The sequence below is a fragment of the Amblyomma mixtum genome, chromosome 7, assembly GCF_055824585.1.
Source record: "Amblyomma mixtum isolate Tamu chromosome 7, ASM5582458v1, whole genome shotgun sequence".
Lineage (NCBI taxonomy): Eukaryota > Metazoa > Arthropoda > Arachnida > Ixodida > Ixodidae > Amblyomma > Amblyomma mixtum.
In genome coordinates this window covers 63,041,687-63,185,865 of record NC_143018.1, presented here as the reverse complement: position 1 = coordinate 63,185,865, position 144,179 = coordinate 63,041,687, and the positions used below count along the sequence as shown (strand labels likewise).

At 48.2% G+C, this 144,179-nt stretch overlaps 1 protein-coding gene and 1 pseudogene across 1 annotated transcript; one reads left to right on the top strand and one right to left on the bottom strand.

Annotated features, from left to right (window-relative positions):
* Positions 1–36,393: 36,393 nt before the first annotated feature.
* LOC149336290 (calcium-activated chloride channel regulator 1-like) lies at positions 36,394–104,487 on the bottom strand. The gene is made up of 15 exons (XM_089554106.1): positions 104,332–104,487; positions 99,671–99,968; positions 95,453–95,559; positions 93,736–93,909; positions 92,815–92,942; positions 83,508–83,622; positions 65,990–66,214; positions 63,098–63,397; positions 58,783–59,001; positions 53,136–53,354; positions 45,270–45,543; positions 44,329–44,502; positions 38,263–38,559; positions 36,667–36,793; positions 36,394–36,496 (listed from the first exon to the last, which is right to left on the bottom strand). Exons 1-15 carry the CDS (start codon positions 104,485–104,487, stop codon positions 36,394–36,396), a joined length of 2,916 nt encoding a protein of 971 aa, XP_089410232.1.
* Positions 70,202–75,654, top strand: LOC149336291 (uncharacterized; annotated as a pseudogene).
* Positions 104,488–144,179: the final 39,692 nt, after the last annotated feature.

The following is a 144,179-nucleotide window of genomic DNA, read 5'->3' as shown; positions in this document are numbered from 1 at the left end:
GAGCCCAGAGCCCGAATGAACACAGCCTACTCATTGCGCGATGCAGTTTCAGGCCAAATTTCTGCGCAGTCTTGAAACCTCGGGCCTTATTACTGTGCCAAATGCGGATATATTGTTTTGCCTGTAGTGATGCGCATTGCGCATTGCATGCCGTATTCTCGTATCCTTGCGCAGGCGCGGCGTGGCGCGTATTTCAAATCCTGAAAGGCCTCGTACCCTGAATTTCACGAAGGACTTCATGATCACATATCATGATATCACCAATCATTTTAAACTAGAGAGGAGAATTTTCCCCCGTTAGGACAAAAGCCTGACTAAAGAACAAGAGGTTACGTGGCTTGGTTTGGTTTATGGGGTTTAACGTCCCAAAGCGACTAAGGCTATGAGAGACGCCGTAGTGAAGGGCTCCGGGAATTTCGACCACCTGGGGTTCTTTAACGTGCACTGACATCGCACAGTACACGGGCCTCTAGAATTTCTCCTCCAAAGAAATTCTAGCTGCCGCGGCCGGGATCGAACCCGCGTCTTTTGGGTCAGCAGCCGAGCACCATAGCCAATGAGCCACTTTCGCTCATTTATAAACTTTAAGCAAAAACTGTCATTTTTTTCATACCAGTTACGGCTCGCAAGGCTAGAAGTATCCTGTTTTTGCTTACGCTTTAATGCGTATCTTCTGCAGGCTTTCACAAGACCACTTAACAGGCTAGAAAGGATAAAAAGAAACTTTTATATGCCTGCTTTCGATGGTGCTTCGGGTAGAAACGAAGATTTTAGGGATCTCTGGCGACAACTCGCGCGTCACCTTCCTCCGAAAATGCTTCGTTTTCCAAATTTCTAGGGCGTCGATCATTACCAAACTTCGAAGACATCTTCCCGATACGTTTATGAGCCTGGTATGATGAAAACGCAGAAATATTTTTTGCTAATCCGGATCACAATTTTTAGTCACCATCCACTCTCAAGGACAGACCAAAATTAGTTTGCGTTCAACCTAATACGCTACTTTGCGGACACTTCCTAAGGGGCCGCTTCTTGAGAAGCACCACGGCGGTGTTTCGCCAGCAAGTCTGGATCATCCTGCTAATCCGTAAGTCAGCTGCCGCCAGCGCAGCCCTGTACTGGAGGCCCCGACCAATCGACTCCTGCGAGTTGCTCTATTCTACATAAAAGTTTTCTCTGCCGCTGCATATACGAACTGTTTCTAACGTCCCATCTCCATATATTTCCCACAAGCGCTCCTGAACAAGTTATACACAGGCGCAGACAGACATGTTTTCTTGAAGTGCGAAAAAGAGAACAAAGCCTAAACTCCTGTCCAACCCTTCTGGTCATTTTCTTTTCCTACAGCTAAAAAACCCATAGCCGGTATTACTGTCGTGTTTGGCGATTTGATCCCTGAGAAACAGCATGCTTATGCCTCGCTCGTTTTTTATCTTCTCCAGAGCTCAAGTCCCGGCTTCCTGTCTTTATTACCTAGATTTCGCCTTTTAACTGTCCAAACCTTTTTAAACTTGTGCGAATCACCTCTTCACATCTCCAGTATAATATTTCTTAGTCAACCAACACTCTTTTTAAATGCCGCTTGGTCTCGTTTGCATACTCCGCAGATATGTTTCGTGCAGTCTCTCCTTAACCCTTAAACATTCATTTAACAGATCTCCATCCAATGTATAACTTCTCTCCTTCAGTCAAGATTCAATTTGATGACATTTTCCCGTCGAATGCAAAGCTGCAGCCCTTTCCTCTCCTTCACGGTTTGTTGCAGGACCACCTAAGGTCCTTTCCTTCTCATATTCTCATTGCTACCGATGCCTCGCAGGATCGTGAAAAGGCAGGTGTGGGCATTTTTTCATCTACATTCGGATGGTTCTTTTCTCTCCATCTTCCTGACTTCGCTCCAATTTATCTGGCCGAATTATTAGCAGTAATTTTAGCCTTGCGTAAATTAAACCCTACTGTTTCCCAAGTAATGGTTATGACTATCTGCACTTCATTATAATCACCCATTGAGACTCGGGTATTGCGCCTCTTTAAGCACCTGATCCCGCCCCATCTAACTTCGGTGCGGTTGCTTTGGGTACCGGGCACATGGCCATTCAATTAAATGAGGTTGCTGATTCATCAGCACGGGCCTCTCTCTGCGGCCCAATAATTGCAGTCCTGCCAACCTGCTCATATACAGCTGCGGTGAGGTTTCGCAGTTTCACATTATTTCAGGAATTTTCAGCCGCGGCCCTTACTTCATCTCCGGAATTTCAGCATCTTCTGCATCCTTGGAGTAGCAAAGACTGGTGCTCGCGCAGACTGGAGGTCTCTTTCACGCGTTTGCGATGCCGAGTTCCTCGGAAAAATTTCTACGTCCACAGATCTGGTCTGGTGGTTTCTCCAGTGTGCCCATTTTGTGCCGAGCCTGAGACAGTGTATCACTACCTGCTGTTCTGCCGCCGCTTCTCTTCTGCGAGGAGGCGCCTATTAGAAATTCCGTTCCACCCCGGTCTGCCTGTGTCCGCCGCGGTTATTCTTTCCTATGGCGCTTCATCGCTTGGACAAAGCAACAGGAGTGTGCGCTGTGCTCTTCAAAATTTTCTCCTGACTTTTTTTCTGACTTTTTTCTCCTTATTTTACTATTATTATTATTATTTCTATTCATTGTTATTTTTCTCACTTTCAAAATTTATTTCGTTATTCTTTTTTCGCTCTCTTTCAGTCAGTGCAAAATTGTACCATTACACGCTTTGCACTCGAATTTGCACAAAAGCCATCGTCCCGTCTTCGATCTCCCAGCTAACGGGTCCCTGTCGTTGCGTCGTCCATAATCACAGCCTATACCCTATCACTATTCTTTTTCCTCTATAAATGCTCCTCTTTCCATCAGTTCACCGCCTGTGTCTTGGCCACTGCCCGTATTGGGTACGTGCCACTTTATTTGAGGCCAACCAACCAACCAACCAACTGCAGCTCGACTCTCGTGCCAGCGGCACGCGCCTCTTTTGGGCACGCCATCTTGCACTCTAACATTCCGGCCAGTAAATCAATCACTTCCTTCATCGTGCCGGCCTCATACCTTTCGGGTGCAACAAACTGGTGACTCCGGACGTGCGCTGGAACCCTCTCTCTCACCATGGCCAACGCCGACGACAATGCCTCCGTCATGCCTGGTGACGGACCCTCCAGCGCTGTCTCTGCGCTACCACCTGAGATTGCCGCCGAGGTCCGCGACCTCCTCATAACTCCGCCCGCCTCGGCCCCGTTCGACACGTTGGCTGCTGAGCTCATCAAGGGAACAGCGGTCTCGGAACATCGCCGCCTCCAGCAGCTCATCTCCTCCGAAGAAATGGGAGACCGCAAACCTACCCAGTTGCTGCGGCGGCTCCAGCAGGTCCTGGGCGACAAGGCTGCTACCTTCGACAAAGCTTTCCTGCGGGAGTTTTTCCTTCAGCGCTTGCCGCCGTCGGTCCGCGTGGTGCTTGTGCGCGCCCAGGGCTTGTCCTTGGAGAAGCTTGCTGAGCTGACGGACTCCGTCATGGAAGTTTCCTACTCAGCAAAATCTCTCTGCGCAGTCTCGCAACCTCCCACGCCGCCATCATCTCTTCCGTCCTGCGTGGACCTTCCGACCCTCCGTTTTCTCGTCGACACCGGGGCCGAGGCGAGCGCCCTGCCCTGCAGCTTTACGTCATCATCTTCTCGCCGTACTGGCCCATCGCTCCAAGCCGCAAGCCTCACCCCAATCGCTACGTACGGCGAACATGCTCTTACACTCAATTTTGGCCTCCAACGTGTGTTCCGATGGGTTTTCCTCGTCGCAGAAGTACGCTACCCAATCCTAGGAGCTGATTTCCTGCATCACTACAATCTGCTAGTCAACATGCACAGCAAGTGTCTCGTGGACGCCGTGACGAAGCTCTTGGTTCAGGGCCTCCGTCTTCGAGAGCCGCTTGCCAGTATACCCAGCCCGCACCAGTCCACCTACTAGATCCTCCTGGATGATACCCTTCTCTACTCCGTCCTTCCAACTTTTTACTGCCCGTCAAACACCAGGTCACGCATCACATTGTGACCACTGGCCCGCCGACACACGCTCGAGCCCGTCGCCTTGCTTCAGACCGTTTACAGATCGCCCGCAATGAGTACGAACACATGCTGGAGCTCGGCATTACCCGACCTTCATCTAGCCCATGGGCGCTCCCTCAACACATGGTACCAAAAAAATCGCCCAGGGGACTGGCGGCCCTGTGGCGATTGCCTCGCCCTGAATGACGCCATCATTCCTGGCCGTTATCCCCTACCTGACATCGCCGATTTCACCTCCGCACTGCATGGCGGCACAATTTTCTCTAAAATCGATCTCGTCAAGGCCTACCACCAAATGTCTGTCGAACCATCCGATGTTCCTAAAACTGCAATCATTACACCATTCGGCCTCTTCGAATACGTCCGCATGCCATTTGGCCTCCGTAACTATGGCCAGACGTTTCAACGCTTCGTTGACACAGTTACACGTGGTCTATCTTTCTGCACGGCCTACGTCGATGACCTCCTCGTATTCAGCCGCGACCCGGAGCAGTACTTGCAACACCTCCGGCAGCTGTTTCAACGGCTCTGTGATTACTGCCTCATCATCAACAGAGCCAAATGTGAATTCGGCAAGTCGAAGCTCAATTTCCTTGGTCACCGTGTGAACCACTCCGGCATCCGGCCTCTCCCATCAAAAGTCCAGGCCCTTCAAGATTTTCCACAGCCTGCCGCAATCCGCCAGCTCCGTGAATTTCTCGGCCTCATCAATTTTTACCGCCGTTTCATCCCTCACTGTGCTGCACTCCTCAGACCATTGACCGACATGCTTCAAGGCAAGAAAACAAACTCCGCACAACTGGCATGGTCTTCAGCTGCTCTGGATTCTTTCCGGGCCTCCAAAGCGAAACTATCAGACCTCGCATTCCTTGCCCATCTGCGCCCTGATGCACTCCTACGCCTCATGACCGACGCCTCTGACTCCGGCGTTGGAGCCGTGCTACACCAGCTCGTGGATGGTGCTTGGAGCCCCCTCTCGTTTCTTTCCCGCAAGTTTTCCGATGCCGAAAGCCGCTACAGCACTTTCAGCCGTGAACTTCTTGCCATGTACATGTCCATGCGGCATTTCAAGCACCTCCTAGAAGGTCGGCAGTTAAACACCGTCATCGACCACAAACCACTCATTTTCGCCATCAAATCGGGGAGCGGTAAATTGTCGCCTCGTGAAATTAGTCACCTTTCGTAAGTGGTAGAATTCACGACCGTCATCAGACATGTGCAGGGTTTCGACAATGCTTCGGCGGACGCTCTGTCACGTGTTACGGCTTTTCTCGCCTCTGCTACTCCATCAACGAACATCGACTTTGCCGCCCTCGCCACAGCACAGCAACATGACTCGGAAGTTATGGACCTTCGCAAGGGCCCTGGCCCGCTGGTTCTCCGTGACATTCTGCTCCCTTCGTGCCCCGTCCCCATCATCTGCGACACTTCGGCCGGCACTCCGCGCCCTTTGGTCCCCTCTGCCTTTCGTCATCTTGTCTTCGACGCCCTTCACGGCCTGTCCCATCCCGGAATCCGCGCCACCCAGCATCTTCTCACAAAACGTTACGTCTGGCCCGGCATCAACAAGGACGCACTAGCCTGGGCCCGTGCCCGCCTGGCTTGCCAGCAGTATAAAACTCAGCGACACACGACCTCTCCTTTCGGCTCGTTCCCTCCGCCGTCCTCCCGTTTCGACAACGTCCACATCGATATCTTGGGTTCCTGGCAACCTTCCGCTGGACACACATGCCTCCTTACTTGCATCGATCGGTTTACTCGCTGGCGCGAAGCGTTCCCTCTGCCTGACGCCACCAGTGACACCATCACCAGGACATTCGTCGCCGCTTGGGTCTCCCGGTACGGGGTTCCCTCGACCATCACCACCGACCGTAGCGCCCAGTTTTAATCTTCCCTTTTTAATAACCTGATGAATTTACTTGGGACTTCCCGAATCAGAAGTACTGCTTACCATCTCATCGCCAACGGCATGATCCAACGTTTCCATCGTTCGTGAAAACATCCCTCAAAGCCCAACTCGGCCCTACCCACTGGACTGCATCCGTACCACTGCTTCTGGTCAGCCTCCGTGCTACACTAACACAAGACCTTCGTTGCACTCCGGCAGAACTTGTCTTCGGCTCGCCGCTGCGTCTTCCTGGTGAATTTTTCGAATCCACCGATTCGTCCACAAGTCCCAACCCTACTGATTACGTGACGCAGCTCCGCCGTTTTTGCCGTCATCTCCGAGCGCCAAATCTCCGACGCCAGTCTCCGCCATCTTCATACGTTCCATCCGAACTAGCGACTTCCACCCACGTCTTTGTTCGCCAAGACTGCCGCAAGCCGCTTCAGCGCCCCTACGACGGCCCTTTCCGTGTACTCGAAAGAACACCGAAGTTTTTCATCGTGGACCTTCATGGGCGCACTGACACCATTTCCATCGACCGCTTGAAGCCAGCCTTCACAGAAGACGCCCAGTCCACAGGGCCTCCGCGTGTGGTTTCTATGCCCAAACCGCCCACCTGCCCTCCTCCGCCATCTTTCCCTGCTACCCCTCAGCAGCTGAAGGTCTCGTTCCGGCTCCCAGCTTCACCGGACGCCTTCACTGGCGGGGGGGCCTACTGTAGCAGTAGCAGCGGCCTCACGCGGTAGGAGCAGTACCAGCCGCCGATGAAGATGACGCCGAAGTAGTGCCGCATGCAGCTCGACTCTCGCGCCAGCGGCACGCGCCTCTCTTGGGCAGGCCATCTTACACTCTAACATTCTGGCCAGTAAATGAATCACTTCCTTCATAGTTCCGGCCTCATACCTTTCGGGTACAGTAAACTCGCCCATAACAGAAGATATGTTCGATTTCTACGACGCCTTCAGCAATGGAGCTAACAGACGGCAGGCGAACCGCACCAAGTAGCAGCAGCACCAAGGCGTCTGTGGGCTGAAATTCGCTTGTATCGCAGTCATCACTTTTACCAGCAACTCGGTATCGGCCAACGATAGTCAGAAATGATGCATTTTTGACATGCATCTATCGCTGTGCTTGCTATAACCGTGAACAAACAATACTAGCGCGTTTTTCACTCGCCGGCGGCCGGTCCAATGCTGGCAGACCGGCACGGCGCTGCTCGGCCCCGCCCACACTCAGGAGCGCACTGTACACGTCTTGATGACGCTGCTGCTCTCCACGCTCGCATTGGCTCCCGCTTCCCGTCGTTGCGTTTGCCGCGCGCGGTTCGTCGTTGACATCTAGCAAGTTGGACACAGGCGACGAGCTGCGATCGGACGTTGCGACGCCGTTCGCAGCGCAGCGCCACAGTGAATCGCACTCACTTTTCGCACATGTGTCCCCGCCTTAAGAACAGGAGGCTCTGCGATAGCAGCTGAACGACGAAACTACGACGAAACTCACGCGCGGGAAAATGGCTGCGACCATCGGAAGTAAATAAGCCGAGCGCATTGCTTGACGTATTCATGGGCGGAGCATCGCTCCGTCTTTTCTTTTTTTTTTCGGAGCGAGCCTCACGTGTATGAGTAGAGGCTAGTAGGTGGGGGAGAGGAGGAACGTCATTTTTAATCGTCAATATCTTCGGTGTTGGTGAAATTCGCTTAACGATTTTTGAGGTGAGGTGACAAGAGATGGAATACCGATCTCTCGTGCGCTTTTTCTCACCTTGACAAATGGCTTTCCAGGGACCCTTTAACAAGGTCATGTTAAAAGTAGCTTACTGTAAGAACAATTATGCTTACAAAAACTCGGTTTTTTCTTTAATTGTTGAAACAACGCAAAGATATAAAATTTGATATCTCTCGCTCATGCCCCTAGCTTTTTTTTTCAGTTGCAAGGGACAAAGAGTTGCGTGGAAGCCGTGCAAGCCACCAAGTTGCGTGCGATTTGTGTCAGCGACCAGTAGCAGGCTTAGAATTTGCGACCCGCCTGTGGTATTCTCTCAGTAAAGCAAGCTTTTACTATAAGTACAATGTTTTTGGCATGGCTCTGCTTTGGTATGCATGCATTGAGCTTGAATAGGACAAGCTGCCGTGTTGTTTCGTGCTGATCAAATGTGGTTGACAGTGCTTAGACACACTGACAGGGGACAGAAAAGATGACGGCACACTCAAGGTCAATTGAAATAGGTCGCGAAGCCGGAGCTCGAATGCGGTCCAGAACCAAGTGCTAGAGACATCAAATTAGTGGAACGAAAGCGCCAGAATGAAATGAGTGGACAGCCACGACTAGAAGAGGAAAATAATTAGGACATATTTTGTCCTCCAAAAGCATTCAAAAGCAATTGCAGTGATTCCTTTTTAAAATGTTTTAGTTGTGTGAATTTTGTTACAAAGTATAGCGCTTGCTTTGTAAAAATTTTTATGACAGCGTTCGCTCAGAGCAGCGGCAATGGCAGTGGGACGATGCCAAGGTTGACGGTGCTCTGATGTCATACCCTTGTCATATCTTCTGACCATTCTGCTTGCTTTTGTTTGAAACTCTATTCTGCTAGCCATACTTTTTCCTCGTTGCTTGTTGCTCGAGTTCTTGGTGTGCATCGTTCGTGTACAGTTTCCGCTTTTCCCTTTTGCCAACGCTTCTGTGTAGTTTCGTTCGGTTGGGTGCGGTTCTGTCGCTTTTACCCCAAAAGGGCATCGTCTGTGGCCATGGGTCCCCCGTACGCAAAAAAAGAGGTGTGAGGTTGCACGATATGCGAGTGACAAACAACGCTGACATTCAGCGCGACACCTGAGGCGAGGACGAAGGAAAAAGGAACAACGAGAACTGACTACCTAAAAATAGCGTTAGTGGTCGGCACTCGTCGTGTCTTCTTTCTTTGTTCTTGTGTCGGGTGTCGCGCTGAAGCGTCGCGGCGTTCAGCAGTTCATTTTTCTCACCAAGCAGCACGTGACGCTGACGTCACGAATATGACGTCACTAAAGCACTTGACTTCGACACTGCGTTTTTGTTTTAATTAAGACGTCACTTTTTAGTTGTCCACGCATTTCTAAGATGGCGCTGGCTGCGCACCATAAGCCGCCATGTTTTGAACGTATGGGCATATATGCAGCCTACACTACCATAGTACATCTACCTTAGCACACGTGCTGAACTTCAACTTTATTCCAAAACCACCGAAACACTGCATATACCGGGTGTCCCAGCTAAATGTAACCAAAGTTTAAAAAAAGGTGAAGTGTCCTAGTCCAGTGAAACCAAATCAGGGTTGTTCATAGTCGCGTGGCCTAGTCGAGTATTTTTTTCGCTCTTCAAAGTTAATTAATTAGTGAAGTTTAATTAGCTAACTTTTTAATTATTAACTTCAGGTAGAAAGTGTCAATGCAAAAGTTTTAGATCACCTCGAAAAACCGCTAGTAGTGCTGTTTCCGTCAAGTTACGATTTACGTAGCTTCATTTATTGGCCTTAAGAGAAAGTTGTCACGTGACCAGAGTCTCGCTCACTTCTCTGCTCCAATGTGCACCCAAAGTCTCATCGAGGAGAGGACTGCAGAAAAAAATTGATTTTATTCTTTAAGGCGCGTCTTGGGACGTTGAAGTGGCACAGTTGTCAAGTGGAAACTTTCTTATTTTGCGGGTCATGGTTAAAGGCCACTAAAACAACTACTTTATGTAAATATTACTTTGCTGCAAATGTCTCAGTAAGCTGTTTCTGAAAGCGATCTACAACTTTTCCATTGACACTTTGTTCCTCAAGTCAATAATTAAAAAGTTAGTTAATTAAGCTTAACTAATTATTCAACCTTGAAGAACGAGAAAAATACTGCAGACTAGATCACGCGACTTTAAACAACCCTCATTTGGTTTCAGACGGCTAGGACACCTCGTGTTTTTTAAAAGCTTGGATACATTTAGCTGGGACACCTGGTATACCCAGAACACGGGCGCCAACAGACGCCGATTTTATGCACTCGTGGCAACAAGTAGTGATATGACAAGGAGTGGTAAAAAAAATAGACACAGAAAATCAGAGGATAGGACAGGGAAGAATAAAACCAGAAAAAGGCGAGAGAAAAGTAAGTCATTTTTAAAAGACCGCCAACACGTGAAACGGTGAACTGGTTTGACCGAAAGAATTTTCAAGAACTGCTCTGATAAACTGGGACTAAAACCCTACGCGCAAACACAGACCAAGCAGAGTGAAAAAAGGCGAAATGGCGAAAAAAAGCATGCGGGGGAAACAAAATGGTGATTGAGTAAGCAAACGTGAATTGAGCCACAAAGGTGAAGTGCGCTAGAAGGATAAAAGGAGAATAAAAATGCACATCACCAACTAAGGCGTAGCCAACAATTAACAGGGCTTAAGTTGGAAGATGAGGTACAGTAAAAGAGAGGGGGAGAGATAATAGATGAAATTCAACAACCAGTATGAAGGATAAAATGAAAGCGCAAAGAAAGGAGTTGAAAGGAAATTCAAGGCATGCAACACGTTTACAAAAAGAAGGCCAGGTCAGACAGATTCAGAAAGGGCAATCATTTTTTGCCATTAACATTCATCCTGGAGCCTCATAACTCCAGCAGCTTCCATCATTTTATTGTGTCAGCATATTCCGGTGCTTCTTTAACGCAATGGCACCTTTTCAAACACGGGTGGCATGGCTTTTTGGGTCAAAGTTTCGGCAGTAGTCTGGCAGATTTGGAAGGAACTGGTTGTAGGCCGGTTGGTAGGACACCGTGATGAGGTAAACCGCAATATATGGCAGGACAGAGGCAGGCGACAACACAAGGTGGTACTGACAACTGAAGATTGATTGAAGAACAGCAGTGCTTTTATGGATCACTGTCGCGTGTAATCTGCAAACAATCGCAAAAGAAAATGCAGCTTGAGAGAACAATTCAATGGCAACCATGACGAGAACAATTAGCACGTGGAAAGGGAAGGAGCCGCGGAAGGATGACACAATCTCTTGGTCAAAAGTCAAACAAAAACAACCTAGGGAGACACAGACAGGAATGCTAATTCTTTCTGAAAAAGGGACACAGACGGCATGGTGACATACTTATCAGGCTCCGACTTCAAGATGGCAAAATCCTCGACAGTTTCTTTTTCCAACTGCCCCTTTCTTCGTCCGATAATCTGTGTGCAGTTCAGTTTAGGATAGCAGTCTTTACAAATAAGACTTCAGGGCACCGGCAAAAAGGTCTTCAGGGCCTACTCAAGGAACGCGCATGGTCTTGCAAGCGAATGTTTAAACATCTACCAGTTTGGCCGACACAAATTCGACCACAGCTGTTGGGAATCTTGTACACCACTCCCATGGCGCATGGCAGGAGGCATTCGAAAATGTATGTCCCATGGGCAACAGGGGTGGTGTACGAGATTCCTCTCAGGTGTAGTCGATTTTATATCGGCCAAACTGGTAGATGTTTAAACATTCGCTTGCAAGAGCATGCGCGTTCTTTGAGTAGGCCCGGAGGACCTTGGGACTTGCCTGCCCATTCACTGTCCCAGTTTTAAAGACTGCTATCCTAAACTGAACTGCACAAAAATGATCGGACGAAGAGAAGGGCAGTTGAAAAGAGAAACTGTCGAGGTTGTTGCCATCTTGAGGTCGGAGCGTGATAAATGTGTCAGCACGCGATCTGTGTCCATTTTTCATAAAGAATAAGCGGTTCTGTCTGTCTCTCTCTAGGTTGTTTTTCTTTGGTTTTTGAGCAGATGGTTGTGTCATCTTTGCTCGGCTCCTTCCCTTTGCACGTGCTGATTGTTTTCATCATGGTTGCCATTAAATTGTTTTCTCATGCATAATTTTCTTTTGCAATTGTTTGCAGATTACACGCACGAGTGATCCATAAAAGCGCTGCTGTTCTTCAATAAATGCTCAGTTGCCAGTATGCCTTGTGTTGTCGCCTGCCTCTGTCCTGTCTTTTTTACGGTTTTGCTCCTCACGACCGGCAGATTCCTGAGAGATGTGTCTGATAATTCACTCTTATGCTCCCTTACATTTTCATTGATGCCAATGTGTACCTTGCGGCAGGACCAAGGGATTGAGTAAACGCCTTCGGCGCATGTCGCCAAGTGTTTTCTGTGGGCCGCATGGTGCAGCCTGTCTGTTTTCTTCTTTTTTTTTATTCGAGAAGTCTGCCATAAGGCATAAGTTGAGAAAAGGGGAAGTGGAATGTAGGTTACAGAAAGTTAAAAGCAGGAGTGTAGACCAGTTTCGGCGAGGTACTCGCATAGGCTGCTGGTGAAGTGATTGTCCATAGTCCACTTCACATAGTCCCCGTCGCGGTTCCACCACAGGCCGACCTCCCTGAGGAGCCGTTTTCTAATAGGGGCCGTCGCTGGGCAAGGCCACAACAGGCGCCGCACATCACAAATGTCCGGTGCAGCGCCACAGTGAGGGAACCTGTCAGTTGCTGGCAGATATTTATCACCCCACCGATAACGGACAGATGGGGTCAGGGCCGCCCCTGCCCGAATCCGGCGCACTGATACCTCCTCCTGCCGAGTTAGACTACGGGGGAGAGGGTGCGAACAAGGAGGAATTAGAGCGCGTGTTCGCTGGCGCAGATCTTGTGAATCGGAGACATCGGACAGAAACGGATCTGATGTTGATGATGTCCTCGGGCTGGCTTTTCTTCTTCTTTCAGGGTCCCACAGCTGCGATAGGCACTAGAGGGGCAGGAAAGGCTACCTCTACTCCTGCTTTCCCTCTAAATTTCCTAACGTTGTGGGAAATTTACCTTGAGAAAATTCGAGAGAAAGGAGTAGATGCTTTTTCTGCCCCCCCCCCCCCTTTTCTATCACCTATCGCAGCTGTGTTGGATCGTAAATGAAAAAGAAAAAAGAAACAGGCTTCAGCACGCGGCGCAGAAAACTTTAACCGGCATGCGCGAGAAGCATTTAGTCAATCACTTCACACTTAATGCTTCTTAATGCTTTATATTTCTTGCATTGTTGCATTTTTCTTGTAACACAGCGCTTGTCTGCGCATTCCCTTTCTTTTTGTCCTCGCCTATTTGCGCTGAAGTCTAAGTGTGATATATTTATAAAGTTAACTATAATAAAGCGAACACCGCTAGTTTTCTCGGCGGGGATCCGCACAGCTAATGTGGCACCGCGATTTCTTGACTCGAGAGCCAAAAATTATCCTCGAAGGCCGCTTGCGCCAGGACAAATCTAAATAATATAATTGACTGCAACAGACGCACTTCTGATTCGTAGCTTTCCTCGTTTAGATGTGCACGATTCAGCGCAGTTAGCAACCCAGGCAGCACATAAGAGCGGGCCAACGTTAGAATACCTTTGGCAAAGCATGGCCATAATAAAGCTCAGAGTTCCCAATGTGTATGCGATATTGGCTTAACCACTCATTACCGCATCCAATGATGGCCCTGGTCGTCCGTCGCTTTCCCAGTACTGACTGGGCTATCATAAAATTCTGGCTATCAGGGGCCAGGTTAGCCAGAATTTTCCCGCTCTTTGACATTGTTGGTTGTGCCATCTTGAAATCATGGCTATCACCGGCCATGTTAGACAAAGTTCACCCACTGTTTGCCAGAATTGGCTATACCATTCAAGAGAGCAGTCTATATTGACCTAGAGTTGTCATCACTCATCAAGCGTTAAAATTATGCTGGCAAACGCTGGTCAAGCTTGGGCAATCTGCTAAAGTGACAAGACAAGATTCAATATCGCTGCAACAGAGAGAGGCAGTTTACAATTTTTCGAACTCGTAAAAAGCCACTTCAGCTATCTATAAGAGGTGTGAGACCTGTAGAGGCTTGTCTCATCTCAATTTAACGATAATTGGGATGCATACGTTTACAAAGTAGATGTTTTACATTGATCGTTGAGATGAACGGACATTTTTCTGGAGCACAGGGCTACTTGCAGCTTGAGGAAGGTGCAGTCATCGCGGGCTTGAAATTTCAATACTTGTGACCTTGGAGTTCACATACTTGCATCCAGCAGGTTTCATTCACATGTATTCAGTAATATGCCTCTGTTTTATTTTTCTACGATTTAGAGTGTACTGATTACACCCAATATTGTCTTTTCCGTATGAGCATCGCGTAACCATTCCTATATATTTGTTATGAGTGCCAAAATCCTGATGTATTTTTCTCGTTTCTACTCCTGCAATCTGCTTAGGGCCGGTAGTATGTATTAATATTAACAAATATTTACGTGGCGGCAAACCTAAAAATAAATAAAGGCATGACGGATGGTGATGGCTTCATTTAATGGCTGCTGCCTTACTGGGAGCGCGCCTGCTCACGGCACTGCTCGCTTCTTCTTCTAGCCCGTGACAATATGGTCTTGTTACGTTTCGCCTTCGCCGTGAGGAAAAATCGGCGCGGTTGCAGCGGAATGCCGATGAGTCACGAAAGGCACGCGGGGTCAACGCCTGAATTAGCCACGGAAGCGTCATCCACCCCGCAACTAGCCAGCCAGCTCTACAGTGCACCCTCCAATACAGAAAGAAGTTAGCTGCCACGGTCGGCAGTAGTAGACATTCCAAGGGGCCCGGGTGTCAGCCGGTTCCAGTCATCAAGTTTAACAGCAGCATCCGTCTTCCAGGAAGAAGTGGTCAGCGACCGTTTCCTTTACACCGCGCGGACTTGCGAGTGCAACCACACGTGCGACCCTGCACGTGCGACCACATGAAGAGCGCGGGAACGCTGTTCTAGAACATTCCAGCGTCTGCGCGACGCAGGTGGCATCCTTCTCTCTCTCCCCACACGTGTCGGGGGCGTGTTCTTTAATGAAAAGGTGTGTGATGGGTGCCTCAGTGGACTTTCAGGACACTCCTTCCTCGACCAGCCCGGCCCCCATCTAGGGAGTCCAGGGAAAGGAAAGGCTATAAAACTCGGCGCCGAGTACGGCCGAGTAGCTCCTCACCATCGAGCTCATCGTCATGTAGCTTCTCGTCATCAAGCTCCTTGTTTTCGAGACTCTCTTACTGAGACGTTCCTCAGTTGCTGTTTGTATATTATGTAAATTTACTTGTATAAAATTCTTCTTCTTGTCTTTCCCTTAACCTCGTCTCCGACCTCCCTCATCCCCTCTCCGGCACGACCATGCTACCTGAGCCGCAACAACTGGTGGAAGAGGTGGGATGCTGCTACCACGACTCGTAACAACTGGTTGCCAGCGGTGGGATGCTGCTACCACGACTCGCAACAGTCGCTGGCGCTTCAGGGAAGGGTAGATACGGTGTTTACTTTCGACTTGTTTCTGTTCCAAGCTGCTTCCTTTCGATCGCTATCAATGGTACAGCTGCTACATCTGCTGCTAATCCCTAAGATTAAGCTATCCTTCATTATCGTTGTAAGCTGATTTTATTCTTGTTTTTTACTCAAACAGAACAAGATGGCACCATACTTTGCGGTGGCTCTTCTTTTTTCCGTGGTGGCGTTGGAGAAGGCATCGCTATTCCTATGTCAACTCCTTTGGGACCGCCTGCCTATCAAGTGAGGGTATCCTAGCAGAATAATGAAGCAATTTACATGGGTTGCGGGAGGGAGAGAGAGATCATATGAAGTGTAGCAACGACTACTCGCAGTCCATCGTTTATGGTTAATGCGGGTTTAATGTTCCAAAGCGACTCAGGCTATGAGAGACGAAGTAGGGAAGGGCTCCGGAAATTTCGGCCAACTAGGGTTCTTTAAAGAAAGCGGTTAAGCTTACATAAGTTTTTTTCTGGCTTGTTTGACGGGCGTAGACGGGATGATGACGATAAACATCGAATTTTGTAGGGCGCTGCATTCCATTTCAGTGTATTACCATCTCCTGCACGTGTTCATTTCTTCTTTCTGCATTACACCTAGAATATCTTAGAAGTGAGCTTTGCTACTTCACCAAAGCTGCTTTCTTACTGTCCCTTCATGCTTTCACTTTCAACGCTTAAACTTAAATTGGCCGAATGACGCGAGCTAGGAAGCGGTGGTAGAAGGAAAAGAAGGGTGAAGACAATTTTAAAAACTCGCTATTCTTTGCACCCTGGCCCATCCTACACCGTGGGTGTGTGCCATTAAGCCTGAGGACACCAGCAGCATCATCATCAAAGCCTGTGGAAGCTCCAAGGCTGGCCGTGTTATCGTGCCAAGTACCACTGTGACGAAATCATTAGAAACCACGTCCCGAATGAACCTGGCGGCTGAAGCGATTCCTTTCTCTGGCGAAACCGAAGGAGCGGAGGCCAATTACCACAAGAAAAAGCGTCGACGCCGCAGGAAGTCGCGCTCCAAAAGGAAGCCGTCGGCTGGCCGTGCTTCGGATGCCGCAGACTACGGGGTCACAGTAGCTTCTGTGCTTGGGACCACCGCGCCAACCAGTACGTTGCCGTTGACTCCAGTTCCAGCTGGTGAGCCGCCCTCCGCTATGCCAGCAGCTGTGCATGAAGAAACCAGCATTACGACTGGTGAAGTTGGTCCCCTGCCGTCGCAGCCTTCCGCTCTAAAACCAGACGAGGACAGGCATTTAACGCAGTTGCCTTTACCTCATCCACGGATGCTACCCACCAGCCAGGTATGTATATCATGGCCGCTGTCCATACCACCGTTCAGACAGAGGCAGCTGTAGCGTCGGAAGTTCGGGGCCGGAAGGAAGAACAGTGGAAGAAAGAGTGCCTCAAAGATCCAAGCCAGAAGCGCTCAGGTTGGAACACCCCGTTCCTTCACTGCTCAGATCAAAACAGTTGGACACCGCTCACAAAATGACCAACACCGCGTCATGACTCGAACTGAGTCGCAGGACCGCTTCGAGCTCGAGCAGCCCAACGAGCGAAAAGTACACGTAAACTGGCGGCATCATCTTGTATCCCCGAAGGTCTGCTTCAGGCACGAGGCGTCCGCAGCCGACGAGATCCGCCACTCCAGCCAAGTTAGACTGCGATGACCTCGAATGCGAAGACATCTACTGTTCTTGGACATAGTCCACAGGCGTTTCTTCGCATCGATCGTCTCCAGAAAGAGTAGACTACTCGGAAGGCATCATGCAGGTACAGATACAGGAGGACATCATTTGGACATCATCAGGTCATCAGGACATTGGCACTCGGAAAAAGAATAGAAAAACTTCTAAAATGCATTACAAGGAGCGGTGCGCTCCTGCAAGCAACTTAGGCAGCTGGGAAGACGAGGTCGGCTTAGAGCAAATCGATGCCTGTATATCAGCCCTACCAACTTCTGTGAACAAGAATCAGCCAGAGTAATGCAAGGTCTACTCATTAGGAGTAGTCACCCACAGAACAAAAGATCAGGATGTGAATGCGAAAAACTGATACAACCGCAGCAACAGAGTGAAAATTTTTGCGACGAGGCGTAAGACCGATGAAAAAAGAGCGCGCTATGCATTCAATATTCACCACTACATCAGCGAAGCACGGCCTTCGGAGTCTGCCTGTTTTCACTGTGCTCATAACAGGACGGTAATTAGTGAAGCGCTGACGCAGTCTAGCCGGTATGAAAGCAACCCTGACAACAGAGGTAATTCTGCTCCAGGATTCAGTGCTGCTAAGACACCTCAGTTATATGCAAATACCGATCCTCTGCTGTACGTTCCACCGTATAAAGGAGGTCACCGACCGATTGGGTGCATTTGTGATGGCATTGAATATCTTCAGTAACGTCCATTTTCACATGGGTTGTCTCTTATCTGCAGTATATGGCGAGCGCAAGAGCGAACCAGTTGAAGTCAATCTCCGCCGTAGGACGACCAAGCCGAATGCTCTCTGGACACCAGCTCCGTGATGCGGCGACCGGTAGAAGCAAGCCCACCAACTAAATCATCCGGAGCAGTCGTTTAGGAGCATGCAAGCCGTATGTAAGGAACATTAACTTTCATGCCATAACTAGCAGGAAGCTTGCTACGCCTAAGAAGATCAGCAACAACGATTGAAAGGCAGATGCGAAGTCAGCGATCACCAGCGAACATGGAAAAAGCAAGGCGACGTGTAGCGGCCTTCCTGGCTATGGTGCTAACGACACTGCTAAAGGTCCAGCATCTGAAACTAATAGCTCCAAGGCAGGCGGAAGTAATTATAGCACTTCGCAGGCATCGAAAGCGTCTACCACGTCAAGTTACACTGGTTGTAAAGTTCACCGTGCTAAGGTGCCGTCCAAGTTCACGCACAAAAACTCCGAGGAATGTATCGGATTGAAATCAAAGTCGACAGAGCGCCACTCGCTCAATTCAAAGCCTCGTGGCCGCAGCGGCCGTTATTCCCCGTGTCAATACAATCATCAGGACCAGGACTATGATCGTGGAGTCAAATGCCACGGCTACTGCCGGCCCGCTAGGATCCTCGATGCCCGCTCTTCAAGACCATAAATCCCGGAGACGGTTCCTGGAAACAATGCTACACTGCTACGTCTGAAAGAGCTTCTTCGTGAGGAGAACCGCCTTCTCAAGGAAGAGAAGGAGCAACACGAACAGCGGCTACCTCTTGAACGGCTACTTGAGGAACGCGAAAGGCTTATCTCTGAACTCAAATGTGACACCAACAAGGAAGGACGAGAGATTCATGACGCTATCTTTCGGCACACCAAAGCCATGGCCCAGGCGTTCGCATTTCTAAGCCTGGAGCCGGCTTCTCAATATGGAGCAGTGAACGGACACCACGAAACAACGGCCACTGCCTCAACCACTGAGGACGTAAGTGCGTATGTTCATGGGCGTACGAAGGCTGCAGGAATATTAGGTTTTCTCTGTATTTTCACGAGCCCTCGAGGCTGTACACAGCCCTGGAGGGAGGTTCACTTATTTTAAAATAATACGGGGAAGAGGGCAGCTGTATGGGCAAGTTGGGTGTTCATTATGAAGTCTGCAGCGCTCGGAAACGTGGACAATCCGAAGGAGACACCACATGTGCAATACTGACTGCACACGTTGGCTGTTCATTATGATAGCACAGGTGCTGTCTCCTTCCTGTTGTCCGCGTTTCAGAGTGCTGCTGACTTCAGAACGCAGAGAGGTTACCCTCTCCCTCTTTCCACTTTCCCTCCCACTTTCACCCTTTCCGACCATCAAATAGTCGATAGTCCTGGGACATTTCGGTCTATTGTTTAAGGTTCCCTATTCCTGGTAAACACACAAATTGTTCCGTATTCTCCTGATACTGGCGTCGGAAATTTGATGGTATTTTTCAAAGTAAACTGGGAGTCTTCGCGTTTGTAGTCTTGTCTTGTTTTTTTTTTTCTCTTTTATGCAGAGGAAAGCAGCGTCTACAGCGAAGGAGGAGTCGACCTCTCCCCTGAAAAGAACAACTAGTTCAATTCCTTCCCGCAAAAGCGCGCGCAAGGCTCAAGCGAGCTCCATGCACGACGTTGAGCAAAATAAGCCCTAACACAGTAACGTCGGGGGACACCATAATATTTGAATGACGCGATTGATTACCCCTAGGTTTACTTGGGGAAGCTCAGCACCTGAATCGTGAGGAGAGAAATTGCTCAGTGGATGAGAAATTTAAAGTAGAGAACACTATGAAGCAGTTTTTAAAGTGTCGGTGCGATCGCGCGTGGCATGAAGTGAATCATCGAGTGTTTTTTTATTAGCTATAAATAGTGATTGTGGCGCGTATGAACGTTGCTGGCCTTTGTCATGACCGCAAGCTATATTCAATTATTTGTTTGTATCACCGCTGTCATTCGTTGACACGAAAGCGACGGCACAGTTTTTGCGTTAGCATCGACAAACTAAAATTTTACAATGCTTGCATAGTTTTGTAAACTGTCTTTTATTAATTTTGCCTGAAGTGCTCGTTTTCAGCCCTGCCAAACACAAATCACGGATCGACACGCATTGGTTGGTTAAAGAAAGTTGGGGAACTATTGAGACTCTCCGTTTTGTTGTGTTGATGAAAGCTAGCGACAATTTATCTCGAAGCACTGCAAAGAACAAAGAACTTAGTGCACGCTATAGAACTGCAAGGCAGCGCAGCGGAAAGTGATTACTATGCTAAACCTTCTTTGCACAACTTGTAAATAACACAAAGTTGCACTGAATGACCAAAGTTTTGAAGCATATCAAACGAAATAGTTCTGGGTACGCTAACGAACTACACATATATCCTTTGCCTTTCTCTGTTTGCAACCCGTTATTTGTCTCAATAATCGAACAGATCCTTTTCTAAAGGCAGGTATTGCCGATAAACTTCTCAAGGCTTCTTTTTACAGTCTTTAGTTATTGTCACAGCTGGCACGTGGCGTTATTAGTTTGCGTACAATTCTAAAAATTTATCGTTCTTCCAATCGCCATACGCTAAGAGATAATTTTGGAGCAAATGTCATCACGTGTAACAGCTTCTATAATATCCACGACTTTTTATAGGGTTATTAAAGCACCGTGTGAATAGTTTCCTGGCGCATTTGGACAAAGTGCAGCTGAGTGCAGCCCAAATACTGGTCCCAACCACTATGGAGTGCATGTATCACTATTTCGGACAGTGACCTTGTTTTTGTCGCTAATTTTTGCTTTCAGGGAATGTGCGCACAACAATACATAATATAATTAAGATGAGCATCCCACTGACAGCTGCTACAAGAGTACAGAGGGAGCAATGTTTCCTTTCTCATGCACGTCCGGAATTCGTGCACACAAATCTTAATTGTGAAGAAACTTTCTTTGAAAGTTAGTTCTTCATTCGCATAAAGCAGCTTTACTACTTGCACCCCTGCGTTTTACCAGTGCAGCACTGCCAAAAATTTTATTTTCTTCGATCGACAGCCTTCGGGGCAAACTAGCAAGGCGGGCGACCTGAGGAAGTTTAACGCGCGAATTCCGGTTCCCACGGTAAGAAAACTGCAAAAGCGGCCGATTCAGCTTCGCTCGCCGGATTTTTAGGCAAGTGTGAACGGGCCTGTACAGCAGGACCCGGCGGCACCGGCCGTCTGATTTCGAGGAGAAAATGGTCCAAACACAGCCCGCTCCGTCGGCTGCCGGCGGGACGGAGGCGACGGAGCAAGGGTGGTGGTGGTGGAAAACATTTGCTCTATTTTACAATATTTTTTTTGCGGCTTCAGATGGAGTCTTACATCTTATCATCAGGGTCGGTTCCCCTAGTCCAGGGCTCCGCTGAGGGTAGCTGCCCTGCGTGCACGCCTTTCTAGTCCTTGTTGGACTTTCAGGATGTTACTGGATAGCATCCTCTCCCATTGTTCCCCACTCGGGTTTTCAATTATGGGTAGCTTGTCTATTTTCTGGCTTGCCCATGTGGTATGGTATAATGTTGGTTTGTCTCCACACCACGGGCACTCGCTCTTGTACTGTGTGGGGTAGATTTAACTTCGGATGTTTAGGCACGGTAATGTTCCCGTTTGTAACTGTCGCATGCTACGGCGTCTTCTCTATTGAGTTGTGTGGGGGCGGGTATTTTCGTCTGATCCCTCTGTAGTAGTTAAGAATGTCTGTACAGCTTTGGGCTACCGGCTCGGGTTCCTCAGCGGTGTCGGGAATATTGGATGCTCGGTTTCTTGCGTACCCTCGAGCTATCCTATCCGCCTCCTGATTTCCCGTAATGTCGGTATGTACCGGCACCCAAACTATCGTGTGTTTGGCCTGGCTGTTTTCGGTTTTGCCACTTGAACCGGAGAATGCGGAGCGCGCTGTGGCTGATTCTGCCGTTTAGGTAGTTGCGGCATGCAGCTTGTGAGTCGGTGAGTATTCTTAAGGACCTGTTGGATCGGTAGCCCTCCGCTGCCGCTAGAGCCACGGCTGCCTCTTCGGCCTCGACTACTGTACAGTTCCGGATTGACACGCTGGTGATTTCTTTTAGGTCCGAATTGATCACCGTTGCCATTTTGCTTTTCTTGTGGTTTCTATTTGCCAGTGTTCTTTGTACGTACTCTGCTCTTGCTTCTCTTCACACTATGTGTAGGTTCGGATCCATATTCCTTGGTATCGGTGCTACTTTGATGGTGTTTCTGTATTCGTCTGGTATCGTCTCCGTAATTTTTGTCTCCTGTATTGTAGCCTCACCGCCGTATTCCTGAGGAGTCTTCTGCCCGTTGCCGATAGTTTTAGTCTTTCGAATTGTGCTATTATTTGCGCTTCTTGGAGTTCTTCGAGGCTGTTGTGTAGCCCCAGAGCCAGTAGTTTGTCGGTTGATGTTGATTGAACAAAGGCACGCCGCTAGGGTCGGTTATTTCACCCATTCTTTTCAACGTTTACATCATCGGGCTAGCAGAACAACTACAGCAAATCGAAAACATACGACACGCAATGTACGCCGACGACATCACCGTATGGGTAACCAAAGGCTCACTCGGGGAAAAGGAAGAAAGACTACAAGAGGCCGCGACATGCGTAGAAGACTATGTCAAGGCAAGAGGACTAGCCTGCTCGACAGAGAAGTCCGAGCTTCTAAGAGTATGGCGAGGCAAGAAGAACCGCACTGTCCCCGAGGAAGAAAACCTGAGGCTAAACGTCTGACTCGAGGGACAACAAATCCCGGAAAAAACACTCATCAAGATATTAGGAATGTGGATACAATCGAACCAAAGGTGCACCCACACCCTAACAACACTTAAAACAGCAACCAACCAAGTAGCTCGCATGATAGCAAGGATCTCGAAGAAAAGAGACGGCATGAAAGAGGCAGACACGTTACAGCTGGTCAGAAGCCTGGTGGTAAGCAGAGTAACATACAGCCTCCCGACTACCACTGCACAAAAAACGAAATGCAGCAAGCGGACTCAATCCTGAGGAAAGCCCTCAAGACGGCGCTTCACTTACCACGGAGCAATGGAAAAACCGGCTGTGAGGATGTGGCCGACCAGGCGCAAGCGAAGAAGCAGTCAAAGCGAGCTGCGCACCCTCTATCGTCAGCCGGCGTAAACGTACCGAGAGCATTATCTAGCTCCCGATGAGTATCACCTCGCGGCGCTGGCGGTAGTCCCAGCCAGCCTAGTGTTCCTCTATATGCTCCCGCGGGGAGCAGAGTAGCGCGTCTGTTTTCCCTCGCCGCTCCGAACGCCATTCACCGAGAGGCGATCACATGATTTTCGTGACGTTGAGTGTCAACACTCCGCGGAGAAGCTGACTTCACAGGCGCAGTGCCGAGCGAACCCTTATCAGCTCGACGCCTCATGTGAGCCCGCGCTGTCGGCTACCTTTCATAGATTTTCTGTGCACACCTGTGGCGTCAGGTTTGGTGTTCTGCAGTGGTACTGACGGACGCAGTTGTGAGCTATGACTGGGTGCAGTGCGCCAAACTGCAGCAACCGCGCTGGAAACGACAAAGCGTTTTACGCAGTGCCATGTGAAGTGCGTCGTAAAAATGCCCTTAAGAACCCTCTGACAAAGATTACGTGAGACGTGAAGATAGGAGAGGCAAAAAGAGCATGTAAACAGGTTTCTGAAATCTTGATACCGCGAATAATTTCAGCTAGAAGGCAGCAAATCAGCCTATAACCTCTGCTTCAAAAAAATACAGGAGTCGCGAAATGTTTTGATACTGCAACCTAAGCGAAATTTACGAAGAAGGAGTACAAGAATGCAAAGCAGAACGTTAAATTACTTTTTCGGAACAATAAGGATGAAGCAGGCAGGAAAACCTACCACAGTAATCAACAACTATTATAATTTAATGCCTAAGGTGAAAAGATAATGTTTTTCAAAAAAAGAGGAATGTTAAAAACATCAACGCATAACGGTACTTTCAAGTTCCTTTAAAGATTCGTAATTTCACTACATTTAGCAACGGGGTACATCTTGTGAAATGTTGTTGGGCAAGTAATTGAGTTTTAAATTTTTTCATTATGTCAGAATCGCGTGTTCAATGCATTGGCGTTGCTTTAGTCTGCTTGCCTGCAAAAAGTTGCAGAATTATTTTAATGTGGTTCTAGAGGGGCGCGCTTTCGTATTTTCCGCGCATAACTCGCACAGAAAACGCGGCGGTGCTATTTGTGAAAAAACTAATTCATCGCTATACTCTTTTGTTATCAAGACAAGCAAGCTGGAAGACAGGACAGGCAGACGCTGTCTCATCCAGAACGGGACTGCTTGTTCATCTGAAATTACTTGTTCCATAAGGAAAAAAACTCTCAGGCCGTTTCTTTTTTCGTCAGATTGTCATGATTACGATTTGCAGTTAACCTTTGGCGATTTGCTTTTTTCATCCTGTATGCACACCCTCGGCAAATCACAGATTAGTTTTCAGCGTTACATTTAGAAACTTGCCCAGCGTTACGCTTAGAACGTGCAATTTGTACGCAATTAAACGAAAAAAAAAAGACAAAGCGCTCTACACAGTAAGCTCATATATGCAGCCCTGGACGCACGAGAAGTGGCTTTCTCACACAGCTCGGTACATGAAGGCGGACCTTCGCGCAACTCTGTTCCCTGCGCGAGCATATACAGGAACACTATCCCAGCCATGCTTTCCGTCATTCATGGGCGCGTGTACATCTCATCGCAATCACCGATTCTCTTCGTAGTCGATTCGAAAGACCTCACCGTTAAATCAGACCGCACTATCGTTTATGTTCCTTGGCGTAGCTTTCAGCTGCGTAGTCCAAACATCGCGCAGGGTGGTAGGCTTTGTATTTTTCCGCAGATCATTACAGCGCGCGCTGGGATTTCAAGTGTGGTTCGCTTTGCATTGTAGCGGGCAGTTATCTGCGCCCGGCACCACATAGATATATTGCTTCCCCTCAAAAATCTCGTTCATAGGGTGTGTTTTCACAACCGGCTCTGCAAACACAGAGGAGGTCGCTAAAGCAGGGGACATGCGCGAAAATTGGCCCTGCGCGCGGGGCCTATCAAGGGGTCCACTAGTGAACAACAGCAAGCACGTTTAACACATCATGTTGGTGAAGTTGGTGGAGCATTGACTAACAAAAGGTAAAAGCAACGCTAAGTATAAAACAAACCACACATAACGATGGACAGGACGGGCGCTGACTCCAGAAGTGTTTATTGAAGGCCACATGTTGCATATGTATAGGCTGAAGAAGGGAAACGCATGCGCATTTCCAATATGGCAAAAAAAAAAACAGAAAATACCCCACAGACGAAAACTACCCTTTATCGCGCATTTTGTAGAAGTCTATGTTCACTTGCTTGCAGGAAGATAGACGTGGTGCTGAAGCACGTGTCCCCTCTCTCTTGGATAAAAAAAAAAACGCTTCTGCCAGTTCGCAGGCTACTCTGTCTTTGCTTCAAGCCATAATTTTGACCTCCCCAAGTCGTGGTTCTCTTTCATCAATAAAGATGAAAAAAAAACTGTGATCTCCGACAGCGATATGTGTTGCAATGTGTTGTAGCAATGGTGTATAAAGAAATTCAAAATGCCAAAAGTAATTATTTCAGCGACTGTTCAGTTTAAAGATCCAGTGGACTTCCAAAAAAGACTGCCGAAATTGCATTGCTCAGCGCCAAAAAGTACAAAATTTCGTCTACGATCCCACCTTCCCCCTCACCCGCTAAGCCATGTAGTGGCACTGTCAGCTCCTCTAGAAGTCTTGAGATGGATGAAGACTAGATTTCCTCACATATTCGACCAATTACGAAAGGAAATGATGCAAAACGAGTCAGCTACTTGATGCAGAAGCTAGCCCTGCAGGCTGATATATGATATATGCTGCCGATAGAAAATAGCACGGTGTCCAGCCCTATTTCTGTTTTTGCATTGTTGCCACATTTGAATCAAGAGGAAGAAATGGGCTTGGGCAGGGCATGTAATTCCATGGTAGGATAACCATTGGTGCTTGAGGGTAACGGAGTGCATTCCAAGAGAAGGCAAGCGTAGCAGGTCGCGGCAGAAAGTTAGGTGGCCGGAGGAGATTAAGAAATTAGTGGATATACGGTGGTCGCTGCTGGCAAAGGGCGGGGTCAATCGAAGAGACATAAGAGAGGCCTTTTCCCTGCAGTGGGCGTAGTCAGGCTGATGGCGATGTTGCTACATTGCTTCCCATAAATGATAAATAAATTATGCCTTTAGCTGTACAGATTCGTTCTGTACTTTGCGAAAACCTGCTGCTCGGTAAAAATGCTCGATGCCCAAGCAGGTGCAGTAGCTTATTGTCCAATTTGTTCCCCAGAAGCGTGAACAAAACTGTAGCAACACTTTCATGGCAGTTCGTAGGTTGAATAGTTTGCTTTGCGAAATATCTATAGTATCTTAGCTCTTGATAGGTACGAGGCTTTAGACGGATGAGTGAGCTACAAAGCCTCAATTATAGATACGAATCGATTATTTATTGAAAAGAGAGTATATCCCCGCCTCATGATGCTTGCTGAGCAGCATTCTTACCGAACATTTTTTATGCTTTGGTCACTACTTGTTGCCACGGTGCACTACGTCGTATCCGCCAATCTAGGGTCAACAGTGCTGAGTGTTTTGCAAGCCTCGACGTCTCCTGCGCGAACTAGCCTCACCTACACACCACCATATTTGGGAGTGCTCGTGGCACGTCTTAATGACAAGGCCATTCTGATGAAATTTTTGAAGACCTCGTATGATGACGTTGATTGCCATTTTTTCCCTTTGTTTGCGACAATGGCCGAAAACTGCTTCATTCAGCAAAAATGATGCAATGTGCCTTATGTAGCAGAAAAAGCTTTTCCTTGCCCCTTGGCACTCGAGCCAGAACCTCAATCTAAGCGAGCTATTGCGGCGTCAGGCTCAAAGATTACAATAAGTCCGTTGATTCATCTGGAGAGAATCAGATGAGAAGACACTCATGGAGGAGTTCACCGCCACTCTATGTCAGTTTACCAATGTACCAGCCGTGGATATCAGTGTTTCTCCGTTAAGCTGTAATGTACTTACTTTGATAAGCTCCATTGTGTCTGCGACCTGCTATGCCCAATTTTTTGGCTATTGCCTCAAGAAGAACCTAGTGCCGATAGAATTCACAGCTCTTTTTGGCCACGTGTTGCTGTCTGCTGGTCATTTGAAGCGCATTTGCAAGATATTGAGATCGGAGCTATGGCGCCAAATCAGACTTCTAAATCACTGGCTGCATTCGTTCGGCTTTAACACAGACTCCGAGTGGATAGGTGAAGCCAGGTTACAGTCCTATCGGCGACAGACTTCCCAAGCGGTCGAATTTTGGCGGAAGTGCCTTTTGCGGCGCCTTCCAAAAGGCAGACCTAGAGAAAAAAGTCTTGGCTGTGCGATTTCTTTGCTGGCCGACACGGATCTACCACCCAAGATAGCCGATGTGCTAAAGAAAGGCCCGAAGTCCAGCATGAAGCCTAATGTGCCAGCGCACAAGTTGCTGTCGTTGAATCGACAAGTAGCGCGCAAAACTAGTGAAGAGGATCGTGAAAGGTGTCTTCTTGATGAGGTTGATTACCTGCTGCGGACGGCCACCAAGCCTCAAGTATTTGCGGGCCGAAGACACTCAACTGTGGAAAAGGACGCCGATGAAGTCGTCTCTTTCTTCAAAGAACATCGGCTGATGGTTGTGCAGGCAGACAAGGAGGGGGGATTTGCCGTGCTACCAGCAGGGATGTTTCACGACAAGGCCGTTGAAGCCAACGTTTTTAGATCCCTTTCAGTTTGCAAGCTCCCCCGCGCCGCGCCCGAGAAAGCGGCCCCCGTCAGCTTCCACTCACCACGCGGCGCTGCTGTCGCTGTCGGCCCGGAGGCGCCGGAGCGCTCGCGCTTGGCAGTTGCTGTGACACCCTGTTCTCATCCGCGATAACATTGGGAGCGAACACGTCGAACTCAAATTTGCTGTACTTTTGGAGCTGTCACGTTGAAACTTCAGCCTCATGGTTAAAGAAATGTTTCACCTGGCTAGTAAGGGTGAGATAAAGAGCAGGCTGATGCCAGTTCGCAAAAAACCAATAGTTTGCATTGCGCTTTATCGCATCACGTTTGCGACGTTTAGCGCTGATGATATGCGTATGTTGGAGTAGAGCTATCAATATTTCTTCGGGAGAATGCACGAAACATTAATGAAAGGATAAAACTAGCGATGTTCCGCTTCTAGATCAGTCACGAAATTCCGCGCTATATTATCAACGAAGCACCGCACATGCGAGCAGCATTTTGCACGTTCTTTAGAATTCCAATTTCAGACAAAACAAGTATAAATGCAGACACACTTAGCTGGATGCAGGAAGGGAATAACTATAGAAGAGCTTTTTATTTGCAATGATAGCACAGACAGGAGCAGCGCACTGCACTTTCATTTTTAGAATGCTAATTTCATTGAACACAGACAAGCACTAAATGCAGACACACTAAGTCGGAAGCACGGAGGGAATGGCTACTTGAAGGCGAGCTTTTTTATTTGCAATGACAATATTTCTCTGTTCTCTAGCCGACGGTTCACGTCTCTCGCCTAGAAGTGGATGCGTGTCACTATGAGAAAATGCAGCACTTGGCATGTAAAAGTGGCCATATGCTCTGCACATCCAAGCCGAACAAGGTTTTGCAATTCAAGCTCGTCTAGCAGCTTCCAAAAAACGTCCCTTTCAAAAACGGGACCTTCCTTCAAAGAAATCGGGATTGCTTTGTTTACAATGTTGGTAAACTCTAGCATCTTTTTGGTGGGATGCTTTAAGCACCCTTGCTTGAAGCTTTTTTATACTGTAAGATAAGCGTCACTGCCAACAACTGGCACAGGACAGCTGATATCTTCCATGCTGATATCTGCTGGCTGCTCCAAATCAGGCGGCAGTGACCATGGCGTTGACGCGAAGGGCCACGCTGGTCGGGCAAACAGCGTGGCGAGCGCCACCGCACGGAAGGAAACGGAAAGGCGACAATCCGCGCACCGCAGCTTTCAAACTGAAAGGGATCTAAAAACGTTGGTTGAAGCCGCCAGAAGGAACTTTGTTACCAAAAACGTGAAGACTTCCAAGGTAAAGGCTCGAGCCATAGGACTGTGCAAGGACTTGGCTTTAGATAGACTTTCCAGAGCTGTTAACAACTGTAAGCGAAGTAGCCTAGAACTATTTTTACCGTGAAGGCGTACAAATATGGCAAGCCGTTTCGGTGTAGTGAGTGAAAGGGATGCGTGGCAACGGGAGATTAGCTCTTTCCTCCAGAAGTGTTTAAAGACTTTAGTTATACAAGACTCTTCTGCTGTAAAAAATTCAGGTCATGTGGTCTCTTTCCTACAGGGTTCCTCATCTTTAGGTTACACTGTCTCTTTTGACATAGAAAACCTGTTCTTTTCTATACCGCATGATGCCCTATTCTGTGCAATTAGGTCTTGCATCGACGATAATGGTGTCGTAGATTTTCAGAACACCAGCGGCCTAACCCTGGACAATTTCATGAAGCTACTAGAATTTTATCTTGAGTCCAGTTTTGTAAATTTTGACAACCATTTTCATGTTCAACATCAGGGCATTTGCATCGGGTCTTGTGTGGCACCTGTACTGGCTAACATTTTCTTGGCCAGCATTGATCGTGATATGGTGTGCTATTTGGACGGCAAGATAGTTCTTAAAGTTTTTAGATACGTGGACGATTATTTGGTGATTCTTAAAAAGCAACCCGGTTTGACACACACGGACACCTTGCAAAAAACTCTCTGTCTTTAAACGACATGAGAGGGGTCTAACCTTTACCCACGAATTACCTGAACAAGATAGATTGCAGTTTTTAGATATTAACATCACTTTAACACCAGATCACACGTGTTCGATGTACTCACCACGGGCCCGGAAAGACCTGTTGCCGTTTCAGTCTGCTCATTCTAAGACGGTAAATAGCAGAAATCATGTGCTCACCTGGTAAATGACAGCCTCAACATGCAGGTTGACAGGTTACAGAAAGCTGGTTTTTCTCTTTCAGTGGTGGCTGCTGTCATGACTGTCAGATTGCCGCGGTTACGATGTCGTAACCGCGGCAATTTGAATACCGAGAGAGAGAGAGAGAGAAATATTTATTTATACTACCGATGTCTGGAAGCGGCAGTTAAGCTTTACCCCTCAAGACTGTGAGCACGTGCTGCAGACTGCGAATGCCATGCTCAGAAATCTTGATGACCGCTTAGTTTTCCTCCTCACCGACTACTTCAATGAGTGCTGGGAAATGAGGACGCTACCTGCTGAATGGAAGCACGAGAAAATAATTTCTATTCCTAAACCAAATAACTTAAAGCCCAAAATCTTCGTCCTATTTCGTTAACTTCCTGCCTGGGCAAACTGAGCATGTCATCCTCATCACCAGTCTTACGCAAAAAAAGGAATCCCATATAATATATCCCTATACTATCGTTGGATTTCGAAGCCCATCTCTCGGCACAGGACGCCCTGCTACAGATTTCACACGCTATCCTCAATGACATGTTACATCACTGCAGAGCAATCCTGGCAGACGGCCTCACCAAATCATTTGACAAAGTTACGCACAGCGGCATCCTGCAGGGCATCCAAGAGCTGCAGTTGGTGCCTAAGACCTACAACTATAACCGGGCCTCGTTAAACTGTCGCACCGCGTAATGCATACAGATGATATACAGACCCTCTCCTTCACCCTTGGTAACATTGGTACCCCGCAAGAGGCAGTGTTATTTCCCTTCCTCCTCAACCTCACTCTCGTCCCCCTGGCCAAGGCTCTCAGCCGAATCCCCCAGTTAGGACACGCACTTTACGCGGATGATATAACGGTTTGGACCACATACGTCTCGGATGGCGACATAGAATCGACCGTTCAGGAAGCAGCCACAACTATAGCTATTCACGCGGCAAGCATTGGGCTTTAATGTTTCCTCACAAAGTCGCCACTCCTCATAATCCACCCACGACGCGTACCTACCGCCCCAATCACGATTTACCTGCATGACACTCCCATACCGCAAACACCTACCCTCCGCATTCTTGGCCTGCATATACTGGACACGTGCAAAAACAGCCTTTCCCTGAAAGCACTAAAACAGTCCATTTACTCCGTATCCATCTTCTTAGCAGGGTTTCCCGTTCACGAACCGGTCTAGAAATAGCAGACAATCTCAAGGTGCTGCATGCCTTTGTGCTTAGTCGCATTATTTGCGCCCCTCCTTACCTAAGCCTCTCCTATGCCGATAAAGATAAGATCAGTGCTCTAATCTGCATGGCTACCAAAGCAGCGCTCAACCTACCAAAGAGCACTAGCACGGACATGCTCTTAAAAGTATAAATACAGAACACGATACAAGAACTTATCGATGCACATCACCACACACAGCACCTTCGTGAGGCTGACACGGAAACGGCGCGGTATACGAGGTCTGTTAGAAAAGTATCCGACCTTTGGCCGAAGAAAACAAAATGGCATAACTGGAGCGTTGGAAACCTAATTACCTTCAAAGTAGTCTCCTTGGGACTCAACACACTTCTCTCAGATGTGCTGCCACTGTTGGAAGTATTCCGAAAAGGCCTTTTTCGGAATGGAGTTTAGCTCAGCTGTCGTTGCAGCCATAATGTCCTTTCTTGTTTGAAATCGCGCTCCTTTCAATGACCTCTTGATTTTGGGAAACAACCAGAAGTCGCAGGGGGCAATATCAAGAGAGTAGGAAACCTGTTGAACTACAGGGGTCTGGTTTTTCGCCAAAAAAGTCTTACTCAAGTGGGAAGAATGTTCAGGAGCATTGTCGTGATGGATGCGCCAATTTCCTGTTGACCACAACTCCGGTCTCTTGCGCCGCACAGCATCACGTAGGCGACGGAGGACATCCCTGTTGTACTCTTTAGTCATTGTTTGACCCTGGGGCGTGCATACTCGTGGTGTGGCACACAGCGAGAGTCCAAGAAAGCAGTCAGCATCACTTTGACGTTGCTGAGCATTTGGCAGGCCTTCTTTAGTCTTGGGGACGTGGAATGCTTCTACTGTGACGACTGGAATTTGGTTTCCGGGTCGTACCCGTACACCCAAGATTCGTCACCAGTGATTATGGTGTTGATGAAGTCGTGGTCACTGTTTGTGGAATCCTACGTGTCCTGTGAGACTTCAACACGAAGCTGCTTTTGCTCCACCGTGTGCAGCTTCGGCGCGAATTTCGCCGCAACTCTCTTCATGGCCAAATCTTCGGTGATAATGGAATGTACAGAAAAACTACTGATGTACACCTCTTCCGCAATTTCTCGGATAGTCACACGACGGTCCCGCATCACTAGAGCGTTCACTTCGGCAATGACCTGGCCATTTCGGCATGTTGATGGCCGACCGGAGCGTGGCTCGCTCTCCACCGATGTGCGGCCATCTTTAAACCAGTTGTACTATTGCTTAATTTCTGTGCTACTCTAAGCATCATCACCGAAAACCATCTAAATATTTCGAATGTTTTCCACTTGGCTGTCGCCCCGTTTCAGGCAAAATTTGATGCATTAGCGCTGCTCCTCTCGCACCGCCATTTTTCTTGCACTAAAAAACCGACGAGAGCACTGCGCACTACCTCACTCAAACGCTGCCTCCCAGCGACTGACGCTATCGGCAGGCGGGAAAAAATTCGTGCATGCGCACGACGTTTCAAGGTCTGCTGGTGCAAGCGCGCTTGTTTCATATCCATCAGGTGTTCGCAAAAAAAAAATAAGGTCGGATACTTTTCTAACAGACCTCGTTTACTGGATTCTCTGGGATTTCGCATACCCCCACACGCTGCAGACTTAATCTCTCTACCTCGCGCCATACACGCCGAGCTTATCCTCATACTCCTTCCTAAGAATGTCCACCCTGAGTGCCATCAATCCCGTCGAGTCAGGCGAGCCAAAACTCTCCATAAAGAATACTTCAGAGGATGTGCGCTTGGTGGACGCTGCGTGTGGTCCAGACCGCTCAGTACCGGTGGCTTACAATCCAGCTGCCTCCCCCCCCCCCCCACTTACTCATTTCATAGCCCCCCCCCCCCCCTATTTCCCCGGAAGAAGCAGAGGAAGCGGCTATAGCAATAGCCATTGCTTAACTGAATGCGGCTTATATAGTTAGCGATTCCAACACCGCCATTCTTAACTTCGCCCACGGACGCGTCCCTCCCCCGCGCGGCAGATATTGGGAATATGCACCCTAAATTCCGATAGCCGTATTGGGCTCGTGTGGGTGCAGGCTCACTGTGGCAGTCTTAGAAAAAAGGCCGCCAATAATATAGCCCGAGGACTTATTTGCCGGGCAAATGGCGACCCCAGCCGGAATTTCTCGAGCGATCGGGCACACACGTTCTCAGAACTGACTCAACAAGCAAGCCTTGGCCGTCGACTCTACTCCCCTCTCCAGCCCCGCCTATCCCACTCCCAACATATTCTCTGAAGGCGACTCCAGACCCGAACCCTTACTACAACTCAGCTCAGTGCACTCTCTGCGGAGAATCGCACGCCACCCTGGACCACATCCTCTTCGGCTGTCCTGCTGATCCTCCCCCACAGGGACAACCCGCCATCGGAAAATGGGAGGACTGGGAGGCCGTCCTTTCGTCACAGGACCCGGACACGCAACTTCGCTGTGTGACCCAGAGTGCAAGTGCATTGACCTACGTGGCCTACATGCGCGTAATGTGAGGGCTGGGCGGTGGCCCTGGGACCTTGTACAGTCCCAACTCGCTTGCGCAATAAAGTTTTCCATCCATCCAGGGTAAGTAGAATGAGTCTGTCCACCCTGCCTGTCCACCATGCAGACCGCCAAACCGACCACTAGCACCGATTCACAGACCACATGCACACGCTTTTTCCGTGGCAACATACCACAGAAGCCCACACGGGTGCTTGAACACTCAATTGTTCTGCAACACTCAATGACTGCGTCGTCTGAACCTGGCCACGAGGGTATGTTCGGTATTGTGCACGTTCATGAGCCCGGTCGGTAAATCTAGCTCCTAGCGGCGATGGAACCCTCTCCCGAAACCACTGGCAGCGACGACGACTGCATGAACGACTACCATGCGGGCATGACCTGCTAGAAAGCTTTAAAATAGGGTCCCCAAAGCTTGGGGGGCCTCAAAGAAATACGGGGCTCCAACAATACGAACGCGCGTGCATCATGGGGTTTTCAAATGGGGATTTTCTCTGCTCAGTTGTGATGGGCCTCGCATCTTATACTGCTGCACCATTGCGACCAAGAGATATAAGCAAAATAAAAATAAACAAGTGAAGATGTTTTTGTTTCATATATGCGGCTACTCTTCTGCAGCACAAAGTTCGCATAAAATAAACGAAACAAACGCTACCAACAGCTGCCGCTTTAGACATTTTTTCATTGCTTGCCACGTGTAGCGCCATCTCGGGCGTACGAACGAATGGTAAATGTCGCAATTGTAATTTGTTTTTCAGTTCTTTGACGTCCGCGCGAATAAAATTTACTCCATAAATAGTAAAGGACCGAGTTAACGGAATGCTAATTCTTCGTGGCCCCTTTCTGCATCAAACTTGTTAACATGCCGAGGTGGCTCAGTGGATAGGGCGCTCGGCTAGAGTCAAAGTTCCCGGTCTCGATACCGGCTTCGGCGGCCATGTTTCGATGGATGCGAAATGCAAAAGGCGCCCTTGTGCTGTGCGTTGTCAGTGTACGTTAAAGATCCCCGGGTGGTGGAAATTATTCCGGAGCCCTCCACTATGGGGCCTGTTTCTTCCTGTGTTCTTGCACTCCCTCCCTTATCCCTTCCTTTACGGTGCGGTTCGGGGGTCCACCAAGACGTGAGATAGGTACTGCACCAATTCCTTTTCATAACTGGTTTTTGAGGGAAAGAAATGGCGCAGTATCTGTCTCACATATCTCGGTGGACACCTCAACCGCGCCCTAAGGGAATTATTCTCCAATTTTCTAGTGGAGAGGGGTTGTTTAACTAGCGTTACTAGAACCGTCGCCAGTTTACATACTTGGTTTGAACCAACATTACTATTGCAGATAGGCACCACCGCGACGTGCTACTTGAAAGCAAACTCCCATCGGACGAAGTGTACTCGCTAAGCCTAGCATGTTTAGAAGCAATGAAGCAATCTGAAAATTTGGTTTGTTTTATGGCTAAAATTGCGTGGTGCAGACATGTTCACAGAAAGCGAAAGCTTTATTCGCATTTCGACTGCCGTGAAAGCGACACACATGTGTAGCGGGAGCGCCCAATCGGTGGCGAAGCGATACACCCAGCTTGGACTGCCGCCGCCATGTTGCCTGAAGGTAAACGGCGTTTAGGCCCACGCTATTTCAGCAAAGTAGCGTTCCCCGCTGAAGTTAACTCAAGACGCAAGGCGGTCTGCCGTATTGCGCATGCGCACTTCAACGCCCGAAACTTCTCGGGGCCCTCAAAACTTGCCCTTCAAGGTGGCTCAGTGGTTAAGGCGGTCATCTGCTGAACATTGTAGTGCTGGCAGACGACGGACGAAGGAAGGACGGGACACACAGGGCGCTGAACTAACAACTCGTCTGCCAGCGCTACAATGTTCAGAATGTGAAACCTGCCCAACAACACACCCTGCTGGTCTACTAAGCCGGAGTACCCGGGAATGAACCCGACCACGGCGGCAGCGCTTCGATGGAGGCGAAACTCAACATGCGCACGTGTGCTGTGCGATGTCAGTGCGCGGAGACCTCCAATACGGCACCTCTTCTTCCTGTCTTCTTTCACTCCCTCCCTTATGCCTTCCCTTACGGAGCGGTTCCGGGTGTCCACCTAGATATGTGAGACAGTTACTGTGTCTTTTCCTTTCCTCAAAACCGAACCAAACACCAAAGCTTCGAGCCACCTATTCTTAAACTACCTACCAACGCGAGAGTAGGAGCTTGTCTTTTTTTCAGCCAGAGTTCGCTTCGGCGGACGCCGCTGTTGCGACGCGCGTCTTTTCTTTTCTCTTTCCTCTTACCTTTGAATTCGCCTCTATTTGCACGTGGCAGTGGTGGGGCTCAGCTTGAGCCAGTCGGCAGGCCCGTGCACTTCCCTTTTCATCCTTCTCTCAGTCGCAACAACAACAACAACAGAGTAGGCGCCTTAATCCAGTGCCACACCACCCTCTCTACACACGTGAGAGCGCAGTCTGGAGGCACCGCCGGATGAACTCGTACGCCTTGTCTGCAATAGTTAGCCGCATGCACCCAGCCTGATATCCACCTCAGTGTTCTGCCTTTCAGGCCCCAGCGGCCGACCTCTAACATTATCTGTGGGCATGTCCGGAACCACCCACCGTGGGGTCCGTCCTGACCTCATCTCGGTCTTTCTGGGAGACGCTCTGCTTGCTACGGACGTGATAAACAAGCGCAAAGTGGTCACCAAGGCGAGGAATGAGGCGGAGGCCGGAGGGCTCCTGGACATTTATGATCACTAACACGATGCTAGAACCAATTTTTATTTTTGTTAAGTTTTATGAAGTAAAGTTTGTCCGCTCTCCTTCCGTGCGGTTTGACTGGCCCTCCTCCTTGAGGTTTAGCATCAAGGATACCGCAAGCACGATGACAATGATGATCAGCGCTGCGATGCAGAACAGTGCAACCCAGAACAAGGGTGACGCACTGAAAGGCGAATCGTCACTGCTTTCCTTTGGTGCATCCATAGCTTGTGTTGGCCCTTGTGTTGTCGTGACCTTTTCGGTCGGGGCCCTTGTCGTTGTTGTTTTCGTGGTGGTGGTCACTATTGTGGGAAAAGCCCAAGGGGCGTAAAACACTGAAACAACGTTCGAAACATCGGACTTCCGCCCATAACTGTTAGCTACTCGAGCTGCCATGCAAGCGTCCCATATCCAGGTGCCATCTTCCTCAAACGAGGAGAAGCTGGCGGGAAGTGATAAAGTGACAACATGCCGGCCACCAGGAGGCAACGGATCCAGGTTGCCTTCGACGATGTCGGCTTCTGTGATCTTAACCTGGTTTTCGAAGTCGTACTTTAGGTCATGGAATTCTTTTCCGACTCGAATATCCACGGCGGAAGCTGCGAAAAAGCAACGTCGTTGAGGGGAAACAGGACACCATCCAGTGTGACGTCATCACAAGCTATGCCACTGATATGTACTGAGATCAGCGCTATGCTTTCGTTTCTCTCGCCAAGTTTTCACAGAAGTCATGTGTGTGTTCTGGCTGTGTATATTTCACGATGAAATTTTAAAAGAGGTCATTCTTGTTCAGGATACCACGAGCGTCTGCCTGCCATCTGACATGAAGCAGTCGTGGTGGGTCAATAGGCGAGCGAACGTTTTCGCAAACAGTTGTCCTCACGTCATTTACATACTTATGTTGATGAAAAATACTGTGCTTGATAGCGTGCCGGACATCTAAAGCTGTATTTCGTCACCTTTTTGAAGTGATCAGATCACCTAAGAATTGTTGCATGTTAAAACAACCGCATCTCAGAACCACAAAATGATCCTCAATTCCCTGCTCGTTTAAACTAGCACCTTTTCCAAAGATACGTCCGTTATGATGGAGAGCAAATAGTTGCGAAGTAGTAATTCTTTCGACTGTACTATCGGTTTTCCGCACCACGTCCCTCATGATCTAAGGGTCATTCCAATTCAATTTATTGACTTTGCAACAAGTATGTAAAAAAAATTCAAATTTCCCGGTCATACTTTCGTTATGTCGGGACATTTGTATTGCTTTTTTCTCAAGACAGGATTCGAGTACACTCTTTCTGCGAAATAAAGCACAAATAATAATAAACACCCGCAGTAACGCTGCGCAGGTGTCGGGGCCAGTTGCTTTCTTCGTAATGCTGCCGAAAACACATGGCGCAGTACATCGTAAGTCAGTTCCGGCATCCCGTCACAACAGACATATGCGCATCTTTTGGTGTGGCTGCTGGCTAATACAATAGGAACTTGTCTTTTTTTTTGGTAAACTACGCGCGAAATTTCTGATTCAATGTTATATTTGACTTAAAGTGGGAAGGGATATATAAGACGGCTCTCCAACGAGGCCGAAAGCACCCAACCGTTACAACAGCTCCTTCAAATGTTCCTATAGTTTTCCACAGCAGAACTGGACAGCAGTAGTGTGGCGATAGTGGATGGCAATACAGTGGATAAAGCAGCGTGTGTATATGAGCCTCATTTCCGTAAAATGTGGCGTTATAGTTATCTAAAAGAATACAATTGTATTTAGCGGACGTGTTTTTCGGTGGATATCAAACTTCAACATTATAGCAGAACGCGTGGGAAGAAAGCCGATTTTTATAGGGCATTCAAGAACGCAACGGCAACTTAGCGCGAATAGCGTCACAACAATAGAAAAAATCTTTAAAATGCACCCCTCCTCTCTCATCTGCCGACGTTACGCTTTCGATGAGACTCTCCCATAATTCGATTCCAATTTGCCCAGTTTTTCATACAGGAATACTATACTTAATAAGTGGATTAAGTGCGTGCGAGCCCCACAATACACGTTGCTTTTTAAAGTTCGTACCGTTTCCACACGACGTGAGATGAGCTCCTGGCCATGTCCACGTTACGTTCGCCAGGAGAGTTCTGTCCTTTCTCGGCTCCAGTACTTTCGCGGTGAAGTCCCGCATGGATGCTGGAGGGATTTGCTCTTCCAGAATATCTTCCTTGACAATGAAAGGCTCTCCGGACACCACCCTCTGAAAATTGTCCACTGGCTCACGGGCTGGGCCGGTGGTGTCGTCGTGGGTGCTGTCGATAATCTTGAACCACGATATCGGGTACGCGGTCACCGGTTCGAGGCTCGGTTTCAGGTCTGTTTCTGCGGGAGTAACAGCCGGTGAAGGGGCATAAGAAGAAAAAGGGAAGGAATTCAGACGACCAGTTAGTTCGCAAGGCCATTAAAAAAACTTATGAAGGTGATTAGGTTACTTCCTAATTGCAAACACGAGCGCAGCTCTGTAGGTGATTTATTTTTTTGACATACGAGGGGGTACCCAAAAGAAACCGGACTTATTTTTGTTTGAACTTATTTGTTCACATTTTAAGCACAGACCTTCAATCTCCTTCAAAGTATTCCCAACTTGCAATGATACGCTTGTCGAATCTTTCATTCCATTTTTGAAAACATTGTTTAAATTCTTTTTTTGTGATGCTTGACAGTGCCTCCGTCGTTTTTTTCTTCCCCTCAGCAACATCAGCGAAACGCTTTCCATTCACCTATTTTTTCATTCTAGGAAACATAGAAAGTAGCACGGGGCAAGGTCGGGAGAGTATGAGGGCTGAGGAATAGAGGTCATGCCATTTTTGGAGCAAAATTGTCGTAGAGACAGGGCTGTGTGAGCAGGGGCATTGCCATGATTGAAAAACCAGTCATCCGACCACCACAAATCTGGCCGCTTCCACCGCACACTGTTGCCCAATCTTTTCAAAACATGGAAGTAGAACGCCTGGCTAACTGTCTGGCCCTGCGAAACAAATTCGCAATGGACGACTCCTGTCACGTCGAAAAAACAAATCAGCATTGTTTTGAGGTTTGATTTCACCTGACGAGCTTTCTTGAGGCGAGGTGAATTTGAAGTTTTCCATTGACATGATTGTTTCTTTGATTCAGGATGCAATTCAGGAACACTTGAGTTGTCCCCATAGCATCGTCCTTGTACGTCTTTCTTAATATTTCAAGAGCTTCCATTCAACTTTCTCCGAGCAAAGATAAGAATTTCACCGGCGCACGTTGTTCACGAAAATCAGCCATTGCAAAAACGACACTCACACAAAACATCCGTCACTCTAAAACTCTGCCTAAACTAGTCTGACCTCCTTCAACGACGGCATCGGCTTACTGACTCAGAAATGTTCGTTCTATGCGCTCCTAGTGGCAAAACGCGGTACCACAGAAGCTTTGCCGACAAAAAAATTTAGTCCGGTTTCTTTTGGGTACCCCCTCGTACAGTTGAGCCCACTTATAACGAACTTGATCGTCACTCGGCATTGGTTCGTTGTATCCAAAGTTCGTAGTAAGTGGGGTTCGAACCCCAGACCAGGACGAATTTTTCTTTAACTAGAAGTTTGCGAGAAAGCTGTAAAGCTTTCCTTTGTAGCCGTACACTCTTAAATAAGGCAGTAAAAGGTAGAAAATACAGCAGTTGCTGACTCCTATGTCATTTTGCTATTTTTTACAAACTACTTGCCTACCTCTCACGGTATAGTCAGTAAAAGTAGTCCTTGCTTTCTTCTTACTAACTGCGGTCGCTAGTTAGCACCTGGTTAGTAACCGTTGCATGAACCCTAAAATCGCCGCTCAGTGCTTACGGTGCTCGGCTGCTGGCCCGAAAGAGGCGGGTTCGAACCCGGCCGCAGTGGTCGAATTTGAATGGAGGCGAAAGTCTAGAGGCCCGTCTACTATGCGATGTCAGAGCACGTTAAAGAATCCCAGGTGGTCTAAATTTCCGGAGCCCTTCACTACGGCGTCCCTCACAGCCTGAGTAGCTTTGGCACGTTAAACCCCACATACCATAACTGCACATTAAAATACAGTGAGAGAACATAACTGACACTGACTGTTGTGTGAACAAATTGGTTTTGTAACTTAACATTTCTGCAGGGGCGTGCAGCAAGGTATGCTAACCTGTTTCTATAAAGCCACAAGCCCGTAAATGAGAGCCTGAACTATGGAATGGATCAGACGGAGAAAGAGTTACTGTGCACTTATGTGTCTCGCATCCGTAACCATTTCTTGTTCGTGTTTTTCTTGCATTCTGGACCCTTGTGTGTGCCCTGTAAGGCTCTTTTATGCAATCACCTCGCATAATTTGTACATGTAATGCGCTATTTGTCTAAGCCCTAGCGTGTGACTTACGGCCAGAAGGCACTGGCAGCTATGGGCGTGATCGGAAATTGACGAAATTGATCTTGCAGCTTCATTTATTTTTGCATCATGCATAAATTTAGCAAGCCATGCAGCGCACCGGGTGAGAACGCTAGCAGCATCTGCGAAATGTTGCTAAGCATTTTCTTAGTAAATACCCCTAGCATTTTGTTTGCGATTGCAGTGCTCTTCTCTAGTTTATTGAGGTAGTAACTTTCACTAATTTGGCTTTTACTACTTCCGGCTACTATGAAGGTAGCGATCTGTGTGACAAGTAATTGCTTAGTAGTTACTTAAGGAATTCTCTGACTTTTCCTCAAAAGTTTTTTTGGTTTGGTTTATTGGGGTTTTAACGTCCCGAAGCAACTCAGGCTATGAGAGACGCCGTAGTACAGGGCTCCGGAAATTTCGACCATCTGGGGTTCTTTAACGTGCACTGACATCGCACAGCACACGGGCTTCTAGAATTTCGCCTTCATCGAAATTCGGCCGCCGCAGCCGGGATCGAACCCACGTCTTTCGGGTCAGCAGCCGAGCGCCGTAACCACTGAGCCACCACGGCGGGGTTTTCCTTAAAAGTGTATGGCTGCGCTCGGGTGGACGGGAATGAGTAATTACTGCCTTATTATAGTCCAATATCTAACAGCAGGTGCTCTAGAAAGATTCGGTTCAAATGTGCAGGATATTAACTGGTTATAAATAAAGTTGTTCGCAGAGCAGTTATGAGTTTTTGCTCGGCAAGTTCATTCATATTGATAACAATCATTTTAATCCAATGTTAAAGAGGGCGCCTGATACCAGAAGCGAGCCGTGGATATCGCGTGAATTGCACACGCGTATAAAAAAATCACAAATTATTCAGGTATTTATTCACACCTAAGAGAGCCTTGTTTTGAGGGCTTTAAGAAGTACAGGAATAAACTGAATTCCGATATACGACAGGCGAAGGACATACATTCTGAAACTCTTTTTCAGACGCCATCAAATTGCCCTCTTAATCTCTGGCGTGAGCTGCGGTCACTCAACTCCAGCATTTCGCCGGTTAGAAGCCCCAGTAAGACAACTAACCGTGTGATAGAATATTCTGGTAGTCACCTCGCAAAAGAATTTAACGAGTTTATACCTCCCCTTCCAATTTCTCATCACATTCATCTCATCTAGCCATTGATAGATGCCTTTCGTCCTTGTTTGCAGACCCTGTCTCTGGCCATGAAATTATGTAAACGCTTAGAGACCTGAAGAACAGTACCCCCTGTGATGCAGTTAATATCCACATTCGCCCAGTCAATCGTGTCATCGACATTATTAATGCGCCATTAGAACACATATGTTATCTACCGAGACCACCACTTTCCCTTTGAAAATGCAGGTTGCTAGAGTAGCAGTCTTATAAAAGAAATGAGATAAAAACAATTTTGGGAACTGTAGATCAATCAGTAGTTTGCCTGTCTTGTGCTAGAGAAACTGATTCTCAAACGAGCTGGGAACTTTTGCAATAAACGCGGTATAATCGCCGACTGACAATATGGCTTCAAGAAGGCCGTTCATCAGAACTTGCTCTTCTACACCAGAATGAATATATATTAAAGAAAAGTGAAAATAGAAAACTTGTTTAGGAACTTTTCTGAGGTAAGGAAATCTTTTAACTGCACAAATCATAGCAGCCTGTTTCAAAAGCTTTAATATCAAGGAATAAGGCGAAAACCACGACTTTTAATTATTTCTTATTTAGCACTCAGAAAACAGTGCGTCTAAATAAATGAATAGAAAATCAATTCCTAGAACAGCCTCCTGCGGGATTCCCCAAGGGAATATCCAGCGACTGTTGCTAATTCATCTATATATTAAAGATATAATAAGTGTGGATACAAGTGAAAGGTTCATAGTTAACACTGGCGATTCCAGTTTGTTTTTATCTGGCGATACTAATCGCGTTAACAAGGAATGCGAATATGCTCTCGGAGAAAATAAAAATATGGTGTGGTAAAAGTCTTCTCTACGTAAATGCCGTAAAACCTAAACCAATACTTTTTCACCGAAAACACAGAATGTGCAGTGATCTCCTTCGCCGATTTTTTAACTATGAAGAGATTGAAATATTAAGGTCATTTGGTCACTTGGCGTAATATTCACCAAAAATAGGTTGTGGGATGACCACATAACCAATGTAGCTTTAAAAGCAGCGAAAGCCATCGGATTTTTGACTCGTTTAAGAAGTTGTCTCCTGAAAGAAAGTAAAAATTGCTTTATGACGCATTGTTTCCCAAACATTTAAACTACTGCCCATTAGTTTCGGGCGCCGCTGCATATACCAGTCTAAAAAAAATGAGCTGTCCTTGAAAAGCGGGCTCTCGGAATTGTTTATAACCAACCAATACACACTCCACTAAAGGCTTCTTTTCCAGAAATAAGCTTATCAACATTTTCCATCTTAATGCTTATAGACTCCTGCGCACGTGTGACGCACAAAATCGAAAACGCACGATAAATATATCGGACTTTGCCCACTTTCAGTTATTTTAATGTACATATCCACGCCGCTAGAATCTGCACTGGGTATTGCTGCCCACGTGAACACAATATGGGCGTCAAAATGTTGCATTTCAACTTAAAGTACTGCTACAGGGACAGGGAAGGAGGGGCCACGGCACACTACCCCTACCAACACGCGAATACGATTCCGTATAGAGTCTCGCAATCTATTTTTTTTTATCTTTGTTTTAGTTTGGAAGAGACCTCTGCAAGGCGGTTACACCGACTTTCGAGCCCTCGGGGACACTACATTCCCTCTGCATTCGATTCCATCCTGAATTTCCATTCGCCACTGTCGCCGATAGCGCGCATCGCTCGCCCTGCGTGGCGATGCATAAAACCCGCTCAATAGTTGGTACAGTCGGCCAGAAAAGGTGTGTTCAAGGATTGAGAACCCCTGCCAAGAGACTACATCGGCGCCCAGTAACCCACTGCGAGATACCTGTACCTTTTCAATCTACATAAATGTCGGGAGGAATTATTTCAGCGACGTCGTTTTTCACGTTAAGCACAAAATCGGCTGAAACTCTCTTTCATGCACAAGTCGGGGCATGTCGCCTAGTGACGGATGTTGCAGGCACGCATCTGTATGCAGGAATCTAACCAAATATTAACTTTAAGCTCCAATGTGACACATGGTTTATATGGGCGAAGTCGTAGAGGAGGGCAACTTGCCACGCTAGTTAGAACGCTCTGGACCTCGGCCTCGGTCGGACGCTGCCGCCGCTGCTCTGCCGCTGTCATCTCTCCGTCAGCCTTCAGATAAACGTGACCGCGGTCGCCTACTGGACGAGCACGCGTGTAGAGAAAGCTCTGGACCTCGGCCTCAGGCGGACGCTGCCGCCGCTGCTCTGCCGCTGTCATCTCTCCGCCAGCTTTCAAATAAACGTGACCGCGGTCCTCTCCTCGGCGACCTTTACATTGACCTTCTACAGATTCAATATATACAAAAGAAAAACGACGTTACATTACTCCACCTTTGGAGTCTTAATTTCAACTGCTCCTCTGCATTCGAGCATCAGGAATGTCAGCGTTCGCGCGGAATTGCATTGTGCTCGGATGAAGGTACTTCTTCATAGCTTGGGGGGAAGCCCGCGTGATTGCACCTAGCGCTGCAGTTGACTGACTAGCACAAGTTGAGTTTACGTGAGTGCCTCGACGGATAAATGTGCCGAGTACATGGAAACTCACCCGTAGTAGCAACAAGGGCTGACGTGCTGAGTAAGGTACCCGAGCGCCTCAAGAGGTACTTCTCACGTGTCGTTTTCTGGCTTGAGACCTCCACCGTGAAGGTGTATCGTCCTTTGCCTACGAGCTGGCAGAAGTAGCCTCTGTATATGCCGTCATTTTCGATATAGTCGGGGTCTGGGAAAAGGTTCAGGAAAAGCACACGATGAAGGATTTGAAGAAAGCGTAGTAGCGGTAGGAAGAAGGATGGAAAGAAAAAGAGAGAGAGGAAGGGGGAAGGATGGAGATAAAGCGAGAGAGCAGAAGGAAGAAGGACGGTAAGAAAGCGAGAGAGCGGAAGGAAGAAGGATCGAAAAAAGCGAGACAGCGGAAGGAACTAGGATCGGTGGAAGCACGACAGTGAAAGAAAGAACGATGGAAAGAAAGTGAGATTGTGGAAGGTACAAAGAGAGAGAAAGCAGGAAGGAAATAATGAGATAGAGCAAAAAGGAAAGAAAGGTAGGAAGAAAGGCAGGAAGGCACCAACACAGGAAACATCCACGTAACAGACGCAACGGTGTTTTTTGGTGGATCAGAATCTTCAGTTACTTTGGTTGTCTCAATAAACCACAAAATGTAACTCAGGCTTTCCAGAATCAGTTGCTAGATATTTAAGAGAAACCTTTGACATGAGAAGAAGAAATTCGATAGTCTCGCATTGCTTCTTTATCGCTTTTTTTATATTTCGCTAGGATAATACTCCCTTCAAGTTTACATATAGGGAAAGTTCAGGTATTCGGTAATCAGTTCAACTTTCTTGTGTGGCTCACCACAAAGAAGGGAGACAAAAAGACGCAGGACATATTCCGAGCACAGCAATTGTGAGTCCAGCTTTTTAGCCGTTGATAGCGTTACGCAGTGTAAGAGGGCCTAATGTTTCTTACTATACTAGCAATAGCTCTTACCTACTCCGTCGTCCTTAAGGCGGATTTTTATCGCGTGTTGATCGTTCGTCGGCCGGTGAACTACGGCGATGACCACGGCGTCCAGAACCGGCTTCCAGCCCTTCCTGACCTTGACCCAGAACTCCACTTCGTACGTGTTAAATATAGATCCTAGCACCTTGACGTCGATTTGTAACGGCTCGTCGTCTATTGTTCTTGGTTCGGTCTCCACCCCGACGTTGACCTTCACTGGGGCCGGGCTGGGACTCGTCACGTGCAGTGTCCAGGTTCCAACCTTGCAGGCACGAAAAAAAGTGTCGGTAAGCATTTGTAATTCTCTTTTCTGTGTAATGCTTTGTAAATCTAGGGAGATTCTTTTCTCAGAGGGCGCTTTCACGGCAGACCTTTCATCCGTGGACCTTCTTTCTGGGGAGTTTATGAGCAACTGTTGCATATTAAGTACACACCCCCGACAGAGTTGACGAAGAAAACTGCACATTATCTGCACCTGTCAACACCCTACAAAGAACGCTAGGTGTAGAAATGGAAGAAAAAATGGCGGACACTGCCATCTGAAACAGCCATGGCGGAAATTCCCGCGCCAGCCTCGTGGATGCGGCCTGCATTTGCGTGGGCAGCGAACGCAGCGTAGGCCAAGCTGGCTTGGAGAGGGACAGGTATTCACAGGTGGCAGCTAGGAAGTCTGGAGGCTATGGAGAGGAAGGGAACCAGTAAACACCTAAAAAGGAGATCGAAGTCAGAGCCAACAGATGGACAGAAAGAAAGTGCCTCAGTGACACCAGGAGGCAGAAACCTGAAGTTAGCAGGGAGGAAGAGAGAACACCGAGATGCTTATCGCTGGTGGCTCAAACATGAGGTCGTGTGCAGGATATACAAGGTGTTTCACCCAAGACGTAACATAATTTTAAATTTTTTTCTTTTTGAGTTGGAAGAGTGATTTTTCAGCATACCATTGTCAGCGGTATAGTATATTAGAATGCAACTAAGACGGGCTAACTAGAATCCTGGTTAACTAGTGTTGAGTTGTCAACTCTAACTATGATCGTTTGGCTTCTTAATTACTGAGAGGCGTGTATACCACCGTAAGGAATATCTATACATGTTTTTAGAATTTCTAAAACGCGCTAACCATCGGCGCTGTGACCCACCAAGTTTTGACTGCATCGCGACAAAATACATGCGCTTTTGCGAAGCTTGCAGGCAAAGCAACCTCTACAGTGACGTAACTAGAGAATTAGCCAAAATTTGTTGGGCCACAGCGCCGAGGGGAGATGCATTTTCGAAATTCTAAATAGTGATATTTATATTACTAACGGTGGGGTACACGCCTTTCAATAAATAAGGAGCCTAACAATAATACTTAAAAAACTAACTATTCAATACTAGTTACCTAGCCTGCTACATAGCACGTATAAGCTGTATTGTGGTGTACTACATCACTGATAATCGTAACTCGAAAAAAGCGCTCTTCTAAGGGGAAAGCCTGTTTTTAAAAAATGCGTAAAGTCAAGTGGTGAAACACTCTACATAATGCAGCAGTTAAATGGAGACAGGCGAGTATCAGTCGTCTTCTTCGCAGAATGTGGCAGTTAATGTGGTAATTGTACCAGCGGGACTCAATGATGTCCTCACCACTGACACTGCACAATTGGTTGAAAGATTAGCGAAGAGAGTTAACTATAGCAATCAACAGCACAGTACGAGCAGATCGTGGTGTGCACACTGCATTACCGGAGGGGCTAGGACGCTACGAAGAAGCTGACAAGGATTTGGTTGGTGCTGATCGGGAGATAAAGAAGTCAAGCCTGGAGAAAGGTTTCGAAGTCGAATAAATAAACAGGGATGTGCGTGGAACAGGTGTTGGTTCTGACGAGGTGGCATTAATTTCAGTGGAAGGGTAGAAAGGCGGGGATTGTGTAAGTAGGATTAGCTGGCGGCGAATAAGAAAGAGTAATAATGAAGGCTGAGCCCAGCAAAGTAGCCACTCAGAGGACAAGAAAGAAAACTATAAAAAAGGAAGTCTAGCCAACCGATCAGTTATATAAACAAAGTAAGGGGTAGAAAGGGAGCAAAATGGTTGGAAATGGAACAGCAGATAAAGGACGATAAAATAGTTGTGTGCGCTCTATGCGCGAAACATCTGAGGAATCTAGAAGGTCCTCTGTTTATCAGCGGTTATTTCCGGAAAGGTGCAACATAAAGAGAAAAGCAATAAAGAATTGATGCGACGAGGACGGCTAGGTATGCTTAAGCATCAAGGAAAAAATTGTCAGATTGCAAAGAACATGACTGGGCATCATGAATACATACCCGCAAAATGACATTGTTACGGGTTGACTATTTATGAGCCGCTGGCAAATGCAGGCAAAGAAATAAAGCTCTAGTTAAGAGTCTCATTTATGATAAAATCAGTTTGGAGGTGATGCAGATATAATTTTAGTGGGGGGATATTATTGGTCATATCGATGATCAGAGAGTATAAAACGATTTTAAAGGGAAGTTAATGCTAGACTTCTGTGAGCAGCGCAAACTACCTATATTAAATGGAGAAGCTGAATGTGAGGGACAAATCACATAGGCACTCCGGAACATGCAGACAACCATTGTCTACTGCCTAATGTCGCAGGGAAGCTGTATCAAGCTCGCAAAGATGCAAATAGGCGAGCAAGCGGAGTAGAGTCGGAAAAGTGATCATATACGTATTAGTCGCCAAATGGGAGCCGGGATCAATACAGAAATACAATAAACACGTAAGGTAACGGAAAATTATTCTTCGAACAAATAGCGCTGCTAGCATCAGGCGTTAAGGACACAGCAGACGCTGATGGGTTCACTTTTTGCGCAGATATGTCAGTCCTAAAGATTCTAAACGATTTAACCGAACAAGTACCACAAGGCCATGAAATAACATAAGTTGAAGAAAACCTACATAGCGTTGTATTGGAAACGAATAATGGCTGCAGTGCTTATTTTCGGGAATGCGGTTTTCTGCCTAGAGACAGAAGTTCACTCGAAAATAGAAATAAATCAGAGCGCTATTTGGAAGATTCCCACATCAAAACCACAAACGAGGCAATACATGGGGCATACAAGGCAAAATTACTTTCCGAAAAAAATAAATTACTTTAACAATTAGTTTCATGAAAGACGTGCGAATGTAATTAAATTAAACTGCCAATTATGCTCTCAAAAGTAATGGAATTGTTTATCCTTGTTTCTGCAGCTGGCTGGGGGCCACCTGATATATTGAGCACTAACCCCAAGGGCTCTGGCACGTAATAGAAAGGGGCCTCTCCGTCAGAAGTGCCCTTCCTTAGAAGCCTACGCACACATTTGGGTACCATGCATGCATTAGCAACATGGAAGGTGGCATTTCCATGACAAGTCGGGAGACCAACCACGGGCCGCAGGGTCCACAACTGCCGAGCGGGGGCCTCACCACTACATGGGTTATAGCGCCATAGAGGCTCACCTAAACCGGTCGGGTACCACCCCCATAAAAAGGTTCGGCCAGAAGAGCTGCCGCATAGTGCTTCTTTGACTAGCTTTTCAAAGCGGGCTAAAATAATGCACGCCAATGTTATTCTGCATGACCTTGACACTAATGGTAATCAGGAGTTCCTTCTGAAGCACATCTAGGGAACAGTGGCTCATGGCCCCTCTGCTATCCTGACAATTTTATTCATTATCAACATCCTGTCCTCTTCTTGCTTTCCATCCACTGAGCCTCCCTCCCCCCCCCAAAAAAAAATAGCTTAAAAAACAAGCAAAATTCTTAAATAACACTACACATTGTAGAACCGTAACTTTAAAATTATTGTATATATACTTTGCAATCATAATTTGTGTGTGTGTGTGTGTGTGTGTGGGTGGGTGTTTATGTGTGTGTCGTCTGGGTGCGTGCGTGTTCAAACCTGCCCACAAATAAAACCCCTCTTTACCAGTAATTGAATTTGACTACTATAACTATGAAAATTCTCCACCACCTTGATTTAAGTAGTATCCTTACCTATCCACTTGATGCGAAGTCCAATGCGAATAGCACGTTTATCCTACTTCACTTTCATTCTCGAATTTAGACGCCATATTTGTCAAGCCTACTAACTACTGCCATTAAGCACAAATACCCAACACCATCGTCATCATCATCAGCAGCAGCAGCCTAACTACGTCAACTGCAGGGCAAAGGCTTCTCCCATGTCTCTCCAATTAACCCTGATTTTTACCAGCTGCGGAAAGCATGTCACCGCAAATTTCTTTATATTATCCGCCCATCTCACTTTCTGCCGCCCTCTGCTACGCTTGCCCTGCCTTGCAGTCGAGTGCGCTACTCTTCCCTTCGGTTACCATCGGTTACCTTCCCTTCGCAATACATGGCCTGCCCAAGCCCATTTGTTCCTCTTGAGTCCGATTAGGATGTCATTAATCCGCGATTGTTCCCTTACTCACTCTGCCCGCTTCCAGTCTCTTAACGTTACACCCATCATTTTTGTTTCCATAGCTGCCTGCGGTGCCCTTAACTTAAGCTGAACCCTCTTTGTTAACCTCCACGTTTCTGCCCCATAGTTTAGTACCGGTAAGATACAGCTGTTGCATACTTTTCTCTTGCAGGACATTGGTAAACTGCGATTCATGATCTGATCTGAGATAACCTTCCATATCCGCTCCACCCCATTCTTATTCTTCCAATTGTTTCCCTCTCAAGAGCCGGAGCAGCGGTCACTACCTGCACTAAGTAGACATTCTCTAACTACTTCCAGCACCTGGCTACCAATTGCGAAGTGCTGTTCCCTTGCTAGACTGCTGAAAAATGCTTTGGTTTTCTGCAGGTGAATTTTTAGCGCCACCGTTCTGCTTTGCGTGTTTAAATCATTGATCATGCTTTGCAGTTCATGTCCTCAGTGACTTAGCAACGAATCGAGAATTACTTAGGTGTTCTTCATTAACTCTTATCCCTTATTGTTCCCTTTTCAGGCCCTGGAATACCTTCTTTAAACAGGCGGTGAATAGCATTGGCGAGATTGTCTCCCTGCCAGACACCTTACCTTACTGAAATTTTATTCCTGACATTATGAAGGACTGTGGTAGCTGTGCAATCATTATAGATATCTTCCAATATTTTCACATAACACTCTCTAATGCCCTGATTCTGCAATGCCTGCATGACAACTAAGGTTGCCATTGGGTCAAATGCGTTCTCGTGATCAATGAACGCTGTATATTGGGATTTCTTATATTCTGCTCAGTTCTCTATCACCTGATTGATAACGGCAATAAGCTCTATTGTCGAGTATTTTTCACGAAAGCCTGGTTGATACTTTGGTTGATTGAAGTCTAAAGTTGTCGTGACTCTATTAGCGATTACTTTACTTTATACCTTCTAGGGAACGGGCAGTAAGCTGATCGGTCTTTAATTATTCAAGTCCTTGACGTCCCTTTCTTATGAATTAAGATAACGTTAGCGTTCTTCCAAGTTCCCAGTACGGTCGAAGTCAAAAGGCATCGCTTACACAGGTGTCACAAAATTTGGCCCACTTTTGAAGCAAACAAACAAAAACAGCGATGCGCGGACGCATCTCGCCAGCGAGGGTCGTAAAACGGTGGAGTAGGAAACCCCTGGAGAGCGGCTAGCCTTGTGTTTGTGTGGCTTCCCCCACCACCACGGCTCGCCGGAGGGAACGAGTAAGCCACGACGTCGATTTGTGTAGAGTGTCGGAGCCGCTTCTAGGCGATGTTGACAGAAAGCGCCTTGCGTGTGCTAAGGCATGTCCCCCTCCTCTTCACTCGCACGTCGGCGGCGGCGCCCTGCCAGAAATTACGAGAAGTTCCACGAAGCGACTCCCGGCTTGTGACCAATGAGGACGCGCGGCCGGCGCGAGAAGGAAAAGGAGACTGCACGACCGACACTGCTGTAGTCCCCCTCCTCTTCACTCGCACGTCGGCGGCGGCGCCCTGCCAGAAATTACGAGAAGTTCCACGAAGCGACTCCCGGCTTGTGACCAATGAGGACGCGCGGCCGGCGCGAGAAGGAAAAGGAGACTGCACGACCGACACTGCTGTATGTGCGCGCCTACTTTGGCGCGTAGAACAAACAGACATGGACCAAGCCTATATAAGTAGGGCGTTGACCGCTGTCAATTTAGTCCGAGCCGCCGTCTAAGCTTCATAGAAGCGCGCCCGTTCGACTCCCGGGAGAACACCACTCGCCCAGCCACGGACCAACGAGGCAGCGTGCGCCAGTCTGCGGGACAGCATCGTCATGGACCTCTGGTCGTCGGACTGTCGCAGTGCCCGGTGAACAAATTGTGTTTTGTTTGTTTGCCTCTCTCTCTTGTGTTAGTGCACTTTAGGGGCAATATTTACATTGTATTCTAATCTCTCTCGAGTGTAAATTTGCACGAGTCGCATTGTTTTGGTAATCACTTTGTACGTGTTTGTACTAGTGATCGTGAAATCGTCTGTAAAGTCTCTTAGTTCTGCAAACTTTGTTTTGTTTGTGAACCTTTGGCTGCGACCCATTCTTCGGCTTGCGACCGGCGAAAGCTGTGCACCAAACGACCAAAAACCTCTTCACACTTCGCAGCTGGTCTTTGCTGAGCTTGCCACGCTGAGTCGAGGGAATCTCTCAGCCCCAGACCATTACCCCCACACGCTCTAAGGGTGTCTGGGAACTTCACGATAAAAGTGCGCGAAGTTGGGTGGCAACAGCGTGACGCTAACATACTAATTCACAATAAACTAACAAAACATCCTCATTTTCAAAACACATACAAAACTATTTCCGCATTTACCGACGGTAACCACCTCAAACTCTTAGACCACCTTGAGATAAGCCTTCTATATCACAAACGTAGCTTCAAACATTTCTCAAAACAACAACGACCCATATAGAATTAATTGACGCAACAAAGCTTGCAACCACACAATTCGAAGCCGAAACATAGAGCATTCCACTCAATGTCCCCAATGTCCACTCAAATGTCCCCAATGCCGCAAGAGATAGAAACAAGAGCTACGAATCTAAATTATCATTATCCCTCCATCTCCTTGAAATTTATTATCTGCCCACCAGTAAAGAACATACTGAAGGCTAGCCTTCCCATCATGCTGATTACATCTCCTAATTTTATACCTGCTGGAGTTACTATATCTCCAAAAAATATTATATATCTCCTCATTTTATATTGTTATTACTATATCTATTAGTTATAATTATTTTTAAGGTGCTATTCTACTAAAACTATTGTAAGTATATCTCCTAGAGTTATTATTTTCCTTCAGTACGCAATAACTCTCTTCACAATCATTCCAATAGCTTCGACTTCAGCACTACAAATAAGTTTTCTTTTTTCATTTTTATTTCCTTTACTGCTATGCGAAATTCCTTTTTATTATTTGTAACTTTTTACTTCATATTGTATTAAGCCCGTTATACTTAGTTGGACAGGCTGGAACACCATTCTTTTTCCAATTCTTTTTCTTGCCCCCCCCCCCTTAGTAATAATATTAGTCAGTGGACCACCGTACGTTGCATGAGAAGGCGATTTGGAAGAAATCTCACCGGCAACATGTGGCTGTGTGTTCTACGTTCTTCTAACTTATGTTTAGTATCTAAATTATTACTTATTGAGTTTAAATTAAAGCAGTAGCAAAACGAAACGTTGGATTCCAGATTTTTTTACGCGGCCTATAAGACTGAAAGAAAAACAAAATATTCGAAGTTCCACAATGCCGTTTTAAAGAGAATGATCATGGCATCCATCTATACATTGGTACATATATGCAGCAGTGATGGGCAGCTTGGTCGTATTATAGGCGCCTTCTAAAATGGCAGGAGCCTACATTGGGAATTAACCGGCCACTTACCATTGCTGGACTCGGTATGGCGATGGCTAATTCGTCCCCGCTCGCCGTTTCCTGGCAACCCTGGCACGGCTTCCTGCTGGGGTCGATGAGGCTGGCGTGGATTCGCATGTTGCCGGGGCTGTTTCGCTTCACGTGCTCCACTGTCGAGTTACCGACGGCGGCGTCCACTTGGAACTGCCTCTCAAGCGAACTCGTGACCTCTTCGTCGGCATCCAGCAGCTGTTGCGGAAAGAAAACGCCGCGCAGCATGAACTGAACGCTGTCAACCTCGGAAGTGGAAGTAGACGTCACGCATAAATGAAGAAAAAAGGAGGAAGGAAAACTACGTGCAGTGAAGGTCGGCGTAATTCTGTACAGGTGGAAACGAGAAATTCATCTGTTAGAAGCCGACGGTAACTTTGTTCCTTACACCCGTCAACAGAACAAAGAAGTTTCAAACGCTCGTTTTCGTCTTTAGCTCCACGGTGGATCGCTCTTACTTCGGAAACAGCCAATTCATTTAACGTCTTCGGGGTGTATAGCTGCAACAGCCATACGTTAAGGAACATGGTACAGTCGAGCACCGAAAGGCTCAGGCTTATAGAGGCCTCTACCAGAAAAGTCTTGATTTCCCGAACGTTTACAGATCAAGAATCGTTGTGAAAAGTAAATTTGATGCGTGACTGCAAAAAAAAACGAACAAATGATTACTCACTTCATAAAGTTGTTTACATTATTTGATGTCGATTATTAGCATGAAGAGACAAAACTAACGAAGCTGAATGTGAAGGAGCAAATTATGGAGATAAAGTACGGTGATCAGATAACTGCAGTGATTTTCTAAACTCCCAAGCTAAACAATGCAAACATTCCAATTGCTGTCATGCACCCCTCGTCTAGTTCGTTAGCTCAAGGCAACGCAAATGATTGCTGTGCGTCAAAAGCGTCCAAAGTACTAAGAAACCTCAGTCTAGCAGCGTTCTGGCACAAGCTCTATAGCCCTTGGAGGCGTGCAGCTCCTTGGCTACACCTCTAGATGATAATAATTATAGTATAGGGAGCACTTCCACTGCTACGACACGACGCCGGTGCCAGTGCGCACGCATCGATGGCGCCACATTTCTGCACGTGGCGCTCAACCTAGGTGTGACCGCGCAAGCGCACTGGAGACAACAAACAAGAGCGGTGGCGCCCTGTGCAATTTGTTTCGCACAAAGGAACACATCATCATCATCATCATCAGCCTGACCATGCCCACTGCAAGGCAAATTCCTCTCCCATGTCTCCAAATAACCCTGTTCTTTGCCAGTTGGGGCCACCGTATCCCTGCAAACTTCTTAATCTCATCCGCCCACTTAACTTTGGGCCGCCGCCTGCCACGCTTGCCTTCTCTTGGAATCCACTCCGTTATTAAGGATAACGGCATGGTTTCGACTAGGATGCCATTAAACTACGTTTGTTACCTCACCCACTCCGCCCGCTTCCGATGTCTTAACGTTATAATTATCATATTTCTTTCCATAGCTGGCTGCGTGTCCTTAACGAATGCTGAACCCTCTTTGTTAACTTCCACGTTTCTGCCCTGTAGGTGAGTACTGGTAAGACACAAGTGTTGTATACTTTTCTCATGGGCATTATAGGTAAACTGCCATTCATGATCTGAAAGAACCTGCCATATGCTCTCCACCATATTCTTATTCTTCTTGTTATTTCCCTCTCATGATCCGGATCAGCGGCCACTATCTGCCCTAAGTAGACTTATTCTCTTACTATTTCCAGCAGCTCGCTACAAATTGTGAACTACAGTTCCCTTGCTAGACTCTTGAACATTACTTTGGTTTCTTCATGCTAATTTTTAGCGCCACCGTTCTGCTCTGCATGTCCAACTCATTGGTCATACTTTCCAATTCATGCCCGAGTGACTTAGCAAGGCTATGTCATCAGCGAATAGAAAATTACTTAGGTGCTCTCCATTAACTCTTATCCCCAGTTGTTCCCATTCCAGGCCCCGGAATTATTCCTGTAAAGAGGCGGTGAATAGCATGGGCGAGATCATGCCTCCATCCTTGACACCTTCCGTTATTGGTATTCAACTTCTGACTTTATGAAGGACTATGGTAGCTTTGCAGTCGTTAAGAATATCTTCCAGTATTTTCACATAACACTCTTCCGCACCCTGATTCCGCAATGCCTGCATGACAGCTGAGGTTTCCACTGAGTCAAATGCTCTCTCGTAATCCAAGAACGCTATATATAGGTGTTGGTTATATTCTTCGCATTTCTCTATCACCTGATCGATAGCGTGAATATAGTCTACTGTGGAGTATCTTTTACGAAAGCCTGCATGATATTTTGGTTGAAGGAAGTCTAAGGTTGTCATGACTCTCTTAGCGATTGCCTTAGTAAATGCCTTTTAGGCAATGGACAGTAAGCTTAACCAAATGTTTAGGGGAATCCCCTAAGGTGGAGTAGGTTTGTAATAAGGAAGTAATTACTCATTGACGTCCACCCGAGCGCAGCCATACGGCTACAAAGGAAAGCTACACAGCTTTCTCAGAAACTTCGTAGTTAAAGAAAAATTCGTCCTGGTCAGGGGTTCGAACCCGGGACCACCGCTTCACCGGAGCAGTCGCTCTACCAATTGAGCTAACCGGGACGGCAAGCTTATGGTAGGGCGAGAGCGAATTGATCAATAACTCGAAGTGGGAACAGTGTTCACCAAATGTTTAGGGGAATCCCCCAAGGTGGAGTAGATTTGTAATAAGGGAGTAATTACTCATTGACGTCCACCCGAGCGCAGCCATACGGCTACAAAGGAAAGCTACACAGCTTTCTCAGAAACTTCGTAGTTAAAGAAAAATTCGTCCTGGTCCGGGGTTCGAACCCGGGACCATCGCTTCACCGGAGCAGTCGCTCTACCAATTGAGCTAACCGGGACGGCAAGCTTATGGTAGGGCTAGAGCGAATTCATCAATAACTCGAAGTGGGAACAGTGTTGACCAAATGTTTAGGGGAATCCCCCAAGGTGGAGTAGATCTGTAATAAGGGAGTAATTACTCATTGACGTCCACCCGAGCGCAGCCATACGGCTACAAAGGAAAGCTACACAGCTTTCTCAGAAACTTCGTAGTTAAAGAAAAATTCGTCCTGGTCCGGGGTTCGAACCCGGGACCACCGCTTCACCGGAGCAGTTTTTTTTTTCTTTAACTACGAAGTTTCTAAGAAAGCTGTGTAGCTTTCCTTTGTAGCCGTATGGCTGCGCCCGGGTGGACGTCAATGAGTGACAGTAAGCTTAACGGTCTGTAATTTTTCAAATCCCTGACGTCCACTTTCTTATGAATGAAGAAAACGTTAACCTTCTTTCAAGCTTGTAGTGTGCTCGAGGTCTCAATGCACTGCGTATATAAGGTGGCCCCATCACTGTCATTCATAATAAAGTAAAAAAACACGCTCATTTTCAAAACACACACTAGACAATTTACACATTTGCCAACGGAAAGCACCTCAAACTCTGAGACCCTCTTCGGATAAGCCTTCTATATCACAAACATTGCTTTAAACCTTTCACAAAACAACAGTCACCCATATAGAAAATAAGTCACGCAACAAAGGTTACAACTACACAGTTCTCAGCCAGAACATGTAGCATTAATAGCACTCCTCATTACGCCGCGTCAAGGGAAATGGAGAGACACTTAATATTTACTTAAATTTACCTGCCCAGGTCAGCCTCCGCTCAAATATCCGCAATGCCGCAAGAGACTGAAGCAGTGGCTAAGCTTCTCAACCATCTTTTTCCCTCCTTCCTTTTAAAATTCATCTGCTCACCGGTAGCGGACATACCGATGTCCGGCCATCTCATCGTGCGTATTATAACTCCTAAATTTGTTATATATATATATATATATATATATATATATATATATATATATATATATATATATATATATATATATACTTGGTATTAATATTATTTTATCTAATAACTGTTTCGAAGTTAACCCGGTAAAAACAAAACTCGTTTGCTTCAGATCCCCAATAAAACTACCAGCTATAGATGCGCCGGTTTTTCTACATATTCACAACTGTTTTCCCTGTCGGTGCGTGCCGCTCACCTATGTGAATTCGGTAAAATACTTGGGAGTCTTCTTCGACAGTGATATGTCTTGGCACAGCCAGCTATCACACGTCTGCGATAAGCTAAGGAGCGCAGCCTGGTTGTTTTTCCATATAAAATCAATTGTTCCTTTTCGCATCAAAAAAAATATTGCGCATACTCTGGTGTACAGCATTCTCCGATATGGAATTACTATTTTTACTTTTTGCTCAGCCAGATGGCAAAACAGAGTTGACACTTTATTACGAAACATACTGACAAATATAGCATATAACGCCCCCTTTTCTGTATCCGATAACATTTTCACAGCCCTTGGTCTTCCATCCTTTCGAACGCTCTTTCTACAGACTGTAGTGGTACGGCATTTCTGGGACAGCAATTTCAAAGTGCATCATGTAGCTTCCCGAAGCCTACGTAGTACCATTCGTTTTAAGGTACCGCGCTCCTCAACAAGGTATGGAGAAGCCAGGCGCTGTGTTTATGTTCCCCAAATTTTTCATGATTTGCCAGAGGAGGTGCTTTCCGCAACATCAAAAAAAGCATTAAAAATCATGGTTCAGTCACTGTAACACGGTTATTATTTGTCTTAATTTTCATGATCAGGCACGAAGTGTTAAATTACTATTGTGTTAACCTTGGCTCTTGCAGTTTATTTTTATCTCTTGTTGATGTCACTTACCTGAACTGTTACACCTTGGTCACTGCTCATTTCGTGTTATTGTTTTGATATGTTGTGTTAATATTATGCTCATCTTTCATGTTTGTATTGCACGTCCGCCTGCCGACTTTGCCGGGCCTAGTCCCTCAAGCCACTAGAGGCTTTGACAGGCCCGTTTCTTTATTCTGTATTTACTATGTGCAATAAAAGATGTTATTATTATTATTATTATTAATTATACTTTTAAGGTGCTATTATACTAATGTTATTATTAGTATTGCTCGTACAGTTATTATTCACCATTATTAGACAATAACTTCCCTCAAACGCCATTCGAATAGCTTCGGCTAAAGAGTGCAAATAATTTCTCTTTTTCTATTTATATTTTCTTTTATGCTATGCGAAATTCTTTTTTATTATTTGTTACTCTTCTGCTTCATATTGTTTTAAGCCCGTTATACTTAGTGGAACAGGTTGAACGCAGTTTTTTTCTAATACTTTTTCTTATTCCCATCTAAGTATTATTAATAATCGGTAGAGCACCGTTCGCGACATGAGGAGGCAAATTGGAACAAATCCCACCCGTAACATGTGGCTCTCGTTTCTTTTACGTTCTTCTGATTAATTTAGTATCTAAAGTTATTACGGATTTCGTTTGCTCGCATAAATTAAAACAGTAACAAGAAAAACGTTGCACTTCAGCATTTTTCCGCTGCCTAGAAGACTGAGAGAACAACAAATATTCGAAGCCCCACAGTACCGTTTAATAGAATGCTGATTTCATGCATGCATCCTTTGGCACATATACGCCGCAGTGATGGGCAATTAAATGTGTCTCCTTCCAGAAGTCAAACTGGTCAGGAGTCTATCCAATGAATGACCCGGCCACTTACCATTGCCGGACTCGGTACGGCGATGGCTATTTCCTGCCCGCTCACCGTTTCCTGGCAACCTTGGCACGGCTTCCTGCTGGGACCGATGAGGCTGGCGTGGATTCGCGTTTTATATGGGCTGTTTCGCTTCACGTACACCACCGTCGAGTTGCCGACGGCGGCGTCCACTTGGAACTTCCTCTCAAGCGAACTCGTGAACTCTTCGTCTACATCAAGCAACTGTTGCGAGAAGAAGTCACCGCGCAGCATTAACTGAATGCAGTCAGCCTCAGCCGTGCAAGTAGAGCTCATGCGTAAATGAAGGAAAATTGAGGAACGAAAAGAAGGTGCAGCAAAGGTTGGCGTGTATTCTGTAGATGTGGGCACGAGAAAACCGTCTGTTAGAAGCCGACGGCAAATTTGTTTCCGGCGCCCGTCGACAGAACAAAACTTTCAAATGTTCGTCTTCGTGATTAGCACCACGCTGGATCACTCTTACTTCAAAAACAGCCAATTCATTTAACGCCTTCGGCGTGTATAGCTGCAACATGCATACGTTGAGGAACATGGTACAGTCGAGCACCAAAAGGCACAGGGTTGTAGAGGCCTGTACATGGAAATTATCGATTTCGCGAACGTTTACAGATCAGGAATTGTTGTGAAAAGTAATTTTGATGCGTGACTACAAAAAACGAAAAAATGATTACTCTCTTCTCAAAGTGACTTACCTTATTGAAGTTCGATTAGCATGAAGAGACAAAACTAATGAGGCTGAATAAGAAGCAGCAAATTATGGAGATAAAGTACAGTGACCAGCTACCTACGCTGCTTTTCTAAACTGTGTGGGGACGCCTTCGTCCCTTGCGTTCGCTTTGCCTCAGCGCACTAGTTTCCTGTAGTTAGCTCCTCCCCAACGCACCTTTCTCTGTTTGGTTACTCTAACTAACAGGGGAGGGCGGTCGCGTCGCAGCGACAGCAGCGCCACGGATGGCGTGTTTTGCCGCTCGCGCGCGGGGGAAGGCGACCTCTCTTCTCCCTGGGACCGGGAAGCGACCGGACGTTTCGCTCGCAGCTTCGCTCTTCGTCGGCGGGCGGCCTCGTGTGGAAACGTATTCCCCTCAGCTCGTCCCGTCCGACATCGGAGTTTTCCCTTTGCCCTACCGCGGGCGAACGTTCGCTCGTAACCGTGCTGGTGAGTCGGACTTCCTCGATTCCTCAGTGTATTTTGTTGCTAGCTGGCGTTATTGTTGTTATAGCGCAATAAATGCCTTGTTTGTGTCAGCCAGTGTGTCGTTCCTTTGTTCCCTCAGAGCAAGGCCCGCCGTGGTCGGCGTGCGCTCGGTAGCGGACGCGACCACGGGGTGGGGTCCGCGCGGTTTTGAACTGAGTCAGCCGCGCTTAAACGGGGAATACGTGTTTATCTCCCCCATTTAAACCCCACATCTGGCAGCCCAACGTGGGGCCTGCTCTTGGAACATTGGACGACTGTCTGTCCGGCTCGAGGAACGCTCTTTGTCCGGATTTGACAAGTGGTAGGCCTAGTGTGAATTTTGATCGCTAGGACCTGCGGCATGCTTTCTTGAGTACGAGGTGTATTGCGTTGCAGCATGTTTGAACTTTTCGACATGCTCAGCATCTTTTTTGTGAAGTTTTCTTCCTCGAGTTTCTTCAAGAACCACTTGGCCCGCATCGAGGGAGCGCGAGGCCTAGCGCCCGCGGAGTTGCCGAGCCCGAAGCAAGTGAGTACGGAAGCCGCGTGGGTGGTCCGACTTTTCTGTATATATTTTCTCGCTGTCTCTTTCTCGACTCTGGGAGTCGCGGCTCCGGGTGCCGGGTGGCCTGGGGCCACGGGTGCCGTTACGAGCTCGCTGGTATTGCAGCTCGGCACCGGGCGTTCCGACACCGTCCGATACGGTGGGCGCCGCTCACTCAGAAGCTGCTTCGTGCAGTGAGTGGGGTAGGACCATCCCACAACGCTGATGTCTCCTCGCGGCTGCGCTCACGAAACCCGTTTCGGGTCTTTCTTTTGTTGGGGGTCGTCGACCGTCACAATGGCAGTGAGGCCTAAGGCTTTTCAGAGCTGCCTGCACATGTCAAAAGTGACACGACCACCGGACCGTGGTGTTGAGAGGGGGCGCACGTTGCTGGCCGCCCGTTTTTTTTAACCTCGCATGAACCGAGCATTCTCGTTCAACTCAAGAAAGGGCTTTGTTCACTCGAACTTTGCGTTGCACGGCCGCCCGACACCTTTTGCTAGCGAGTTGAGCATTGAGCCACGAGGCTCTTGTGTACGCCGTTTCCCCTCCCGTGACCTACGTTAAAGGCATGCGGAGTGTGTTTTGGCAATCTTTCAGATCCAGCGGAGCCACTGCGGCTTGCTGTCTTGTGCACATCGTCTCGCTGCCGCCTGCTGCGACGGAGCGGCCTGTATCCTGTTCGCCGGATCCATCCGGGGCAGCCATGGCGAGACCAGACAGCAGCCACCTCAGGCTGCTGTTGCCCTGGCGACTGCTGCGGAATCTTGGCCTGCAGTGGTCAACCGGCCCTCCTCTTCGCGGGCCTGCGGGCACATAGTCCGCGGGCCATGCGAATCGTCCCAGCGGAGACCTTCACGCCGCCTTCGGAATACCGCGGAAGACTGCGTGCACTCTGTCGGCGTGACCTCCGCTGCAAGACCTGCCTCAAGTGCATGAAGACCAGGAGACTCCAACATAGCATGTAACTTGCAGGCGCGGGGGTCTATTTAAGGTTGGGGGGATGTGGGGACGCCTTCGTCCCTTGCGTTCGCTTTTCCTCAGCGCACTAGTTTCCTGTAGTTAGCTCCTCCGCAACGCACCCTTCTCTGGTTACTCTAGCTAACAGGGGAGGGCGCTCGCGTCGCAGCGACAGCAGCGCCACGGATGGCGTGTTTTGCCGCTCGCGCGCGGGGGAAGGCGAGCTCTCTTCTCCCTGGGACCGGGAAGCGACCGGACGTTTCGCTCGCAGCTTCGCTCTTCGTCGGCGGGCGGCCTCGTGTGGAAACGTATTCCCCTCAGCTCGTCCCGTCCGACATCGGAGTTTTCCCTTTGCCCTACCGCGGCCGAACGTTCGCTCGTAACCGTGCTGGTGAGTCGGACTTCCTCGATTCCTCAGGTATTTTGTTGCTAGCTGGCGTTATTGTTGTTATAGCGCAATAAATGCCTTGTTTGTGTCAGCCAGTGTGTCGTTCCTTTGTTCCCTCAGAGCAAGGCCCGTAGTGGTCGGCGTGCGCTCGGTAGCGGACGCGACCACGGGGTGGGGTCCGCGCGGTTTTGAATTGAGTCAGCCGCGCTTAAACGGGGAATACGTGTTTATCTCCCCCATTTAAACCCCACAACTGTCAAGCCAAGCAGTGCAAACATTCCAACTGCTGTCATGCACCCCTCACGTTGTTCTTCTGCTCTAGGACAGGAAATAATTGCTGTGCGTCAAAAGCGCCCGAAATACTAAGAAATCCCAGTCTACTACCGTTCTGGCTACAGCTCTATGGTCCTTGGAGGCGTGCAGCTCCTTGGCTCTAGATGACAATAGTTGTAGTATAAGGAGCACTGCCACTGCTACGGCACAAAGTCAGTGCCAGTGCCACTCAACGATGGCGCCAGGTTTCTTCACGTCGCGGCCAGGGATGATCGCTCATGGGCACTGGAGACCGTTAGCCGGAGCGGCAGCGCCCTCTGCGATTCGCTGCGGAGACGCGCGTCATAATACTACGTGTACGCCTCAGCTGCATGAAATGGAATATGTTGTTAGCGCGACTGCAGCACGATAATTAGTTAGGTTCGTATTTTTGTATTCAAAACATGAAATCCCTAACATGGTGTCTCTTGTACTTTTCCGTGTAGGATATTTCTTGCCTGTTCATCCGCGTCTATCCTGATTCGGGGACGCGCAGATATCGGCCAACCACTCTTTTGCACTTCGCGCTTTAATACATTGTCTTCCGTAAGAGCTAGCCTGGACAAAACACGTCTAAGCCGTTTCTGGCAAGACCGCAGCTAAAGACCTACGTGACAGCTACCAACAATGCACAGGCCTCTAAGGGAGCTCTGCTAAAAGAAGTGCCACGAGGATATATGGGGTACGGATTACAGGGTTGCCCTACTGTGTCGACAACAAGAAGCTGCCGACAGGTTTTTTCAGTTGTATTTTTACAGGTGCGTGATCCCTTTGATGGTGTTTCAAGATCGAGGCAGAATAAAACAGTAATCTGTTTTTGCGTGCATGAGCTAAATATTCCTGTTTGCATTGCTCGCAGCTACACAAGTGCCCCACTACTGAGACCACGATCAAACTGTACGGGCCACCTGATCTACCGTACCGTGTGGATTCGCACAGAGTTGTCGGCCTCTGTCGTCGTTGAAGAAACGAAGGCACTCTTGAGCTGACGTCGCATGTTTCCCCGGAGTTCACTGAAGCCGAACGCCTTCCCGCCCGTCTTTGTGGCGAGAGTCTCGAGGTTTCCGTCTGCACTCTGCACCAGCGCCAGGGTGCTGACCACCACCTTTGCCGCTACAATCTCTGGCAGCACATCTTTGATGAATGGAGCTTCATTCTCTTTCCCGTCAGATACAAGTACGATGAATGCGCCTTCTGGCGTTTCAGTGTCGTTTCCTAGGTGCTGAAAATAAATATTAAGCAGTGGATAACTTTACAAAGACTGCTCTGATTGACGTCAACAGTTGTCAGTGTAATAAAGGGCGGAGTTCTGGACCATTGCTATTAATAGGTGCTCTGAGGTCGCATGTGCTTATCAAAAATTGTTTTTGTAACTCGTTTTTATGTGACGTGTTTTTGCACATATGGAGCTCATATGGCGCCCAGCTGCAATGCAAGGCCTGGGCACTGCAGGCATGCCTGACCAATACGCTCTCGGTTCGGCGACTCACTTCCTTGCTACGTGGCCGCCAAGAACTCGAATTGGAAACAGTGTTGGTAAAAAATTTTCTTTAACTGCGAAGTTTCTGAGAAATCTGTATAGCTCTCTTTTGTAGCCGCTTGGCTGCGCTTGGGTGGATGTCAATGAGTAATTACTCCCTTATTACAAATCTACTCCACCTTCGGGGATTCCCCTAAACATTTGATCAGCACTGTTCCCATTTCGAGTTATTGATCAATTCGCTGTCGCTCTGCCATAAGCTTGCCGTCCCTGTTAGCTCAATTGGCAGAGCGACCACTCCCGTGAAACGGTGCTCCCGGGTTCGAACCCTGGACCAGGACGAATTTTTTTATAACTGCGAAGTTTCTGAGAAAGCTGTGTAGCTTTCCTTTGTAGCCGTTTGGCTGCGCTTGCGTTGATGTCAATGAGTAATTACTCCCTTTTTAATGTTCCTATGTTCCCACTTCAAGCTAATGCTTTATGCTACTGCGGAATGATCGGTTTCGTCTACACACGGTGCAGACTCTCGGTTGCACCACTTCACTTTATGTTCCAGGCTACTGGCTGAACCGCTTGAAGACACAATGAATTTTTTCAATTGAGAAAACTGCTCGCTTGGTGGGGGTGGAAGCCCTTGTTTCCTCTTGCATCAGCTCCTATATATTTTAAACCGCTAGTTGTATCATGCCAAAGTCCCCGCCATTTCGCATCGTCGTCGTCAAATCCGCAAGCCCGATTCCGGAGCCGATATTTAGACAACTACAGGCATACAAGTATACATAATGTTCCCCGCTCGGAGACACGGTCACTCTAGCTTGTTCTCCCTCCACCGGCGACGGCAACCTCGGCTACCCGAGCCGCTGAGACGGATTAGTGGTTACGGCGCTGAGCTGCTGATTTTAAAGACGCGGGTTCGATCCCAACCATGGCAGTCGAATTTTGATGGAGGCGAAATTCGAATTCCGTTACTGTGCGATGTCTGTGCCTGTTAAAGAACCTCAGGTGGTCGAAGTTTCTCGAGCCCTCCACTACGGCCTCCCTTATAGCAGGAGTCCCTTTGGACGTTAACGTCCCCAAAAACCGTTGAACAATGGTTATCCGAATGAGCATCGGAGGCCCTGAACCCGATCGTGACGCAAAGTATACTTCCCTTCACACGCGTATCCGCCTGCTCATCAGTGGGTAATGTGACTATTTGTTTTATATGTTATAAGATTGTATCGTTTCTGGGTGACGTAATCATGCCCGTGCTGCCACGCAGACACTTAATCGCACTATGAAGAGGATCAAGTAAGAGCAGAGTTGTTGAAGAACGGAGAGGAAATTGTGCTGTCCGTTGCCTACAAGGTATTTACCAAGGTAATCGCTAATACAGTCAGAACAACATTAAAGTTCGCTCAAACAAATGGTCACGCAGACTTTCGTAAACGATACTCGAAAATAGACCACATTAGCACTATCAATCAGGTGATACAGAAAAGCGCAGAATATAACCGACCACTATATATAGCATTCATTGATAACCAGAAAACCTTACTTTGTGGAAAATTCTGCTGTCATGGACGCATTGCGGAATCAGGGTGTAGAAGAGTTATGTACAAATATTGGGCGATATCTATAAGCAAGGAATAGGAGTTGGTTATAACTAACCCAGGGAGTTCAGCGTAGGTTAAGGACAAGGCAGCGAGCTATGGAAAGTAACATGACAGGTGCAATGTTAAGAGATCGGAAGCGGGCGGAGTCGGTGGGGGAACAAAAGCCAGTTAACGACATCATAGTCAAACTCAACAGGAAGAAATGGGCTTTGACAGGGTGTGCGATGCGAAGGCAGGATAGCCGATAGTCCTTAAGGGTGACGGAGTGGATTCCAAGAGAAGGAAAGCATAGCAGGGGAAGGCAAAAAGATAGGTGGGCGGATGAGATCACTAAGTTTGCGGGAATGACGTGGCCGCAACTGACAAAGGACAGGGCTAGTTAAAGAGACATGGCAGAGGCCTTCCCCTTGCAGAGAGCGTAGTCGAGCTGATGATGATGATGAATTTGATGATGAAGAGATATGAAGCAAAAATGCAAAGAATGTTTTTGGCGGTATATAAAAAATTGATTCATTGTAAAAGTGCTGGGAAAGATGCGCTTTTGTTCAGAGCAGTCTCCTGGCCGCATCCTATGCTAGGGCCTCCTCCATCGGACAGCCCGACACATATCAATTGCTAATATCCTGCCACGCCAAATCCATGTAATCACGCAGGCCATACTGTGTTGCGATGCTTAGTGGCGTTGTAGGCATAATTAGAGAAAAAAAAACTGCACACGCAAATAAAAAGATGGCCTTGCCTTGAGAGCCTTTCTGAGACCGGATCCAATGCTGGTGCCTCCATCGGCGTGAAGCCTGGTGATAGCATTCAAGAACCCCTGCCTGGTGGTCCCATTCACTGTCATCAGCGTGTGGACTACCGTGGAACTGGAGCTGTATGTAACAATGGCCAATCTTCGGGAGCCATCCTCGATGTCTGCTATGTACCGCTCTGCCGCTTCTTTCAAAAAGCCGATGCGGCTTCCCTGCAATGCGACAAAACTTTTGCTGAAATCTGTGGAGATACGAGCGCTCATCACATGACATCGTGTAGCTCACGGCAATGTTCCGAAATATTGTTGCGAAAGCAACACTACGCTAGTCGCCGAGCCATTTCGCTGAACTCTGGAAAGGCGAAGCTGCGCATGCGCGAGGAGCGGGTGACATCACTAGGCGCACAGCTGGCGCGCCGTGGCCGCCGCCGCTGCCGCGCGCTCTCCATCGTCTCGCCGAATGTCTCCTCTCTCTCTCTCTCCCTCTCAGATGCGCAGTAGCGATTGCGCATCGCTATCTGCGTGGTTTGTTGTATATATAAAATTGCCAATGGCGTAGCTCTGCTCTCCGGCCGCTTATCTGTTTTTGTCAGCCTGCGTCCGCTTGAGCGGACGCGGTTGTTGCTGCGACGCGCATCTTTTCTCTTCTTTCTCGTCTTTCACTCTTTCCTTTTAACTCTCCTCTATCTGCACGTGGCAGCGGTGGTGGCTCGGCTCAAGCCAGTAGGCAAGTCGTGCAATTTCCTTTTCATCCTTTTCTCAGTAACAACAGCAACACAACACCTCTGCTATGCCAGGATATACTAAGCGCGGTAGGTGAGGGCGAGGTGTCCACCTGAACCAGAGGGAAGGCGCATAACTGCCCTCTTGAAACAGTGGATACCACAACAAAGTGGCGGTAGTGACTGGTGTGCGCAGCATGCGTCGGCATTCACAAAGTTATGCCAGAAACGCGGCGCTGAAGCCATATATGCCGTCAGCGTTCGTTGTGTTCGTTGGCGTTGGAAACGTTTTACACTCCGATCATTTTAAGGAAAGGAAGGCGAGCGCGCGCGCGGCGGGGCACGCCAGCTGTGCGCAGGGACGTCCCTTGCTACTCGTGAATGCACAGTATGGCCGTGCAAGAGCACGCGAAACGGCCGCACTGTGAGCAGTGTAGCTCAGACAACAATACATGGCTACGCACAGGTGTTGCTTTCGCAATTCTCCAGATTTAACCAGAGCTAAGCCGTAGCCAATTTTTTAGTGTTCTTTTTTTTGTGTGTAAAAGACCCTAACATTTAAGCTGTAGAAGTTCTGTTAATTTTATTTTTCTCAGAATAACAGAACAGAACCGTACTGTCCCTTGAGGCTTAACTTAGACATCATTACTTAGAAATTTCTAGCTTAATTTACACTGCATTTTCATTAAACGGGAAGAGATGGTGGCTGCATGTGAGGGACACCAGATTTTTTTTTGTGCTATGTTCTCACAGTGTGCTGAAGACATTAGAAAACATCGGCCAGCATGTGCAATTCGGACACCGAGCAACCGAACGGCCTCTATGGCACCATAAATACAGCATAAAGCTGGTATTAAGTGAGGCGTACTAGAGCTTCAATATAATCATCCTGTCCATATAATTGCTAGCTTGTCGCCGCATCCGGAATGCAAAGGAGTGAGCGAAAAGCTATTAGGCCGTTTTAGTCACACATACGAAAGGGCTTTCCGCGCGTACAGCTCTTACGGGTGAGGAGTACGCAACCACAGACATATGTGAGATTGCGAAGCATCCGTGTGTTCCTAGCGCGAGTAGACATCTCCGCGGGATTATCTGGCAAGACCTCAAACAAGTAAGAATGCCAAATTAGAGGCGACATCTAAAACGCGCTGCTGGGTTCCGTTGGGCAGCGCCGTGCCTTCACTGCGAAACGCAAAGAAATGGAACTCCTTCGAGGCCGGCATGCGAGATGCACACCGCTGAACGGAAATTCCAGTGCGCTGTTAAGAAGGGGAAGTAGTGTTTAGCTCCCGCACTGTGCTCGACCGCACAGAACTGCTGCTCTGCTGGCAGAAGTGCATCCGTTGGAGGTTGAGGCACTTGCAATACACGTTGCATGAAGGCGTACGCGGGAGAGTGCCTCGGCTGCAGAATGACGCCAGGTAAGCACTACACGACACACCTCAGGGATTAGCGGACCTGAGAGCAGCACAAGTAAATGTTGCGTTGCTTCGCGAGCTCACCCAGCTCGTTGGTTGGTTGGTTGGTTGGTTGGTTGGTTGGTTGGTTGGTTGGTTGGTTGGTTGGTTGGTTGGTTGCGACTCGACTGGCTTCGCTTAAATACTCGCCTTGGATGTAACTGGCTACTGAACTGGCCATGCTCGGCGAGAGATGGCACGGATAAGCATACGCGAGCAGTACCAATTCAGTTAAGTAAGTACGTCCACGTGGCGACTGTTTGTGGTCACCGCGTACGTGTGAATAAAAGCGCTTCTGATGACGCGCAGGTGGTCGAAATTATTCCGTAGACCTTCACTACGGCACCACTTTCTCTCTTTCTTGATTCGCCGCTAGGGGGCCAACGGGAGCGGATGCCTGCAACGTCGGCTCCGGCAAACGGTACGTGCTTCTCCTACCCAATCTCTCCTACGGCCACTAATCTGCTCGAAAACCGACATAACTGCCTAAGGAGGACAGGAAAGCCGCCCATTACGGGCAAAATCCGACCTATTTTGAGAGAAGACCAATTATCGGACCGAGACGCCAAGCCGCACAGCTAGGCCGCACTAGGATTCCTCCCCTCCGTCGACTCCGTCGGCGACGGCAGCCGTTGTTATGGAGGTAACGGTTGAAGGCCGCACTATCACCGTGGAAGAGCAAAACTCAAGCGACTGGACACCGGTGTGTATAAAGCCTATGCCTCCCGACCAGCCAGTTCGCCAAAACCTTACCGCTCCGACAACGCTACCTCAGACGCAGCTCACCCGAACGCCAACAACGCGTCGCGCCACGCAGCAGCCGTAACCGGCAGCGGCAAGACGCAGGCCCGTCTACCACCTGCGACTAAGAAGGCTCGCCTCACAGTACAGCGGAACAAGCAGCTGCCACCACTTCCACCGAACGCTATTCGAGTAGTCGTTCGCCCGCGAGGTGAACTACGACTCCTAGTGTCCCAGCACTCCGGCTCTTGAAGACAGTGCAGACCCAGCTCGATATCATTCCACCGGACGACTTCTGCCTGCGCATCCACCCGACCAACAATACTTTCACCATGGCAACCACACATTTCCCAACAGTCGAGACTCTCAAGACACTGACCTCTCTCACCATCGAAGGCAAAACATATCCCTGCGCGGCATACGTAGCACCACCACAGGGGGCTACCAGAGGAGTCATCACGAACGCCTATGACGACGAGACGCCGACTCAACTGTACCATGACCTGGTCAAAAGAAATCCTGAATACACCATTCTAGCAGCACGATGCATGGGAAAGACACACTCCATCCTAATCACCTTCGACGAAACCCCTGTTACGTCTCGCCTTCGTCGTGGGGAAGACAACTACATGGCAGCAGCGAAACGCCGACAAACCCCGAGACGCGCGTTGGGTGAGCGCCTGGAATGCCACGGAAGCCGCGTCCGTCTGCCCGGTTGACCGAGCTTTTCCCCTACACCGAGTGTGAACGCGCGTTCGTAATGCGCGGGAACGCCGCTCATGGACATTCCGGCGTCTACGCTACGGTGATGGCATCGCCCCCCCCCCTCTCCCAGCGCGTGACGGCGGTGTGATCTCTCGGGAGTGAGTGAGTGCTTGTGTGTCTGTGATTGGTGCCAGTGAGAACTTCCTTCCCCTGCAGGCCCGGCCCCCATCTAGGGACCCTAGGGAAGGGAACTCTTAAAAACCCCGGCAGCGGCACGGCCGGGGGAGCTCTTTGTCATCGAATGGTCTCCTGATGAGCTGTCGTCATGCAGCGTTCCTGCAGCTCACTTGTAAATATGTAAATTCCTGTATAAAGTCCTCTCCAATTGTCTTTTTCCAGCAGCCTCGCCTCAGACGTCCCTCATTCCCTCTCCGGCACACGACCATGCTACCTCGTATGTAACAAACTGGTGGCAGCGCTGGGGTGCTGCTACCTCGTCTTTAACAAACTGGTGGCAGCGGTGGGATGCTGCTACCTCGTCTTTAACAAACTGGTGGCAGCGGTGTGATGCTGCTACCTCGTCCTTAACAAACTGGTTGGCAGCGGTGGGATGCGAATCATCGGACACCAGCAGAGAGTTGCGGACAACGGGACGCCGAGCAGCAGAACGGCGAGTCGGGGGCAGTGCAACAGCCCTGTGTGTTGACTGGTTGCCTGCAGCGGAACGACTGCGCTGGATTCTTGGCTGTGAGGTTTGGTGAGTGCGGGACTTTCTTCTGCTGAGTTTTGCCAGGCATTTGTTAGTGTCAGGAACAGAGCTGGTAATTGGGTTGTCGTTGCTGCTGGGTTAGTTGCAGCAAGACAATAGCGGGCAGTAGAGAAGCAGCACTCGGAGCAGCCATGGATTTGAAGACGCTGCGCAAACCAAAGTTACTGGAGCTTGCGAAAGAGTTGGGTCTGGAGGTATCAGACAAACTCAGAAAACCAGAACTGCTGAAGGCTATTCTTGCGTTAGAGGCTGTAGATGACGAGCTTGCGGAATGCCTTGAGACCATTGAGGAGAGGGAATCGGCAAAAAGAGAACAAGAGGAACTTGAACGTAAAGAAAAACAAGAGAAAAAGGAACGCGAGCGTCAATACGCTTTGGAAATGAAGCGTCTCGACATAGAGATGGAACGCGCTCGTAGGTCAAGTCAGGCACACGGTGCAGGAGAGCGGGTATCGTACAATATGACTGACTTAATGCGGTCGTTTCAGACTGGAGACGACATTGGTTTCTTCCTTGTTCACTTCGAGCGAACGTGCGAGCAGCAGGGGTTTTCTCGGGAAACGTGGCCACGGCGTTTGCTCACTTTGTTGCCTGCTGAGGCGGCCGACGTAATCGCTCGCCTGACGAAAGAGGAGGCGGAGGATTACGATCATGTGAAATCGAGTCTGCGTAAAAAGTACAGGCTGTCAGCAGAAGCGTTCCGTCGGAAGTTTCGCGAAACTGAGAAAGACGAAAACGAGTCATATCCGGATTTCGCCTACAAGCTTATGTCAAACATGCAGGAATGGCTTAAAGAAGAGAAAGCGTTTGGTAATCACGAGAACGTTCTGCAGTGTTTCGGGCTGGAGCAGTTTTATAGACGATTACCGGAAAACGTGCGGTACTGGGTCTTGGACAGGCCAGACGTTAGTACCGTGGCGAGAGCCGCTGAGCTAGCAGAGGAGTTTGTGACTCGTCGGGCTGACGGAGCCAGGGACGGTCAAAGGGGTGAATTCGGCTCGAAGTTTGAGAGGCCGAAGTTCACGCCCATCAGACCAAAGGAGGGCAAACGTGGTGCGGACTCGAGTAAAAATGATCCGACCGAGAGCAAAGAGACGGCGGCAGCCGAAAACGAACGCAGGAAGAGGTTCGAGGCAAGGCAAACGCGCGTGTGTTATACTTGCCAGAAGCCGGGACACTTTTCGGCGCAGTGTCCCGAAGCGAAAACTAAGCTTGTATTTTTGTAAGTATGCAGTAATGACGAGAACGTGAAGCTTCTGGAGCCGTACATGCGAGACCTCGTCGTGAACGGGAAAGAGTGCCGAGTGCTTCGTGATTCCGCGGCGACGTTGGATGTGGTTCATCCCTCTTTCGTAGAACCCGATATGTTCACGGGCGAGTGCGCATGGATGAAGCAAGCCGTGGAAGCACATAGCGTGTGTCTGCCCGTAGCAAAAGTGCGTATTGAAGGACCTTTCGGCGCACTTGAGACAGAGGCCGCGGTGTTATCTATGCTCCCCCTTCAGTATCCGTACCTATTTTCAAACAGGTCCGATCACCTCCTGCGCGAAAGAGAGCTGCGGGAACAGGAACGCGGAAGAGAGCTGCAGGAACAGGAACGCGAAAGAAAGGCCACTTCGGCAGCGAGGACCGATGAGTTCGGTCGAAAAGCTAGCGAAGAGTGCAGATCCACAAGCCGTGAGGGCTTGGGGGATAATGTAGACACTAAGGCTAGCAACGAGGAAGAGTGCAGATCCGCCAGCCGTGAGGGCTCGGGCGATGATGTAGGCACTGCTAGAAATAAGGAAAGGGGCAATGCGTTCATTTTGAGCCCAGAGAAGCATGCACTTTCCGCGAAGGAGGCTGATTGCAGCGATCGAGAAGGTAGTACCCGGGACAATATCGCTACGTTAGCCGAACAGCGTCGCATAGTTCATGTTCCGGGCAAGAGCGTTAGGGTAGTAGGATCGGTTAGCAAGCCTCAGGAGAGCAAGTTGTTATGCCCAGCAGAAAGTAAAGGGCAGTCGGGACAATTAAGTGCTGCGACACGCAGTGACTCATCGAAAGAGCGAGCCGATATTTCGAATTCTAGTAGAAAAGGCGGCTCGCTGCTCAGTCAAAAAGCTGATGAGAAGGCTGAGTGCCCCGCGAGAAAGGGAGACGCGCAGGACGGAACAGGTAGGAAAGTTTCCGGAAGGCGACCGCACGCAAGGAGAGCCATGCGAAAGGGCAGTCTGGGCAGAAAGGACGAAGGACGGGCTCAAAGCATTGTAAGGGTGAAGGCCGGTCAACCATGTAATGCTCCAAGACTGTCATCGCGGCACGCCAGATGCGATAAGCGCCCTACAAAGGCCAGGCTGGCTAAGCGTGTACAGACAGTGCGAAAGCCACCTTACCCATTGTGGCGACGCTGCGGTAGCAGAACGCGTGAAACTTGGAGCCGCCCACTGAGAAGAACGCCCTGCTACCTCACGAGGGAACGCAGCAGAGCGCGCTCCAGTCAAACAAAGGAGCGAAGTGTACTCATGAACCGAGAGTGTACACGCAGGCGTTTGTTTCATGCGCGACCGTCAACCCCTCGCATTCAAATGTTCAGACGCGGCTCAGGTGTTGGAGACGCGCGGCCGGGGTGCGGAACAAATCAATGTCGCGTGGCGTCTGGGGCTCGCAGATGTCAAAGCGGAGTTAAGCCCTTCGATTTTTGTGAATTGTCGGCTGCTAAAGCCAATGTTGGTGTGCGACCGCGCAGGGCGCGGTTGAAGAATAGGCGACCCCTTTGAGCCGCGGCGCGGCTCGCTAGCAGCGGATTCCGAGGATGCCTCTGCTGTTTGCTTTTTCTTTTTCAAACCATTCCTGCAGACAAAAAGTTTTGCAGAAAAAAAAGTTTTGAGCAGGAATAGGTTTCCTACGCGTTGTTTGCATTGAAAGCGTTTATTTTGATAAAGATTGTTTCGAAAAATGCACTAGTGGTGCCCATGTGTAGCAGCGTCCGTTAAAACGCGAAGTGCTAGCCAGACGGGCCATTTAGGCCACTAGAATAAGCGCCTGGAGTAGCTTGATTTTTTTGGAATGTGGGAAATTAATGTGACTTTGGCTCCGATGTTCAGCGAATCTTTGCAGGGATATGCAAGGTGACGGCAGTATGCTGCTATGCAGAATGAAATGACGTGGTCATTACGAATCGGAATACATCACAAAAAGGGGAGTCTCAAAGGTAATGCCGATAGCTTAAATTGAGGTCCCTAGCGCAAGAGCCAGCATCATAGTTGCAGTTTGCTGGTAGTTTTTTTTTCCTGATATAGGATATTGAGCCTATTGCTTTTGTTTATTGTTTTAAAATGGAGATGCGCTTTGTGGTGTAATGTGCCGATCTGTGGGAATTTTCTGAGTGCTGCTGGACCACTCCCAGGGATTAATTGGCTTTGTAAGAGGGAAAGAGCCTGGCATTGCGTAGTGGGGATTGTGTCGTGCTTGCGGACTAAGCGGTTGGGTTTTCGGCGTGGTTCTAACGCTAGCGGAGCACGAGTCACTTTGCAGTGCCCTTTGGGAACCTGCACCTGCAAAGGAAGACTTCGGGGTGCGCAGAGCTCCAGCACCGCCGAGAGAGAACCGACTCCGGTTGAGACCAGCCTCAAGCGACATCCCTCCGGACAGCGGATGCTGTCCCCTGTCCATCGGGATCTCCTTCCCCCGGCGGGGCAGTCTGTTACGTCTCGCCTTCGTCGTGGGGAAGACAACGACATGGCAGCAGCGAAACGCCGACAAACCCCGAGACGCGCGTTGGGTGAGCGCCTGGATTGCCACGGAAGCCGGGTCCGTCTGCCCGGTTGAGCGAGCGTTTCCCCTACACCGAGTGTGAACGCGCGTTCGTAATGCGCGGGAACGCCGCTCATGGACATTCCGGCGTCTACGCTACGGTGATGGCATCGCCCGCCCCTCTCCCAGCGCGTGACGGCGGTGTGATCTCTCGGGAGTGAGAGAGTGCGTGTGTGTCTGTCATTGGTGCCAGTGAGAACTTCCTTCCCCTGCAGGCCCGGCCCCCATCTAGGGACCCTAGGGAAGGGAACTCTTAAAAACCCCGGCATCGGCACGGCCGGGGGGCTCTTTGTCATCGAATGGTCTCCTGATGAGCTGTCGTCATGCAGCGCTCCTGCAGCTCACTTTTAAATATGTAAATTCCTGTATAAAGTCCTCTCCCATTGTCTTTTTCTAGCAGCCTCGCCTCAGACGTCCCTCATTTCCTCTCCGGCACACGACCATGCTACCTCTTATGTAACAAACTGGTGGCAGCGGTGGGATGCTGCTACCTCGTCTTTAACAAACTGGTGGCAGCGGTGGGATGCTGCTACCTCGTCCTTAACACCACAGTCCCTCACTCCATCAAATACATGGGAGCCATCCACCGCTGCACCCCAAACCGTGGAAGTCCGGATGCCTGTACAAACTGCAGAAAGCCGGGTCACCGCCACGACGTATGCCCGAGTCCCAAGACAAATAAATATCTGCCTCCGTTGTGGAACACAACACTCCCAAGAATACACACTTTGCACGCCCAAGTGTATTCTGCGGGAGGGCCCACACCTGACAGGCACGGGATCCTGCAAGGGACGGAAATAGCCAAACCACCCACAAACGCAGCAGCACGACTTGGTCCTATCCAGAGAAAATTTTCCCCATTTGTCATCCGGACTCCCACAGCCCAACCAAAACAAACCTTAACACCACAGTCCCTCACTCCATCAAATACATGGGAGCCATCCACCGCTGCACCCCAAACCGTGGCAGTCCGGATGCCTGTACAAACTGCAGAAAGCCGGGTCACCGCCACGACGTATGCCCGAGTCCCAAGACAAATAAATATCTGCCTCCGTTGTGGAACACAACACTCCCAAGAATACACACTTTGCACGCCCAAGTGTATTCTGCGGGAGGGCCCACACCTGACAGGCACGGGATCCTGCAAGGGACGGAAATAGCCAAACCACCCACAAACGCAGCAGCACGACTTGGTCCTATCCAGAGAAAATTTTCCCCATTTGTCATCCGGACTCCCACAGCCCAACCAAAACAAACCAGCTTGGTCAGTGCCGTTGAAACAAGTCTCGGACACCTCTGCCTCTTCACACAGGCACACGACATCCTTGACTGCACAACGCAGTCTACAAGAAGCCCTGGCAAAATCTCAGGAGGAGGCAGCAGCGGCTAAAGCGGAGGCTAAAGCAACCCGAGCAGAAGCCGCCGCCTTGCGTCAACACATCGTCAAGCTGGAAGCCCAGATAAGTGCTCTTGCCGCTGGTTCTACCCTTCCAGGTGCTCCCGCTCCTACCACATCTTAAACTCCTCCTCCCAACCCGCCTACCGCCGATACCTCGTCCTCCCACTCCGAGTCTAATTCCTCTCCTAGCAATGGAGGCTAGCAATGGAGGCTGACACTGATCCCTTTACAAATTCACCTCCGTGCACAACGCCCCCTCCCTCCACACCCATCTCATTAAACAACATGCCAACCCTGCTTGAATCATTTGCAGCTCGCTTTGAGGCAAAATTGCAGGACGCTATAACTCGCATCAATGAGGAATGCACACCCATCAAAGACGCAGTAATCCGCATAACACAAGACAACGCTATTCTTAACCACCGATTCGATGTGCTAACGCAAGGATTCTCTGAACGCTGTAACTATACTGAGTCCCGACTCCCAAAGCGTGACCCCACACCAAACAGACGCAAGAAGCCCAAAGCACCGGAGGAACAGGCCAACCCTATCTCTACCATAGTTCAGGGCTCCCAACCCCCCGTTACAGCTCCGTCCTTTATAGATTGTCATGAGGGCAGTTCCACTCCGTAATCTTACACTCTGGCAGTGGAACTGCCGGGGATTTGGTCAGAAGCGTCACGTAATCCACCAACTGCTGTCCTGCGCTACAGGACCCGACATCCTTCCCCTGCAGGAACCCTCAAACCCCCTCACCCTACCCGGCTATGCTCCTGTTCTGCCCCCATCCCCAACACCCACTCGGGTAGCATTTCTGGTTCGTCGTTCAATCACCACCATCTCCCATTCCATTGTGATTGGAGACATTGATCACCTTCTTATTGAGCTTGTGCCGCAACTCGCTCGAGCGAACAGTGTCTTCATCCTAAATGTATATAGCCACCCTAAGTGCCTTCAAGATAACTCGAACGCCTCTTTACCCTCGCGAAGTGCATAGCCAACAAGTGCCCCTTACTCGTCGTGGGAGACTTTAACGCCCCACATACAGCCTGGGGTTACCCACACGACACACCGAAAGGACGTGGGGTATGGTTAGCCGCGCAACAAGCCGGTCTCTCCCTGCTCACAGACCCCACCTCTCCTACACGCACGGGAAACAGTGTCTGCAAAGACACTACGCCAGACCTCACGTTCGCACATCTACTCCCTCACGCCACATGGTGCAACACACAAGAGAATCTTGGTAGCGACCAGTTCATCATCGAGATTCTCTTACACATTCAACTACATCGCAGGCCTCCCAGAGGCTCCTATTTGGAACGCGGCCGCTCGCGAACGCGCCAAGAAGTACGGGTGTCTACCCCGCCCCGCGGTACCGATTCGCGCACGTGCTGGCACGAATGTCTATTTGTGTTTGTTTTTATTTTGTGGTGGAGAGAGTGCTCTACCTTCCGGAAGCTGGAGGGCTGGCCATGCCTTGGATGAACCAATGATGTTAAGACCGCAACATGATTGGAAGCTACGGAATGTGGGCCGGGCATCTAGATCTTTAAAACCGGGCCCCGGAGCGGGTAGCGAGGTTCTGTGCTGAAGTGAGATGCTATGCATCTTCGGCTACGCCGAGTAGGGGCCTCCCCTAGTGTTAGCCAGTTCCACCCTTTTTGTTGTTTGGTTTGTCCTTTTTGATGTTTTGTCTTTTTGCCGTTTGTCTCTAGTGCCTTAACTTGTATCTATTGTAAATTCCTGTACATAAACTGTACATAAGTATTCCCTTTATCCCTGACTCTGCTCATCGTGAGAGCGTCTCTGACGGGGCACCTCTGGTGCAGAGATCAAGCTTCAGTCTTCGAGATAAACCAACCGTCTCTGGCGGGGCACCTCTGGTGCAAAGAAGAAGGACCTGTGATATTTACTGGAGCAGTCGACAGGATCCTGCGGCCATCGGAAGACGGCGCAGGAAGAAGATTGAACGCAGGGAGAAAGGCGACAGTCAGGCAACAGCAGCGTTCGAGAAAGGACCTGCGGAGAGACGGCGGCAAGGACGCAAGGACCACGGCAGTAGTTCAGCGACGCGGGACTGCATCCGGTCAAGAAAAGCAGCGCGTCGAGGACTTGACGGTCACCGGCGGGTCGCAGCAAGTGACAACGTGCACAGGACCAGCGGCGTGCGACAGCTCATCGCAGCGTCCGGTGGAAGTGGCGGTGGACTGCGACGCCGAGGAGCTGGCAGTGCGGATCGACGCATCGAAAATGTGAGTTTCCTTCGTCGCATTGTTCACGTCCCTGTTCATGTGTTCGATCCGGTAGGACAGTAGAGGGGTACAGACGGCGGTATGGAGGGTTATCCATGCCGGCCCTCACTCGATGTGAGTACAGAGTGGAATTGACGAAGGCGCGCTTAGCTCATTATCAGGCTGAGCTTGCAAAAGTGAATGGAGGAAAGGCGACGCAATGCGAGGAAAAACCTCCGGATTTGCAGGCGTTAGAAGCAAGGCGCCAGCAGCTAGAGCTCGAGCTGGCTAAGCTCAAAGAGTCTAGGAGAGCTAGGCAACTAGCCAGGGAGAACTGCTCCAAGTCCCGAGCAGAGAGGTCGCCAGTGCTGGAAGGCAAAGGCATATGCCTGTCAAGCACAGGAAAAGAAAACAGCCAGAGAGAAGTAAAAAGAGAGCCAGCTTTCCGCGAAACTGGAATCTCTCGTGAAGAAAGTATCCTGACGGAACGCAGCGTCGCGGTGTTAGAGGCGGTGAACGCGCACTCCGACGATCCAGCTGCACAGGTTAGCTCTACCCCAAATGACACCAGGGACGCGGACGCGAGCTCAGGAATAAAAACTCGGTCTCAGGCAAGCTGCGAAAAAGAGCAGTCGGTTCAGTGTGAAACGACCAGCGACGACAGACGTCAGACTGGCGAGCTAGGGATAGGAGGAGGTCAAACGTTGCCGCAACGGCACACTGTGCCAGGCATGTGGCATGAAGTGCCACGTAGCACTATTGATGGCAAAGTCCTTTCATTTGAGGACAGGGAAATTTTTGGCGACTTGCCACAAGGCAAATTAGGATTCAGTGGCTGCGAAAGGGCGCAGGTAGCCTCGGAGTTATATGATGCCACGAAATCGGCAAGCTCCTATAATGCAGGGAGCGGAAATTTCATTGCATGCCCGTGCAGGAACGGGACAAATGGCTCCAAGCGAGGCGAAGTAACAGGAGGCAGGGGCGTGGCTTTCAAATTGAAAGTCGGTGCGAGGAACAGTACGTTCCGGGCTGCGGTACGTCAAATTAGATGTAGCAAAGCCGGCCGCACTGTTCCTTACGCAGTACGCTGTTCGTACTGGTGCGCCGGAGAGAGCGTTCCCTTAGGGGCGTCGCATGGTCAAAGATTTGGACCTATCGAGGATCATGACGTGTTTGATCCTGGAGGACACCAGCTGTTGAGTTCTTGCCCCGCTGTGGCACCAGCCTAATGAGCCGAGTGACAGTTAGGCGTTAATTGTGTTGAGACGCGTAGTGGCTCGAACGCACACTAGGACGCTCGGTGTGACTAAGGAGGCTCACGTGGCCACTTACGGACGTCGTGCGAGTGCTACTGAACGCTCAAGTTGCGAGTGTCTGTGTGTGTGTGTGTGTGTGTGTGTGTGTGTGTGTGTGTGTGTGTGTGTGTGTGTGTGTGTGTGTGTGTGTGTGTGTGCGCGTGTGTGTGCTCGTTCGCGAGCAGGACGAGGGTGTCTACTTGGAGGTGGTGAACTGGGTGCAACCCACCAATTTGTACGCCGTGTTACGGCGCACGGCAGGCATGCCACCGTGTGTATTTGTGGAATTTGCTTATGTTGTGTGTGCATTTTGCATTTTGCTTTTGGTTTTGTTGGTGCCAGCGCTGGTGTAGCTGCGGTTTGTCACCCACAGGGTGGTTTTGTGACCCGTACCGATCCTTTCTTGTTATAATTCTAAAAGTGGCATTTGAGCCCTTTGTAGAATCTTGGGAAGGACGTGTAAGGGATCGGTAGTGTACGCGGGGTCATCGGAACTCGGCTGGGGGCGCTCAAAGCGAAGCGTCTCCTATTCGGAACGCGACCGCTCGCGAACGCGCCAAGAAGTACGGGTGTCCACCCCGCCCCGCGGTACCGATTCGCGCACGTGCTGGCACGAATGTCTATTTGTGTTTGTTTTTATTTTGTGGTGGAGAGAGTGCTCTACCTTACGGAAGCTGGAGGGCTGGCCATGCCTTGGATGAACCAATGATGTTAAGACCGCAACATGATTGGAAGCTACGGAATGTGGGCCGGGCCTCTAGATCTTTAAAACCGGGCGCCGGAGCGGGTAGCGGGGTTCTGAGCTAAGGTGAGATGCTATGCATCTTCGGCTATGCCGAGTAGGGGCCTCCCCTAGTGTTAGCCAGTTCCACCCTTTTTGTTGTTTGGTTTGTCCTTTTTGATGTTTTGTCTCTTTTTGCCGTTTGTCTCTAGTGCCTTAACTTGTACCTATTGTAAATTGCTGTACATAAACTGTACATAAGTATTCCCTTTATCCCTGACTCTACTCATCGTGAGAGCGTCTCTGACGGGGCACCTCTGGTGCAGAGATCAAGCTTCAGTCTTCGAGATAAACCAACCGTCTCTGGCGGTGCACCTCTGGTGCGAAGAAATAAGCTTCAGTCTTCGAGTTACCAACCGTCTCTGGCGGGGCACCTCTGGTGCAAAGAAGAAGAAGAAGAACCTGTGAAATTTACTATCTGCAACAAGCTTGATGGCAATATGAGTGTGCCTCAGACCTGGAACCTTTTTCGGCAGTTAATAGACTCCACTCACTCTAAGACTACGCAGAGACACGCCCTCACCAAGCTCATGCACACTTCAGATATGCCTCCACCAGACCTCCTCCAAGACTTTCGATATCAATACTTCCCCACATACCCTCCTGCACACCACCCTGATTATGCAGGCACTCCTAACGACCAGCTTGACCAACCTATTACAGAAGCAGAGGTACAGGCTGAACTCCAGACACTTAACACGTCCTCAGTTCCCAGCCCAGACGGGGTACATAACAAAGCCCTCAGGAATCTCGACGCACAATCCATTGCTGCACTTACAGAATACTTTAATGAGTGCTGGCGACTGGGCACCCTCCCACCACAATGGAAAGAGGCGAGAAACATTTTCATACCCAAACCTGGCAAACCTCTGCTTACTTCTAACCTCAGACCGATCTCCCTCACATCTTCTGTTGGCAAACTCATGGAGCATGTACTCCAGCGCAGGCTTTGCCAATACCTAGAAAGCAACAATCTCATGCCCACTGGCATGTTTGGATTTCGACCAGGGCTTTCCACACAGTACGTCTTCTTGCAGCTAAAACATCACATTCTCGACTCACACACCTCCAACACTAAAGCTATCCTAGAGGTGGATCTAAATAAGGCATTTGATAACGTTACACACTCAGCTATCTTAGAAAACCTTACGACCCTGGGACTCGGCGCCAGGATGTACAACAATATCCGAGACTTCCTCAGCCACCGCACAGCCACGCTTACCTTCGGCGACCACAGCCTACCAGGGATCACGCTGGGAGCACGAGGTACGCCCCAGGGAGCCGTCCTCTTCCCTATTTTATTCAACATAGCACTTCTTAACCTACCACAACAGCTAGCTCAAATTCCCGACATCCATTTCAGCCTCTAGGCCAACGACATCGCTGTCTGGGCAAACCATGGCAGCGGTGCCGAAATAGAAGAACACCTACAATTGGCACTAACCACCATCGGCGCATATGTACGGGAGCGTGGCCTAACCTGCTCCCCTTCAAAATCGGAGCTTTTCCTCTACCGGCCCAAGCAAGACGATTCAGTCAATGCACCCATCTCCCTCGCCCTAGGTACCCATCTCATCCCACTAGTACACAAAATCCGCGTGCTAGGACTAGCTCTGCACTCCCACGGTGCGAACGGAGAAGTCATAAAGACACTTCAAACACACGCTCAACACACCACTCGACTGATTCGCCGCATAGCCAACCGCAGGGCTGGCCTACGCGAGCGAAACACGACTCGCCTCACCCAGGCTCGCCTCACCCGCCTCACCCATAAGCCGCACAACATATGCCCTTCCATACGTACCCCTCAAACAGAAGGAGAGAGACCGGGTTAATGCGCTCCTACGTAGTTGCACCAGAACGGCTCTACATCTTCCCCCCAGCACATCCAACGACCGACTCCTCAAACTCAGTGTACACAACACCTATGAGGAGCTAAAAGAAGCTACCTTTATGGCACAACTATCCCGTCTATCCAGCTCAGAGGCTGGTCGTACTTTATTGTCTCAGTTCAGCCTGACCCCAATTACGGAGCCTACCGAGGGGGTCCCGGTTTCTGCTACCCTCCGCTCTGACCTCAAAGGAACCCCCATCCCCAAGAACATGCACCCTGAGCGAGACAGGGAACGCAGAGTAGCAAGGGCTCGGGCCCTTCACAAACAGTATAGCGAGGACTATGAGGTGGTCTACGTGGACGCAGAGGAATATACGACAGGCTCCCGTATGGCCCTGGCGGTAGCCGACAATAATGCAAAGCTTCTAACCTCCAGCTCAATCATTACCAATTCGACCACAGAGGCAGAAGAGGCAGCCATCGCGCTTGCTCTCATTTCTATATCTGCCACAAAAATTATCTCCGATTCCAAATCTGCAATTTTAAATTATGCCAAGGGCTACATATCCAGCACCGCTGCTCGTTTACTACGTTTCTGGCAGCCCCGGCGCCTCATCACCCTCATCTGGACGCCAGTACTTGCAGGCCTCCCTGGCAACGAGGAGGCTCATTCCCTAGCCCGAGGTCTCACATTCCGGGCAGGAGTCGAGCCCCCTCTACGAGCCTCGGAGCGCCTGCTCTCCTTCCGTGATATTCTCTCGTACTACCGAGGCAAACGAAGGGAATACGCACCCCCAGCTCCATCCCTCACCATAGCGCAGGCTGCACATCGGCGACAACTACAAACCCGAACTGCTCCATACCCAATACTGCTGCATGCCCGATACCCAGACCAATTCCCGTCATCATGCAAACTTTGCGGCAAACCAGGAGACTTCTTACACACCCTCCTCACATGCCCCACCTTCCCTCATCCCCCATCACCAACCGCGGCGGAGTCTTACTGGGAGTCTCTTCTGACCAGCTCGTCCGCTCAAGACCAGCGCCGGATCATCTCCGGCGCTCACAGAAGGATTGCGCTCCAGGGGCTATCCTTCGCGTTGTAGGGATGCCTCCCCCTCACATTGAGGAGGCATCCAAGTGCCATGTAGGGGGCTTCGCCCCCACCATTTACATCACTGGCAATAAAAGTTTCCACCACCTTCTCTCTTTCTTCTTTCACTCCTACCTTCCTCCCTTCCGTTAAGGCGCGGTTCAGGTGTCCGCCGATATATTTGAGACAGATACTGCGCCATTTCCTTTCCTCAAAAAGCAATTTACCAATTTACTGGCGCGCGCTTAGCCCCATGCGGTTCCGTGAAATCTCTACAAACGTTTAATAAAGCTGTATTTAACTGCGGCTCTTCATGGTATTGCGTGAAACCCACTACTTGTGAAGTCATAACCGCCCTCAGGCTTTGGAAATTGAAGCTGCAATGCAATTAAATTCCATCGTGAATTGTATGCAAAGCGCAGCGTAAATTCACATCTCAATGCATGCGCACTGCTTTACACATTATTCCACAGTAAGAACCCGCGGCGGAATATTTTCCGCCTCTACACGTTTAACAAAGAAAAAGCGTTTCATGGGAGAATACTAGAGATCTGTGTAAAAGTTTGCTGAAATTATATGCGAACTCAGTGTTTATTGGGGCCCTGTGGGCGCCGTATGATCGTTACAAGGGCGCCGTGCATCTCTTCACATTCACGCAAATGACCGCCAAAAAAGTGTGCTCACGATCATGCTTGCCGAAACGTCCAGCACCAGCACCACTCGTTGGGCGAGGCCTTCTTTCTGCTGCGCTTCGTCGAAGGTCACCTTGATTCGTTTTGACATGTCCGGCCTTGAGAGGCTGGAATAAGAAAACAATTTTCATTCGTTCGTTCCTTCGTCCGCTTGCTCACTAGCTCGTTCAATTTATTCGCGAGGATTCTGTATTCATTAGCCTCCAAACGATAATAAGAGCCGGAAAAGTCGGGCGGGCACCTTTAGGCTTGGTTTGGTTCATTGGGGTTTACGTCCCAAAGCAACTGAGGCTATAAGGGACGCCGTAGTGAAGGGCTCCGGAAATTTCGACCACCTGGAGTTCTTGAACGTGCACTGACATCGCAGAGTACACGGTCCTCTAGAATTTCGCCTCCATCGAAATCGACAGCCACGGCCGGGATCGAACCCGCAATTTTCGGGCCAGTAGCAGAGTGCCATAACCACTTAGCCACCGCGGCGGCGCGGGCGGGCAGTTTTATGAAACAAGTCGTCATAGCGATTGAACTCTCTCTGGATTGGTACTTTCTTTTGCACTGCTATCTTTATTAATTTCCACTAGTATTAGTGGCAAATCTACAAGTAGATGGAATGGGTTAGAAAACAGGTGGCTCTAAATAACGACATTTGTTTTATTACCTGCGGCGATTTTCCAGAATACTGAAACAATCGTACATTAAGAGAAAATATTGTTCGAGAGAACTTTCGCGTACGCCGCTGTATTGTGTAGTTGGGCTAAAATAGTTTAGTGCTTGATCTTTTCTGTTTAAACGAGAGAGCTCCACTCGGCTACCTCACTCGCGTTGTGCCCCGCCGCGGTGGCTCAGTGGTTATGGCGCTCGGCTGCTGAACCGATAGACGCGGGTTCGATCCCGGGTGCGGCGGCTGAATTTCGATGCAGGCGAAATTCGAGAAGCCCGTGTGATGTAAGTGCACGTTAAAGGCTCCCAGGTGGTCTAAATTCCCAGAGCCCTTCACTACGGCGTCCCTCATAGCCTGACTTGCTTCGGGACGTTAAACCCCAACAAACCAAACCAATAAACCAATCACTCGCGTTGTGTCCCGTCTGTTAACAGTGCTGGCTCGCGCCAAGCGCGCTCACAGCAGCTGGACCAATCGGAACGCTGCGCGCGCCGCACATGCTCACATGTGGCCGGTCAAATCATCAGCTTGCAAGCGATTGTTAGCCGAGTGAGAATCCATTCCGGGCAGCGCTGCTATAACGAAGGTAAATGAAACGTCGAGTCAGAAGTGATGGGCCCTCGCAGGCTACCATTACCCACACAAGAGGAGCTCCTTTACAAAAATTGGCTGTGGCTTAGCTAAGGTTAAGCCTGGGTAAGCGAAAAGCTCTCGCTGCTGTTACGTTTCGCCTTCGTCGTGAGGAAAAATCGGCTCGGTTGCAGCGGAATGCCGACGAGTCACGAAAGGCACGCGGGGTCAACGCCTGGATTAGCCACGGAAGCGGTGTCAGTAATCCACCCCGCAACTGGCCAGCCCAGCTCTGCAGTGCACCCTCCTCTACAGAAAGAAGTTAGCTGCCACGGTCGGCAGTACTTGACATTCCAAGGGGCCCGGGTGTCAGCTGGGTCCAGTCACAAAGTTTGACAGCAGCGTCCGTCTTCTAGGAAGAAGTTAACAGCGAGTGTTTCTCTTGCACCGCGTGGACTTGCATGTAGCCTGGACCTTGTACGTGCGACCACATGAAAAGCGCGGGAACGCTGCTCTCCGACATTCCGGTGTCTGCGCGACGTAGACGGCACCCTCTACATCTCGACACGTGACGGGGGTGTGTTCCCTAATGAAAGGGTGTGTGATGGGTGCCACAGTGGACTTTTCAGGACACTCCTTCCTCGACAAGCCCGGCCCCCACCTAGGGAGTCCAGGGAAAGGGAACGCTATAAAACTCGGCGCCGAGTACGGCCGAGTAGCTCCTGACCATCGAGCTCATCGCCATGTAGCTTCTCGTTATCAACTCCTTGTTTTCGAGACTCTCTTACTGATACGTTCTCTCAGTTGCTGTTTGTATATAATGTAAATTTACCTGAATAAAGTTCTTCTTGTCTTTCCCGTAACCTCGTCTCCGACCTTCCTCATTCCCCTCTCCGGCACGACCATGCTACCTGATTCGTAACAACTGGTGGCAGCGGTGGGATGCTGCTACCACGACCTGTAATACTGCTTTTCAGCCAGCTCCGAAGCTACCACTTCTCGATCGGTGTTTCTGCGCCGTCCAACTGTTGCTTCTTCTTCTTCCATGGCGAGTGTCTGCGCCTGTTCAATGGGCAAGCGCGCTTTATATACTTGTTTCAAATGTGCGCTGTGCACGGCTGCGGCGAAAGGTCGAACGGTGGCGAGGATGGCCGCCTCTTTTATGGCCGCCACCGCCGCTCACGCGTTCTCGCAACGCCTTGCGAAAGAGCCTTCTCCTCTTGGGACGGCGGCGGCGACCGCGCGGGAGCGGCGAAGGGTAAAATGGTGGCGAGGAGAAGAAGCGGCGACGCTCAGACGACGCAGTCAGCGCGCGGCGGCGACGACGGCTGCGGCAGCAGCGGCCACGTGCGCTCCGCGTGACGTAGCTCGATTTCGCGCATGCGCAGCTGTGGCTCAACTTTATCAAGGCACACGCCAGACATAGTGTTGACGAGCCTAGTGAAGGTTTTCGCTTCAAACACGTCGACGCGCCGCCGCCAAGTGCCGCGGAATGCAGTGAAGCGGGACGATTGGAAGCAACAGCGCCCACAGCCGGTTCAGAAAGTTGCCGGCGCCGATGCGCAGCGAAAGCTGAGTAGAAAGGGCGCTTAGAGCAGATGCGAGAAGACCCCGATAATGGCGCACCAGCGAAACCACCGACGAACAGCAGGAAGGGCTCGAAAATAGGCTTGAAATTACGCATCGGCGTGCGCCAGAACATTCATTACTGCGGCTTCGATGCCTACTGTGCAGAGAACAATATGCAGAACGGGTTCGGAGTATATTCGAGCATGTGCGAAAGGCGTTCGTTTACGTCGGGCCCCACGTGTGCACACGAAAGGCTCATAACGACACTGTAATTATTCTCTGTTCAAAGTTATTTGCGTCATGAGGTCATGACGAAAGCTCTCACGCTACATAGCCAATCAGCTTAGCGGTCTCTGGGAAATTTTTATATTGCTTCCGCATGTTCATTCAATGAACGTGCCTACCTAGGAGTCAAGGGCCTTTTCCATCTTCTCAAGAGAGAAAGCAGAAGACATTCCTAAACCACCACATTTTGGGCGAAAGCACCATTACAAGAGGGCTAGCCGGCTCACCCGGTTAGTGTGAAGCTCGACCCTGAAGGTGACCATGCAAAAACCTATCATAGCAGCAGCCTATGCGAAAATAGAATGACTTGTGCCGAGGCCGTGTTTCAAACCCGAGGCGGCCCGAACAGATAAGCGTCACCGTCCACTGCACGGGAGCACTATATTATCGCCGCAGCCGATCACGCCTAGTGTTAAATTGCAACGCACACTCGCGCTGTGCATTGCACATCGTGATCTTCACCAATTTCCATGAAGACCAGGCGTACAATATTTTAAAAAGAACTGCCGAAGACGTCTAAAGCTTCTTCATCACCAAAGAAATCTGGCTCTACGGCAGAGTTAATGAAACATTTCTTTGCATTTGTGGTACTACAGTCGGTGCTGATTTCAAACTAATTTTGTCGGCTATGGAATGTCTTAGTGTCGCCAGCGTCGACCTTCGTAGATATGAAGATATCGCCACAGTGGTTCGGCGGATATGCGTGAGGAGTTGACCTCTCAGCTGCTAGGTGCAACGAGATCAAGCCTGCCACGAGTGCTCCCTTCTCGGGCTACATATAGAGCTGCCCACTCCCTGGCATCGGCGCGCCTACGAGGAGCCGCGCAACAGTTACAGTTCAGGAGAAAGGGCTCTCTCTTCCAAACCACGACATCAACCTAGCCAGCTCCTACCAGGTGACCTACCCGAGACCATGCCTTCTCGAACACCTCGATGCGCACCTGTATTGTGTTCTCGGTCGAAACGGGCTCCTGTCTGCTCCTACGATAATAGAGACGCGCCCGTCTCTTAGAGCTGCGGCCGCCTCGAACATATATCCCGTATTGACCTCGCCGTCTATCTGCGCGCCCTTTAGTCCATGTCAGCATTTGCTCTGCGTGTATAGCACTAGGTGGTGAAAGTTTCTGGACAAAATGCATTGTTTTAGACCGGCAACGGATGATGTAATCATTGACATTGACTTTTTTGGCCAGTGTGGCGCCACACTATACAATGCAGCTGCCGAAATTTATATGCGATGACACACCCGGTCAGCGCAAGTCGAATATCCTCCCTGGAGTCGCGAAAACGTGTTTTTTCTCACACAAGACGGGGCCCTGCCAGCCCAGCCAGCAGCTTTCGTCCCGGTTAAATCTTCCACCATTCGAATGGGACCTTGGAACACCCTAATTTAACCGGAGATATATCCAGTGTAAAAAGAAGATATTCGTGCCCATACACTGTAGCGCAGCAAAAGACGAGGACACAACAGACGAGAGACGAACACCACGACATGCGGTCAGGACGCAGCGGACTGTTGCACGGTTCTGTGGGTCGTGAACCGAACCACACAACCAGTGCACCTTTCGTCTCGATTTAAACTAGCGAGATGTCACGACTATGTTACCGACACTGTCTCAGCCGTTTCCGATTCTCGCCGACCAGCATCCGAAACATCGGACTATTATTCTCAGCTGCGAGAGACAGTAAAAAAAAATCGCTCCCTTCTCCCGAGCGATGTGCACTGCAGGACATAATCGTGCTTCATTGCCACGTGTTCGACATTAGCCACAGCGTGACTCTTTCATCTTTGCCAGCATCTCATATGCACCGTAAAATTAACACGAGGAATAAATATCCCATTCTTCAGAAACCGTATCGGGTATCTGCGGCTGAGGGCAAAATCATTAACTGTTAGGTCCAAGAGATGCTGCGGGACGGAGTCATTCCGCCCTCTTCCAGTTCGTGGGCCGCGCCCATAATACTAGTGAGGAAGAAAGACATCTCACGGTGATTTTGCATCGATTCATCACCATCATCATCAACCTGACTACGCCCACTGCAAGGCAAAGAAATTTCCCATGTCTCTCGAATTAACGGTGTCCTTTGCCAGCTGCGGCCACAGTGTCTCCTCGAACTTCTTAAGCTCATCCGTCCACCTAACATTCTGCTGTGTCCTGCTGCGCTTTATTTCTCTAGGAGTCCACTGCGTTACTCTTGAGGACCATCGGTTATATTGCATTCGCATCACATGCCCTGCCCAAGCCCATTTCTTCCTCTTGATTCCGACTAGGATGTCTCTATCCCGTATTTGTTCCCTCGCCCACTCTGCCCGCATCCGGTCTGTTAGCATTACACCCATCATTTTTCTTTTTATAGCTCGCTGCGTCCATTATCGTCCCTTAAATGCGATGACAAAGAAAAACGTGTATCATTTACCGCGCATTGATGACGCTGTGGACCGCCTTCACTCCGCGTCATACTGATCATCCTTTGAAATCCGATCTGGGTACTGGATATTACCAGTACATCCTTCACACAGAGAAAACCGCCTTCATGACTCCCGACGGCTTCTTCATGCCATTCCGCTTGGGCGATGTGAATGCCACATTCGAGCTTTTAATGAATACGGTCTCACGGGGATTAAAATATTATATACGCACATGCTATTTGCATGACGTCATCATCTTTAGCAAGACCTTTAAAGAGCACATTGAAAGCCTCGGTATGGTTCTCCACTGCATCAGCAAGGCTGCATTCCTCTGTAATTCTAAGAAGTGCTATTTCGGAGAGCGGCAAACTTTCGTCCTTAGATTCCTCGTGGATGTGGAGAAATCTGGCCCCATCGACGGACTCTTGGTGCAGTTCGGAATTTTGAAGAACCACGAGCCCTGAAAGGCCTTCGGAATTTCCTCGGCCTGTGTTAATATTTGCGCCGCTTTATTACCGATTCCGCGCACCTTGCACACCCTCTCACTTCTCTACAGCGTAAAGACTGGCATTTTGTGTGGAGAGCCGAATGAGGTTCTAACCAGCTGAAATTTGCTGTGGATTCAGAAAACCTTTTCCCCACTTTCATCCCACCGCAGCTACAGAGATCCACAGTGATGCCAGTGGTGTCGGCCTTGTGGCGGTGCTCGTCCAGATTCACAGTGGTGACGAACACGTTACTGCTTGTGCAGTCGTGTGTTAAGGCCGCAATGCGAAAACAGTGGTTTCGTCTGGTTGGCGATCCTGTCACATCGCGTCAACTCGAACAGAAGGAAAACGTGTCGCGGTCTCCCACCAGTCTGTGTTGGCCACATGTGTGGAACTTGTTCAGAAACTCTCTGTCACACCAGAAAAAACACTTCAATCGCGTTCCCCGGCGCTTCTCTGCTCTTGCTTGCGCGCTCTCCTCCGTGCGTATGCACAGGTGAGGAAACACGAGACGATTTGCGCTGCGTAGCTACTGGTGGTTTTGCAGAATATCGGACGAACTAAGACCGTGCGCGGCGGCTGAGGTGCAGCCTTGCTGCTATGCTGCACCGTCGATACCGACTCGGACGAGCCGCCACCGCAGAGAAACCAAGCTGGATGATCGACGGGCTGCGAAGAGCACCTGAGAAAGGCGTTTTCGAATACTTGATGTGGGAGAATCAAACACGGGCTACATGCGTCTACATTCTGTGCCCTGTGTCTACTTCTAGGCATTTCGTATTTCGCGCTGCTGTCCCACAAAGCATTATCAAACCGGCCGGTCACTACAAATCACGCCCCAATCTCGGCAGATGTATAGAGTTTGTACCACGTTGTCAGGGTACTAAAAAAATGTAAAATTATATGCATCATTCTTGCAATGAAATGGGAACCCAGCAGAGTTATTCTTTTTGCAGTCCTAAAGAAAGAAATGCAGCACTGCTTTCTTGTTCATCTCAAGTTCCAAAATAGCAGTGCCGGTAACTCGCGCTCACCTGTGAAATACGGTACGAACTAGCGATCTCTTGAAACGCACATTCCTTCAGACCACGCCTTTCATATTTTAGGCTTGTTATATCCCATGGAGAGCTCCTGTCTTCAATCATAGCGATCAGGTCACTTTACTGGTGGCACGAATACGACGGCGTCACGTTCAAGCGTGCAACTGGCACACTCGCATGCCAGCTCCTGCTCAGGCGGTTCTCACGCGCAAACCCGTCAAGAAACTGCTGGAGCTCGCGGCCGAGGCAGTCCATACGCAAGGCACAAGGCATTCCTTTTAGCTCCCTACAGAGCCGCTGTCGTCAAAAGTGTACGCTTGCTCACAAAAATGCGAAGGGGTTCGTAGGAAACGTGCTTCTCCATGGCAGCCTGATCAGCCAACCGATGGTGGCCACGGCAGCCTTCCCGTCCGTATGCGCCTGCCTGCAAGACGCCGTACCGCAGCAGACAGCATTGCGACGAAAGGAAACGCTCTTTTCTGTACGTTGCAAACTACGTTTCCGTAAAAGAAAGAAACCAAAGCGGTGAATCAACGGAAAATGCTTGCTTTGGTTGGTGGGGTGTCTCCAGGAACTTCGCGCGGCCAAGAACATGGCCTATCGGGTCCACGAACGCTGTTTGTTTAATGTTCCGGTTCCTGAAAGCTGTCATACCGAGGCAACACCGCAGCAATCTGTCTCGCTTCTCTGCCGTTCGTGCAGTGTGACAAGAAGTTGTGGGACGAGTTGGTTAGGCGACTTGTTGACGGCACGCTTGCGAGCGCGTTTAGTTGATGTCGTTGTTGTGTTTCCGCAGTGTGACACGGGCTTTAACAGTTAAAAAAAGTTCGGCGAGAGCAACAGAACGACCTCACGTTGCAAGATTTCTTGCTCCGGCCCACACCAGATCACAGTCTACGCTGTTCACCCTTGAGGACGGCATTCTCTGCAAGAAGAACTATTTGCTCTATGGTGCCTGCATGCTTTTGGTTGCCCCAGGGAATTTTCGCAGTGAAATGCTGCACGCCATGCGCGACAACTTCACGTCCGGTCAACATTGGGTTTGCCGCCCACTTAGAGGATTCTTGAACGCTTCTATTTACCAGCATGAATAAGACAGTCGCAAGCTGTCCCGAATGTCAACGTCTAAAGCCAAACAGATCCCCTCCTGTGGGCCTTCTACACCCGGTGAAGCCACCATCGGCGCCTTTTGAAAAAGTTGGTGTCGACCTGCTTGGCCCCTTTCCCAAGTCTTCGCAAGGACGCCGCTGGGTTGTAGTCTGTGTCGACTATCTGACAAGATACGTGAAAACTTCCGACGCCGCTGGGTTGTAGTCTGTGTCGACTATCTGACAAGATACGTGAAAACTGGCGCTGGTGTCAGCGAAATCAAGTAATGTGTCAACTTTTCTGCAGCACACTCTTATCCTTCATCATGGTGCTACCGCTGTTATCTGCGAGAGTGGCCGGCAGTTAAGTGCTGACGTCGTGGAAGAGCTACAACGGCTGTGCAGATCTAACTACCGCCACTCCACACACTAGCACCCACAGACCAACAGCTTTACAGAGTGCACAAGCCGCACCCTCACTAACATGCTGTGCTTGTAGTGGCATCAGATCAACGGAACTGGGACGCCCTAATACCATTCGTGACGTACGCATACAACACCGCGAAACATGAGGTCACCGAATATTCACCTTTCTTGCTGCTCTACATCAGGATGCCGCGCGCGTTACTGGACACACTCTTTTCCTTCTCCTTTCACGAAGACATTTCCACCTACCACCTATCACGTCGCGCTGAAGAAGTTCGGCGAATAGCCCGCTTGCCCACTTTCTGTTGTCAACTCCGACGGAAAGACCGCTAATGCAAGCGTCACCTTGCGGCAACAACCCCCGAGGAGATTACTTTGGTTCTGGATGCCATTGCGCAAGCGTGGGCTGTGACATCAGTTTTTCTTTAGGTATTCTGGCCTTTACGTCTTAGTGAGTCGCTTGAGCGATGTAAGCTACGTAGCTGCCAATGTTACCGCAAACGATCGGCGCTCCAGCAAGATCCAAGTTGCCGATGTGGCTCCTCTCAAGCGCTGCCACCATCGGCCACACTGACTGGCGCGAGGACGGGCTTCGTCTGCCACCGAGGAAATTGTCACGCGCCATGCAGCCACCTCGTTAGAATAAAACGAAGCCACGCTTCCACCGTGCGAGAATTATTAAAGTAATTATACGGTTAAGTACTTCGACAAGCTCCAGTGATATTACTTGTGACCGGCAGCTGCTAGGACCACCCCACTCACTTCTTGAAATCCTCGTGTTTGCTGATTACATCCCAAGTGGACCGCTGATTGCAGAGGTAGTTCTGCTTGCTCGGTGCGAACGGGTTGTGGCGGCGGGGCCCGTCCATGCTGTCGCAGAACTGGCTGATCTGTAACGGGGGAAGAGTCCGTTGATGCACGGCAGCGTGGGTTACAATGTCTCAAAGAAGAAGAAGAGGAGGAGGTAAAAATTTTATGTCTCCGAGATCTTACGCAGCAGAAGCGCAGCATATGAATCTCAGCGGAAAGTGATAATCTCTGAAGCAGAGTGGAAGGGGCACAGGAAAGCAGGCTGGTTATGAAGGAGAGTGCTGCTGCTGCTAACTTGCGCCGAGGGATACAGAGAGAATAAAAAATTCACAGGGACGCCTTATTTCATTATTTGCTGGCAATCCGATAGGTTTAGCCTCGATAGTTTTAGTGCATTTGCCGAAAGTGCCGTCATTTTTGTTCTGGTGACGCCACTTCATGTGCATCCTTTTATTTTTCCCATCTGCAGCGTTTTTCTATTTATGATATCTCTTCTTTACAACCAATGGGAATTCTCCCCTCTGGTGATATCTCTTCCCTCTAGCAAGCAGGGAAATTTTATAACCGATGACGCATATTTATCCCAACGGCTTAGTCACTAATACAAGAATTCGGGCGAGATTTCGGTGCACTCCCTAAAATACAGCTTCTGTGGCGCAAACTGCTTTTCGAGCAAGACAGAATTCAAGAGGGCACACCTATACCCTGGTGCTATCTTAATATCTTGACATCATGATCACTGTGCAGGCCTCTTAGCCACCGCTAACTTCCTTGATTTGCTTCAGACACTAAACCAGGGTTTGTAACATAAGCCCTTTCAAAGCGAGCGGGTGATGCCGCACTTCACTACCAGGGTCAGTGAAAAATTCTTACATTGGTGACATAGGGCATGGACATGATGGACGACTGGACAGGGTCATGTATGTCCTGCTGGAAGATGACCTCGCAGTTGCCCTGAAGGCTGCATTTCTTGTCTATCGGGCACAAGTCTCCATCCGACGTTCTCGGAATGAAGACGATAGGGGCTGAGCAAGCATTCAGCTGTACCTGACAAAAGAATTCGCGCGCACATTCACCAAGTGATGAGCGCATCTGATACGTCAACAGTGCAATGCAAATAAAAACACTTGCGTTCTGATTTCTTTTTCTTCTTCTCATTATTAGCTCTCAATCACTCTTGCAAAGCTCAGCAGTTACTGGCTTGGTTGGAAGGGATCCCTGGCCAGGGAAATAGGTAAACCGATTTGATTGTTGGGTGTGTTTATCTCTCTCCAATTCATCCGTTACAGCTGACAGGTCGTGTACACTGGCCAAGCCGTATAATAACCTTTACTTAGCTATTTTGCTTCCTGAAACGACTGAACTCGTTCTTCACAAAGAGAAAACATCCGTGCACTGTTTTTCTGGCTGTTCTCGTTCTCAACGACCACACTAGAGGCTTGGCAGCTGCACTACCATCATCATTATCATCAGCAGTAGCCTGCACACCACCAATACTGCTGCTGGTGCTAGAAGGGATGAGAAATGTTATTTTTCACATCTACAGAATATAGCTGTATCCGGAGAGCAGATTGGGACGTCCTTTCTCAAAGGACGATGCTCTGCTTCATGTCAGAAGGTTTTTCCCCAGGGCACGCGTCTTCATAGAAATAAGCAAGGAAACTGTCTAAATGAACTTATCTTTCATCGCCGCTGCTAAAAGAAACTATAAGCATTCAAACTATGTCATTCTAGGGAGCTATCGGCGCACAAATTCTCGCTACATACGTGGCGGCCTCGAGCTCTGACATACCGAAGCTCTTGGAACTCTCGCCATGTCTCTTCATTCACTGCTAGATGGCGGTGCTTCAAGCGGAGAACTAGTGTTCCTGTATATTCTGGGTAAACACTGCGGAGCTCTAAAGACCTCGCTAGACTCTGTCCGTTTTTGCGTTTTATTAAGGGCGTTTAAATTTATCCCTGGCTCGCGGTCCAAAGCATCGAGCGACGATTGTGAATGTCGAGCAGAACGGCACGCCCACATCAAAAACTACCGTATAAAGACAGCTAGATCAATCCGTATTACATGCAGCTTTATTACACAAGGTCTAAGACTTCGCCACAAAAACTTTAGGTTTTACAGTCTCAAGTTCTCTATGTTCGTTTTCAACACGAACATCATTAAAGCAAGTATGTCTGGTCGGATTTGTGACAATGCCGGAGTCTCCGGCGCTACTCAAGCAGCGGAAAACTATATCCAATCTTTAGAGACTAGCTCGGTCCTCCACAAAAGAGAACGTGACCATATGCTCGGGATCTCGGCCCTCTGTAAATATCGTACTTCACGCGACAGAGGAAAATCAAGATCTACTGCCTGTTAGGTGCTCGCAATTTTAGCCCCCTTTCAAGAATTAAATTACCGAGTTGGTCACGGAACATTTGTCTTTCAATGTCAAACGTTGCTTGAGGAGAGAGTCTCCTTCTATGTATAGTTGTTTTTCTAGCTGCTCTCAATATCTACTTGTAATCAGTTTTATTACAACTTTCTGTCTGTAACCGTGAATCCCTCCCATCTTCGTTTGCCCCATTCAGTATTCACCATATGTCTCACCTTTCCATCGTGGCAATAAGTGAGGGGGTGCCTGCTGTCGTTGCGTCTGCCGTACTCGTCGAACACGCCGTACCTGTAGTGGGCCCACTCGTGCACGAACAAGTACGCTGCGAATGTGTGAGTGTCTTTCTTAACCGCACCTGTAACAATAAAATGCTGCTAGCTCCCGTTGTCGGCGCCCCGGCGTACCTTGGCGCCAGGACAGAGGAGCACGCGGAGCCAACCTAAACGAACACTGGTGAAACTTTCAGTGCACCCATCCCTGGTGCTTGACAGCAGTGTAGTAATTATCCCTCGGTTGTAAAAGTAAGCGCCCGGCGTGAAGGAAAGTCTGCCCTGCAGCCCCAGAGGCGCTCGCGCAGTCCTGGTGGCACTTGATGAGCTAGGCAAGCGGCCTTGAACGAAGGGCTAGTGGCAGTAATTACCTAAATAAGCACGCGCCAGCGGCACGGGTACCCGGGGCGCTAGCGATTAGAACGCTCAGTGATCAGTTCTGGTTACGCGGGTCGTTATACATAAGAATCCACACACACAAAAAAAAGCGCAACGCGTTGTCGCGCGCGAAAGAACGATTAGGAAAGAGCAGCGACTGATGTTTGACGCTCCCCAAGACACAAACGCGGCTATCAGCACCTATGAACCCTCATATTATCCGCTACGCCTGCCGTGCAGTACAATTTTTTTCGTTAGAGCGCAGCCCTTGAGCGCCCATTTGTGGGATGAGCCCACGTCGCCGTCGAAGATGAAACTGATCGCTAGAGAACGGAGGGGAGGGGTGGAACGACAGTACCGCCTCTCTCCGTCCTTCATAAGCACCGCTTAAGCGGAGGTAGTGTGGCTAGACTGCGGAAAGGGGGCGCTACACGACATACCCCTAGCTTCACCAAGGAAGAACACCCGCACCGACTCCGCACCCTCAAGAGTAACAACCCCGTGCTTGCAGTCCGGCATATTGGCGGGAATTCAACCATGGTCTTAATAGTGTTCGAAAATCCGGAGGTTCCAAAATGTGTTAAATTCTCGCTTACATGGCAAAGGTGCGTACGAGGTATGCAACGCATGCGTACGCTTGGGCCCCCGCGATGATGTCTGCCCGGATGCTGACGTATACTAACGATCCCTGTAAGGGACGTGACGTATACTAACGATCCCTTACACTGACAACGTCAAGTGTCGAAGATGCGGAGTGGAGCTCCCGGAGTGGGGCCATACTTGGGCAGCGAAACGTAAGCTGTGCGGCAAAAATCACCCGCTCGGAGACAAGAAATGAAGGGAAATCTACAGGGCTACCTATCTGACCAAGAAACGGCAGTGCGAGCGGAAAATCGCATATCAACAGAAACAGCAAGGCGAGCGGCAGCAAAAATCTGATGCAATAGCCGCAGGCGCTTGCAGAGGACGCTCAATGATCAGAGGGCGGGACACCCGAGGTCGGGGCGGGGCTTCCTGAGCTGGGAGCGGAAACTTTCGAGCGCTCGTCCAACAGTACGTCGAACAGAAAATTCAGAAACCTTTCTCCATAGCCCTGCAGGAAACGGGCAAGGTAGTTGTTAATTTTCGGGGTATGAAGCGTTTGCTAGCGACCGCGGGGAAGAATCCCGGGTTACTACATTTGTCAAAAGGAATGGCGGCGATCGCGCACGAAATCAGTTCTCGTAACGTTGAGGCGGTTCTCGTCGAAATTTTCATGGGTAGGAAGGAGGAGCCCATTATTTCCCTCCTTAACATTTTGCAGTAGCCCTAAGCAGCCAAAGGTTAGCTAGGGCCCTCTTTCCCAAAGCGATCAAGGCGGCAGGACCCAATCCATTGTTAATTCTACGAGGTTTCAATGAAGCCCACCAAGAGTGGGGATAATACAGGCATGACCCGAAAGGAAGGCACCTGCGGGAAGTCTTTCACGAACTGAGCCTCAACCTGCAAATAGACCCGGGCTGTCCAACCAGAATGGGCAACAGCTTTGGCGTTGACAGTACACCGGATAACAACGAGCACCAAAAACATGGAAGGGATCAGGTGGAGAAACACGGAGCTCAACTTTGGGAGCGATCGATGCGTACTAAGACGCGGAGAGAAACCAGCGTAACTGAACGGGATATATTGAGGCAAATCAAGGAAACTTCCGATGTAGAGGGGAAGATTGAGAATATTGATGAATGGGTGGAGGCCCTTATGCGCCACGTTAGAACCGCAACCACGACCCTACAGGAGGATGACGCACCGGCGACCGCCGACAGCAAACTCCTGCACATGCGGAAACCTTAACGGAGTATGAAAAAGCGTCTCCGCACACAAAGATGGAACTGAAATTGGAGGCCAAGAATTGCCAGGCATGATAAGGAAATTGAGAATTACGCAATTAAGCTTTCCGAGCAAAACTGATGCTGTAGGTGTGATTAAATGGAAGGCAACAGGAGACTTTCAAAGACTCGAAGCCTGCTGCGCCATCTAGCTGGACCACAATAGTTCAAAAGCACAATCGGGAACTAGTCTAGGCAAAGGCCAGATCGCGTTCGAGGGGTAGACGCGGAGCTCGTGGCAAAATTAGTGGATACCTACGTCGGTGACACAGCCCTCCTCCTCCCACGATACGAGGGCCCTGATCGAGACTCACGATGCGCCCATCAAGGAGACGTAGGCCAAGGCCAAAATTTTGGTTTAAAGACGTCATCGGCCCCTGGTCCTAACGGGGCTACAAGCAAAATATTTAAGAATCTGGACTATGTGTCTATAACGGCGCTCGCCGAATGCATGCAGTAGGGCTGGAGTAGCGGCAGTATCCCTCCACAATGAAAAACAGCAAACGTGGTGCTAGTCCCTAAACCAGGCAACCCGCACAAACTGGAAAATTTCAGACCGATTTCCTTAACTTCGTGCATAGGAAAGCTCATGCAACGCGTGATTCCGGCCACCCTGACGCACTTCATGCAACAGAACGACCTATGGCCGCACGAGATAGTCGGGTTCCGGCCGGACTTGTGCACGCAGGACGTGATGCTTCGTTTACAACACGTCATTATAAATTCCAGATCTAAAGTTGCGAAGGTAATTCTAGGTTTAGATGTAACCAAAGCCTTCGACAATGTTAAGCATGCTGTGATCCTTGCAGGGCTTCAAGAGATAGCAGTCGGCGGGAGGGCGTATAATCACATCCAGGATTGCTTTTCAAACAGGACGACGCTGAAACTAAAATTTCAGGACCTAGAAACCCCCCCGGTCCCCCTGGGAAGTAAGGTATACGCCGCAGAGCTTGGTGCTCTCCCCCTTTATTTTTAGCGCGGCGATCAGGGGCCTGCGCGCCTACCTCAGGGACATAAAAGGCCTAAATTTTAGCATATACGCGGATGGCATTTGCACATGGATGAACAGCGGCAGTTACGGTTGCATAGAACAGTGATTTCAGGTGGCGGCGGACACTAGTGTCCTCCACGGCCGAAAGGGGCCTTGCGTGTTCCCCGCAAAAAATCTGAACTCTTCAGATGAAATCCAAAACCGCTGCTGTGCAAGCGCGACTGAAATTTCGAAATTAAGGTTGAGGGCAAAACCATGCCCAAAGCTGATCGGATCAGGATCCTAGGTCTCTTTTCCAAAAGGACGAACATAACGAAGGAACTATCAAGAAGCTCAGCGACTATGCTGCGCAGGTAACAAGGATCTTCAGGGGTGGTCGCGCTCAAGGGTTGCCTCCTGAGCGCTCACGGTGCGCTTACCTTCTTTTTCCCGTTCAGACTCTTTCCAGATTCTCTTTGCTACCGTAGCAGCGACGTTTTCACCCTTTATTCTTCACCCCTCTCCCTGTCTGCCATCGCATTAAAGGAAACCATCATCACATCCTATTCGAGTGCCCAGAGGGCCAACCCCCTCATCGCCTCCATTTCCCAAACCAAAGTCAGCAGGAGACTGCGCTGCTCAACTCTATGCCGGAGGTACAACTCCGGATTGTGTGTTGGGCTCTGGAGGTCGCGAAAAGCATGAATTCAAGCCACCCAGCGCAGTCGAGAGAACCCACGCGCTTGTCTAAACATCAACCCTAACCTCTACCCCTAACGCCTTTGTCATATGACGAAAGTTTGTTGCTCCTAGTCCTTCTCCCTGGCCCAAGTCCCGGATTCTCCTTGCTGCGCGAAAAGACAGGCTCCCACTCGGCTTTCTCGCCAGCAATGACTGTTGTCATAAAGGAATTAAAAGCGAAAATATTGAGCAGGAAATTACTTGATATACCTGGTTTAAGCGAGCTCCTGACCGTAGAGTTGTTAAGTAAAGACAGGAATCCTGGAGTGAGCTGGATGAATTCTCCTGGCTGGCCGCACTGCGTCGACTGTTTTGTGAACAGCCCCTCGCTGTTCTGCTCCGTGGGCATGTCAACACGGACGTCGCTCCTGTAGAAGGCGCTGGACGAAAGTGTCCGGGCACTCGCTCTTTTTGACCACGTCTTCGGAACCTCGATGGTGACGTGTTTGAAGTATATGCGTCCATTCGTTGCATTGTGAAGGAACTCGGAGGAGGATTGGAGTAGTACCTGCGCATTTTCATCATCGTTTGCACAATCTGCGCACATCTCGTCTGAAGAAATTAAACGTGAAACTGTCCGTGGTTGCTAAGCGGATAGGCTCCTAGTGCCTTTCGCTTTCTAGGGGCGTGGTACGCGCCATACCTCTACATATTCCTTATCTTTCCTTCGGTGCTATATTTTCTATCTACCTCATTTGTTCCTCAGTTGCCTGGCCTGAAACGCCTGTTACCTTGACCAGTATTACTTAGTGAAGGGCCCGAGCTAACACAGTTGTCGAACAAGTGCGTAATAACTATTATTAAACACTGGTGAGCAGCCATTAGATATTACACTTATTGCTCTGATTACACGGGTATAGTCATAAAAATACTTATTTATGACTTATTTACTCCTAAACGTGGCTTATTTAGTATAATTTACTTATTTAGTCATCAAAATACATATATATGACTAACTTATGTATGCTTATGACTCATTTATTGGCGAAATATGCGCCATTACAATAAATTGGGGGAGGTCATGCAAGACGCAAGAAGTAAAGCAATTCCAATTACGATCAAGCTCCTCCTTTTAATTTACAATAACGCAAAATAAAAAAGAGCATCCTATCCTTTAACAGCATCCGAAAAAAAGGAAAGTTCAACAAATCAGTTCTAATTTCCAGCTCCACTCGCGTACATTATGGTCGGTGGCTCAGTGATTACGGTGCTCGGTTGCTGGCCCGAAAGACGGGGGTTCAATCCCGACCACGGCCGAATTTCGATGGAGGCGAAATTCAAGGGGCCCGTCTACTGTGTTACTGCACGTTAAAGAAGCCCACGTGGTCAAAATTATTACAGTGCCCTCCACTGTGGCGTCCCTCATAGCCTCAGTTGTTTTGGGACCTGAAACCTCAAAAAACCAAACCGTGATCAAGGGTGGCTGAAAGACCTATTTTTGTTGAGAACAAGAATTCTATTACACAAATATCATAAAAATTTATGAACATTAACCTTGTCCTCACTAAGAATCTGCCATTCAAATACCTTTTGTTATCTAGCATGTGTTCGCTTACATTAATTTCCAGAGACGTAGGGTGTGGTCGCGCCTAATCGTTTATAGTTTAGTTTTCAACACTTGTAGGAGCATCCCATGCTGTACAAGGAAATTCCCAGTAGAGACATAGTTTTTCTGCAGTAAATACTTAGAATCATGTTGAAAGACACAGGCATTACGAAGCACAAAACGAAAAATTTTCGATCCTCGCCAGAAACATTATCAACACTTGATGCCAATAAAGTTTTGAAAAGCACGTCAAAATCATTACATTCAGCAACAGTTTGCAATCAGCGCCAGGTTTTATTGCAGGCACAGTGAATCAGGTACGTGCTTTTTTCACAATAACACATGTGCACTGTTTTCTGCAAGCTTACTTTCATAATCCACTGTTCACGCCACAGGTTCAGTGTATTTAGATCTTGCTGTAAAGGAACTGAAACTTGGCTATTTTTCACTATTCTATGCACGACGTAATCATCGGTGAATAATCCCACTCTAGAATTAATATTTTCTTGTATAAATATAATAATATATACGCCAGAAAAGCTAAATTAGCTCCATTTATAAAAGAGCGATTTCAGCAGCAGTTGCGCTACGCCACCGCCGCCGCGATGCACTCTGGGAGTTGTGGTACTCCGGCCGACGGCCGCGTCGGCGGGGTGCGTGGCGCACGCGCGAGAAGCGGTCCTGTTTGCGTCGTCACACAATGTTTCTGTGCATGAATGCTGGGTTTGTGGGAGAAGTGGGCTCAACTGGGGCGTGTCACGAGCTCCGAAAACTGTGCGAAGCAGGGGGTCTCCTGATACCTTAAGATTCCATGCTAGCGATAGTGCGTTCTCTATTTAATGCAATGACAATGCGAGGCTTTAGAACCACGGAAGTTTGGAATAATTCCTGAGTTTTCGCTGCACATTGATCGTTGAGCATGCGCGATATCGCGATTTCAGCAACGTGTCATTGATGCCGGGATATCACCCACATTTTGCTCAGTATTTTCGAGAAAAAAAAAAAACATCTGGTGTTTACGCATCAGTAAACGCGCCCAGACTCGTACTATGAAAATACCGAGTAAGTCGCACAGGAGGTGCCAGAGCAGCAAAAGTTACATTATCCTAATTCAAAGAGTAATTAGTGTCGCAAGAATCAAAATACAACTATAGATTACGAAAATGAAAGCTATTCCACCCTGATTTAGCAAATCTAAACCCCTCCGACTGGCTTCTCCTTTTTTTTTACTTTGCACTGAGCACAAGCATTTCTCACAACTCCATTTAGAAAAATGACATAGCTCGCTCTTACTGCTCAGCTTTCCTGTTGGTGACCCACCGAGCACGTCGTGAATACATTTATGTTTCTACGCGAATATAAAACAACTACCGCATGGCCAGTTTTGAAACAAGGATAATGATGAGAAATAAAGACAACAAACGCAGCGTGACACGTGTATAGCTGATCCCTAGATGAATACTGCGAATACTTAACAGCAAAATGAGGGGGCAAAAAATGCCAACACTGTATGAAGACGTTAGAAGGCATGCATTACTATGCGTTGAAATGTATTGCTGGCAACATGAACTAAAGGGACGGACAAGCGCGCGCGTCTTCATCGTCAACTGCAAAATTTTCGAAAGTAAGCTTCGACTATTACTCCAGAACGACTTGAACATAATTAAACGATGGTGCTCTGAGTGGCTTATGTCGCTAAACATCTCAAAATGCCAATACATGCAATTATCTCGCAAACATTCCAGCCTCACTTATGCTTATTCATTGCTTTCAAACACATTAACAAACGTGCAATCCTACCGATACCTCGGAGTCACCATTTCCAGCAATTTAACCTGGTCCGAACACATCTTGAAATTAGCAGCCAATTCATCCAAATCACTCGGCTTCATCAGACGATCGTTATACTTGGCTCCTCCTTCTGTCCGTAAATTGGCATATGAAACCTTCATCCGTAGTAAACTTGAATATGCATCTTCTATATGGAACCCTCATCAGGCGTACTTAACACCCTAGTAGCTATTCAGAACCGCGCAGCACGTTACATAACCTCAAATTATGAGATACTACAGCATCACCAGGATTAAATCAACACTCAACCTGCTACCACTTGAGAACCGTCGAAAAATCTCACGAGTTTGCCTTTTTCATAAATTGTATTACAACTTTCCTTACCTCCGTGACTCATTACTCCTACCTCCCATCCGAACATCGCGTCGCCTCTTCAATTCCCTGAGTGTTCAGCGTTTACATGGCTCTACAAAAGCCTTCAATAAATCATTTCTACCTAGAGCAATAGAAAATTGGAACCAGTTACCAGATCACATTGTAAACAAGCGTGACACTAGTAAATTTAGAGACGCAATAATCGAACATTACAGCAAATGAAAAAAACAACCTCATGCTTTGATTTTTACCATTTATTTTTCTCGTTACTATTCCCTATTTAGCCTATCCGCCACCATGTATTGATTAGAACTGCATCTTAACATTTCACAGGGTATTCCAGTTCTTGTTTGTTTTTATTTTTATTTTTTTCTTCTTGCATTGCATTGTGTTGTATTTTACTGTATTAACATTGTTATTCTCTTTACTTTGTATTTAAACTGTCCCCCCCCTTATGTAATGCCCAAAAAGGGCCTTTAAGGGTACAATGAATGAATGAATGAATGAATGAATGAATGAATGAATGAATGAATGAATGAATGAATGAATGAATGAATGAATGAATGAATGAATGAATGAATGAAAGCGGAGCGTCGCCGACGCGGTCACTACACTTCATGCAAGCTATCTGCATTTATACATCATTCTTGAATCATGTCAAATACGGTGGATTTCTGTCCACAAGTCAGCACGTGATAGTAACTATGTGCATTGACCGGAACATGCCCCTACTATCTGCCAGCATCCTCAGTAACTTCAGATGACATAGCACTTCCTTCGACTCACGATGGTCTGAAGTTGGTGGTCCGGACAGCTCGAACTTCAAATACCGAAATTGAGAAACACTGCCTGGGATTCCTTTTAGTTGATATCATCACTATGTATTCGTGCATTGGAAATGTTAACGCGTTTCACCCACTCACGTCTAGGAAACGGCACAGCAGATTGCCCTTGTGATTACACATAGGAGGCAATGGGAGGTGTGCATTTCATTGCCTTCACACGACGCCGCTCCGAGAGTGCATTCTGCCTTTTGTTCTGCCTTTTAGTGTCCCTTGAAACTTATTCTGATCGCTCTTTAGCCCTATGCCAAGAACAATGCGCCGTGAAGAAACGCTCCAATATGACAAAGGACGGGAGGGGGGGGGACCCTGCTTACCTTGATGTTGTCAATGATAGTCTCGTCCTGAGTAACTCTTTCGCTGATGGATACCAACAGCTCCTTATAGCCTGCATCCGAGGTGTCGATGTCGACCGATGCCGCAGGTCTTAGCAAAAGCAGCAGAACAGCAGTAAAAGAGATCATCCCGTCCATTTCGACGTGGCTCTCAGTAGGCCTGGAAGGCAGAAAAATGAAATCATTAAATGCGGAACAACCACAGTGGACTAAAGTGGCTGTTTGGGCTTGTTGGTCAGTGATCATGGTTAAAGAATGCCGCTCGAAAAGACAAGGACAAATGAAGAAGTGGACAGGACTGGCGCTGTTAACAGAGAAGTGGACAGGACTGGCGCTGTTAACAAAGAAGTGGACAGGACTGGCGCCGGTCCTGTCCACTTCTTCGTTTGTCCTTGTCTTTTCGAGCGGCATTCTTTAACCATAACCACAGTGGTCCTGTTGGAACTGTGTAGCAGTGTTGTAAAAAGAGGGAAAGAGAGTCCTGAATTTTGGTTTTGTTCTAGACAGGTGTGCCAAACGACGTTCTTTTGCGCTCCGTACCAGGCACGATTAAAAAAACGCTATGCCGAAAAAAAGCTGAATAAGCTTTTGCCTCAATGTATTCCTCTTGCATGAGAATCGAAGTTTACTTTCCTGAATTTGTGCTCATCGCTTCCCATGTACCACTTGCTACAAAGCTGTGCATAAGACACTTCACTGACGTAATTGTGAAGGCCTGAGCGATGTATACTCATGCCACTCTCATAATTCCCGGATTTATCCATCGTTTTATCTTATCGTTGCTCTCTCTCTGCATCAAATAAGCGTAAGTGATTGTGTTGCATTTTTTTTTACCAGGGATTTACGTACCTTTCAGATAGGATTTAAGGCACGTACCTTTTTGAACAGAAGCCGTCAGATAGTCATATTTTAAAATACCGGCTCCCGCCATTTATATTAAAGGCTGCCTAATGCTACCATGCGCTTTATCAAATTATCGAAGAGCTTTGGAAAAGTTTTTTTTCCTTAATTTCAGCCACTACGCATTTCGCAGCCAAATGGACAGGTTTGACAAGATAACGCGAACTTTGTTTAATAATCGCCTGTAGACACTGTTATCGATGGCTGGGTGCTTGCTGTCGTCTCAATATCCAAATTGTGGATCAAGGATTTCTATTGCATCATTTCATGGGTATTGATTTCCAACGGTGAGCTGCGTTGTAAATCAATGTGTACTGTACAAAAGAAATCATACACGACCTTTAATGCGGCTACTTTTTGTTACAACCAGAAACTGTACAGTTAAACGTGCTTGTGCTTGTAAGTGCAGGGTATGGGAAGCAGAGTAAACAATTAATAACAAACAAATGCGAACGAATCTAACATTCTTTTGCCCTTCTTTATAACTTGTTTTTCGTAGAGTGAACTTAAACTTCCAAGTTTTTCTGAAAGCACCAAAATGAAGGTCATCAACGAAATTTTTTTCTCCCTCCAATTGTAAGTCTCTGTGCAGTCTTTGTCAAAAGTAACCAGGCTGCATGGTTTGCTTCTAGCTTGTATAGTGGAGCCCTTGTGACTTTCCTAGAGATTGAAAGTTATTGGAAGGTAAGAAGTCCCCCAGTCTTTACCTTTAACGACCATTTCAGCGTCAGGAAAGCTGTACGGGTTCCGCTGTACGAGCTAGAAGCAAACCATGAAGCCTGGTTACTTTTGACAAAGACTGATGGAGGTTGTGAAAAACTTAATTTTAGGGAGGCTGATTGTGGGACCGGCCCTCTTGGTCGTGGTTTTAGGTCACCATAGAGCCCATGAATTTATACCCGCCGGTCAGGTTGTCCCGAAACTTAGAAGTTGGGTGTTACGACTTCCATGGGCAGTGTAACAAACTTCGTACCGTTACAAACCGAAATGGTTGATAACTGTGGAGGCACGTGCAAACACAACCAGTGAAACAGATGCGGCCGCAAATATTCATAAGCATGCTAGTTCCACAATTAAAATAAAAGCTTAAGGAAGAAATACATAGCAGTTTGAACGAACTGACGACGAACTGCAATAGTTTTTATTTGCCACTTCTATAGCTGGCTCATCAGCCACTTAACTTCTGCTTCATCTTTGGTTGCAGGCGCGAAAAAAGACAGAACACAAGACAGAAAGACGGGACGAAGCGGCACTCACAACTTATTTATTCGAAAAAAATATGCACAAATGTATGCCGTCTTACATGCAAGGAATACTGTCATCTTCAAAGTTGATATGATAGCGAACGGGTGAAAAAATTGCTCTCAGCCTTGTAGAAAGATATGGATGTGTCGCTGACGCACATGCTTCCTTTTTTTGCAATAAAAAAAGCTTCGATCAGTTCCCTAGCTGTTGTGTCTTTGCTTTTTGACAGAATTCGTACGCCAGAAAAACATGGCTCACAGGAGCGTGACGGGCAGGACCTTATATGCTTAGGCATATGTTTATATATGATTAGGCATAAGGCTGTGTTTTCTGGTGTACGAATTCTGTCAAAAAGCAAGGACAAAAAAGCTAGGAAACTAATCGAAGTTTTTTTTTTGTTGCAAAAAAAGAAAGCATGTGCGTCAGCAACATATCCATATCTTTGTACAAGGCTGAGAGCAATTTTTTCACCCGTTCGCTATCATATGAACTTTGAAGATGGCAGTATTCCTTGCATGTAAGACGGCATATATTTGTGCATGTTTTCTTCGAATAAATCAGTTGTCAGTGCCGCTTCGTCCCGTCTTTCTGTCTTCTGTTCTGTCTTTTTTCGCGCCTGTAACCGAAGATGAACAGTTACCAACTTGCTCAGAAAGACGTTCTTTTAACTTCTGCTTAATCGATTGAAAATAAATCTCAACCTCTATCTCAGTCCGCCAATTGACACACGATATCTAAGTAAAGAAACTAGGCTGAAGAAAGTAATCCAGTGTATAATCTCCTGCCGTAAGGTGCCTTTGTTGTCGGTTGCCGAGAGCATATATAGAACAATACTATGCACGCTAGTACCTGCCACTACCGTCTTTCAAAGGGGACGCTGCTTACTTCCACCCCACCCCATGCAGCGCGTGTAGCTGAATAAGTGACACTGAATGATGCTTTCCACGAAATTGTGGCCTGGTGTGACAGATCAAAAATGGTCTTCAATTCTGATAACACAGTGCTTTTGCGCATGACAAGAGAGAAACATCCTATCCAGTTCAATTACTCTGCTTGCGGCACTACTATTTTGGAAGTTTAAAACACAAATATTTATGTTTTTTAGTAAATTTACAATTTATTTCGAGCGACCATGTTGATTAGATCTGTTCATCTGCATTAAAAAAAACTTTGTCTTTTGAAACGCAAGCTCAAGGAGCACCCAGCCACGTTAACCTATTAGCCTGTAACTTTCTTACTCGGCCCAAACTTTAGTATATGGCTATTGTCTGGAACCCGTGCACCGAAGGCAATATAGCAAAGTTAGAAAACGTACAGAGACGGGCTATGCGATTCATTTGCAATAAATTCAAGAGAACTGATTCTACATCTGCTTTAATGGCCAGCAACGAAATTAAACTCCTTCATATTAGACGCAAAATTGCTCGACTAATATTTCTTCATTCACTCATCCATGGAAAGTTTGGAATTTCTTCTCCGGCTTATTTTACACATTCAACCACACCAAAAACTCGTCACCAACATACCCATGCCCTAACATCATATTTCACGACAACGAACTCTTTTAAACAATGATACTTTAAACACTGATACAATGAGGGAGCGGGATGATGCACTGCGTGAACAGGTTGTCTCAAGTGAGAGTTTTGAAAGGACTCGTAGCAACGAATTTTGATGTGCAAATTATTGTGCAATGGATTTCCTTTGACTTGATTGGATCATTTGTGTCATGTGTCAAACATTTTGTCTATGTACTAACATTATGGCGTTTGTAAATATGCCTCGTTATCCGCCCTTCCTGCTTGGACCACATGAGGTATGCAGTATTATGTAAATGAAAAAAAAAGTGACCACAAGAAATAAGGAGGTTTTTCAAGGCGAGGTTCTTAAGTAGTATGGTAAAAGAGCTCCTGCTCATGGGCTCTAGGGTTTCGCGGGTTATGTGCACTGTACAATGCGTGTAAGAATCAACGCTGCAGCCATTGCGTCCACCTGACTTCCATTTGAAATCCGGATACGGGGTGCGTTTTACCGCCGCTAAACTTCTGCTGTGGCCTCTAAGAAATCGAAGAAGGGTTTCAAAAAGCAACGCAAATGCCCATTTTCGTACGCTACTCAACCCGACACCCCGCTGGTCTCCGAACAAAAGAACTGCTTGAAATTGAGATAGCACCAGACACATGGCCATGTCCCACGCTTGTCAGTTCTTTCTGCTGACGATTAAATGAATGTATCCTAAAAAGCATGTCTGGAACCTAAGTTGCAGATTGCAGTTTTACGATATGTTCACAGATTATGCCTTGTGGATAGTCATAAACTTGTTTTTAAAACTACAGAAAATGCTGACTACATTCGAATCACTGCCAAAGCACGGATTCTGTTGTTGCTGACTCAAGAGGAAAACGGAGCGTACCCAGCGCAGGGGATTGGCCAAGAAGCCACAAAGGGCGGCTGAAAGAGGCTCAGAAACTGTTTTCATTAAGAAGGCATGCAGGTCTGGCGAAATAAATCGAGAACAGATCAGATCGAAAACAGTGTGACTGCGCACTGAATTGGCAATGTGGCCACACCAGCAACGTTTAGAAATTTCTGTTTAAAGACAAATTACGAAGAAGAGTAGCCAGAAGATGAAATTCGAAAAGATTTTAGCAGGGTAGCCATTTCTTGTCTCAAAGAAAACTATGAATGGCGGAAAGCACATTCCTGTTGCTGGTCCCAAAGGTAGAAGCAGAACGAGACAGAACAACAAAGGACATGCTTACAAAGAGCTGTCGTAACGGGTCGTCTAGCTGTCGCCTCCGTAAAGAGGAGAAGCGGCGGCAGGCAACAAGAAGTGATTTATTGTTTCGGGATCAGCGCAGAGAGGGCACAGTGGGGAGACCACCAGACCAGACCTATGCGGGTAGAAGCTTAACTCAGGAGCTCGACAACGTAGACGCGTGAAAGAAACCTCAAGTTTGCTCTGTCGCCTGTCCCGACTTCCAAGATGCTGGAAGTCGGGGCAGGAGGTAGGTGCTGAGGCTGCAAATTCCTTGCGGAATTTGCAGCAGCTGCGGAACCTGCCCGCTGTAACATATGCGGAACGCGGTAGGGTAGTCATGACCAGGCATTATAGAGGTGCCTTTGCCAAGGTATCAGCAACCTCATTAAAATGAATTTCTCTGTGCCCGGGCACCTAAATCAACCGTACTGAATACAGGCGGGGTAGTACCAAAAATTTGAGTACGCTGTTTGCCTGTGATATTTATAACGATTGCACAGCTACCATAGTTCTCCATAAAGTCAGCAATAAATTTCCAATAAGGAAAGGTGTCAGGCAGGGAGACACGATCTCGTTATGCTATTCACTGCCTGTTTACAGGAGGTATTCCGGGGCCTGAAATGGGAACAGTTGAGGATAAAAGTTTATGGAGAATACCTAAGTAACTTGCGATTCGCTGAAGAGATTGCCTCGCTAAGTCACTCAGGACATGAACTGCAACGCATGATCAATGAATTAGACAGGCAGAGCAGAACGGTGGGGCTAAAAATTAACATGCAGAAAACCAATGTAATGTTCAACAGCCTACCAAGCGAACAGCAGTTCGCAGTTGGTAGCCAGGTGCTGTAAGTAGTAAGAGAATATGTCTATTTAGGGCAGGTAGTGACAGCTGATCCAGATCATGAGAGGGAAATAACTAGAAGAATAAGAATGGGGTGGAGCGCATATGGCAGGTTATCTCAGATCATGAATGGCAGTTTACCAATATCCCTCAAGAGAAAAGTATGCAACAGGTGTATCTTACCGGTACTCACCTATGGGGCAGAAACGTGGAGGCTAACAAAGAGGGTTCGGCTTAAGTTAGGTGTAACGTTAAGAGATCGGAAGCGGGCGGAGTGGGTGAGAGAACAAACACGCGTTAATGATATCCTAGTTCAAATCAAGAGTAAGAAATGGGCTTGGGCGGGGCATGTAATGCGAAGGCAAGATAACCGCTGGTTCTTAAGGGTAACGGAGGGGATTCCAAGAGAAGGCAAACGTAGCAGGGGGCGGCAGAAAATTAGGTGGGCGGATGAGATTAAGAAATTCGCGGGAATATGGTGGCCGCGGCTGGCGAAGGACAGGGTTAATTGGAGAGACATGGGAGAGGCCTTTGGCCTGCAGTGGGCGTAGTCAGGCTGATGATGATGACGTGAACCCGATGAAAGTCCCACATCCGTACTGGCGAGATGGAAAACAGGCGCGCCAAAATGCTGCGCACATGAGTGACGTGTAGAGTACTTTAGGGCAGAAGGAACTTTGCCAACGCGAAATTGCTGTAGGTACCACATCGCCCGTGGCGGGACTGGAAAAAGGAGGCGCTCACATGCTCCCCACATCGGTCCTTTGTAGGGCACTTGAGGGCAGATATTACATAAATGCAGACCTCGTGTGAGAAAAGCCTCGTGTGGCCTAAATGGGTCTGCACACGAAAATTCTTAGGATCACATTAGCCTTGCCGGTGCTAGAAAGCGGGCATGCCCACAAGCTGCCCACATCCGTCTCTTGTCTCAGTTTTTTGGTAAATTTAACACTAATGCGGGCGCTATACGAGAAAAAAGCCGCAAACCCAAATTGTGCAGCCGATTCATTGCCTCAGGCGATCCTGCATCGGCTATAGCGGCTCTAAACCCAGCGAGTTGGCTCCATCGTGTTATGCATCCCATTTTTTTCAATTCACAAACTTGTATTAAGCACACTAATAACATCCTGATATACATAATTTGTAGTGTTTTTTTCAGCATCTACAGTCGATTAAATGAACTTACATGATTTGGGCCTTCGCACTTAACTAAACTGTGCAGAGTTATCAGACCATGCACAGGAACGACAGTCACCACTTACCAGGATACACTGCACTACCTGACACTCTCCAAGCGTCGTTATAGGTAGGAATACAAACAGGGTTATTCGCGTAATGCCCGACACTAAGGTGTCCTGCCTGCACAGACTGCTGCACCGGCTCATTGTGGCAACTCACACAGCCCATTTTAGAGCGCAGCTTTTAGGTGCCCGTTTCTGCATTTCGCAGCGTCGCCGTCGCTGTTGTCCGATGTAACCAGGAGAGGGTAAAAGCGCAAGCGCCTCCCCTCCTTAGCAAGAAACAGAAAAAAACAGTGCCGTACGTCGTAAAACAGGGGAGAAGGAATCCCTGGAGAGCAACTAGCCCTGTGGGCGTGGCTACTCCTTCTCCCACCGCTCGCCGACGCGGTGCGCGGAGCGATTGCCATCGATTGTTCTAGACTGTCCGAGACGTTTCTACGCGATGTTGACAAAAAGGCCGTAGCCTTGCGTGCGCTAAGAGATGCCCTCCATCTCTTCACTCGCACGACGGCGATGGCGGCACGACAGAAAGTTCCAGATGCTCCTAGAAGCCACTCCCGTCCTTTGACCAATGAGAACGCGCGCCCAGCGCGAGGAGGAGGAAGCTGCACAGCCAACACTGTGCGTATGTGCACGCCTACTTTAGGGCAAAGAACAGACATAAGTGGAGCGAGCCTATACAAGAAGGGCATTGAACGCACGAGCCGGGGAGGGGGGGGGGAAGCGTGACGAAGCACAGCTACATCCGCTTATCGGTTTTTTATCCAGCCGACTTGTTGCTGCGACGCGCGTCTTTTGTTTCCTTTTTTTCTTTCCTCTGATATTTTAACTCTCCACTATCTGCACGTGGCAGCGGTGGTGGCTCGGCACGAGCCAGTAGGCAGGCCCGTGCAGTTTTCTTTTCATTCTTCTCTCAGTCGCAACAACAACAAGAACGCCCGAGCCGCCGTTAAAGCTTCAGGGAACAAATTTTGAGAAAAAGGAAATGCACAGTATCTGTCTCCCACAGCTTCGAAACCAATAGAGCGGAGGCTCGGAAAGCAGAGGGTAAAATCTGTAAATTGCTTTTTGAGGAAAGAAAATGCAAAGTATCTGTCTCGCACGTCTCAGTGGTCACATGAACCAGAGGGAAGGCACATAACTGCCCTCTTGGAACAGTGGACACCTCAATCGTGATTTAAGCTACGTGGCGGTAGTGACAGATGTGCGCTGCATGCTTTGGCGTTGACAGCGTTGTGCCAGAAACGCTGCCACCTGCCGGGGTGGCAGGGTGGTTGGGGACTTTAATGTAGATATGAAAACAAGCGGAAATTTCTACTTATGCGGGAGAACATCCCGTTCCTCTCGTTAGTAACGACTCCCACGGCTGTGACAACCTCGCGAAATACTTGCGCAGACCTCGTCTTTGAGAACCAGGCACTGGTGCAGCGAGTCGAGCATATATCCATCAATGTTGCCGTCCACAAAGCTTCCTTCATGACAATAAAGAACTGTTAGTGGAATGTTTCTTGAAGAAGAAATATGTGCGAAAAATAACAAGCTGTCTCTAGTTTTACATACATGTCTTGCTCGGATTCTTTGCCTCAATCTATCAAAAAGCTGAAACAGCTGATAAGCTACGCTCAAATCTGCATCAGGAAGTAACGTAATCATCGGAAATTTTTTCCCCCGGTATACTTGGAAAAGTTTGGTTGGTTGCGTAGGTCAGGCTGGCATTTAAAAAACAGGATCGTTTGGGGTGGTCTTCCATGAACGACTCTACATCGAACCCCATGGGGACCGTGTGGGCTGGCCCCTTTAGAAACTAAATAGGTCCCATAGCAATCACGGAGCGGCTGAGTAGAAAGTGTAACGTTCACCCTCGGGAGCTGCCCACGTCTGACCAAAATAGCACCGATGCAGGACCTCGGTGGGCCACTGACATCAAGGAATGGAGGCCGAATGTGGGGACCGCACAAGGGCTACCTACATTGTACCCAAGTGGGACCTAGTGTGGCATATGTGGGCAACCGACTGGAAGTCGACTGCGGCCTGAGTTGCAAATCCCACATTGGTCCCGCCGGAGCTCACGTGGGCTTACAACATTGGACCTACAGTGCACCTCACTTCATAGCCCAGCTTGTGCTACATGAAACAATAAATCAGTTGAAGCGGAAAATGATGACAGGCAGTTCCACTGTAACATTGATACTAACCCTATTTTGCTACAGTGCCGCAGCGGCGACCGCCTCTTCCTAAATACTGCCTTTAGGTATAGAGTTAGGGTGATTCTTTTTGGTCTTCATCGCAAAGACACCAGCAACACCTAATCGGTACCCACGGCGCTTTCGAGTTTACATCACAGCCTCCATGTCAAAGCACTCTGCGGGTGGTACTTCTGCCACACTGTAATTTCGACAGCTTGTTGGAAGAGTAGACAGAGGCTCAGATGACGTTTTACATAATTGATTGGTAGCCGCGGGCATAGAGGACTGGGGAGGTGCAACGAAAGCTGATGTCATTGCGTTTCAGAGAGCAGCAGTGGAGACTGCCAACAAATTGGATCATCTGAGATGCCATTCTCTGCGAGATGAACGCAGATAGATTCTCTACTATGCGCTTCATGGGACGCGCCGTTGTTTTCCACCACCACACCTATCGCCTGCGACAAGGTGGAATCCACAACAGTTGTATGCCGCGCTGCCAAACTTGAATAGCCAGATGCCCTATTCTGTACAGCTGCAAATGCCTCACGTCTTGAACAGCTGCACTTGTTAACTAACTACAGCACTTGAACTTCTTCAGCCCGCTCTGAATAGTAAGAGTGGCTTCCTTAGTGGTCAGCCGCATGACAACAGCAATTCTTCCACACTGTGATTTCGATATCTTGTTGATGGAGTAGCCAGAGGCTCAGATTACGTTTGACATAATGGATTGGTGGATTGGACTGGCCACGGCCCCTGGCCCTGATGGTGCCACTTCTTGTATGACTAAAATTTCTTTCGGGGAATCTCCCGCCGACTTACTGGCGCTTGTAAATTACTCTTTTAAAGCGCCATGGATTCAAAATTAATGACGTCTAGCAAAGGTTATCTCTTTTCTTCAAAAGTAGGGAGACGGTTATGTGTTAGACAACATAAGGCACCGGTACAGGCTGAACTTGCCAAGCCTTTAGGGGAGAACAAAGTGCGGGTTAGTGGTTCTCTCTACACGCACAGTAACCAGGTCTTGATTTTCAGGTATTGGCACCATGGCAAAAGACCTAGAAATTATGGCACTGTAGGGACCGAGATGTGAACTGATGAACGCCAAATATCAATTCCCACACCTTGCCTTCAGCTGGGAAAGTGGGCCTCGAAAACGTGGCTATATCTAATTCTTGGTCGGCATTTTCGTCCTGTCTGCTTATCGACTACATCGATGAATGGCAATTCAAAGTAAGTTTCTCTGGCGTCTCACAGCCGTTCCGAAGTGGGTCTACGCCGCGGACTCACCATTTTGAACCCGCCAGGCGAGGAGGTATAAACGCGCTCACCAGGTAATTGGCGAAGGAGGCGCGCGTGATAAGCCTGCCATACGTGCCTTGTCTGGAAGTCTGCAAACAATTCTGCCATTGCCGAACTGCCGGCCGTCAGTGATCTTCATGCACTGCGGGGTGGTGAATTTCAGAGCAGCCTGTACCATTTCATGGTAATCTAGTACGATGAAGCTCCCATCCCCGGGGACGAAAGCTTCCTGGATGCTGCTTACTCCATCACGGAAGAAGCTGTCAAGTAGCAAGTGATCATTGGGCGAGACAGGCCGACCAGGAGGAGCTCCCCTGGCCAGGTTAACTTGTGGACATCAGCCCATGTACACGCTTTCAGCGACCCCGGAAAGCAAGAACGCAGGAAACAAAGCAGAAAAGCAAGAGATAGCGCAGCAGCACCTGGTACTTAGCCGCAATCCACGTGGATCCGAGATCGCAGAGCCGATCGAGTCACCACGTGTTCGAACCACAGAGAGACGGGCAATAATGATGATGGAGCTCACTTCTACATGTTCCCTCAGCCTCGCGGTCACGGGCTACTGGCAGGAACGCGCTCTATTTCGGATTTGTGCTACGTAGAAGACGACGATGAGCGTGCAGTGCCGTTCCCCCCGCCGTGGGTATGTGCCATTCAGCCCGAGGACATCATCATCATCATGTTCTATGTTTCACTGAAACCTGGTTCTCGGAAAATTCCCCGAATGTTCACTTCACCGGGTACAAATGTGCCTCAGTATCGCGAAAATGCAAGAGAGGAGGAGGTGTGGCGTTCTATGTGAAAAATCACCTTGACTTCGAAGTCATATCGGAATACTCAATGCTAAACGCCAACTATGAGTGTTTAATGATAAAATGCGCAAATACTTTGCTTTTAGTTTTGTACAGACCACCCTCTGGTATTGCTTCCACTTTTTTTGTGTTCCTTGAAACCCTTTTAGAATATTGCCTGCATCTTGCACTTCCGGTTATCATTTCCGGTGATTTTAATATTGACTTATTATCAACTGACCCAAACAAACAAAAGCTTTTAGACATCTTCTTTTCGTATGGCTACCGAAATGTTATCCATGTTCCGACACGAGTGACAAACCTATCAGAAACTCTTCTTGATCTATGCTTTACAAACCAAGAAACCAGTGATTCTGATGCGGGCGTTATTATGACAGGACTAAGTGATCATATGCCGACTTTTATTTTCTTTCAACCAAAAACAAAAAAACGACACGTTTCTGCATCAGAATCACCCATTATGTATAGAAGAATATATCCTGAAAATATAGATTATTTTCAACGCTTGGTTGAAAATACGAACTGGCATCCAGTTCTGACCACGTCTGATGCCAACGCATCATATAACATGTTTGCAGAAACGATGAAAGAAATGTATGATGAAGCGTTTCCATTGGTGGAACTTAAGAGACATAAAAAGTCCAGAAAACCGTGGATAGATGTATCTCTCCTGAAGAGAATAAAACAGGGGGATAAGTTGTTCGCCCTTTTCATAAAAACGAAAAACTTAGCTTATATTTCCGAATTTAAAAAAGTACGAAATAAACTGGGCTCTGATATCAAGAGAGCACGCTCTCTTTACTATCAGAAAAAATTCGCTGATACACGTGGCAACTCAAGTAAGCTTTGGAAAATGGTGCATGATCTAGCTTCGGGAAAGGAGCAGTCGAGTATTGGAAACTTTATCATCGAAGGAGTACCTTTTTCCGGTGAATCGCTGGCAAACAAATTCAATGAGCATTTCTTAAATTCCGGGACCACAGAGTCGTCTGTAGTATATGATCTTGACGCAACATCATATATAACCTCCAAAGTAGAAGCCTCTATTTTTATGTCTCCCACTACAGAAACAGAAATAAATAGCTTAATCCAGAATTTAAACAACAGCAGTGCTTGTGGCATAGATGAACTAAAACCCGAACCTATTAAAGCAGTATCTCATTTCATCAGTGAACCACTGTCTCACATATGCAACGTCATTATAAGTTCTGGCACATTTCCTCAGAAACTTAAAATCGCAAAGGTATCTGCTGTTTTTAAAGGTGGTAATCGTGCAGACCTTAATAATTACAGGCCAATTTCTGTTCTCCCTATTTTTTCTAAAGTTGTCGAAGAAGCTCTAAACGTACGACTGTGGAATTTTTTCAAAAAGCACAATGTTATTATCGAGGAACAGTACGGCTTTCAGAAGCAGAAGTCCACGGAAATAGCACTGCTCAACGTGAAAGACAAAATCCTTGAGAACTTCGAACGCAAATTAATTACAATAGGTGTTTTTATCGATTTCAGGAAAGCTTTTGATTCTGTTAAGCATCACATTCTACTGCAAAAACTTTACTACTATGGAATTAGAGGTGCGCCGTGGGACCTAATAAAGAGCTACCTGCAAAACCGCCTTCAGTACACCAGCGTTAACAATAGCAGATCGAACACATCTCATGTCATACACGGTGTTCCACAAGGCTCCATACTTGGCCCGCTTCTTTTTTTGATCTACATCAATGACATCACAAGCATTCCACATACACCAGATATAATCCTGTATGCTGACGACACGAATCTATTCTTTTCGGGAACTGAACTACACCATCTTCAGCATCGCGTGAAAGAATGGTTAGGTAACTTATCTCACTGGCTGACAGCAAACAAATTAGAATTAAATACAAATAAAACAAAGTACATTATATTTAGGCCTCGCAACAAGCTAATTATAGGTGAAACACCTATTCACTTCGACGGACAAGTCATTGATCGAGTTCTATCGCATAAATTTCTCGGAGTTTATTTCCACAAAAATTTTGATTGGTCTGTTCATACAAACCATGTGCGCACTAAAATATCGCGTTCTATTGGCTTACTTTGCAAGTTAAGGCCACTAATTCCAATCTGGCTTTTAATACAACTTTACTACTCATTAATTCAATCACATATTCATTACTGCCTGCTCGTATGGGGAACTACAACCAAAACCAACTTGGACAGCATCCATGTGCTACAGAAAAGGGCTTTAAGGCTCATAGAGCGAACATCCGGGCTCTGTCATTCAGCACCGCTATTCAGGAAACATAAGCTCCTAACCGTTCGAAATATACTGCATCAAAAACTAGCCCTCACAATATATAGTAACATGAAGACCAACCCTGCCACCTTCTCCAAGCAATACCTCGAGAAAAATCACTCCCACAACTTACGAAATAATGCGTGCAGAAAAACAAAGCTGCGAACAAATTACGGTACCCAAATACTATCTTATTGTATACCAGAGTTCTTAAACAAACATCCTTTTATCAGACAAATGTTAGACGAGAATACTGCAACCATTGCTTTTAAGAACACTCTCCTTGATTATTTACTGTCACTGCAAACTTAGACTGATAGCGGTTTTTTTTGTTTTTTTTTGTGATGAAAACTCTGTTTGTGCATATTTGCTTGCCTTTTAAGTTTTTAGACTTGTGCTTTATGCCGTTTTAAGAAACATGTTAAATAAGTTTTCCTTTTTTTTTCTTAGAATGCCTTTTCACATGTATAATGTGCTCTTTAAATAAGATGTTATAGTTCTCTTTGAATCTTCCTCTGTGTGCTGTGCCGGTGCTCGCACTGCATTGTCTGAACAAGTGTCAACTTCTGGGAGGGGGGGGGGGGATGGGGGGGATGGCGCTTTGTCAGGCATCTCACTGCCTTCGCCATTCTCCCAGACACTCGTACCTGTCTGAATAAACTTCTTATCTTATCTATCTTATCTTATCATCATCGTTCACCGGCACAGGCTGAACTTGCCAAGTCTTTAGAAAAAATAGGCAGAGGCCTTGAGCGTCAGTTTACGGCTCTTCCCTCTCCTCCGAGACTTCTTACCACATGTGACCGCTGTGACCGCAATGTGACCGCCGTGGCCGGCGTCCAACCCACGTCTTTAGGGTCAGCAGCCAAACAGCATAACCACCAAGCCACCTCGGCGAGGTTATGACGCAAATGAATAGTGCAGCATACAAAAGAGCATTACGACACAAGCTGTTAAAATGGCGTCCGGAACCTCCTGAGACGTGATCTACCCTTACTTCAGGAGCATTGAAGCCGTTATTACTGTGCCTGTTACCTCGGGAGGCAAGCAAGCAAAACAAATCAGTTCAACTGCCTCCGTCTACAGCCTGCGTCATGAACCGATGGTTTCTTCATCGCGCGATAGCTTCTCTTTATGCCGGTAAGGTTTTGCCCATTTGGCCGGGAGACAAACACAAAACAGTTAGGTGAATTGCTCACGAAAATGTTTCGAAACTGCTTTCAATCACATGCTCAATATGCGCCCTGCTTCACGTGTCAATATGGCAATATGCCAGCTCCTCCCTTAAAAGAAAGCACCTGACGCTTACAGTTCAGCTCCAGCCCAGTGCAATCAATACCTGCGTGGTTTATATCTCTATCCGGAGAGGCGCGGATGAGTAATCATCTTAAGAAGAGCGAAGGTGCCTTTCATTTTGCTTCAACAAAAAAGCAATTCATGTCGCTCCCATTCTTTCGAAGAGAGAGCTTTTCGCTGTACGCTTTGGCCGCCTTAATGATTCTGTCCTCTTTCTCTCGATGGAGCATCCTTCACCTCCGTCCCCCTCCGGTCACCTCCGACATAATCACGCCTTCACCTGGGTCCCAGGACATGCAGGTCTCGCTAGTAAATAAAGGCCGACACCATAGCTCGAGAATATACCTACCTGTCAAGGTACACTGACTCTATCCTCTCTTGAACCATTTTTTCATACACCTAGAGTTCCTCCGACAAAATTGGCGTGTCTAACCTTGCCCCATAGGTAGCTTTTGTTGGTAAACTCCGAGGCTTCTGAACACATCCGAACACTTAACTTTCCCCGATCTCCACAACCTACACTGCGTTCACCCAATATTAGACATAGATATATCTCCCTGGTCTGGTAGAACTACCGCATTACACTCGTTAGTCGGACATGCAGAGTAACTCCAACCACTTAAGACACTGAGGACAACCACAAATTTTTTTTAACAAATGCCGGTAGTTCTGCATTTCGTGGCTTTTTGTCGCTTGTGCAGTGGCGAAAGATGAATTTATTGCTAAGAGATTTGGACTGACGTTTTAGAGTGACTTCAATTTTCTGCTACTCTCCTTTCTCTTTCTTTTTTTTATCCCCTCACCCCTTCCCCCCCCCCCCCCCCCCCCCGTGTAGGGCAGCAAACCTATTATTCTTTCGGTTAGCCTCCCTGCCTTTCCTCTACTACCTCCTCCTCCGAAAAGTTACGTAAACGCGCACTCCATGATTGACGGCTGTGAGCGGTGTAGCCTATCAGTAGCGGAAATGCAGGCTACCGCCAGCCCGAGGTTAAGGCCTCTATCAGCCGTCGCTTCGTTTACGTTTGCACCAGCGTTGCAATGGATCCTGTTTCCTTTCCCGACAACGAAGTTCTTGTAAAGAAATACGGCCTGCACTTTAGCGACCTCAGCCCGACACAGCGTGCGATGCTTCTGATGGCTAAGGTGGTCTCTTTGAGGGCTAACGAGGTATGGCAAAATATTCCGAGCTCCGAGGAGTCGGCAGCGCCGCCAGCAAGTCAAGCTACAGGTGCGGCAGCTGTTACCTCCGAGCCACTGTCATGACTGATAAGTATAGAGACTGGTACAAACAGACATATTAAAGTTCTGTGTTAGTAGCCCTCGCATTGCTGGCATGCATCCCAGCGTCTCGGTTCGTTGGCGAAGCGAGCACGCCGAGCGGTGCGCTTGAGAACGCGAGAGGCTCGTGCAGCATTAGATAGCCACAGAAGTTTTCCTCGTCGTATGTGCCTGCCGCGGCATGAGCTTCAGCCGAGGAGCACTTAGAGGGCCCTTTGGAGTTCCTCTGTTGCACCGCACTAGTAAATCGAGGCACATCAAAAACGAAACTACACGGCACGCAAAGCGCCTAGCAGCGAAGCAGTAAAACATACCGAAACTCAGTTGGCCGCCTGTTGGACCGCCAAGAATAGGCTTTCTTTGGCTTCCTACATTTTTCCGTCTTCCTAGTGTGAAAAAAGTGCACTAGCCTTTAAAAAAACTGAACTTATGTACTTAAATATCCATACGCGTAACCTTCATACAAACGCGGCTAACAAACGCGTTTGTGAACACAGATCTGTGGCATTTTTCGGGTATTTATTTCGTCATCGCGCTTGTACCTGCGAGATCGACCTGTGGCGGCGTTACCTGTAATCTAGTTCTTGCGCTTTTCTACCTTAAATGAGCTTTGTTTTCAGCAAGAGTGGTCTTTTTGTGCTTAAAAGCTCGTATTCTATCAATACAAGCCAACTTCAATTTCTCCTGAGCACCCCTTTAAAGACTCCCAGCGCGGCACTGGAGCAGTGACCAGGAAGCGCAAGTCGCTCTCGCCAAAGCGTCAGCGGCAGCTTCTGGAGTCCTGTACTCAGGACACCACCACAACCCGCTCCGGTCTCCTTTTCTGCAATGAAAGTTTATTCACCCTCACTCTCTCTCTAAATATCACAGACATTAACTGCATTTTTTAGTTTTTTGCTGTCACCGCAATTAAAAAATTTGACATTTTTACCAGGAGGAGGAGGAGGAGAAGGAAAGGCAGGGAGGTTAACCTAAACCCCCCAGGAATTGAGCACGGTAACTACGTTGTCTTGTAACCTACAAAAAATTGGTCCGGAAAGTGCCTTCAAAGGTTTTTTTATTTGCAGTATTAAATCGATTGTTTTCCTAAATCTGCGATTTTTCCTAAACGTGGGAACAGAGAAATGACCAATGATTTGAGCAGCAGTACTTCTGTCTGAAGAGTTGTTTTTCTTAAGTAAAAGCCCTTCCGGCATAGGTAGGATTTCTTCGTTGATATTCTCGTCTTTAGTGGCACTTCGTTGCACTTTTATGTGGCTTGCTTATCTTTTTTTTTTTAAATATGGAGCAGTTTCTTTTTGTTCTTGGAAACTCGTGAAAGTAAACTAGACGGTAAAACGAAGCGGTGAATGCAGAATTAGTGAACGTACAATTGAGAAGAAAAGGCCAGAAATTCAGCTTCAGAGGTCACGTGCTGTGTTCCCGCTAATCATTTCAGTTAGCTTCGTTTTAGTACGAAAGCCCTATTTCGATGGGTAAACTCCGAGCAAGCTCTTGCGATGTTTGTGAGCTCGCGAAGAGCTTGAGATCCTTGTGGGTTTGTGCCAAGTGAAAGGAACAAATATAATAAATAAAATACCCGTAATTGGAGTTTCAACCCAACGGCGATGATCTTCACAGCTGAACTTCGCTGAAAACTGCTGAACCGTGGAGCTTTGCTGTCTACTGCGCTGTGCACTGAGCCACAGCCGAACACGCCACGTGTTAAACTGCAACATACTCTCGTGCTGTGCACTGCACTTCATTGTGTTCATCAACTTCTGTCTGCGGCGCGAAAACAGAGAATTCCTTTTTTTCATCGTCATTATGGCTCATGAAGTTCTGCTTTCGCACATTTATAGAATTTGCTAAAACACTCATTTTTTTCCTACCAGTTACGGCTCGCAAGGCTAGAAGTATGCTGTTTTTGCTTACACTTTCATGCCTATCTTCTCACAAGACCACGTAACAGGCTAGAAAGGAAAAAAGAAACTTTTATATGCCTGTTTTTCATGGTGCTGCGGGGTAGAAACGAAGATTTTAAGGACCTATGGTGAGAACTCGCGCTTCACTCTTCTCCGAAAATGCTTCGTTTTCCAAATTTCTAGGGCGTCGATCATGACCAAACTTCTAAGACATCGGTTCACCGGACGCGGGCGTCGTTGCTTGCCAATGGGGCCCCGGAATAGGGGCTCCACCTAGTATTGTTAGGGGAAAGGGCCAATAGGGCCTACCCCAATCACGTCTCTGTAAATATTTATTGCATTATAAATGTTTTTCACCACCACCACCACCTCGATACGTTTATGAGCTAGGTATGATGAAAACGCAGAAATGATTTTTTGTTAATCCTGATCACAATTTCTATTCACCATCCACTCTCAAGGACAAACCAAAATTAGTTCGCGTTCAACCTGATAAGCTACTTTGCGGACTCTTCCTAAGGGGCCGCTTCTTAAGAAGCACCACGGCGGTTTTTCGCCAGCAAGCCTGGATCATCCTGCTAATCCTTAAGTCAACTGCCACCCGCGCAGCCCTGTAAGGCCTCGACTAAAAGACTCGTGCGAGTAACTCTATTCTAAATAAAAGTTTTCGCTGCCGCTGCATATCCGAACTGTATCTAACATCCCATTTCCATTTAACTTTTGATTTCCCACAAGCGCTCCTGAACAAGTTATACGCAGGCGCAAACAGTCCATGTTTTCTTGGAGTGAGAAAAAAGAGAACAAGGCCTTAACCCCTTTCCAACCCCTCTGGTCATTTTCTTTTCCTACAGCTACAAAACCCACTGCCGGTATCACTGTCGTGTTTGGCGGTTTGATCCTTGAGAAACAGTATGCTTATGCCTCGCTTGTTTTCATCTTTTCCAGAGTTCAAGTTCCGGCTGCCTGTCTCATCTATTTTTTCACCGCCCCAAATTTCATCAAATAAAAAAATCCTTAACTATCCTTAATTATTTTCTTTATGGACGGCAACCGGTGCCTTTAGAACCAATGCACTTTCCTTTCGTGAAAAACTACTACGGAGTTTCTAGTATCGAATAGTTTGGACCCATCATTCATAGCACTATTATAACGACCTTTAGAAAGAAAATGAGCTGCGAAGCTGCTTCTTGAACCAGTATACGTGAAGTGCGGCTTATAGATGGGCAGAGAGAGCAAACTTTATCGAGAAGAAAATCACCCCGCCTTGCTATTCAGCACGGAAGGGAATGCAAGACAAAGACTGGTACCTACAGGAAGGTGTATGATGTCAAAATACAATGTGCTGCCTCTTTCCGAAACAGATATTTCTGTAGCAATGTATGTCTGTTATATTTTTTTTTTCAGTTCGTCGCAAGCGAGCTCGAGGGAAGTACCGGAGATATGGAACATTTGCAGTCTATCTTACTCCACATGGACAGATCCTCTGTCAATATGTCACTGCAGAAGCACATAATGAGCAATGTCTTATGGTCGTTCACTGCACAAGGCCAAACACCTTCAATGGTTAGCTGAAAGGGTTAACTGTGTTCTTTCTTCGCCTTCTTTAAATATTTTCAAGACGCAAGACCGGCGCTTACCTTTCCTTTAGGTAAGCGCCGATCTTGCGTCTTGAATATATTTCAAGAAGGCGAAGAAAGAACACAGTTAACCCTTTCAGCCAACCATTGAAGGTGTTTGGCCTTGTACAGTGGACGACCATAAGACATTGCTCATTACGTGCTTCTGCAGTGACATATAAACCAAACCAAACCAAACCTTTCCTTTACAACCTTCTGACGAGTTAACAAGCATGTAACAAAGCCCTTTTTCTCAATCTGTAATGTATGTTCATGTTAGAGAGAGAAGAGTACCAAAAAAAAATAAACTACATGCATGCTACCTCAAATGTGTCGACCATGCTTATCCACTAGGTTCGCTTGAGACGCTACAAATCTCAACATCTTGAAGCGTGGCTGCGATGTTTCTAGCACTAAAGGTGCTGTTTCAAGAAACTCCAAGGCCATTTTCTAGTTTCTCGTAGCTAAGAGTGTGGTTATATTTTCATTTCTGCAGTCTACAGCTCGATTTCACGTTGTAGACTGATTTCATTCTAAATTTTCCCTACAGCAACAACAGAAGAACATCAGAAAGACACAAAACAAGCTGAAATGAGAACGGCTTCGTATGTACTTTTTCTGCCGCCAGAAAAGAATGAACGTTATAATAAAGTTATTCAAACATGCTGGAGTCCCACTCCTTTGAAACGCACATCACTAACAGCCGCGTCGAAGAGAGCGGTGCTAAATTTCTTCTCGAAGTTCAGAAGTAATTGAAGCTGGCCTTAACTGTTCGTCGCTCCGGCGCCTGGACTTGTCGCACTGGCCGCTTCTGAAATTCCAGTGCTTCGACATTTGTGCTTCCCTTGTTACCAGAGCCACTACGTTCAACTGATTTCAAGTCCTCATTTTTAGGTGTGACAGTACCTCCCGAAGCCAAGGTGCTATTCGCTTCTGTGGCGCCTTGCTTAGGCCATTCTAGGGGTCCTGCACGTCTGGCTCCCTGCGTGCTGATTTCCCGACCCCCAGTTGCATTCTTCTCGTCAGAGGCCATCGGGATCAGCGGGCCTACGGTGGCCGCCTTGCCGGAGCCGTTGCCCTGCGCTGTTTCCACTGGTCTAGACGTGGCCATGCGACATGGGGGACGCTTATTCTTCAGGGCTTGCAACGCGGGCCTATTGGAGTCCCTCTGGGCCATGATGACACTGCTGACCAAAAGGATCACCATGAAGACAACGGCCACCACGACAATGGTGAGCAGGATGATGGACCTGCGGTGGGCGGCGCAAAACACTATCACTCTGATCTATCTATCTACTCAAAGATAGACACTGTGCGAGAAAATTGAATGCACCCTCCTGGCTGAGCAGCTATGTGCAGAAGCACTCTGAGGGACGTCGAGCGTAGAAAACTAGGTTCAAGAATGTGCCTTACTGCCACACCAAGTGACACGCGGTGAGCTCCGCCCATAGGGTCTCGCTCAGCGGGGATTCTCGAGCAGAGAAAAGTTTACTCATCTTTTAAAGGCTTACACAGGGAAAGAGGTCGTAAGGGTCATGCATGCGTAAGGCGTTCACGGTGAGATGTGCACAGAAATATGCGGTCACATATTTAGTAGCCAACGTGACCATGGGGCGCATGACAATCTATTTACATGGATCACAAAACTAATGGATCATATAAAAGATGATAATGAGTCATATGGCATTCTTTGGGAAGAGGTCGCTGTAGGCAGCCCGTGACCACGAGATTCCGGGAGCCTCTAGCTACGCCAGTAAGGGCTATCACCAGAGCTGCAGACCTCTCGCTCATTTACCTATGTTGATGCGGGCCCACCCAATATGATGTATAAAGCGGCGAGGTACGCAAACATAACGCACTTTGTTTTGTAATAATGTTTTGCCCTGTTGTCTGCATTCTGTTCTGAGCTCCATCCATAGCGCACAAGGCACCCAGCGATGCGAGTCTTGTGATGCGAGGCCAAACTGCTCTGCGTCTCGGTTCATGCTGAACGCGGTAACCTATCTTAAACAGCCGCTGTAAGTGCAAGATGACTAGTATTTAAAGGCTGAGTAGCCATTTCTAAACTGTAACAAGCCCCAGTTGTCGAAGCCAGGGCTGGGGTAAAATAACTAGGACTTTAATTTTAAAACAGTTTGTCCGTAAGTGGAACCGCTTCGCAGCCATGGATTCGATAATCATAACTCAGTGCAAGGGCGCTAGGAAATCAACAGCCGCGAGAAAGTGGGAAGTTTTTGTGGTCACATGTGACCAACAGCAGCTGTGTCGTACTTTACTTTGCGGCGTAACTATGTGAGCAGAATTCTATTGGCTGGAAACAGCTGTAGATTACATCCTGCAATATATTTTCCCTTTAACTTCTCAATTTTCTTACAGAGCTCCAACTGCTGCGCATTTTAGGGAGACAAATTATGAGGGGTGCCATGCGAAAGTTCTACAGCTTCCGTGTAACAAACTGTGTTTTCATATCCTGGTTTATATCTTTTTCCTCTGCCGCTGCTAGAACAGTAGCCGCCGCAGCGAGGCTAATACGATTAATGTTTGTCAAATGTGTTAGGGGAATCCCCCAAGGTGGAGTAGATTTTTAATAAGGAGTAATTACTCGTTGATATCCACCCGAGCGCAGCCATACGGCTACAAAGGAAAGATATAAAAAAGGAAAGGAAAGTATAGCTTTCCTTTGTAGCCCTATGGCTGCGCTCGGGTGGAAGTCAACGAGTAATTACTCCTTATTACGATTAATGTTTACACCATTATGCAAGGTCATGAGACAAACGAGTCGTCCATCCTAGCGAGTCTGTCCATACACTTGAGAATCGAACGAAAGATATTCACTGAACGGTCTGAGATTTTGTCTGAAGTTCTAGCAGCACTTAGGCAGCATTTACCCGCTTACCAACAAGTTTAGCGAATTCACGACATACCATACGCATGCAGTGTACTAATTACCGCACGCATCATGGACGCAAAATTTGATGTCAGCATATTAGCAGCATACAGCGTTTTCCGGCGAACATCTTTTGCCACATTGTGCGCAAGTTGTATTAAGAGAAAGCAGCCGCGAATAACAGGATTCCAACCAGACTGTGGGTAGATATGAGTGCGAACAAAATGGAAGCTTGGGCCAATTGGTTCAGCTTTATCGCAACACTGCGATGACGTGCAACAAAGAAATAAACCGCGTTGCTTCGTGGCTTTTGGCGAAGATGATATGTTTGCAGTGGCAAGTTACCCATGCTATAGGCGTCAAAGCGAGCAGCTGACGTTGTTTTGCCTGCAATTTAGGCAGGCTATACGGCGGGAGACATTCACCCGAGCGTAGCCAATCCAAGCGCGGCCAAGTTCTCACTTTTTTGGACTCCGCTGCTCCGTTTCCGTCGCCGGCACATCCACCCGAGGCCCATCAACCTACACGGGAGCAGAAACAGTTTGCTTCTGAGGCTCGTGCAACCACCTGTTATAGTAAGGCGATAAACTAATAAACTGCGGACATTTACAAGTGTATATTGTTCGTTGCCACTAAATATGGCCACAAAAGCATGCGTTCCCCTGCTGGCTGCGTGATTAGAACCGCTTAAGGTCGTGTTGAGAGCGGTGTGGAGAGGGTGAGGTTTTCTCTGAGAATGTATACAGGCCGCGCCAGTTCCTCGATACTCTCGGTTCACTTACACAAGTACAGACTGGTTACCAAGTTAGAACCCATGCGAAGCCAAGGTTGTATGCGAACACCAAGAACCCTTTTGTATATTGTGCCCCACTGGGAAAGTAATTACGCTTACGCCACGCTCGGTGTAAAACAATTCAGGGGCACTTTGGCTCTCTAAAGTTCTGCAAGGCGAAAGCGTTTCCTGGCGCACTGTTTGTTTTTATTCACTTTTTATTTTTCATATTTTCTTTTTTTTATATTTTTGCTCCTTTTCTTATCTTTATTTTCATATCTTATTTTTACTTTGTTTCTATTTTCGTTTATTTTCTTATTTTTATTTTTTATTTTGCCTTTCCTTGAATTTTTTCCTTTTATTTTATTTCATGAAACCCATGCATTCACTAGATGCGCCTTTATTCATGTTCGAACCTTGAGCCTTCGTGGCGGAGTGGTAGCGTCTCCGCTTCAAATGTCAAAGGCCCTGGTCCGATTCAAACCCACGGCGCAGTTTCTTTTTAAGCAGTGACGCCGAAAGGCGGACAAATCTGCCGACACATCTGCCGACCGGTCTGCTAACGACAGTATGAGGCATTAAAGTGTTTCGCCTTAATACTACGAGGCTTAAATGTGAGAAGCCTCCAGGACACGAAATATGCATAAAATAAATGGTGACCTTTCAAGTAGAGCGAGATGACTGTTTTCAGGAACGTTCTTTAGAATTAAGTAAATTAACTAAATTTCGATCATGTGAGTTCGGTCTTATTTTGCTGCACTTGCCCAGAACGTACTCGTGAAGTTCCGAATACCGTAAGTTTGAGTGGATGCTCCTTTTCTCACCGCAGATCATTGAGCCTCTGTTTAACAAAAGCACGTATGGCTACAAGTGACATAAGGTGAAACATACTTGTGAGCTCTTTGAAGCAATCTGGTGCACCTTAATGGTCGCAAAACAGCAATAAATATTCTATAACTTGATTTAGGCGCTGGATGAAGAAACCTCCACGCGACTGATGAGAGCAGCGGAAAGAAGAGCTTGACAATGACACATCGGCAGTACACTATAGTCTCAACAAGATACTAAGATTTAGTGCAGTAACTTCTCTCACTCACAGCCCAGGTTTCTGAACAGCAGCGTTTGGTAGTTGTTCTCCCCATTTCACAAGGCCTGCGTTTTGAATGCCGTGCTCAGGCAAACTTCAGGCAGCATCTTAAAATGGAAAGGGATTCGTGATTCCTTTCAAGTCGCTCAGTTCTCAGGCTGTTGGCTGCTGCACTTTACAGTTAAACATTTTTCCTCTTGCTCCCTACTGATAATATGGCGTATTCCAATGTGTCTCGAAAAGCTAATCGAATAACATTTTTGGATGCCTTGGCGTTTCCGCCAAGCAAGTGGTGCGCTGAGAACATACCAGGTGCGGTTCCAGCAGCATGTCACTTTCCTTTTGAATTTCATCTGTGGTCCCTCCATGTAGAGATGTTCTTTATTATGAATATCCTGTTTAAATTCTACATCACTGAAAAAATGCAGGCTTGGCAGCCGAAACAAGATCTGCGTACGTCAAAGTAAGTGTCGGTGCATCGTACTGCTCAGCAAGGAAGAGAGGTCGAATAGGTGGAATGATCTTTCCAGGCACATCGAGGGTACCTACCCTTTTCGACGAGAATACAAAGATTCGTAGGTGCTCAAAAACTTCGAGTGCCTTCTCAGGGCCAGTACGACGTTGATCTTTATTCCTTTTCTTTTTCCCTAACAAACTTGAATTCTTGTTTTTGCATTTCTCACACAACACACGCGTGATGTCGTACTTCCATGTACGATGAAATGTGGTCATGAGGGTCTTTGTTCTTGCCGACACCTGTAGCAGTTCTTAAACACTGTGTCAAAATTTATCTACACTGAAGAGCAAGATAGAACTAGCGCTGTGAAATCAAAAGCACTTCAAAGTAGTTGGAGCTAAATCATGCCCGGTTTCCTCAGCAGTTTCGATAACCCTTTGCATATTGTCTAAGACCCTAAGGAATGTAGCTGTACTGTCGTGAGAAATATGCGTGGTAGACTTTTTGGCTAAAAATTGAGAATTCGTTCCTTATTTCTATACTTCATTTGAGAGTGATTTTGGATGCTATAGGTGAGAAGTAAAACTAGTTAGAAAAATCAAAAAGTGCTTGTCACTCACGATTATATAGTAATCAACAAAAGAATGCTCAAATTAGTTCCCTCTCGTACTTCTCACGGCTGTACATTGAAAACGAGGCAAACGTGTGTCACCGCTTCAACTCAACGCGAAAGATGGCGGCACTCACGGTGATTCCACTGGATGAGAAGGAAGGGGAGAAGCTGCACGACAACACCGGCGATGTCTTTCTGGAGGCCTCCACCACTGGCAGGGACGTCGGCTGAGCGGCCTTCAAGGCTGTCGGCGCCATGCGGGCCTCCTCGCTGCCTCTGCTCTCTCCTTTCTTCCAGAAGTTCATTTTCGACAAAACAGCGCGGCCCACTGGTCTGCTGCGCGAAGAAAGCCAGCGAACACGATGAATGAAGACCACTTTTTTACAATATCATCTTCCTAGACCCCAGCTACTGTAACAGAAGTGTAAGTCATTTCTATCAACAGTCGGTCCGACTTGCCCTGCACGAGCTGCGGTGATTCTGTTCCTGCACTTCCTGAGCTCAGCTACCCAAATCAAATCAAATCAAATTTTTCTTCCAACAACTGCATAGTCACCTAGGCTAAAAGCTGTATAAACAGCTTGACAAAGAACCAGGAAACCATTACATGACCCTCCTCTAAACAAAACAATAAATGGCCCTCTGCAGCCCCTCTTTTTTCTATTCTTTTCTCTCAGCCCACTGCGTTACCGTAGCAGAACATCGGTTACCTCTTCTCCACATTGCAAGCCCTGCCTATGTCCATTTCCTCTTCATTATTCGTACTAGGGTGTGATTGAGCTATAACTAAGTATGCTCTCAATGCGTCGTTGAGTGAACTTTATATTTTGTTGCGAAGGCAACACTATGCGAGTCACCGAGCCATTTCGCGGAGTTGAGGCAAGGCCATACTGCGCATGCGCGAGGAGCAGTGACGTCACACGGCGCACAGCTGGCGCGCCGCCACCGCCGTCTCTGCGCGGGTGACTCAGAGCTGCCGCCGCCGCGCTCGCCAGTTGCGCATGCGCAGTAGCGGTGCATAGCTAGCTAACTAGCTCTCCATCGCCTCTCTCTCCTCGTTGCTTTTGCAATCCTCAGGATTTAACCAGAGCTAAACCACTGCCAATTTTTTTGTCACGTTTTATATGCCCTGCGTCAAGATTACATTCCAATACGTTGCACTGCCGCGTACCCGTTTTGGAAGCCAGCCCCTTCCATTCGTTTCAGAGTTCGTTGGCTGGTCTATTCCAGCGAAAATTTACAACTCTCGCTTGGTGTGTGCCTGTTTCCTAGGAGAGGTGAGGTAAAGCAATATGCAGTGTCAAACGGAGTAAGCGACGGCCCAGGAGTGTTATTAATGCTTTTTCGCACTGAACAGAGCATTACGGGTGAATCACTCTTTTCCGGTTAACTTTTGGCATCCTAGGAGGTCCGAAAGCTCTAACTTCAGCAGAGATTCATGTATGTGACCGCTATATACAAGCGATACATCGAACCCATCAGGTGTTACTAAGCGTGAGAAATGTTTATTAGTTAGATGTTCGGGCCAAAATTCCCCACGATGCCTTTACACTAATTTTTCAATGCCGAGGAAGCAACAGTCCAGGATGATGTAGTGGACAAAAGGGGGAGGACGAGGCAGCTCTCAGTCTCTTTTTACAGAACCTGTGTCTAAAAGGAACATAACTCGACGGCGCCAATAACAGGAAGCGACCTCTGCGGCGTCGAAGTTCAGAATGTAAATCGCTATTGGCCGCACTCAGTTTAATGACAACGAAATTTCTAACTGGCATAAACAAACGATAATTACTTGGAACGTGTTAGAAATGAAAGTGCGGGGTCATGGTCTTCTGGAGCTGAGTGGTCCCTTCTCGCCTTGCAAACTAAGTTTCAAAGCTACGCGCCGCTGGCGCTGAATAAAGAACATGCGACAACATTTTTAACCATATACTGATTCACATTCCAAAATGTCCGATGGGCACTAACCGTTACATTTCTTGCACTTTTCAGTTCATTCGCTGACGACTATGGTGCCTTCTATCAGAAGCCAGATGAATTATTTTTATAGGCCGTCCATGCGTAATAAAAAAGGACCCAATAGGTGACGTATAAGAATGGCGATCGTCTTCTACTAGGCGAAAAGAGTGAGGTGCAGCTGTCTTGTTTAGAGCGCTCCTTCTAAACCATTTGTCTACTGAAAGACTACTTAGGGGCCAAGATCGCCAGAACGCGAACACTGGGATCTGCTCCATGACAGTAGGTGGCGGAAACTCGTCAGATTATCATGGGATCTTCTAGTTCACAAGAAATCACGCGTTTTTTGTCGCAGTAGATAAGTGAATGCTCTCATTTTCATTTTTTTTTTTAAACACAGCCTTACACATCGAAGCCACAGGAGAAAAAATTCCCAACCCAAACGAAGCCAGGAAGGTCACACAGTACAATCACACACTTTTTCCGCCAAAACTACTCGTTCTCTCACTCGCCTCTCTGAGGTTTCTATAGGAAAGAAGATAAGCAAAACGCTTTATCTATTACCTGCCCTGTCCAGTCCACTGCGTAGACACCTTGAGCGCATACCTTAGCTCGCCGTCTAGCTGAAGCCGGAATGCTCTTGGCCTCAAGTGGTGACTAGGTTAGACAAGGTAGACGCTTCGACATGTTCGTTAGACATTATCGTTGCAGCGCAAACGACTAGGACGAGAAGAGACACAGACACAACGCAGATTCACAACGCTAGGATTCGCACAACGCTGAGATTCGCTCTCTCAGCGTTGTGCCTGTGTCTCTTCTCGCCCTAGTCGTTTGCGCTGCACCGATAATAGGTTAGACAAGACATCGTTTGCTGTGACCACCTCGCTCTACCACTCTGACCGCTGTCTGGGACACCAGCGCTAGCAGCCGCACGCGCTATGGTTCTGCCGAGCCGCGCTGCGAGCTCACCTGGCGCCCTTTTGAGCGACGGCAGCTTGCGTCTTCAGGTCGTCCCGGTAGGAGGCGATGCCTTTTCCTCACCAGCGAGCGCCGGGAAGGGTTCGGATGGTCAGTGAAGGACCTTACGGTGGCGGTCGTCGCTGGTGCGAATCTCTAACCGAAATCCTGCTGAGATCTTCGTCTTCATTCCTCGAGGCGGCGCGTGATGTTGTTGTTGTTGTTGTTAGCCTTTGTTTGTTTGTTTGTTTGTTTGTTTGTTTGTTTGTTTGTTTGTTTGTTTGTTTGTTTGTTTGTTTGTTTGTTTGTTTGTTTGTTTGTTTGTTTCTTTGTTTGTTTGTTTGTTTGTGGGGTTTAACGTCCCAAAGCGACTCTGGCTATGAGAGACGCCGTAGTGGAGGGCTCCGGAAATTTCGACCACCTGGGGTTCTTAACGTGCACTGACATCGCACAGTACACGGGCCTCTAGAATGTTAGCCTTTGAAAAGATGACGCATACCCACACGGGGGATCGGCCAAGAATCGGGAGGCAGAGGTTGCTCTTCACCTGTACATACTAAAGGCAAAAGAAAAGCACACGGGAGAGCAACACCGGGGGATTCTACCACAAGGAGGGCAGGGAGTGAAAAGAGATAAGAGTTTGGATTGAAGAGAGAGAGAAAGGAAAAAATGAATTATTAAAAATGCAATAAAGCATAGAAAAGAAAACATTGTAACCTTTAGCAAGGGAGTCGATGAGGTTCCAACAGAAATTTTAAACAGCGACACAAACAGACCTGTGGCTGAACCCAAGCAGCTGTTGTTGTTATCCTTTGAAAAGATGGCACATACAGTGCGGGGATGTGCCATATTTTCAAAGGCTAATAGCAACAACAGCTCATTAGGCCACATTACCACCCTCAACCCCCTCTCTAACGGAAACTGAGTTGCTCAAATTTCAGATATCATCTTATTTCTTCCGCATGCAATCTACAAAACTGGTAGTCACCGCCTGGTCATGGCCAATCCCCCTTGCGGGTATGCGCCATTGTTATGAGGCCAACAACAACAACAACATAATAAAATTTCGTGTGTTTCCTCGGGTATAATGAACCCAAGTATGCCGCCTCTGATATAACGAACTTTCGTGTGCCAACCTGTGATACAACGAACATTTGGCTGCTAACGGCTGTAAACGATATATCGAGGATCACCTATTAATTTTCTTCCTAAAATTTCACCACTATTTCTTTACTCGGGGGAAAAAAATAAGACTTCGAGCGCGACTGTACGCGTGAAAGGACCAAGAAGGTTAAAGGGTGTGCGGGGAAGAGGGGCGGGGGGGGGGGGAGGGGGAAGGAGGAGCGAGAGGCCAAAACTCGAGCTGCTAACAGCTTCTATATTGATATTTCGAATTGGCAGTGCTAAGCCACTGCCAATTTTTTTTTTTCATTCGGTCGAAAATACTTGCACCAAAACCTAAAAATATACGCATTTTGTGTGCGTTCCGTCATTCGGACATTTACGGAAACGCGACAGCATCTTATCATGCGGAGAGTTCAACATAGAAGAAGAAGATCAGCTGCCATGTTCGCAAGCTGCTAATGGTACGTCAGTTTCTCTCCAAAAATTTTATGCAGCGAGAGAGCTTTATTCAGGAGGCTTTGCTTGTCTTCATCCTAGCACAGTACCGACCTTTTGGGATACTCGTAGCGCAGCCTCCACTTTAAATGTGAACCAAGTATGCAATGGCATCTCGATGCACAAGCGCTGAAAAAACGTTTACAGCTATCATATGGTATAAAAACATAACTGGTTTATTGCTCGTTGTGCCGACTGGGGCTTCGACACATTCGTATACTCTGGAACCGAGCGTAATATTCTCCGTTCTTTATGTAGGCGAAGTCATGCACAAGTCGCTGAAGACCTTTAATCAGGGTCCAATAATTTGCACCGAAGAGGAAGCTAAATTGGCGGCAGCAGAGAAGGCACTGATTTCTCCGAGCTGTTAGCGCATTTACAGTGTGAAGCTGGTAGACATTACCAGAGCGGTCAGGAATTCGTGCTTTACAGAACAGCTTTGGCAAAGCAATTGGGAGAATCATTCTTGTGTGTAAAACGTCATACCTCAGACCTCGTTTTGCTAGCGTGCGAGATAGATTGTATGCCTACGTCGCGATATTGTATCATAGAATACAGCTGTCTACACAAAAGCTCAAGTCGAGCTTTATTTAGAAGCTTCGAGGCTTTTGCCGAGTTCTTCGGTGAACGTCGGACGCAGTACAGGGCACCACGGGACTACAATTTTCGTGAACTATTTTCACATGCACGAAGATATGTTTTCTGACCTTTCATTTTACCGGATAGACAAGTGTCACCTAACAAATGATGACGTCAGGTATAGGTTCCGTTAAAACCGAATAGACAAAGCCGCAATCGGCCAAAATCAACCTGCGATAGCCGAAGAGAAGCGCTAAAAGAGTACCCCGCCTAGAAAGAGGCGTGTTCACCGCCACACGTATCTTCATTATAGTTTCGTATTTGTGCGAAAACACTATTTGACTCGTAACCTGGAAAATACCGGTGTGTGGTGAAGAAGGTTCAGCCTAAGTTAAGGACAACGCAGCGAGTTATGGAAGGAAAAATGATAGGTATACAACGTAAAGAGATCGGAAGCGGGCAGAGTGGGTGAGGGAACAAAGGCGGGTTAAAGACATCCTATTCGAAATCAACGGCAAGAAATGGGCTTGGGCAGGGCATGTAATGCGACGGCAAGATAACCGCTGGTGCTTAATGGCAACGGAGTCCATGGATTCCAAGAGAAGGCAAGCGTAGCAGGGGACGGCAGAAAGATAGGTGGGCGGATGAGATGAAGTTTGCGGGGATACGGGGGCCGCAGCTGGCAAAGGACAGGTTTAATTAGAGAGACATGGGAGAGGCGTTTGTCCTGCAGTGGGTGTAATCAGGCTGATGATGATGGTGATGTAGTGAAGCCACTGAATTCAGGTGATAACCCCTGAGCCACCGCGGCAAAACGTGCTTTGAATCGCACTTTCAGGTACGTGGCGTTGGTGTCCACCTGAAAAAACCTGCTTTTGCACAGTATGTCGGGGTTTTGATTGCTAAACCGCCAGCATTTTTTTTTTCCTTTTCATTTCTCACACATCTGCAAGTTTGGCTTTCAATACGTTCCCTTTAACGTGACGACTTCCGTAATCTCCTTACATGCAGGGAAGAACTTGTCAATTACCAAGCGATTGCTGAGCAGAGCTTACCTATGAGGGAAGTCTTCCCTCCAAATTATCTTCTTTGCCCGGGATACATCATGCTCTTTATGCGGATGTCATTACAATCTGGGCCACGCAAGGTAACCGGGGCCACATGGAATCCTGCCTGCAAGCATCGGCTACCCTAGTCGACGACTACGCGGCCTACTGTGGACTCCAGTGCGCCCAGCTAAATCAGAATTTCTGCACTTAAGTCCCTCCCCTCGGGACACAACTCTAATTCCCATCAGTCTCCCCTCAGGACCGATCCGGGAGGTCAAGGAGATCCGCGTCCTTGGCCTCTTCATAAACCACCAACGCAGAGTCGACACCACCCTAGCCAAACTTCGCACGGTGGGAGACCAGGTGGGCCGCATGGTCCGCCGAGTCTCCAACAAGCGGAGCGGATTACAAAGCAAGGATGCACTGCGGCTTGCCCATGCTTTCGTAGCGAGTAGGATCCTATACTCGACCCCCTAATTACAGCTGCGCAAACACGGTGATGACCAGCTGGAGGTCATCCACCGGAAAGTCAACAAGCGGGCTCTCGATCTCCGGGTCGCCACGTCGAACCAGAGAATTCTGACTTTGGACGTGGTGAACACATTCCGGGAACTTCGTGAAGCCCACTTAGTCAACCAATACACCCGTCTTGCACAGACCACGTCGGTCGCCGCTTCTTGGACCGGCTACACATCAAACATGACTACCATGCTGAGGAAAGGGAGAGAGTGCCAAAACCCTGGAGACGCGCCCTCCGGGTCCGACCCCTTCCACGCAACATGTCCAGAGAAGACCATAGCGGTCATCGCCAGGCGCGCGCGGAAGCGTTGGCTCGATACTATGGTAACCAACAACACGTGTATTACGTGGACGTTGGCGGCCCACACCACGGGGGGTGGTACACGGCCGCAGTCATACAGAACAGAAACACAGTTAACGGGCTCACTTTCAAAGCCTACAGCGCAACACACGCGGAGGAGATTGCCATTGCTCTGGCTCTCGCGAATCCCAAGTCGAAACACATCATCACAGGCTCGCGAGGGGCCTGTCGGAACTGTGAGCTGGGCTGGGCTCCCCTGCTTGCCTAGCGCATACTGCAATATAGCTGCCGATGCGAAGGTCCAACTCAACGTAACCTGATTTGGGCCCCCGGTCACCAGGGACTCCAGGGAAACGAATTGGTCGATCAGGCCGCCCGCGCACTCTCTCCCCGAACTATCTCCCAGTCCTTGGAAGGCTACTCCCAATCAGACAATCTGGCCCTTACATTCAAACAACATCCCCGATTACTACAAGGAGGAGCACCGGCGCTACCCGGCCCCTTGTAAGGGTCTGGATCGCGCTGACGAGCGCCTCCTCATCAAAATTCTCACTAATACTGTACTGTGCCCGGCGGTGCTTAAACATTTCAATACATCCTTTGATGGCACGTGCCAGTTCTTTGGGGAGGTGGCTTACACCTTCCACATGGTTTGGGCGTGTCAATCAAACCCATCTATCCCCCCCAACCCCACCAGACAGGACTGGGAGGCGGCCCTGCTCGGCTGTCACGACCTAAATGCCCAAATGGCCTTAGTTCGACGGACGCGGGCGGGGTTGCTTGCCAATGGGGCCCCGGAATAGGGTCTCCACCTAGTATTGTGAGGGGAAAGGGCCAATAGGGTCCTACCCCAATCACCTTTCTGTAAAATTTAATAGAAGATAAATGTTTTTCACCACCACCTACCTATGAGGGAATATTTATAACGTAATTTTGCACCTGTTCCAAGCAATATCGTAGGAACATCGTAGCACTATCGCGTGAGCTTGATACCGCGCTCGCACCAACTTTTTCCGTGGTTGAGTTCTGGCGGTTGGAGAGAACTTCTGTATATGTGGTATTACAGTAAGTGAACGATAACTTTCAAGCAGGACAACTGTTCTTGTTGGCTTCACGCAGTAGGGACGCGGCAACAGCTACCAGCACATTAAAAAAAACTATTTTATAATCTGTTGACCTCGCGCCGGTTCTGTGGTAACGAGATTAGCACGTATTGTTCATTATCTGTTCTGTGCAAGCGTGACTTGAAGGGCTGACGTGGCTATATCCCATTTTGGTAGTTGGATGCGTGCTGAGCGCAAATCGCTAAAGTACGCGAACGCTGAGGTACATCAGGGCCCTCAAAAAGCGCCTGTGGAAACCGTTTCGCGCCACCGCCCAGCGCTACCAAGCAGTAACCCTGGTATGCGCAGAGGTAGCGTGTCTGCGGAGCTTCTCGCCTTGTATCAGTGTCGATCATGTTCGCCGAGATATCGATCATGTTCGCCAAGATATCGACCACTTGTTAGTTTTAACGAAGCTTACAAAAAAAAACAATTAATTCGAACAAAACAGCAGATTGGGTACGTTTACTTAAGGTTGTCCTTGTTCCCGGAACGAAGACAATAGAGAAATAAGCACTGTCTAACCTCGCCTCTTTCAGCGCAGAGCCAAATGAAAGACGCTGCAAACAACGATCCCCCATCAGAGCAGAAGAATGGCGGCGCTGCTGAAGACCCAGCACGGACTTCATCCACGACTCCAGATGCCACAGCGACTTTGGCTACGCCTTCGGCTTCGGCCACAGCTTCCTCAGAGACAAGCCGCGCTGGCCCCACCATGAACCTGGAGACCGGCACGGAAGGAGAGGAACCCGTACCTTCGGAACAGCGCCCTCCAGTGAGCACGTGTCGACCTAGCCCAGGCACAGAGAACGAGGCGAGGGTGATGACCCCTTGCAGTTGCGGAGGTATGTCTCGCTACGCATACGACGCCCTGATTACGTCAGGAGTAAGACGTGACTAATTCGCTTTCGAGAACATCTTCGGCGTTGCAAGAACCCAAAGATCCGGTCTTTGCCAATACATTTCCAATAGTATTGGGCCGGTTACCTGTGCTGTTTGGGTACGGGGCGGGCGCCGAGCTAGACCGGTTTGGTTGTTACACGCGCGGTACAAGAACTCGAATGTAGAGGCCACTCGCGAAAAAATTTTCAGCGCAGAACCTTTGACCGTGGCCTTCCATGCAAACTTCGCCGCAAAAAATAGCTCGAAAGCTGGACCTTAAATGTGACAGCGCCCAACGATCATGATTTTAAGTTATTTCAAAGAGATCGCTTTGAGTGCCGGAGTATTTAGAATGTTTGGTTTGGTTTATTGGGGTTTAACGTCCGAAAGCAACTCAGTCTATGAGGGGCGCCGTAGTGAAGGGCTCCGGAAATTTCGACCACCTGGGGTTCTTTAACGTGCACTGACATCGCACAGCACACGGGCCTCTAGAACTTCGTCTTCATCGAAATTCAGCCGCCGCGGCCGGGATCGAACTCGCGTCTTTCGGGTCAGCAGCCGAGTGCCGTAACCACTGAGCCACCGCGAAGGGGCGTATTTAGAATGTACGATGAGAGGTGTCTCTCCGAAGTCCTCAACCGATTCCTCCCATGACCGATGTGGGCGAACGCATTGTTTCGCAGTGCCTTTGTGGGTAGCGTCCCGAGCCCGTGCTTCCTGTGTCCAGTACGCTGCATTCTTGCAGGCTTTGGTTGCTTAGTTACTTGCAGCGTCCGGAAGGCGTTTTGGATCCTTTGACGTCGCCTTAACTACAGCGAGTCCCAGCCGATGACGAAGAGATTGCACAAGGCCCGAGGCAAGGCTGCGTGCACGAGTATCCACGCCCCTCGCACTCCTCCCCGTAGCTTCCACAGCGCTTCGCTCTGTAGTGATGTGCTTCCCGCCCATTACTCCGGGAGTGCTGTCGAACGGTGCTACTAGAGGTCTCAGTGTATGTCCCTCACATTAAAGCTTTCGACTAAAAAAGAAGATCTTCTACGTGATTTTTGGCTCATGCATTTTCTTCTTTGTGAAAACAAGTTAGCCCCTGACTGACTTATCAACGTTAAATCTATTTCCGCATTTCTCTGCACGTCAGGTCACGCAGGAACCGGCAGCCTTGACCATTCGAGCTGCACGCATCTGCAGATATACCGTATTCGCGTCGACTCCATAAACGTTGGTCTCGGCGACACCGACACACAGCGCCATCAGAACAAGGTACGCAACCTCCGCACAGAAGGAAAGCTCACCAGACGTGCTCCGTGATGTTTTGGTCGCCAGTTCAGTTTTCAGTGTTCCCGAGTACTTGACAGCAGACACACTGTTCTGGCCCAGTTGCTCCGAATCCAGGCCTATGAGTACCTCCTGTAAACAGACGGGAAACAGCATTGACGAGATCGTGTCTCCCTGTCCGACACATTTTCTTATTGGAACTTTATTACTGACTTGATAGAGGACTATGGCGGCGCAAATATTTTTAAGTAAGGCACATCTACACCCTTGGTCCGTAATCCCTGCATGGCTGCTGAGGTTTCCACTGAGTCAAATATTTTCGCTGAATAATTTCCTAGAAATTTTCTGATTAAGAAAGAACTTCGATCAAGTTAGTTGTAAATACAATCGATACCGCTTATAACGAAACTAACGATAACGTGAAATGCGTTCGTTGTATCCGAAGTTCGTAGTAAGTGTACTTTCCATGTTACACTAAAAATTTCTCGCCCTAGTGAAGGGGAGTTTATTTCTTACGAGGTCCGTTAAGCGCGTATGCTTCTTCAAAGGAGGCGTTGTCAAGGCGCTTTCCAAGCTCTCCGGAGCGGTTATGTGTGCTCTTCGCTAAGAACCTCGCTACAACAATCTACATTGGGGACATGGTACAACTAATCGTGGTTGACGCGTTCACTGCAGCTGGTGGTAGGTCGGCCTCCTTTTCACCATTTTCAACAGGTCCTGGCATTCGTCCACGGCTCCCTTTTCGCATACGATAGCTTCGTCAGGTGCTGGAAGTAGTAAGAGAATATGTCTACTTAGGGCAGGTAGTGGCCGTAGATCCGGATCATGAAAGGGAAATAACTAGAAGAATAAGAATGGGGTGGAGCGCATATGGCAGGTTCTCTCAGATCATTAATGGTAGTTTACCAATATCCCTCAAGAGAAAAGTATACAACGCCTGTATCATACCGGTACTCACCTATGGGGCGGGAACATGAAGGCTAAACACCTATGGGGCGGGAACATGAAGGCTAACAAAGAGGGTTAAGCATAAGTTGAGGACAACACAGCGAGCTATGGAAAGGAAGATGATAGGTGTAACGTTAACAGATCGAAAGAGGGCGGAGTGGGTGAGGGAACAAACGCGGGTTAATGACATCCTAGTTGAAATCAAGAGTAAGAAATGGGCTTGGGCAGGGCATGTAATGCGAAGGCAAGATAACCGCTGGTCCTTAAAGGGCAACTCCGGCGATTTTTCAGCCATTTTAAGTTAATGGCTGTTTTGTGTTCCTAAGAACCTCCTCTAATGTGTACAATACAAGGTTTTCAAAAGCAACCGTGATATATTTTTTAAGCAGCAAAAAATGCAAAACTCGAAACCGAAACCCCAAAACCGAAACCAGGGAGGCGCCCTCGTGCGGTATTGACTGTGACGTCACTAGCGGGTTCGCCGCGCTGTGACGTACCCGGAGATATCACAACTACCCTTAGCCGCGCTGTCGACATGACTGAAAGCGCGGAGGACAGCTTTGCCGAGACCAGCGAGTCTTTAGAAGACGACTGATTCGACGATTTTGGACTGGGCGAGTCGCCTTTTAGGTATGATCCACCGCCGCGCGAGCCAGCCGAGTCACACCACAGGCCGCGTCACCTGCAGCACGGAGACGGTCTGAACTCGGAGAAGTGGTTACTTGAGTCATTTCTCGTGCATGCATTTGTGACAGAGTCGTCAGAACAAAAGTTAATGAGATGCTCCCGCCGACAGCTGTTCGTGTGGCCAGTGCCGGCCGACCCAGCCTGATGAAAGAATCTGCTGCTGGAACGTTGCCGCGATGCACACGTCCTTACAGGGGCATGCATCACCAACAGTCCTCTCTGCGAAGCTTTGGCGAGCTTTTGGAAGTGAGTTCACGCCAGCTACAGTTCTACAATCCAACATACCGCTGACGGCCGCGCTTCGTTCTGCTGGCCGCTGCGATAGACGGTTGTACTAGAATAACGTTGGCACAGAATATGCCTTCAAGCGCCAGTTGAACGAAGCCTTAGCGAGTCCAAAGCTCTCTATGAAGTACACGCTGTCTTCATAGCAATCTGGCGCGAAATGTTCCCAGCACAAGCGGGATGCTTCCTCGGAGGCCAGTTTACACGGCGGACAGCTCTCACCAACTTGTTGCGAAGGTTCTTATCGCTAGGAAACCTACGCTAGATCACGCCCGTTGTCACATATCAAGAATTTGTGCACCCCACAGCACAACACAAGTTGCCATGACCCATCACTCTGGCGTACACATCACATCAGGCACGTTGAGATGGCGCGAAATTGCACAGGTGGTCGAAATAATTCTGGAGAGCTCCACTACGGACCTCTTTCTTCCTTTCTTCTTTCACTCCTCCATTGCGTCGCGCTTCGGGTGTCCATTGCTGCGTCATTTACTTTCCTCAAAACCAATTTTCAGTTTTCCCTGCACTGCCAGCGCCAGCGCGCGCCCAACCAGCTTGACACGCCGCCCCGCCAGTGACGTCACAGAACAGGGTGGCCTGTAGAAGTTGCTCGATCAGTGGGTGCCGCTCGCGTCGAGGAGCGCTCGTCTTCAAAATTTGCTTGTGGAAAAACTACGCTTGTTTCAGGTGCGAAATCTTACATGAGGCATCAAACTATCATAAAGAATACATACTTAAAATTTCATTTCAATCGATGCACATCGAAAAATCGCCGGAGTTGCCCTTTAAGGGTAACAGAGTGGATTCCAAGGGAAGGCAAACGTAGCAGGGGACGGCAGAAAGTTAGGTGGGCGGATGAGATTAAGAAGTTTGCGGGGATACAGTGACCGCAACAGGCAAAGGACAGGGTTAATTGGAGAGAGATGTGAGAGGCATTTGCCCTGCAGTGGGTGTAGTCAGGCTGATGATGAGCTAGCTTCGTCAGGTCGGCACCATCGTTTGATAGGTGCACTGATAAATTATACCAGGCGAGATCAGGTCCGGCCAGCTGTGATCTACGACGCGTAGCCTCTGATCGGCATGCGTCAGATGTCGCGTTTTCGGCAGCGTAATCTAGCTGTTGTTCCTGGCCCCAAGCAGTGACGAAGCTAGCGAACATGCGTGCAGAACGAATCAAGTCCACTGTCTGCTATGTTTTCATACAGCCGACCGCCCGCCGGCAGAGAGCCGCCTGGCAGTCGGCTGGGGCAGGCGACTCATGTCACGTGACCGACTGGTCCAGCAACGCATACCACGTGGCTGGCACTTAAACTTCTCGAACAGCCCCTACTGGTCGAACACCGACCGTGCGCACTAGATTCGCTCTTGCGCTCACCTCGCACTGTTTCGCGCTCACCTCGCTTTTCCTCCCCTACCCTAAAGTGAGCATAGTCAGGCTGATGATGATGTTGATGGCGACTACGACGCTTCTCCTTCCACCTCAGACGCTTCGCCCACCTGGCAAGCACGCATGAACTTTTTTACCTTTCATGCCTAGTATATCCCATCGGCGCACTCTTCGTAGGCGGTTCGCAGGCGGTTACTGCAGTTACAGCAGTTATAGCAGTTGTTATAGCAGTTTTGTGCAGTTACAATGCTGCTTTTTTGTAGCGAAAGTTGTTATAGCGCTCTTTTAGTCATAAAGCCCTGCATTTTGCCGTAAAATGGGCAGTTACAATGCCGTTTTTTGTAGCGAAAGTTGTTATAGCGCTCTTTTAGTCATACAGCCCTGCATTTTGTTGTAAAATCTAGAGCGTTAGCAATTATCTTATCAAGTAGATTAAATAGTTGAATTGAAGGGAATTAAAGCTAGTTTAATTCAACTTAATTAAACCGTCACCAGCCAACCGTGGCAGATGGCAAAGTGTAGAGAGGTACATTCACTCTCCACGTTTAGAAGAGAGGGGGGAGAGGACAAAGGCGAGAGGATGGGAGGCGACGAGTGGCCATATTAGATTTCACTCATTCGCATGACCACGGATTGACTTCCTCTTATGGCTGGCGATATAGATTCTGCGGCCAAATGCATGGCTATGGCTGCTAAACCAAAGAAATTACAGCTTTCACTCATTAATGCGCTCAGCCGGTAAGCTTATATCTGCAAATTTTATCGTTTTTTGTTTTGGACCGCCGAGTTCTTTCTGGGGTGGTGTCACCGGG

Coding starts and splice junctions, on each gene's coding strand:
- LOC149336290 (XM_089554106.1), bottom strand. CDS start 104,487: ATGGACGGGATGATCTCTTTTACTGCTGTTCTGCTGCTTTTGCTAAGA. Junction 44,503..45,269: donor CCTTAAGGACGACGGAGTAG/GTAAGAGCTATT, acceptor ACCTTTTCCCAG/ACCCCGACTATATCGAAAAT. Junction 36,497..36,666: donor CCGTTGCCTCCTGGTGGCCG/GCATGTTGTCAC, acceptor TTCCCACAATAG/TGACCACCACCACGAAAACA.